This window comes from Notolepis coatsorum (assembly GCF_963971535.1).
Source record: "Notolepis coatsorum genome assembly, chromosome: 3".
Classification (NCBI taxonomy): domain Eukaryota; kingdom Metazoa; phylum Chordata; class Actinopteri; order Aulopiformes; family Paralepididae; genus Notolepis; species Notolepis coatsorum.
In genome coordinates this window covers 31,008-175,186 of record NC_140167.1, presented here as the reverse complement: position 1 = coordinate 175,186, position 144,179 = coordinate 31,008, and the positions used below count along the sequence as shown (strand labels likewise).

Here is a 144,179-nt window from a genome sequence, read left to right as displayed (position 1 = left end):
GCTAGCTCCACTAGCAGCATGTCGATGTACTAGTAGCATCAGCAAGCTAACGTTAGCTGGCTCCACTAGCAGCATGTCGATGTACTAGTTCAAGTTCAAGTTTCTTTATTAGTTGAACTTGTCATACAGAAGTACAGAATACTTTTTTCTGTTACGCTCCAGAGACTGTGCTAGACAAAAGTAGATAAGTATAAAATAAGTATAGCAAGTAAAAAAATAGAAGTCAGTAGTGTTCAGTACATATGTACAATGTTCAATGCAGAGTAGAAGTAACCAAGTTACCATACAATATACTAATATACAATATGCTCTATAGTGCAAAGCAGAAATGGGATGAGGTACAATTTAGGTACACTTTACAGTAAGGTGTACTGAGGTATGGGTTGTAGTGCAAATTCTTTACCAATAAATATAAAGTGTGTTTAGGTGATCTAAAGTGTGTAAAGTGGGTGCTGCAGTGAGTTGTTTGTTTAAAGTGAGTGTGTGCGTGTGGATGTGTGTGCTGTGAGTGCATTTGATGGTTTTTACCTCAGCAAGCTAACATTAGCTGGCTCCACTAGCAGCATGTCGATGTACTAGTAGCGCGTTATTTTTTTTCGTAGCCGCATTTCTGGCAAGACGCTCTCTGATTGGCCGACGCCTGTTTCTACACTGGTTAAGCTTAGGCACTCTTTCGAAGTTGGTTAAGGTTAGAGTTTGTCTTAGAGCATGGCGATAGAACGCCAGGTAGTTTGCAGGCTGTTCGACGCGGAAATGGGCAAAGACACAGCGCGTCATGCTAGTCACGTTGGGCTCTGTAGATATGCTATTGAGAAATGCGGCTACCTTTGGTAATCACGCGTCCAGCCCTGGTCGCTGGAGACCCTACCTCTTTTTCAAGGAGGACCGCTTTGAAAAAAGATGAAAAAAAAGCTTCTAGCGTTTTTCTGGGTCTCCCCAGAGCTCGCGCCAGCCACGGCTCCGCCCCTTCCTCGATGAGTTATTGATGGGCGCGCTCCTTTCCAAAAAAGTTGAACTCGTTTCAACTTTATGAGCTGGGAGGCAGTGGGAGCGCTCCGCCAAAAACGCTGCCGTCGAGAGCTCATAAAACGCGAGGCGCGGCATGAATGACAGAACGGAGCTGACAACTCATAAAACGTCCCCTATGGACACAAGCCCACAAGCCCTTACACCACATAACGCCCCGAGCTCACTGCTGACGAATGAACACGGACGGACGGGCGGCTGCCTCTTCACTTCCGCTCCCATGTTAACAGACGATAGTAGGCACACTGGCCGCGAGCGGGAGCGCGCCTCGCAAACGGCTCGCGAGCGGCAAGCTGCCACGCGCATCGTCACAGAAATACAATTGAATATCTGCATTATTACCACAGATATAGATGTTGTTCAACCAGCTGTGTCTGTATCTGCAAATAAACGCCTTGAATGTTTGTCTGTATGTTTGTTTATACCTATAACTATTACAATGTTGCATAATAATAATAATAAGCTCTTGCTGCTGCTGGGGCTACACGCTGCTCTTTCAGGAGTACAGTCACACTGATCATTGATTGATTGATTGATTGAAAAATGTATTAACAGATTGCAGAATGGGTACAGTACAGTACAGCTCAATACATACAATTGTTAAGAGGATGCAGACCTGAGAAAGACTTTCGTCTTGTTTCCATCAGGGTCCCCCATTTTCAATTCATCATATGACACACGACATACAGATAGACAGTACTGCTACATCTATACATTTATGACATACCAGATTTTCAAATACAGTACTGTTTGTGATACTAAAAAAATCCAGAAGAAGAGTATATACATTTGACATAGAAACTGTGCATTGGGGGAGGTTGGGTAGGTGGGGTGGGGCTGTACATTGGAGGTGGGGGGGGGGGAGGTTTGGGTAGGGGGGGGGGGACACTGTACATTGGACTACTGACATACATTTGACATGGAAACTGTACATTGGAGGAGGTTGGGTAGGTGGGGTGGGGTTGGGTGGGGCTGTACATTGGAATAGCCATGCTTGGTCTTTATTGTACAACTGGGTTAGGACATTTGTAGGGGCCAGTTTTGAATTGCAGTCTCCCGTAGGTGTTCTTTGAGAGTGTTTTTGAAGGTGGGTAGTGATTTACATTCCTTTACAGCTTTGGGTAGGGCGTTCCACATTGTTGTGGCATAATTGCGAAACGTGTTTAGTCCCTTGTTTGAGCCGAATCTGGGTTTTACATGATTTGTGGAGCTCCCTCTGGTGTTGTGATCGTGGTATTCACTGACCTTTGGGAAGTATTTTGACATGTACATGGGTACCTTGGTCGTGTAGTGTATCTTGTAGACCAGGCCCATTGCAAGTTGCTGTACTCTGTCGTCTACTCTAAGCCATCCTAGGTTGGCAAAGTGTGCAGGGGTGAGGTGGGTTCTAGGAGTCAGGTCAAGCAGTAGTCTGACTAGTTTGTTTTGAGATGTTTGTAATTTGGTTTTTAGTGCCTTTGAGGTGCTTTGGTACCATGAGGTGCAAGCATAGTCGTAGTACCCTTGAATGAGTGCTCCTGCCAGAGTCTTCAGGGTATTCTTGTTTACCAGGGAGGAGATCCGGTACAAGAATCGAGTTCGTTGATTGACTTTTTTTATTACATTGGATGCCATTTTGTCACAGGAAAGATTATCATCATTCTAAAATGACTGACTACGCATATAGACTAGGGACTAGGCATTTACAGCTGTCCCAATGTAAATGTGCCTTCCTCGGTGCGCTTCCGCGCGCTCAAGTCGTAGGTCCAGTGTGCCTGACCAGGCGCGCGATCTCACGAGGGAGCCGCGCGTGAAATTCATTCGTTAGCAGTGAGCTCAGGGCGTAAGGGTTAATGGCGTCGGTAGCACACACATCTGCGGTAGGAGAAAACTCACAGAAAAGTCCGCGAAAACGGCCAAATCTCTTATATAAACAACTGCACATCATTAACATCGAATTACTGTACAAACCCGGTTCATTATTTGGAAACTTATTTACAACATTATCGACTCTTAAGACCAGAAATATATATCAAGGTACCGCGGAGAGCTGCTTACCTTCTGTCCTCCACAGAGAGACTGACTGTGGTAGAAACGGGACGTGACGTCACTCGCGCGAGAAAAAGCAAAGACGTCACTTCGGGAGGAAGTGACGATTTCAAAACAAAGCACCCAGCTCCCAAAAACGATCATCTGCTACAATTTTTAGAATACAAAAATGACAATAAATAATAACAAAGCAATTAAATAAAACGTGAGGGATTATTTGTGGAATGCATAACGTATATTATATAATATACCTGTGTAGTGCCGGAGGAAAGAGGAATTGATTGATTGATTGATTGATTGATTGATTGAACATTTTATTAACAGATTGCAGAATGGGTACAGTTAAGTACAGTACAGCTCAATACATACAATTGTTAAGGGGATGCAGACCAGAGAAAGACTTTCGTCTTGTTTACATCAGGGTCCCCCATTTTCAATTCATCATAACATATAATTATGACATACATGACATACCAGATTTGCAAATACAGTACTGTTTGTGATACGAAAAGAGTCCAGAAAAGAGAGTATATACATTTGACATAGAAACTGTACATTGGAGGAGGTTGGGGGGGGGGGGGGTTGGGTAGGAGGAGTGGGTGGGGGACACTGTACAACTGAACAAGCAAAACTGTACATTGGAATATTGACAAGACCATACTTGGTAATTTACTGTACATTGGGGGGGGGGTTGTGTTAGGACATTTACAGGGGCCAGTTTTGAATTGCAGTCTCCCGTAGGTGTTTTTTGAGAGTGGTTTTGAAAGTGGGTAGTGATTCACATTCCTTTACAGCTGTGGGTAGGGCGTTCGACATTGATGTGGCATAATTGCGAAACGTGTTTAGTCCCTTGTTTGAGCCGAATCTGGGTTTAACATGATTTGTGGAGCTCCCTCTGGTGTTGTGATCGTGGTATTCACTGACCTTTGGGAAGTATTTTGACATGTACATGGGTACCTTGGTTGTGTAGTGTATCTTGTAGACCAGGCCCATTGCAAGTTGCTGTACTCTGTCGTCTACTCTAAGCCATCCTAGGTTGTCAAAGTGGGTAATGTAGGTAACGTAATGCTTGTTTAATGTACAAAGCCACATCAGTAAACACAGAACACAAGAGCACATGAATTGCTAGCACAGTAATGAATAACAACAGCGAGTGCAACCGCAATAGATGTCCCCTCTGGCCGCGGTGCCAGATCATTCGTTCCCTCCCACTACACAACATAGTCAGAGGAGAACATGAACCAATACTGTAGTCACTACACCAGCCCCCCCAGTGTTCACCTCAATATACGAAATCCTCACGGCGAGGAGGGCGTATGGCCCGGCCCCTACGACTGTAGGTAAAGTCAGGAGGTGCGTTAGGGGGTGTGACAGCGTCCGTCACATCCTCCTGCCGAGTAGGATGGGGGTCAGTGACCAGACACTCGCGAGCTGCGGGGGGTCTGAGGGGTCGCAGGGGGGAATGGCCACGGCGTGGCAGGGGAGGTAGGACCGGGGGCCGGCCCCTGCGCGGCGGCAGGGCCAAGTCCAGGGGCAGTTCAAGGTCCAACCCAGCAGATTCAGCATCCTCTCCATGCGCGCAGAAGGTCTCTCGTCTCCCAATTCCGACATAGCAAATAGGCGGCGCACCCTCTCTGCAGCGGACAGTTCAAATGTATCTAGCAGTAGGGCCTTGAGGCGCTCATATTTGTTGGTCGCCGGGGGAGCAGACAAAAAACCTACCACTCGAGCTGCGGTGGAGCTGCTCAACATGGCCACAGCATGGTTGTATCCATAGACGCCTACGTATAGGAGCAGAGGAAGCGGGTGCTCTACCAGTATTGAACTTGGGGGAGCAAACTTGTCTCTTTGCTCCCTCACTTTTTGATCATTGATATATCCCCCCCCCCAATATATAAATATTATCTAACCATAACTACGTAATTTCAATCAAATTAATAATACGCAATGACACTTAATAGCACGTTTTTAAGTTTCCAAAGATTGTGTGACCCCCCACTTTAATGGTTTGATCCAGTGCCCACGGGCCACGGTTCGTCGGCATGACGTATACGACATGTTGGGGGAGGCGGCTTTTTCGAAAGCCCTTGACAAATTCAGGCTGGACAGATAACATTGTGAGGATTATTCTTCTGCGTTTACATCAAAATGGAGCAAATCATCACGTAAGTCGAATACTGTGACTGTATACTAAATGCGCAAACAGATTGAAACTGAATATTTCTCGTATGGTGAGCCTCGGCGCTGCACCGAGTGAATCCAGAGATACGGGATGGTGCGCAGGCGCTGTGATCACCCAACGGCGGAAATAATGCCGCTTTGAGCAGTTTATAAAAAAATATTAAAAATATTTATTAGCAACGCCGAGCTTTCAAACCATCCCGTATCTCTGTGCGAACCCCTCGTGCAACTGTGAGCACCTTTTGTAATGTCTCTGTGATACTTGTATAACGAACGGTTCGGCCAGAACCAGTCCTTCATGGTAAATCTAGGTTGGTTTCCCATTGAGGAGCAAGTGACTGTGGATTCACTCGGTGCAGCACAGTCACGAAAGGGGCTAGTATGGACCCTGATGTAAACAAGACAAACGTCTTTCTCTGGTCTGCATCCCCTTAACAATTGTGTGTATTGAGCCGTACTGTATTGTACCCATTCTGCAATCTGTTAAATAAAGTTTTCATTCATTCATTCATTCAGCCGCCGCGCTCACTGGGGCTATTGATAGCGTCAATTAGTTGTTGTTGTTGTTGTTGGTACTGCCGCTGCGGATGAGAACGGGGCCGGAGGGGCTTTGGGAGGATGAGAAAGTTATTATTATTATTATTATAATAGTAATTGGCTATCATACGTGCCTAGCTAGCGTTAGCTAAAAGAGCCCTCGCAGTGAAGTTATTATTATTATAGCTATCATACTGCAATATAAACTGAGTTTTATAGTGAAAAGAGCAGCTTTATTTTGGTCAAGATTGAAGGCTCTATATTGCAGGAAATTGCACATACAGGTGTTCATTAAATGTAAAAAAATCTGCCGTGGAGGGGGACCCCCTCCAAACCACCCCTTGAAAAAAAAAAAAAAAAAGGTAAAAATTAAAAAAAATCTTGCACCCCCACTTTCAACTATAACTAGGCGGCCATGGTTGTATCGGTCGTCGTCGTCGTCCACGTTGCTCTTGTTGAAATTCGCCTCCACAATAGCAAACCATGCAGCCGGAGTCGACTCCCAGAACTCAGGTAGCTTGAGCGTGGGCGTGCGCGCACCACGCGTTTCCCTGACGGGGGATGGTGATGGCTGCCGATGGCCTGAACATCTTCCTCGTCTAGACATTTTGCAAGAATGTTCGTTCGCTGATTATTGTACACAATTCGCCGTAACAAAAATCCACGTCGGGGTCACCAGTGTAGTGCCGGAGGAAAGAGGAATAAACGTAGGTAACGTAATGCTTGTTTAATGTACAAAGCCACGTCAGTAAACACAGAACACAAGAGCACATGAATCACTAGCACAGTAATGAATAACAACAGCGAGTGCAACCGCAATAGATGTCCCCTCTGGCCGCGGTGCCAGATCATTCGTTCCCTCCCACTACACAACATAGTCAGAGGAGAACATGAACCAATACTGTAGTCACTACACCTGCTACATTAACACCCTCTTTCTATATTACCCTCTTCCTATATTACTGTATCTGCTGTAGTCGTAGAACAGTACAGTATATGAATGTATATCAGAACGACAACTACTCAGTTTGTTGGTCCAGTGTTGTTGATTCCTCTCCAGCCCTTCCCAGAGACAGTCGCATTTCTCTCCTCTCCAGTGTGCAAACCATACCATGGTCTTCGGGGGAGGGGGGGGGGGTCAGCAGCGCTGCGCGTGCCTCACAGGGAGGACTGTGACGCTTGCTGACATAGGCTATAGGAGTAACGTTACAGAACCACACATAGTCCACACCACACAGGTGTCTGCATGCATGATGAAGACGCATATTGAAATACACATGCTCAGATTAACCCCTCTGATCCAACACTAAAATGCACACACAACAGTCCTATTTACACATAAACACACAGATGAACCAATACCGAACAACAAGTCCACGACCAAACACATCGAGTCTAATATTATTATAGTAGGCAAATGCAACATTATCGCCACCCACCTGATGGTGAAGATCAGCCCAATTCTCAAAATCTGCATGTCACAGAAGTAGTCCCCGCAGCAGGCTGCTTCGCCTTCTTTGTAAAACCAAAATTGGTTAGAAGGCTTACTTCTTTGATATTTCGTTTAACTTTCGACATTATCCCGAATACCTGTATTTTTTTAATTTTAAACAGCGGGTGAAGTTTGATTTGTGCCTGCAGGCTGCAGCGCCGCCACGCTCCGAATGGTAAACGCAAGAATAGCATGCATGTTGCCATCTATTATGAGTAGGGTATATCTGCAGTGCCGCAACCCCATCGATTTATGCTATTGTCTATTACGGTGAATTAGTGCGCAAATCATTAATCATACATCAAAATAGCCAAATTTTATTATTATACACGATGATGACGATACAGAAAATTACAGAAAAATTAGAAATGCATGGCAAAAATAGCATTTATTGTCAGTATTTTAGAGACCCCCCAAAAATCCACAAATCATGTTTTCAGGGGGGCTGATGTCTCATATAGGGGAGCCATGGCTCCCCCAGCTCCCCTATGGTTCGCACCCTGCTCCTCTCCCCAGGCTCCTCAAGGCCGTTCCTACCGCCGCCTCTACTGCTCCATGAAGCCCGACGCTGCTATGCTCTGTGCTTAGTGCCGGTTGCTGGACTATACTCAAATCAACTCGAAATGGATCTAATCAGTGGATTGCATATTTTCGTCAAGAAGCAGAATAAGGCTAACCCTCTCTGCCTCTTGGGACATCATAATCGGGCTACCAACTTGAAGACGTGGTCATTTTTGGATTATCGAAGCTTTTCCACTGCAATAAGAAGATTTTGGATCTGTTTACCACGCACAGGACCTACCAAAATGAACTGATTAAGACACTTGGACACTTGGACTAATGCATTCAGTCATTTGGAAGGAGTTGTTAAAACTCACTCCACTCAAATCAACAGAGTTATATTTCACTCTACTCAAATCAAATTTAAAGTGGCGTGGCTGGGATAAATGTTGCCAGTCAGTTCAGCCAAAACAAATTCCTGGACCAAGGTCGAACCAGGGAGCTGCTGGAGTCGAAGGCCCTCTGGGAGATAAGAGTGGCAAGCGTATCCCCCACCCCCAATCCCTATACCCAATCCCCCCTCCCACGTGTACGCCTGTCGCCTATGCTGGAGGGGTGCCAAAGTGACTGTCTCATTGCCAAAATCCCACCCCCTATGACGGCAACGGTAGTCATCTCCCAGCTCCTCCCCCTCCGGTCCTAGCTGACGGCAACTGTAGTCAGAGTCGAGTCCGGAAATTCTCTCCGTCCTCCCTCCCCCCCCACCACCCCCTCCCCTCAGGGTGCTCTGAGACACACAGACTCAAGGCTAGTTTAACATGTCTCAACAAATGCGCATGTTTGTATTAATTAATGATTGTGCCATTATTGCTATCAAATGTAATAATTGAGAATGATTTTCTGTAATGAGTTGTATGTGTATGTATCAAGCATCATTGACTTCCAGGGACAACGATGTAAATAAGTCATTGGCTTTTTCGTTCCTATCCTTGACAAAAGCAAATATGTGATGTAATGATCTGTATTTGTTTTGTTGTCTAAATAAATACCTACCTACCTACCAGATGGGAAATGTTAAAGTATCGTACCGGAGGCTTAAAATGGTTGTATGCAAGTCAAGTCATAATAACCACGAGAACAAATAGGCATGACCTTGTAATTTCAGAAAACATGTTTTTATTGATGAATGAACGAATTAATGAAAACTTTATTTAACAGATTGCAGAATGGGTACAATACAGTACGGCTCAATACACACAATTGTTAAGGGGATGCAGACCAGAGAAAGACGTTTGTCTTGTTTACATCAGGGTCCCCCATTTTCAATTCATAGTGACATAATGACATACACAACACAGTGTTCCCCTATATGCATTCAGCACCGGTAAGACCGCCGCTGCTATGAACTAGACTATTAAAAAAAAATATATATATATATATATATAATTATTTTTTAATCATTTAATTTGGGCTGTGGGGGGTGCTTAACACTTTGAATGCCACTCACGGCTTTTCTCTGGTTATTACCCCCCGGGTTGAAGGCCCATCACGAGAATATTCGTTTTATTCTGTTTTTTTTTATTAGCGATCTGAAATCATATTGCATCAAGCGAGCCTACCGTTGGAGTTCCAGGCACCCCCGGCACTCAGATGTGAAAAAAGCGCCCCCTATCGTCTCCCAGATGGTAAATCACCCTTTTGGATTGGACTCAATGAAAGTGAATGGGAGAAAGGATTTCTGACTCCAAATTTTACTTCTCACTCACGCAGCCGGCATCGACCGGCATCACTCTGGAGCCTGAAGAGCACCGGGGATTATGTGTTCTACTGTATACACGGTTGATCAATACAATTATCGATTTTTTCGAATGGTGATCAGGAATTGGAATAATCCATTTGGATACCATCTGATCTCAGGTAAGGAATCTATGTTATCAGTCTTAGGATAATCAGACTTGTTTTCACGGATATATAAGCGTTTCCCCTATATGTGATATAGCTGTTTTGACTGTAAAAGCCATCAGGAAATAAGAGCAGCGATTATCAGCGCGCGGCACGAGCGTGCGTGCGCACACATATACTATCTATTATCTAGCGTTTATTTGAAAACGATTAAAAAAATAGGCCGACAAATGACAACCTTCTAGAATATTCCAGTAAAAGGCGATTATCATAGAATGGGTTGTTTTTTCCGCGAAAACGAGTGATTTTCAAAATGCTATCAAACGGAAATGAAGCGATAAAAACAATGTTGACTGGAAAATGAGTCTTTGATAAGCGACGGGCAGATTAGACACATAGCCATAATTTAAAACATAGATTAGGCGATATTAATGTTAACATTGGAGTGGATGGTGGCATTCAAGGGGGTAAAAAGGAAAACACAGACTGGCTCCCAAAGTGTTAATGTAAAAAACTGACCTGAGGAAAAGGCTGCAGGGAGAAAGCACTGCAGTCTAGTCGATTTTGTGTTTTGAGCACAAAGTTCATCATAGATGAACCTGTAAAGGGTAACTTATCAGATTCAATTATAAAAAGTCAGATCATGAAGGACAAAGAATATGAATTTGAATTTTTGGTCACAAATCTTTCAGAAATTGAAAAGCTATTGTCTGAATTAAAATGTGACAAACCCTCTGGTCACGACAATCTGGACAGTAGACTTGTGAAGCTATCAGCTGGAAGTATTGCTGGTCCGATATGTCATATATTCAATTTGAGTCTTAAGGAAGGAATTTATCCGCAAATATAGAAGGTATCTAAGGTCACTCCTCTACCAAAAAATAGAAAATAATCATTCACTGGACCAAATAGTAGGCCAATCAGTATTTTACCTGTTTTAGGTATACTTATGGAAAGAATTGCATTCAAACAAATTCAAAATTACTTCTCCCTTAATAACATAAATTCTGACTTTCAACATGCTTACAAACCTGGCTATTCAACATGCACAGCACTTACACAATTGGCTGATGATTAGCTAAGAAATGTTGACTGTAAATTATTAGTTGGTACAGTACTGTTAGATTTTAGCGCAGCTTTTGATCTCATTGATCATGAACTGCTGCTTACAAAACTAGCTGATTATGGTTTCAAACACTCAGCTACTAAATGGATGAAAAGTTATTTATTCATGAGACAACAATGTGTCCTGTTTAATGGAACTTTATCAAGCCTTAAAACGCTACAATGTGGCATTCCTCAAGGAAGTTGCCTTGGACCATTATTATATTCAATATTTGTAAATGATATGCCACACAGTTTAAGAAATGCAAGCAGTTCCATTTATGCAGATGACACTACAATATATGCTTCGGCAAGCAATGCCAAAGACCTCAGCAGTCTTCTTCAAAGCGAGTTAATGCAGATTTCTGAATGGGTCACGGTAAATAAGCTGAAACTAAATGCATCCAAAACAAAATGTCTAATTATTTGTTCAAAGCATGCTCAGAGAGAGAATCCCAGATTAAATATTTCTTTGCAGGGTGCAGATATTGAGCAAGTTAAGGAGGCCAGATTGCTTGGAGTTGTAATAGATGAAACACTCTCTTGGTCAACTCACATTAACAATATTGTAACAAAAATTAGCAGAAGTATTTCAATTATTAGACGGAATGCCTATTTTTTAACTGACACAGCTACCAGGCAAGTCATACAATCACTAGTTTTGTCACATCTGGACTACTGTCCAGCAATCTGGTCAGATGCATCCAAACAAGACTTAAATAAAATACAGCTTACTCAAAATAGAGCTGCAAGACTTGCATTGCATAGCTCAATTAGAAACAGTGTTGAGAAAATGCACAAGGAACTGTCATGGATGAGAGTCAATGAGAGACTAGTGTGTAGTCTTATTTTGTTTATGAGAAATATTTATACTTTACATAAACCTGTGTGCCGCTTTTTGCAGCTGGTGCTTAGTTAGTGATGGTCATGGCTATGGCACTAGACAAGCCTTGACGGGTCGGTTCGCCCTGCCGAGACCCAGAACTGTAACCCGTTCCACCCCAGGTGAAAATCTGCATAAAATGTATACCTAGGTAAATGGAATATTGCTCCACTTCTACAAGGGCTATTTGCATATTCTTGGTATCTAGGTATATCTATGGACCTCAGTGAATGTATTCTCAGTGTCAGAAATATTGTGTCTATTACTAGGCTTGCTTAAATTGTGATGAAACAAAGGAAAATATGAATTATGATTTTTCTTTTCATCTTTGACAGTGAATAACACCATGATAATAATGACCAGACTTAAAAAACTACCACTGACCTCATTCAGTACCCTCTTGAGATCATGTGTACAAAAGATCTAAGGAAATTAATAAAGGGAAGATGATAAAACTGAAGGTTCTGTATATACAGTACTGAATTCTCCCATCCGGACCAATGCAATTTGAAATATTATTATAGAATATAGAATATATGCTTATACATTACCTTATTATAGCCAATTCGCACATTTATATATATACATATAGTATCTTTCAAATGGCCGAGTTCAATTTGGATATAGTATCACCAGGCGTGCATAATAACAGATACTGATATTTACTGTAATTGACTGTACTTTTTTATTTCCCCCACAGTGTAACCATTTTGAAACTAATTTCAGATCTAACTGTTCCTACATGGTAACAATAGTGAGGAGAAACTGACTGCGTTTCAATATTTGTCAAAAACGTTACCTTTTGTAGCTTATTATCGCGAATCATAACAATTATTGATATGATTCATTCAGAACGCTGAACTTTGAACCACCATAGTATGTGACAGGAAGTGTAGATCGGAGAAATTTCAACGCTGGCCGATAGCTATGAATCTCCTCTACAAAAAAAACTACAATTCCCATGGTTCAACATTTCCATTTCCGGTTCCGGGTCAGATAAACGATTACATATCGAAAACTTAAAACGATATAAGTACACTTTTAACCTATTTCTAAACTATTGCCAACCTAACGTTTTACATTCTACATGCATTTGTGACATAATAGTGATGTTAATACTTGAAAACGGTTGATTTTAAAATCACAAATTATTTTCATCATTCATAAAAATATGCCTATATGATGATAATGTCAAAAGGGGTCGGTACCGACCCCGTCGAGTGGAACAGAAAACTGTAATGTACAGGGCAATGTCCTACTGGAATAGACTTCCACAATATTTGGTTTCAATTACCAGTAAGGTGGGATTCAAGAGGAGACTACGAGTGGCTGTAATGCAGAAAGAGATTGATTTTGGTTGGGTCTAATCTGTGTCTAATGAATGGGTTCTTGTGTTGGGTTATGTGTTGTTTTGGAATGTGTTTGTCTAGTGGTTATGAGGAGTATTAGAGTATGAGTGTGTGGAATGTTGTGCTGTTTTTGAGCACGTTTTAGTTTTCTCTGAGATGTCTTCGTTTGTTGTTTTATTGATATTTGTTGTTTTATTGATATTTGTTATTGTTCTATATTAGAAAATGTGGCATACATATTTGTTTGTATGTCTGATTTGGATTGGTTTAATGTTCTATAATTGTTTGTATATTTTATTGGTGTTTTATTGATATTTGTTTTGTTTTTATGTTGTTTTATTGATTATTCTTGTTTAATTGTATATGTTTGGATCCAGACCCCAGGAAGAATAGTCGCTGCTGAGGCCGTGACTAATGGGGATCTGAAATAAAGAAATAAAGAAATAAAGAAATAAAATAGATCTGGCCTCTTTATTTTGCTCTCAAAGTGCACCAGATTGATGCATTTAACTTAAAAAAAAAAATAAAATAAAAAAGTTCCGGGGGGACATGCCCCCGGACCCCGCTAGAGGCACAGCACCGCTGCTGAAGTTTTTTTCAGGGGAAACACTGCAACATACATGACATTTATGGCATAGGGACATACATGACATACAGGTATATAGTACCGTTACATTTGTGACATATACGATATGCAAATATACAGTACTGTTACCCATAGATCCTGACAGAGAGTATATACATATGATGGGGAGGAGACTGTACATTAGGAGGGGGTGGGTGGGTGGGAGAAAGAAAAAATATATATAATATACGGTGGGGAGAAAATCTATACATATGGTGGGGAGGAGACTGTCTATTAGGAGGGGGTGGGGGTGGGGGGGTTTGGACATTTACGGTGGCCAGTTTCGAATTGCAGCCTCCCGTAGGTGCTCTTTAAGAGCGGTTTTGAAGGTGGGTAGTGATTCACATCTTTTTACAGCGTTGGGTAGGGCGTTCCACATTGTTGTGGCATAATTGTGAAATGTGTTTAGTCCCTTGTTTGAGCCGAATCTGGGTTTAACATGATTTGGTGAGCTCCCTCTGGTGTTGTGGTCGTGGTATTCACTGACCTTTGGGAAGTATTTTGACATGTACATGGGTACCTTGGTCGTGTAGTGTATCTTGTAGACCAGGCCCATTGCAAGTTGCTGTACTCTGTCATCTTCTCTAAGCCATCCTAGGTTGTCAAAGTGGGCAGGGGTGAGGTGGGTTCTAGGAGTCAAGTCAAGCGGTAGTCTGACTAGTTTGTTTTGAGATGTTTGTAATTAGTTTTTTAGTGCCTTTGAGGTGCTTTGGTACCATGAGGTGCAAGCATAGTCGTAGTACCCTTGAATGAGTGCTCCTGCCAGAGTCTTCAGGGTATTCTTGTTTACCAGAGAGGAGATCCGGTACAAGAATTGAGTTTGTTGGTTGACTTTTTTTATTACATTGGATGCCATTTTGTCACAGGAAAGATTAGCCTCTAGGATGGAACCCAGGTAGGTAATTTCATCTTTCCTTGTGACAATATTGTTACCCACTGTAACTGAGAAGCCATCGGTCTTGCTGAGTTTGTTATTTGAACCGAAGAGAATGGACTCTGTTTTGCCCATGTGTAATGATAGTTTGTTGTCGGCGAGCCATATGCAGATTTTGCCTAGTTCCGAGCTGAGGGTTTTTTCAACCTGTAACTTGTTCTTGTCAGAGACCAGCAGGGCTGAATCGTCCGCAAACAGGAACAAGTTGCAGTCACAAGCTGACGACATGTCATTTGCATAAATTAGGAATAGTAGTGGTCCTAGTATGCTTCCTTGTGGAACACCACAGCTCACTGTGAGGGGGGGGATAGGGTACCGTTTACATCCACCATCTGTTCTCTCCCCTCCAGGTAGGATTGTATCCAGCTCACTGATAGACTATCAAAACCAATTGCTTTTAGCTTGTCAATCAGAATGGTGTGATTGACAGTGTCGGAGGCCTTTTGTAGGTCCAGCATGACCATGCCACAGTATTTGCCCGCGTGCCACCTCTTGTTTGATGTGGTCATTCAAATAGAGAAGGCATGTGTCAGTGGAGTGGGATGTTCTGAAACCAGATTGGAATTCGTAGATTAGATTTTTTTCCGCAAGGTACTTTTAGACCTGTTCGTATACTATTTTTTCCATGACTTTCGAGATGGATGTAAGGATAGAAACAGGGCGGTAGTTGCCTGGGTCTAATTTGCTGCCCTTTTTGTGCAGGGGTGTTACTCTCGCAATTTTGAAGTCCTTGGGGACGTGTCCCTGTTTTATGGAGAGGTTTATTATGTGTGTGATGACTGGGGTGATGGCGGCTGCTGAGTCTCTGAGGAATTTGGAGGGGATGTTGTCATGGCCAGTGGCCTTGTTCGGTTGGAGGGCGCTCAGTTTTTTGAGTACCTCATCTGTAGTTACCATTTCTAGTTTGAAGTCGTCTTTGTGGACGCCTAAGGTCCGCATCACCTTCAAGCTCCTGCTCCTCACCTACAAATCCCTCCATGCCCTCGCCCCCCGATACCTGTCTGATCTCCTCCACCAGTACACTCCATCCCGGAACCTAAGATCCTCTGATCTGGGTCTCCTCTCCATCCCTCGCACCAGGTTACGGACTTTTGGGGACAGAGCCTTCAGCGTGGCGTCCCCTACCCTCTGGAACTCTCTCCCCCCCGAAATCCGCAACGCCCCAACCCTGGACACCTTCAAATCCGATCTAAAAACACACCTCTTCACCAAGGCTTTTCCCCATCAGTTAGTTTAGATTAGGTCCATTATCCCTTACCTTCCCTCATCCCCCCTTTCCCCCCCCCCCCCTATTTTCCTTGCCCTATTTTTTGTCCTGATTGTGAAGCGACCTTGGGTTCTATGAAAGGCGCTATATAAATTTGATCTATTATTATTATTATTATTATTTGTAGTATGCTACTATGTGTTCTACCCCATACTGCCCTGAGTGGGAGGGTAGTTTGTTTACCAGTGTTGTGGCTATGTTTGTGAAGAAAGTGTTTAAGTAATTGGCTACATCCAGCTTGTCTGTGATGAGCGTGTTGTCCGTCTGTATGTTTATGTTTGAGAACCTGGTTTTAAGTTTTTTACTGCAGCCTAGTTGATTATTGAGTAATTTCCAAAGTTCACATGGTTTATTTTTGTTTTCCTCAGTTTTGTCATTATGTTGGCCAATATAGCTGTAACTGAATGATGCTAGCCTTATGTGGTCTTATGAGTTTCAGTTCATAGGAAAATACTTTGACTATAATGGTCAGAAGTAAATTAACTGTATATACTCTCTTTTAGAAACTCTCTTTTTTTTCCACTTTTTCTCCCATTTTCTATTTTTCTCCCATCCCAATTTCGTATCGTCCAATTCAACCCTCCCCTATCTCGAACGCTGTTTCATGCCTCCCACAAGCCGGCTGTAATGTGGATGTGTAAGCCATACATTGCACAAGTCCCCTCCGGTACTCGAGGTAGCAGCCGTCGCATCTTTTCACCTGCACAGCGCGATCTTTCAGCGTCAGGGGTCTGCGCTTTGGAGGGACGCCGCCCCCGTCGCTTCCTGATTCTACTGCGCAGGCGCACCAACCGGCCTGTAGGAGTCGCTGTCCACAATGTCCGATCCCCACCCATCAGTTTCCCACTCCCTAATACTGCCAAATATATTAGTACGAACGACCAGCCAAACTGAAAGCAATGTGGAGAGCTGGGCTCGAACCCAGCGTCTCCAGCATTGGTGGTGAGTGCCTTGCCCACTGCACCACCTAGCCGCCCTCAGAAACTCTATCTCTTAAACAGTACTGTATATCTTGTATGTCATAAATGGCTGGATGTAACAGTACTGTTTATCTGTATGTCAAATGTTATGATGAATTGAAAATGGGGGACCCTGATGTAAACAAGACGAAAGTCTTTCTCAGGTCTGCATCCCCTTAACAATTGTGTGTATTGAGCCATACTGTATTGTACCCATTCTGCAATCTGTTAATAAAGTTTTCAATCAAATGTGACGAGCCAGGCCAATTTTAGCATGTTAATTTATGGAATATGCAATCTAACAGCTAACGTGAACTTTACAGTAAATTACATGGATAATAATGTTAAGGTAGTTAGTTCATTCCTGTAGGTACTAGGTAGGCCATCATTAGGCTCTAAAATTCATAGGCAGTAGCCTATAAATTAAAATGAAATATAAATGTATAATATCATAATGATCCATTTAGATTAGATGTCAACATTAAACACTCTTAAAATTAAGTGCAACCAGTGTGTTGTGAAGGGCCAGATTAAACCGAATATATATATTTATTTGTATATATATATTTAATTGTATTTGTATATTCTCTAATATTCCCTGATATCCCTTGTATATTCCTTGTACAATATGCATTGAATATCCATTCTAGCCTACTGAACATCCCATAATAGTCTCCATTCTACTATTGGTCGAGACCTTGGTGCCAGGCTGCCATACCCCCCAGACCCAGTTCAAACGTACCGCTCAACATGTACGAACAAGTCTTAGTTCCGTGTAGGAATCTGGCTACCGCACCACTAACGGTACTATTTGTTCATAGTGCGTATATATACTGCGCTACTAAAGTAGGACTTCCTTTTTTAGTCCAGTTTCTTACCCTCCAATAGAGTGACAGACGTAAAGCCTCCCCGCGACGCCACGTGTGGGAGTAAGGCCAAGTTCGGCCTACCATCGGTATTGAGACATCGTGTATATTAATATTTGAATAGTCATATTTGGCACTATATTGTCGAGTTGGACGTAGTCTATTAAGCTAATAATAGTCTATTCATATGTAGTGCTTCGTGCGGTGAGAATACTATCGTAGTCAGTACCCCATCGTTTCGGGCAGAGAACTGGCTGCTTATCCAGGGTGGCCGACCCCATGTGAGGCTGTACCCGAGGAGCCCCAGAGCCGACGAGCGAGTGGACCTGCATACCGGATTATTCTACCGACGACAGCCCGCCTTCCCAGGCACGGATTATGCTTTGTATACAGTGATTATTCTATGGATAAAGACCAACACTGCCGTGTGTTGGAAAACCCCCCCCCGGAGAGGACGACAGGTGGGGAGACGCTCTACACGACGAGGTCGCTTCACGTCTCTCCATCGTGGACCGGAGGAAGCCGGCCCACAGAGAGTCCAACTGCTTTCATCTGTGGATCGAGGATCGCTGAGGCACCGAGCCGCACAACCGTGGGTTCTCCCAGGATACCCTCGGCCAGATGGATACAGCCAGACTCTACCCCCCCCCCCCTTCTCCAGTTGTCTTACAAGCGACCGGAATTCCCCCCTAGTGTATCCAGTTCTATAATCATTAAAGTATCATTGCTATTATTCCTTAAATATTCCAGGTTGTATATTTACCGCCTGCGCCACCAGAGATTGGACGTTCTCTATTGATATACCAACGAATACTCATTTGCCATAAAAGTGCATCCTATTTCAAATCATAAATGTAATTAAGTGATTGCTCTACATACCTTTTGCTATGTATTAATTATTATTAAACGCAGACTTTCGACTTGGTACATTTGTGTTGGATCGTTTCATCTACGTGGGAGTGTTTACCATAATTATTTATGCCGAGTACTGGGTGGCCGAATATTAAGTACAAAGGTAGTGGTAGTAAGTATCATATCTAGTAATACAGTCAGGGAATTGTACCCCTCAGTTACACAGTGAGATTAAATTAATAAAACACTTTGTTTTAACATGTTGCTCCTTTTTATTTAGGGAAGAAGCATCAATATCTGATGAAAGCACATCTAAATCCAGGTCCTGCATTAGTGGATTATTATTATTTATCAAGCAGCACAGCTACATCCACATTAACACTTTGAGTGCCAAGGACGAGAATTCTCATTATTTCATGCCAACCGTTCAGTGCCAAGGACGAGAGATAGTTATTTAATCATTCATTTTTTTATTAGCGATTTCCATTCATTTTTCATCAATCTAGCCTCACGTTACCAGTGGGACTCTCTGAGCTCGAACAGGGAAATTACCGCCCCCTATCGTCTCCCGGATGATAATGCACCCATTGGATTGGACTGAATGAAAACGCATGGGGAAAAGAAAATCCGGAATCCACATTTTACTTTTCAGGCATGTAATCCGAGCCGATTGCAGTCATCGCCGACCCTCAGAACAGCGTGGAATATGTGTTTCGAGTACCCAGCGTTGGATCAATAAACGTGATCGATATTTGGAATGGCGACCAGGAATTGGAATAATCTTTTTGGAGAACATCTGATCTGAGGTAAGGAATCTATTTTACCAGTCTTGGGGTAATCTGAGTTTTTTTTCACCTATATCTCAACGTGTCCCCTATGTGTGTATGTGGTTGTTGTGTGTGTGTGTGTGTGTGTGCTGATCAGGAAATAAGATAATCGATTTTTCAGCCTGCTTCTCTAGCGTGCATAAGTACACATATACTATCGATAATCTAGCGTTTATTTGAAAACGATTCATAAATAGGCCGAAAAATTACAACGTTTTTTGTGTATTCCACTAAAGGGCGTTTATCACAGAATCTTTTTTATTTTCTGGAAATTTCCAAAAACAAGCGTTTTTCAAAATGGTATAAAACGGAAATGTACCAATGAAAAAACTATCCGTTTCAACAATGTTGACTGCAAACAAGTCATTGATAAGCGACGGGCGTATAGCCATAATTTAAGATATCGTTTATGCGTTCGCAAATGTGCTCGCCCTCTCATTGAATAGAGCGTTGGCACTCAAGCGCTAAATCGTGCGCCCCCTGCTGGCACTGAAAGTGTTAAGGCTCAAGGAGCTGATTGACAGCCTACCTCAAAGTGTGTTCTCTTATTTTGCACATTTTCAGTAAATATTTGAATTGAAGTTTTATCTGGTGATTATTTGAGTGATTGTTTCATATCGGCTCAGCCAGGTTATATATGATGCCAAGTCTACATCATTTTGGTTGTTTATAGCACAATAACATGTGATGGAAGAAGTGAAATAATGATTTTGGGTAAATATTTAATTTACCACAGCCGCATAAGATGCTGGAAAATCTTGAAAATGCTTGAAAAGTGCTTGCATTTTGCTTTGGAAAAGGTGTACAAACCCTGGGGGGGGGGCTGTACATTGGAGGTGGTTGGGTAGGAGGGGTGGGTGGGGGACACTGTACAAGCAAAACTGTACATTGGAATATTGACGAAACCATACTTGGTCATTTACTGTACATTGGCGGGGTTGGGTTAGGACATTTACAGGGGCCATTTTCGAATTGCAGTCTCCCGTAGGTGTTCTTTGAAAGTGGTTTTGAAAGTGGGTAGTGATTCACATTCCTTTACAGCTTTGGGTAGGGCGTTCCACCAGGGGCGGATTTAGGATTGTAGGAGATCCGGGGCTTAGCCCAGATAGGAATTTTTTTACTTCGACACCACAACCTTTAACTTATACCACCACCTTAAAGCGGACAAAAGGCACTAGAGAACACTTAAATTCACACCCTTTAATTAATGAAGCAAACAATAATAATAATTAATAATAATAATTAATAGGCGTCTTTGTTTACGGTTTGATTATCACTGATACAAAGTAAAATAGTGCATTGCAATAAAATAGTTATCATCGTATTTTTTCGGGAGGCCGGTAAGGAGTGCATTACAGTAGTCGAGTCGGCTTGAGATAAAGGCATGGATCTGGTTTTCAGCGTCCTTTTGATTTATAAATGGCCGTACTTTAGCTATGTTTCTGAGGTGGAAGAATTATGTTTGTCAACTTGCTGATCTGGTACAAACATATTTTCATGTAACAATGATTAATTGTCCACAAATTTTTTTTTATTTTTCTTTTATTAATTATATATATTTATTTTTGTAAAGTAGATTCTGGGCTTTTCAGAAAACATTCAGGGCTTGAGCCCAAGTAGCCACCCCCTAGCCCCGCCCCTGCGTTCCACATTGATGTGGCATAATTGCAAAACGTGTTTAGTCCCTTGTTTGAGCCGAATCTGGGTTGACATATACATCATGACATACAGATAGACAGTACTGTTACATCGAGACATTTATGACATACCAGATCTACAAATATACAGCACCGTTTGTGATACAAAAATAGTCTAAAAAGAGAGTATATACATTTGAGGGGGAAGAAACTGTACATTGGAAGAGGTTGGGTAGGTGGGGAAAACTGTACATTGGAGGTGGTTGGGACTGTGCATTGGAGGGGGTTGGGTTTGGACATTTAAGTTTGTGACATACAAGATATGCAAATATGGTTAGAGTTACATAGATGGAGAGACTGTTAATTAACTGGTTAGTTACATCAGAATCAGTAAATAAGAGGTTGAATAAAACTATATGGGATATAAACTAAATTAAATATAGCACATATATAAAAAATAAAATAGGAATAGGCCAGGGCTGTACAACTGGGCAGATGTGGTCAATTATATACACTAATTAGAATGAGTAACAATGCAGTGGGCAAGTATATAGTCCAGTAGGGTGTGTTAATGTAACACAGTGGGGGGGGTGTCAGTGAGGGTCCCGAGCCTTGTTGATGAGGCTCACTGCAGAGGGGAAGAAACTGTTCTTGTGGGGTGAGGTTTTGGCCCTGATGGACCACAGCCTCCTGCCAGAGGGGAGTGACTCAAACGGGTTGTGACCGGGGTGGTAGGGGTCGGAGGGGAGTGTCTCAAACAGGTTGTGACCGGGGTGGTAGGGGTCGGAGGGGAGTGACTCCAACAGGTTGTGACCGGGGTGGTAGGGGTCAGCCACAATCTTACCTGCACGCTTCAGAGTTCTGGAGAGGCGTACAGGTCCTGGAGAGATGGCAGATTGCAGCCGATCACCTTCTCAGCAGAGTGGATGACACGCTGCAGCCTGCCTTTGTCCTTGGCTGCAGCGTACCATAGTGTGATGGAGGTGAGGATGGACTCAATGTACCTATAAATACTAACTAGATAGTTGATGATAAACATTTAATTTCATTATCTGAAATATTCTAAAATCTAATAGTTTTACCCTGTGCACCCCAGACACAAACTTTGGTTACAATTTTAATAATTTTCTAGAGGTTTAAATTGCTGGGGTGAAATTTACCTCAAGGAAACCAAATGTAATGTAAATTTGAGGATAGCAGGATGTTAAATGCACACAAGATTACTTTAGCCTTAACCTGATCTAGACATTATCAAACAGATCTATAAGCAGATGTATGGATGTCTGGCATCTTCATGTCATGACAGCTAAAGCTTCTTTCGGTTTAGTGGCTGTGCAGGGATTCATGGGAAAAGAAACGGGTTGGTACGTAATGGGCTGCTGGAGTTAAAATGACTTGTACCTGAGGCCTGCCTGGACACATGACATCAGTGGTGGTCCACCAGTCACCTCTCACTTTACCATGACTGCACATCAACCTGGCACACAACATACTTGTTCACATATTGCTTTCACTCTAAAGGAAATATGTCTCACACAGACCCCCAGTACTTTGTGGAGACGAAGATGGGAGGCCCATCTGTGGACCTGATGATGAGCACCAGTCTCCTCCTCAGACATATACAATCAGTTTTTCACATTAGGATCTAACATCCCAACAGGCCACCTTGTTTATGGTTTGATTCCGTTTTAGTAGAATGTGAAAGACATGAATGATGAGTTTATTTACAGTGCAATGAAATAGTTCTGGATTACTGTACAGTTCAAAATAATGTTTACCTTCTGTTGGTATCCACAGTTTAAAACCTGAGTCTTCCCTCTTGTCTGACACCCACTCTTAACACTTTCAGAGACCAAGCTTAATTCCTTTTTACCTCCTTGAATGCCCAGCACCACTTCAATGTTAACGTTAATATCGCCTAATCTATGTTTTAAATTATGGCTGCGTGTCTAATCTGCCCGTCGCTTATCAAAGACTCATTTTCCAGTCAACATTGTCGTAGCAGATTGTTTTTTTATCGGTTAATTTCCGTTTTCTAGCATTTTGAAAAGCACTAGTTTTCACGGAAAAAAGAAGACATTCCATGATAATCGCCCTTTACTGGAATATTCTAGAACATTGCAATTTTTCGGCCTATTTGTGAATCGTTTTCAAATAAACGCTAGATTATCGATAGTATAATATGTGCATGCATGCTCGTGCCGCGAGCTGAAAATCGATTCTCCTAGTTCCTGACCGCTCGCACAGTCAAACAGCCTGGGGGACACATAGGGGAAAAGCTTATATCTCCGTGAAAACAGGTCTGATTATCCTAAGACTGGTAACATAGATTCCTTACCTGAGATCAGATGGTATCCAAATGGATTATTCCAATTCATGATTTTGAAAAAATCGATCCATTTATTGATCCACCGCGTATACTGTAAAAACACATAATCCCCGCTGCTCTGAGGCTCCAGAGTGAAGCTGATCGACGCCGGTTGCATGAGTGAGAAGTAAAATGTGGAGTCCGGGTTTTTTTTTCTCATAAATTTTCATTGAGTTCAATCCAAAAGGGTGAATTACCATCTGGGAGACGATAGGGGGCGCTTTTTTCACATCCGAGCGCCTGGGGTGGCTGAATTTCCAACGGTAGACTCGGTTGATGAAATACGAATTCAGATCGCTAATAAAAAAAAAAAAAAAAAAACGAATATTCTCGTGATGGGCATTCAACCGGCGGGGGGGGGGGGGGTAAACCCGAGAAAACTCGTGATGGGCAATCAAAGTGTTAATGGTTTATATGGTATATATCAGTAAACACAATGGGTTTGATAAGCGATTGTTTTGATAATCAACCATGTGAGAAAGTACTGTATATCAAGTGCAATGCTGCATATTTCCATCTCTAGATTCCACATACTATAAATACTGCCAACAATGTAGAATGCATTACAGTTACCAGGAATGGAAAGATTGTGTACACAACTTCAACGACATTGATCTACCCTTGTGCCTTTACTTTAGGAATGTTACAGGTTAGAAACTGGCTGACAACTTATTAAATGTACATGGAAATTTGAGGCTCTTACAGATTGAAACTTTATTAACAGATGCAGAATACGCAGGCGGTCAGGTGGCGTAGCAGAGATTGTGCTCGTCACCAATGCAAGAGGCTGCGGTCTCGACTCCCAGAGAGTCAGCATTGCCTTGGCTTGGGCTGATCGCTATACTAATTCGTTTGTCTGAGTTAGGGGGAGGGAAGCCGTGGGTGGGTCCTGGGCGTTGTGGACAGCGACCCCTACAGTTCGGTCGGGGCGCCTGCACAGCAAGGGTAGGATCTGGAGAAAGGTAGTGTGACCTTGCACACGTTACACTCTCCCGGTGAGAATCTGCGCTGCCAGGCTGGCTGCCGGCTGCCTGCACATGTGTCGGAGGAAAACATGTGACAGTCTCCGGCCTCCCGGACCAACAGTAGGGGGGGGTGCGCAACAACCAGGAAGGGGGTTGGGAATTGGCATAACGACTAACAGTGGGACGGGAGAAAAATCGGAAAAAAGGAGGGAGAAAAAGATATATAAAAAAAAAAAAAAAAAAAAAAACAGATGCAGAATACAATACAGTACTACTCAAGACACAGAACATGAGTATCGCTGCTGGCGGGACAAAACCTCATAACTCCAAAAACCCAACTTTTCAGCAGATGAAAAAAACGAACACAGATATGAGGGTGAATAGAGTTAGGAGGTTTAGACAGATGATCGGTTTAATGCTTTCCCATTGTTTAAACTTTGTAAAACCCACACACACATATGGAGGATGATCTACGGAGTTGATTTATATATATATATAAAAGAAAATGGAGTTATGAGGTTTTGTCCCGCCAGCAGCGGTATGCAAAATGCACGCACACTATGAAGCCCCGCCCAACAACACAAGGTACAAGCCCCGACGCCCCGCCCGCGTCTATGCCTTCTACAACGCCGTTTCGTGGCATGAATTGCATTTCGCTGTAGACCGCAGCAGCTGGTGATAGAAATATAGACCAGCTGCTGCGGTCTACAGCGAAATGCAATTCATGCCACGAAACTGCCTAAAATATATTATACAATATATCGTTTTATATATAATTGTATCAACAGATAGTAGGTAGTGCACACATGCACTGCATGGCACAATATAGGGCGAATATCTCTAGCCGAGAGGGGCTGCCGATTTGGGGGGGGGATAGATTCGTTCAGGTGTGGCTGGTGATGAGGCGGGCAGCGTCAGCGCAAGGCAGCCCCCCCCCCACCCCCCGCATCTCTCTCCCAGACCCGTCAATAGGTCACCCTAACCCCGCTACATTTCTACCCAATGTCAGGGTATTTTATAACGTTAGCGTTTCGCCATTTCCTGACCAATATGCGTCAATTATTTTCTTCTAATGAGCACATAATGTGAGTATAATGTGCAGCTGGTTGAAACGCTGGGATATTATGTATAAAATGTAGAAATTAATATGGCCGGCCTTCTTCCCTCAGAGCGAGCCCGCACCGAGAACTGGCCGCGATAAGGGGGCGTGCTAGCGTAGGGTCACGTGGGCGTCGTGGCCAATCAGAGGAACCCGGAAACCGAGCGGCGTTGTAGAAGGCATAGACGCGCTCCGCCCACGCACAGTCAAACAGAGTACAAGCCCCGACTCAAACAAAGTACAAGCCCAGAAGCCCCGCCCAGACGTTGGGCTTGCGGCTCTGCAGATATACCCTACTCTCTCTCGAGTGATTTTTTTCGTAGCCGTAGTTTGCGAAGACGCTCTCTGATTGGCTAGCCCGCGTACAGCGAAGACCCTCTCCGATTGGTTTGGCTCCGAAGGGCTCTTCCGCCTTGTACATATATATTCTCTGCTTCAAACTGGTTATGCTTTGGCCCTCTTTTGAAGTGGGTTATGCTTGGAGTTTATATTTAGAGCAGGGCGATGGACCACCAGCCCTGATTCCAAACTCTAAGCATAACCCACTTCGAAAGAGGGCCAAAGCATAACCACTTCGAAGCAGAGAATAAATATGTACAAGGCAGACATTTCTATCCCAGAGGCGTGATTTTCTTTTACGTAACCGTAGTTTGCGAAGACCCTCTCTGATTGGTTTAGCTCCGACGGGCTCTGGGATAGAAATGTCCGCCTTGTACACACAAGATTGTTCGCACAATTACATATACATCCTCATAGGCGGCGGGTATATAAGGCCAGGGGGGGCTATGCCTACCCAAAATATTATGCTGGGAATTTTTAAATGTATATATAATATATATGCGCACTGCGCAGGCTGCTGGCTATTGTGTGCGTCTTGTGCTGCAGCCCGCTGGCCGAGGTGTCAACGACGAAGGTGTCAATCGGTGGCAGCGTTTAACATTCCAGGTACAGGCAGTAACTAATCACGCATAGGCTCAGATTAAATAATGTAGCCAATCACATCATTCACATGATCATCGATGATCCCGCAGTATCGATGAAAGCAAACATCTGCGTTCCGAATATCCGCCCGCCGATTGCTTTGTAGCGAACACCAGCGCACTATTTTGAGTCAAATTTCAAAAAGCTAAATGGATATATGGTATTTTTCCAAGGCATATAAACAAAGTAATTTAGAAGCTGCACCGGGCTGGCCCTGGGCATAACTACGGATCACCTGAGGCTGTATGTTGCGTTATCTTGGCAAACAAGGGCTTGCTCTAAGAGGACATGAGAGTCAGAGTTCATCAAATCGTGGAAACTTTAGAGCTACTGTATGTACATTGTTTTCAAAGCATGAGATTATCTAAATTACGAAAAACGTTCCCTTCATTGCTGTCAGCACTGCAACTTGTGATTCAAGTTGTGAACGGTGTTTCTCAGCAATGAGGCACACCACATCCAAAACTGGCTAAGAACAACAATGCGCCAGGAGAGTCTGCTTCACATTGAAAGTGATCTCACAGACAAAGTTAAAGCAGAAAAGATCACTGATGCCAAGACGAAACGTCGCATTTTGCTGCATTAAGGTAAGACAATGGTTAATCTATTATTGGATGCCTTCATTTGAACACTTAATTTGCACTATATATTAAATGAGTGGGGCTTGCCTCGCATAGCCTAGTGGGTGTGTGTATTGACAAAAAAGGAAACAAAATGCGAGCTCCGGGCAATATAGCCTACCCTAATGTCCGGTTCACGCGCCGCCTATGTATATCCTCCTAGAATACATCATATCACTACCGCAGATTCACTCATAACGTTATTTCGCGTCCAACAACTCAATCGGTGCCCAGCCCACATGGGCATCATACAAGTCAAAAACATGTATCATAATCTGACATATACATTTGTATCCAGGATGACATTTCATACAGGATAAATAACTAGGACTGCTCATGTATTTTGCCAGGACAAAAATATCATTTTCGAAAAGCCAACAAAATTGGCTCTTTTGAAAGGATCCAAACAGGACGTTTCTCAGTTGTTCCTACAGAGGACGATACCGAGCGGCCGAAGGTGTGTAGAGCTGACAGCAGCTCGGAGGGATTCCCCTTCAGCTGATCGAAGGTCTTCATCATGGCTGACGCTCCCACTTGAAGTTCCTCATTGGTCAGCAGCATTTCTTGGAACTCCTTCAATTGGGACCGCAACCCCTCTCTGGCTAAAACAGCTGAAAAAAGATGGAGCAATAGATGATATTGTATTTGAACTGTACTGTAAACATTTATATAAATTATTATGTGCTGAAGTCTGGGGAAACAATTATAAGTCTACACTACAACCACTTTTTATACTCCAAAAAAGGGCCATAAGGATAGTTCACATTGCAGGTTATCGTGATCACACTAACATATTGTTTTTGGAGTCAAAGACATTGAAGCTAAATGATCTTGAGGAATTTAAAACGGCACAATTAATGTATAAAGCAAAAAGTCATGCACTTCCAAGAAACATTCAAGAATTGTTCTTTGATAGGGAGGGGGGTTATAATCTGAGGGGAGAACACAATTTAAAGGTGCTAAACGTACGCACTACCATGAGAAAACACTGCATCTCGATATGTGGAGTGAAACTGTGGAACAGTCTAAATGTGGTGCTAAAGCAATGTCCAAACATGAGACAATTCAAACTTCGGAAATGATGTTCACAAGGTACAGGGATGAGGAAGGGACTTGATATTCACGGGTGTTTAAATTTTTTATTTTGTTTTCTATTTTATTTCTTTTATACATATAGTTTTTGTTTGGCATATATATATATATATATATATTTTTTTTTCTTTTCTTTTTTATGTTTAAAATAGTACACTCATTTGAGTAGTGGAAAAGGGGTAGGATTAAATAAGTGTATACTTCTTCCTACTCCTTTTCGAACATGCAGATTGAGTTGTTTTGCTTTTTTGTTATTGTTCGTTTGTATTCATTGCATGTTCGAAATAAAGATTCAAAAATCCAGAACACGGCCATACTGACCTGACGCTTCAAATACAATACAGAGTTGTAGACCTGTATGTTTGTCTACAAACACTAAATGGTCTCACTCCGGAATATATCACAGAAGTCCTACAATACACCTTAACACCCATCTTTCAAAAATGGTCAGCAGAGGAGATTGAGCCTTTGAGGCGTCAGCGCCTAGAGGTACGCCTTGCCAATGGACATCAGATCGGACCCGGATCTCTCAGGCTTAAAAAAATTACTAAAAACCCACTGTTTCACTTGATCAAACCATGATTTGCATGTCCCCCTCCTCTTGTTGCTCCTTGTCCATTCTTGTGTGAATACAGTTCTTTGTCGCCTCTACTGTTATTTTGTATGTCTAGTACCTCGTCTGTTTGTAATAATTCATTGATAATATTTAGGGTTTGTTTCGTAGCCATGGATTAGACCAAGTCCGGGATCAGATAGTTAATTTAATGGACCAACTCTAGATAGTACCGTCATGGCTTAGACCATGTCTGTAACCGGCCCATGTGTTAATATCCGTATACGTACATACACAGTATACCGGTACACTCTACAGACTAGAGTCATTGTATTCCTTCTCTTACTTAACAGTTGTGCCTTCGTCCTGCTGGGGGTGACTGTCCCAGGGAACACCTTCATAACAGCAGCTTGATGTTCACAAGGTGCCCTTGAGCTGCCCACAGGACATGAGCACGTCTCAAGGTTTGTGTCGACCAGGTAGACCTTCCCAGGTGTGGAGGCACTCTTCACCTCAAACGTTGACCCATCAATCTACACATAATGACAGATAGAAAAGGGAAGTCATAAGAGATACGCCACAAGTAAGGTAAGTCATAAGGAACGTTTTTTTATACATTTATTTCACATTTCTAATCTGAGCAAACTCAGTTCTGGTGAGACCAGGATTTTGAAGTCGAACGCCAGGGAGCAGCTCTGCTTTGCTAGACCAATACCTGTTGAAGTGCCACAAAAGAACTAGTGACACTTTTTATCATGACATCCTGTTCTCTCTGTCACTTGTAGGATGTAAAGGATTAAGCATATGTTTATTGTATATATATGTTTTAAATCTAAGCATATGTTAAAGAGATGACTTACGCGTCAGTGATTATGAAGAATGTCTGTGTATGTAGAACTATAAACTATAGACTCTAAAACAGTAACTTTTTTTATTCTTAGACTTCAGACACCATTCTTATAGCGTCAGATACTGTTGAGCGATGTATTGGAACAGAATCTGTCTATTTTTCAGAGTGGAGTCTCTAGGACAAAGCTTTGTTTTTTAGAGGCTATGCTATGCTAGAGAAGAGATGTTTTATACTTCTTTTAACTGAATTGGACATTTCCAATGCAGTCTCTTTGTAACTTGCTTTTTCTAATTAAAACAACTTTATTGAAATACTTATTGAATTCATGGACTGCTTTCTATCGCAATGTGTCACGACGCTGGCCTCGCCCTGCTCTTATCTGAGGTAAATCGGTATAGCTATATTCTGGAAGCCATGCAGATTGAATCAATTGCTGGTTACTGCTTTTCAGCTAGTTATATAAAGGATATTATATATATATTAAGGCTGTCAAAGTTAACGCGATATTAACGCGTTAACTCCCGATTCTATTAATGCCACAAATTTTTTTAACTCAAGATTAACTAATTTTTTTTTTTTTTTTTACTAGATTTCACTCAGGTGTATTATTGATGCTCTCATTGATAGTTTCAAGTTTCTTTAATAGTTGTCATACAGAAGTACAGAATACTTTCATACAAAATGCTTCTTACTGTTACGCTCCAGAGACTGTGCTAGACAAGATAGTATCAAATAACATAGTATAGCATGTAATTTAGAAGTAGAAAATGAGGTCACAGTGTTCAGTATAGACATATGTACAATGTTCGATGCAGAATAGACGTAACTGAGTTACCATATAATATACAATACTATGCAGTGTACTAATGTACAGTACTATATAGTGCAAAGCAGAAATGGGATGAGGTACAATTTAGGTACAATTTACAGTAAGGTGTACGAGTTGTAGTGCAATCCTTCATCAATAAATATAAAGTGTGGGGAGTGGGTGCTACAGTGTGTTTGTTTAAAGTGCGTGTGTGCTATAAAGTGTGTGGAGTGGGTGCTACAGTGTGTTTGTTTAAAGTGAGTGTGTGCGTGTGGATGTGTGTGCTATGTGCGTTTGATGGTTGTTGTTGTGTAGTGTTCATTGTTCGTTTAGCAGCCTGATGGCCTGGGGATAGAAGCTTCTTCTGAGTCTTTCTGTGCTCGCCTTGAGACTCCGGTATCGCTTGCCTGACCGCAGCAGTTCAAAGAGGCAGTTGTTCGGGTGACTGGAGTCTTTAATGATTCTCTTAGCCTTGCCCCTGCAACGCTTGTTGTAAATGTTCTGGAGGGTGGGGAGCCCCCCTCCAATTGTGCGTTCGGCTACTATGTTTGTTTCTGAAGTGTGTGTGTGTGTGTGTGTGTGTGAGATATAGAGAGAGGGGGGTGAGAGAGATGAGGAAGGGGCAAGAGAGAAAGAGAGCTGGGAGAGTGTGTGTGTGAGGGAGAGAGGGGGGTGTGTGATTAATCAGCCCTTGTGTGTGTGAATGTAACAAGTTCCTAACGTTTTCTTTCCCTATTATTTCATGCACACTTTATTCATTGTTTTAAATTATTATTTTCTTTTAAGTTATTTTGTGCATCACTCCGTTTTGAATTTGATGCAAATGTGCAATGCATGAGGGTCATCCTTTTGTGTTAAATGGCTGCATAAAGCAAGCATTTGTTGACTCGCATGTTGATAAGAGTATTAAAACTTGGAACTTGAAAAAGATCCGTTTAAGGTAAAATAAAAATAGCGATTAATCTGTGATTAATCGCGAGTTAACTATGGACAATCATGCGATTAATCGAGTTAAATATTTTAATCGTTTGACAGCACTAATATATATATATATATATATATATATATATATATATGGCACTGTTTGTTGTTTGCGGGCGCCGGTATCTCTGTGTTCGACGGGCTCCATCGGGTTTGTGGGAAACTGAGAGTCTAGTCACTGCAGGACCGGACGATCTGTACCACGGATTGATGGACCTGTCGAATTGATAAGAGGGGTACTGGGGCTTGCAAATAATGATTAGTGTTAGTACGCTAATATTACACTATTAGCAGTAGTAATACTTATTAAAAGAGTAGTAATATCATCAGGCTTTCAAATGATTAGCATTACAGGCCTTTCTTCAAAAATGAGGATAGTGGCGGTGGCGGTGATGGTGATAATATAATTACTATTGTTGTAGGCAAAGTAATATCATCAGGCTTTCAAATGATTAGCATTACAGGCCTTTCCTCAAAAATGAGGATAGTGGCGGTGACGGTGATATAATAATATTATTATAATAATAAGGCAAAAGAGTTCTCCCAGACATACATTCGGTTTATTACAAACAAAGAAGAGGTTAACAACTCTTCTATGCTTATATTTCATATCAACTGGATATAACTAACTAGTGACTATGAAGTAAGCGTGATAGAAATATTAATTGACCCGAGAACTTAGCGAGTTTAGCACCTCGCTGGGGGATATCGGGCGGCCACAGGGTTATATCTCGAGTAGGTGACCTGAGATAGATAGAGACAAACCATCGGCATTCAACAATACCTTAATAATAATACATTCGATTTATAATGCACTCTGGAAACCAAGTCTCAGAGTGCTACAGAGTAAAACAGACTTTAAAAACATTAGGAAATTAAAGAAACAAGACATAAAGCATAAAAAAGGGAAACTAAGGGAAGGCTTTCATGAAGAGGTATGTTTTAAGTTCTCTTTTAAAGGAAGCAGTGCTCTGAGGTAGTCAGGGAGGGCGTTCCACAGGCGAGGAGCAGCCCAGCAGAAGGCCTGGTCGCCCCCATGGTGCGGAGCTTGGTCCTGGGGGGAAGGAGGCGGTTTGTGTTGGTGGAGCGAAAGTTACGGGTGGAGGGTTCTGTGGTGAGGAGATCTTTGAGGGAGCATTTGGGGGAGCATTATATAGGCTAAAGCGGACCACTGCTCAGGTGTGGGCTCTATATCACTGTCTATGTATTCTAGCTCCTTCAGTAGGGTGCAGTCCTTTAGCTCTATATCACTGTCTATGTATTCTAGCTCCTTCAGTAGGGTGCAGTCCTTTAGCTCTATATCACTGTCTATGTATTCTAGCTCCTTCAGTAGGGTGCAGTCCTTTAGCTCTATATCACTGTCTATGTATTCTAGCTCCTTCAGTAGGGTGCAGTCCTTTAGCTCATTGAGGCAGTGGAAAAGATTTAGGAATTTATGAAAACATTGCCACCATACCATACCTTGAATTTTAGGTGTTCTATTGTGCTACCATCGTATTAGACAATTACTTGTACTTATTTTGTTGCAAGAAATGTCAAATCAACATAGGTCAAAAACACAACAGACTCAGTCATTGCATGCTGTATAAATTAGGTGTGTGTGCCTTTTTGTGCCAGTTTGATTGTAATTTACCTGAGAAATGTTCTCTGGCGTAACGTCCAGTGCAGAGGACGGCGAGTGTCCAGACTCCAACTCCTCGGCTTCGCTGCCCGCGGCTTCGCTGCCCGCGGCTTCGCTGCCCGCGGCTTCGCTGCCCGCGTCCTTGTGACGCACAGCCTCAGCCACATGATTGTGGATATTGCGGAGATACACGCTCATGGGATAGTCGGGAATGTGGGGATCAGTGCTCCTGGTGTGGTAAAAGATAGTTAAACAGAGAAATACCATCATAAAAAAACTAATATAAAATTAGAAAATTCCATTTGAAATGTAAATGGGTTTGTGTGTTACACACTTGCTCGGTTGTCCACGACCGTCCACAGTGCGCACAAGGGAGATCCTCATTTCAGCCGGGCAACCTGTGTTTTTAGACACCCTGCGGGGTGTTTGTGTGGCACTGGTTGGTGTGTATCTGGTGTTGTGCTGGCACCTGTAGTCTCTCTGTATTAAAATTATAAGATATTTATTAAAATTATAAGATATTTATTTGACCAGAAAGATCCTCCCAAGATGTTGCTTTGTCATGAACCCAAGTAATGACATCCACTGTATTTATGCAAATGTGGTTGAAATGGTAAATAAGAGTCAAATGATCCAGAGCCGTCATATTTTTGGAGACAAATATTATATGCATCAGCCATAAATGACCTTTCAGCTGAACGTACTGAAAGTGGAAAATCACTTCTCAGGGAATGTTGAGCATACCAACTCTAAAAGAACAACATACTCTGAAGATGATCTTCTTGGGTCTTGTATGGGCCACTCTCCAGGTGACCGGCATCGACCTTGCCCACACCAGGATCTCCTCCTCAGACTGTAGAGTCATTCGCACAGTGGCCTCAAAAGAGGTCGGGGCAAAGAGGGATGGGCTCACCACAAGTCTGTACGCGCAGACATGATATGTGTAACCCTTCGGTAAAAAGTCCTTCAACACACAAGCAACAAGATGTTATTTTTTTTTTAAAGCCAGTAAATACTGAAAAAAAAAAGCATAGAAACTTAGAAGAAGCACATAGGCCTACCACAAGTTCAGGGTACGCGTCCAGATTTGATTGACATGGCGCAGTACAGGGAAAACGCTCAGCATTGCTGACGCGTCTTTTAAGATTTGCTGATCTAGGAGAAAGTCAAACATATTAGCTGGATTATTCAAAGTATTGAGTTATACATACAAGGGTCTCTGTAGCTAATGCCAACATCTGCACAGAGCGTCTGACAGCTGGGCTGTGTTGTCAATGTTGTTAGCATCGTGAATGGAGTTTTACATGTTATCGTTAGCCACGATTCTAACGCGAAATAACGTTATGAGTACAGAAGTAGGGTTTTTCTCCCGTGTGAATTCTCTGGTGTGTCATCAGATTAGACAGTTGACTAAAGCTCTTCTCACACTGGTGACTGAAGTAGGGCTTTTCTGCTGTGTGAATTTGCTGGTGTGTTTTCAGATGATCGCCTCGACTAAAGCTCTTCTCACACTCACTGGTCAAAGGAGTCGGGCTTCTTTCCTGTGTGATTTCTCTGGTGCCTTTTCAGAGTAGACAGTAGACTAAAGCTCTTCTCACACTGGTCACAGGAGTATGGCATCTCTCCTGTGTGAATTCTCTGGTGTTTTTGCAGATTACTCAATTGACTAAAGCTCTTCTCACACTGGTCACAGAAGTAGGGCTTCTCTCCTGTGTGCTTTCGCTGGTGTGATTGCAAATGACTCTGTTGATAAAAGCTCTTCTCACACTGGTCACAGGAGTAGGGCTTCTCTCCTGTGTGAATTATCTGGTGTGTTTTCAGAGTAGACTGTCGAGTAAAGCTCTCCCCACACTGCTCACAGCAGTAGGGCTTCTCTCCTGTGTGAATTCTCTGGTGCATTTTCAGATAACGTGGCTGACGAAAGCTCTTTCCACACTGGTCACAGGAATAGGGCTTCTCTCCTGTGTGAATGCGCTGGTGTTGATTGAGATTGATCTTTGAACTGAAGCTTTTCCCACACTGGTCACAGCTGAGACCTTTTCTTCCATCGAAGCCTCTTGGTTTCTTCCCAGGCCCGACAGGACTGCAGCTATCTGGACGGAGAAGAGTGTCAGAGGAAAGAGATATTTGGTGATTTTATTTAGGTAAGGTTTATAATGGTATGTAGCTGGGTTTTATAGTTTAAGAACACAGTGTAGTCCAGAGTCGTCTACAGTTCTAGACTCAACGCCCATCTTGAAGTCCCCAACACCAACCAACAGAGAGGGGTTCTGACCACGGAGCGCACGCAGGACTCACCACTCACGGTGACAGCGGCAGAGGTACGTACGGTTCTGAGCAGAACAAACCCACGGAAGGCAGCCGGCCCAGAAAACATCCCGGCCGTGTCCTCAGGGTCTGTTCCTCAGAGCTGGCTGACGTACTTGCTGACATATACAACTCGTCACTAGCACAAGCTATTGTGCCCACCTGCTGCAAGACCACCACCCTCGTGCCCCTGCCAAAGAAAAACACTGTAACCTCCTGTCTGAATGACTATCGTCCCATTGCACTCTGCGTACCGTCAGAACCGGTCCACTGAGGATTAGGGCTGCACGATTTTGGAAAATAATCTAATTGCGATTTTTGTGACAGATATTGCGATTGCGATTAAATTTGCGATAAAAAAACATCCGCTCAAAATGTTTCTTTTTACCTGGGAATCGATACCGGTACCCAACGGTACCTTTTTTCTGTACTTTACTCTCTCTCTGAATCTAAACGTCACAACACACAATCTAAAACCCCTCCCTACCTCCCAAACCGTTCCTACAACAAATTTTTTTTTATGTTGCATGATCATGTAAATTTCTTTTGTATTATATATTTTTTTACGTTCAGATATCAACATTATCTGGCAATCCTCAGTAGATACTATCAAACTCCTCCGATATCATCTGGTCTTGCACCACACACACACACACAATGGTGTCCTCACCAGCTCAATCACAGTCTGGTATGGAAACTGCACTGCTAAGGACAGGAAGGCACTCCAGCGAGTGATAAAAACTGATCAGTACATCTCTGGAGCAGCCTTCCCCTCACTACAGGACATTTACTCTACCAGGGCCACCAGGAGAGCACATATCATTAAGGACGGTACACACCCCCAGCCCAGACTCTTCAATCTCCTGCCATCTGAAATCCAGGACTACGAGACTGACAAACAGTTTTTACACACAGGCCTTCAGGCTTGTGAATGCTAGCTCCCCCATCATTTTTTTTTAAAACTGATCCACCCCCCTCCCACTTTTTATTTTGTGCCAGGCTGACCTGACCCGACTGCTGCTGTGACCTCATTGTCACCTCCATATTATATTTGTGAACACTACTGGATCCTACACTGTGCATCGGAACGTGCAATAACTAGGGCTGACCTTCTTTCTTGGCAATCGAAGCTTCGGGGCCGAGCTTCGAATAATTTTTTTTTCTTTTTTATCTTATGTTGTGGGACTTGTACAGCACTTTGGTAAACTTTGTTGTTTTTAAATGTGCTCTATAAATAAAGTGGATTGGATTAATGAATTAAGTAGCCCCTTTCGTGACTGTGACGCAGCCAACACGGCTGTGTGATTTAATTCAAGGTGGATCGCTGTTGTCGTTTGAACAACTTCAGATTTCATGGGAACTACCAATCCCCCAAATCAAGAATGTTTAAGATGAATGAAGTAAGATTTTGATTATTTGAAATATGGCCTGGGTAGACTAAACTATGCACAGAATTATGTCAGTCTACAAGGTCCGGATTCTACATGGTCCGGCAATGTAGACCTTGTAGACTCCACTACAGACAAATTATCAGTGAACATGCATTTTTAAGAAGGGCTACTTCCACAAAAAAACAAAGAACTCACCAAAACATCTCAGTAGCACCTTATCTAAATGTTCTATTTCATATATGGAGATTCATATTTATTTATGTATTGCATGCATTTCTACATTTTATTTCCCATTTTGTTTATTCATCCCAGTATCTTTCTTTCTTATGTGTGGAATTCTACAAGGCATTTACATTCACATTTAGTCATTTAGCTGACGCTTTTATCCAAAGCGACTTACAAGTTCTGTACGACAGGTCATCAGGAAGGATACAACTCTATCAGCTGAGTAACAATATTCATCAAAGTGTTGCGTGTTACAGTGTAGGTTAGTTTATTAAGTGCATGACAGTAAGGTTAGTTAGGGTTCGATTTTTTTAATTAAATTTTTTTAATTTGATTTCAGATAATGGTTGAAGTGCGTCTTTAGTCGACGGCGAAAGATTGGACGGGATTCGGCTGTCCTAACTGGGGTGGGTAGTTCATTCCACCATTGTGGGGCAAGGACTGAGAATAGGCGTGTAGGTGGTGTATATGTGTTTGAGGATGATATCCTTCAAACAGGCAATAGTGATGATATAATTTGGGCAGTGCTGAGCTGGGTTCCTTACCTCCAGTGTATTTGTCCCCCAGCCCCACCCAATGGCCCCACGCACACACACATCGAAGTGTTAAAAAAAAAAAAAAAAAAAAAAAATTTAATTTTTTTTTTTTTTTTAATTTTTTTTATTATTGCAAAACAAAACTTATTAAAAGTCAGTACTCAACACACAATGTATAATGAAACTTTCAGTAAAGGTGGTTAAAATATATGCAAGTACAGAAACAGGATAAAACAAAAATAGTCAATAATAACATTTTAACCGTATACCGTGTATATCCAGCAAGTTACAATTATATAAATGTTAGTATATAATATACCCCGAATACCTATTTTCTAAAACCCTACACACATATGCTCCAGCTCAAATCCCCCCCTCCCGGACCCCCTCTTGGATAGTACCTCCATTATCCCTCACTCCTAACCAGACATCACCATTATAGGCTAGCTTTTATTCTCTCCACCACTTCTAACCACATTAACATTTTGGATTCATTGAGCCCTAGAATTCTTGCTGTTGATATTTCTTGATATATCACATCAAGATATGTAAGAAACCACACTTTCCGGCACATTTTTTACGGTTGAAACCAACGTGATGCAATCAGTTTTTTAGCTACTGTGATACCCGATAAAACCAATCTTTTTAGTTGTGGGTTCACTGCAAACTCAAAAACATCATTCAATAGCAATACCGCGGGGTGTACAGGTATATTCCAAAATACGAGTATTGATAATTGTTGGGACACATCTTCCCAGAATGCCTTAACTGGTGGGCAGTCCCAATACATGTGCATAAATGTTCCTTCATCCCCATTTGTACATTGGGAGCATTTGGAGTCTTGTATAAGCCCCATTTTGCACAGCCTTATAGGAGTCAAGTATGTCCTGTGAATATAGTTCAGATTGATTTGTTGATGATCCGGGTTCCTTGATGTAAGTCGGACATTTGCCCAGGCTCCTTGCCAATCAAAGTCATTTTCCAGGTCTGGTATATCCCTCCTCCAGACATTGTCTAGTTGAAGGGTTTCGTACGAGGACGTTAGTAATTGATCATAAAAACCTGATACAAAACCTCCCAATGTATCTCTGTCATAGAAAAATTTGTGGTATCTGTGGTGTTCAATTGGTATGTGTAATGGAACACCGTGAGATCTCATACAAAGTCGTAACTGTATGTAAAAAAGCCATGTGGACTCGGTGAGGTTAAACTTTATGCATATTTCGACATAACTACAGAGGCCCTTGTTATTAAAAATATCCCCTAATGAGTGTATGCCTCTTTCTTCCCATACAGGGAATCTTATAGGTCGTTTTCCCATTAAGAGAGCATTGTTATTGAATATGGGAGTGTGATTATGCCATACTTGATTGTTAGGAAATTTCCTTTGTGTTTCCCGCCATGTCCTGATTGCATGGGTTATTATTGGGCCAAATTCTCGCTCACAATGCTTGATTGAAAGTTTAGTGTATGCTATGTCTTTCAATCTCTGTGGGGCTACTATGTTTTCTTCTAATTTTCTCCAAGATACCAAAGCCTCGGGGTCAAACCATATCTTCTTCAATGGTCTTAATGTGAAGGCATTAAAATATTGTAAAAAATCTGGGACTGCCATGCCACCGTCTGCTTTACTTCTCTGTGCGGTGGATCTTTTTATGCGAGGTGGTTTGTTATTCCAAATAAATTTGTATGTTGAGTTTTTTTTTTAAACTTTGATTTTTTTTTAATGTTCGAAGCTTGTGCCATCGAACGAAGCTTCGAAGCTTCGAAGTATTTAAGACAGCCCTAGCAATAACGTCAATGTATTGTGTGATTTTGTGTGAAGGGCGGACTAGCAAAGTAAGATTCTCATTGTACGGCAAACTGTCTGTTGAATCTTTAAGCCAGAGCGGTCTGGTACCGGTGCAAAATTAATTTCAGATTATTCTGATTATTAATAGGATATTCAATATACATTCATTTCTAAATAAATAATACCTCTTCTGTATTAGAAAATCCAGCTTTAAAAAATATATCTTTGTATCTTTTCAATGTAATGTATATTATAAAACAGTAACCTCACAAAGATACTAATTTAAAAGTGCACTATGCAGTTTCAGATTTGTTGCAATTAGTGTACTAAACTAATTTATTACACACATAATCCTTAGAATGATTGTATCCTAAGCATCTTATCAAACCAAAACATCATTTTGAGGCATCACATTTTTTTAAATTATTTTCTTTCTCTCTCTGTATAGCTGCATTCTTCAATCAATTCGGTCAACTTTGCCATCAAACTCTCGCCTCGCACTGCTTTGTTTGTAATGTTTTGCTGTGTCCATGTGAGCTTTGAGATCGCCAGCACCTTTATTAGACACAGAAACATATGGTCAAGCTTTGCACGCCTTGCACTCCGCTTCCAATTAGTCTCGACCGGGACGATAAATTGGGAATTCTCTGCAGTTCATCTGCAATGTACATTTTCGCGTTGGCATTGTGAGCCAGCCATGCTGGTCGGTTCTGTCCGCTTCCTGCTCTGTTGTGTGTGTGTCTGTGAGCGCAGTAGCGACGGCCACAAGGCACTGAAAGCGGGGCTTTTCTTGGTAACGTCACACGCAACAGGGTACCGTAGTATTCGGTGCAATGCGCCAGTCAATTTAACTACATGCATTTTACACAAATGTTTCTGTGCGCGACAGATTCCAGATGTGCACGGGAGCATTTTGCCATGCGCGTGCATGGGCGCACGTTAGAGGGAACATTGACCAAGACCATGCAAATGTCCCTTGTAGAAGTGGAGCAATCTTCCTTTTACTTGGGTATGTACTTTTAGGCACATTTAGAGAGTCTGGCTTAAGAGGTTAAGTCAACACTTTCATAATGTCATAATGTTTACAGATTAAAGTCAACATTTCCATACCTGTTTCCATGCAGTCCAAACAGCTCTGCTCCTGGTCCAGCTGTGGCGGTTTCGTGTAGTCCACCAAACAGACAGACATTTCTCTCAAACCAAGGTGTGAGAGGCTAGGGGTGGTCATATTCAGACCAATCTTGGGGGAAAGTAAGTAAAGAAATATCAGTACATTGTACATTCATCCTAACAAACAAAGGTCTAACTTTTCAGTTGAAATCAGGAACAGGGGCGGCTAAGTGGCGCAGTGGGCAAGGCGCTCGCCACTAACGCAGGAGATGCTGGGTTTGAGCCCAGCTCTCGGCGTTGCTACCATAATTGGCAGTGTTAGGGGTGGGAAAGCTGGTGGGTGGGGATTGGACGTTGGGGACAGCGACTCCTACAGGTCGGTTGGTGCGCCTGTACAGCAAAATCAGGAAGTGACGGGGGCAGCGTGAGCCTGATTGATTGATTGATTGAAAACTTTATTAACAGATTGCAGAATGGGTACAATACAGTACAGCTCAATACACACAATTGTTAAGGGGATGCAGACCAGAGAAAGACTTTCGTCTTGTTTACATCAGGGTCCCCCATTTTCAATTCATCAGGACATATATGACATACATGACATACAGATAGTCAGTACTGCTACATCTATACATTTATGACATACCAGATTTGCAAATACAGTACTGTTTGTGATACAGAAGGAGTCAAGAAAAGAGAGTATATACATTTGACGTAGAAACTGTACATTGGAGGAGGTTGGGTGGGGGGGGTTGGGTACATTGGGATATTGACAACCATACTGGGTAATTTACATTGGAGGTGGTTGGGGGGGGCACACTGTATAAACAAGTAAAACTGTACATTGAGGGGGGGGGGGGGGGAGACACTGTACAAACAAACAAAATTGTACATTGGACTATTGACAAAACCATACTAGGTAAATGACTGTACATTGGAGGGGGTTGGGTTAGGATATTTACAGGGGCCAGTGTTGAATTGCAGTCTCCCGTAGGTGTCCCTTGAGAGAGGTTTTGAAAGTGGGTAGTGATCCACATTCCTTTACAGCTTTGGGTAGGGCGTTCCACATTGATGTGGCATAATTGCGAAACGTGTTTAGTCCCTTATTTGAGCCGAATCTGGGTTTAACATAGGGCTGGGCGATATGACCAAAAACGTTATCGCGATAAAATTATTAAATTATTTTCATATAATTCGATATCGATAATTATCGTCGATATAATGTCTGTCAAGTTTAATTAACTTCTAATATCCTGCTGCGAATGTCTCAAGTGTAGCTTTATGCCAAGCAAGCAGTGCAAAAATTTACCGTAGTGGCATGCAGTAATGTGCCTTTCATTTTCCGCCGCCCAGCGCCCAGGTCGCGCGGAAATAGGCTGTCTATTGCCATTCTCTTTGACAAACTCTAACCTTAACCAGCTCCTTAACAACGCCTAAACTTAACCGTTCTAACCTTAACCAACTCCGAAACAATGCCTAACCTTAACCTTAACCTTAACCATGCCTAACCTTAACCATAGAAATTATATTGCCATTCTCTTTGACAAACTCTAACCTTAACCAGCTCCTTAACAGCGCCTAAACTTAACCGTTCTAACCTTAACCAACTCCGAAACAATGCCTAACCTTAACCTTAACCTTAACCGAAAGAATACACGTTAAAAAAAAATCACGTTAAAAAATATTTTCGATGGGATTCGAACTCGCCAGCAAACAAGCCATAGGATCCACAGCCATGTGTCCTTGCCAATTGAGCTATTGCTAGATACTGAATAAGGGGCGGTGACTTATATATATTGAGCTCCGCTCGTGTCGGATCTCATGCGCATGCGCGGGCACCTCGCGCGAGCACGCCGGCGCACGCACGCACCTGAGCGAGCACGCCGCCGCCGGTGCACGCACGGTAGCATTTGTCTGAAAAGAAGGGCGCTTTACCGCACTAGCGTGCGGTGACGAATGCGGAAGCATTTTTGCACTGCTTGCTTGGCATTAACGTACAGGCGTACCGGAGGGGACACACGTGATGCAAGGCTTGGTCCTCACTGCAGCCGACCAGTGGGAGGCATAGTCTAGCAACGTTCAAGACAGGGGAGGGGAGAATTGAAGGGAGAATTGGCGAGGCGAAATTGGGATGGGAGAAAAATAGGAGAAAAAGTGGATACAAAAAAATTTAAAATCATTCATCATCAACACAGAAAGCAAGAACAATCAGTCCTTAACCAGCTATACAGGTAGCTCTCTTTTCCTAGGCTAACAAATTGGAAAGGAAGGACAATCCTGACAGGAAGAACTGAAAAACACATGGGTGTATACTAGAGATGCACTGCTATAGTTCTGATCTATGAATATAAGCCTATGATATTGCATTTCATTTGATGGCCAAAACAACCGATTGGTTATTGATGCAGGCAGCTGTTTTTGTCTTCCAAGTGGTGTTTCCAGGGTCGCATTGGAAAAACTAAGACCACGTCCTCGTCAGAAAGTACACTAAATTAAATGAAAATACAACTAAATGCAATATCGTGGACATCTACAGAAGATTGAAAAATGGTTGTTTGGTAAACTGTAAATAATACAACTTTACCATGGACTCTTAAACCAAGCTAAACTAGGATAATGTATGTCAGATAAACAGATGAGAAACACTGCTAAGCTAACGTTAGATCTGGATTTAGCTAATGAGGCTGCCGCAGCTAATAATAATATAAAAGAACAGCCATGGATGGTCACCACAGATAATCCAATATCAGTTGGATAACAGATTTCTACCACTACTGAACAAGCCCGGATCACCGTCAGACCATTCTCACCTCTACACCGCTCGGTAAGGACAGGAGCGCTTTCAAAACCAGGCCACAGCAACAGCAAGCAAGCTGGCACTAACGTTACTGTTACAACGGTGTGTCTGTTAGGGATGCACCGATCCGACTTTTTCAGTCCCGATACCGATACCTGGCTTTGGTTATCGGCCGATAACGAGTACCGATCCGATACCATTATCTGAAATTTAAAAAAAGAATATCTAACCCCAACTAACCTTACTGTCATGCACTTGTCCTAATAAACTAACCTACACTGTAGCACTCAACACTTTGATGAACATTGTTACTCAGCTGATAAGAGTTGTGCCATTCCTGATGACTTGTCCTACATAACTTGTAAGTCGCTTTGGATAAAAGAGTCAGCTAAATGACTAAATGTAGATACCCATTGTTCAATTAATAAACTGTATGCCTCACTGTGTGGAAGAGACTGGGATCATTATTTTGTGCAAGGCAACATCAGACTTGACTTAAAACATTACTTTCCTAACTTAGTGAAACTAAATGTAACAAATCAACACATAGATATAAAATGTACTGAATTGTTATTTCTTATTTTATTTCTTATTATATTATATTATATAAAAAAAGAAAATCAGATATCTCCTATTTTTTTTTAACCGATACCAGATCCAGCTATTTTAGTGATATCGGGGCCGATATCCGATATCAATATCAGATCGGTGCATCCCTAGTGTCTGTGTGCGCGTCTGCCAGATATTCATGCCAGAGGCCATCAGTCTCCACAACCGGGGGCACGGACTGCTGCCAGCAGCTGGAGAACTAACGGCTGCAGAACTTGAGAACTATTAGGAATGACTCTTAACCAATAAACCCTGCATGGACTATAACGCATATTATGACCGATACTACAGACCATCATCTGCACCTTTGTGTATACTGTTTACTTTGTCATATTTTATATTGCCTATATTTATTGTAACTTGTATTATGACCAATATGGTATACACTAGACTCATCTGCACCTCTGTGTATACGGTTTAATTTATTAAAATTGTATATTCAGATTACATTTGTTTATTGCCTATATTTATAGCTCTCCTATTACCCCGACTGTCCCGATCCTGAGCCAACCTCTCCAGCTGGCCCCAGGTGTGTCCCATCGGGATGCTCGGAGAACCCTTGTTGACGGCCTATGCCCCAAATGGGGTAAAAGGCATAATTAAGTAATTACCCTGACCATACCTGTACCTAGGGCTGGGCGATATATCGAGTATACTCGATCAGGGAGCGAAATTAACTTTTTGACTCACCGGCCAGTGGCGGGTAGATGGGAAGAATCTACCCGCCAAGCATATTTCTTACCTGCCACATTTTTTTGATTAAAAAAAATATATATATATTTTATATAAAAAAAAATGTTTTTAAATAAAATATATATTATATAATCATACTTGTAGTTGTATTATCTGCGAGACATCGCCACCATGCAATAAGTCAAAATGCTCGCTATCTGCAAACAGCTCCACTGTCTGTGTATACTTGAGTAGCCTCCAGCTCCAGCAAGGATTCTCCGGCGATGCAGCTAGACCCTATACTAATCCCTCAGCTAGAATACGCGTTGAATCAATGTTATAAGACATTGATATCAGGAGCTATCTGTAGCTACTGCTAGCCCGCTAGATAACGTTAAGACAATTTAGTTTACTGGGACATATAGATCTAACGTGAGCTAGATAACGCGAGCTAGCTAACGAGGGAACGGAGGTATTATGCACTCGAGTCGACTATTGCTGGAGCATGTTGATATCAGCAGCTATCAGTAGCTAGCCAGCTAGATACCGTTAGACAATGCCTCATCATGTATTAAACTAAAAGTGAATAGTTGACTGGGTCATTGTTTAAACAGTAACGGTAGCTCATGGAGGTCCGATCTAGAAGACAAGAGCAGACTGCTCTGTGTTGATATGAGCAGAAGCCAATAGTATTCCGCTGCAGGGCTGGCCCGGCTGGGCGGATATGACTCGTTGCCACGTTTTTTTTCAAAATAAGAATATCATACGAACCGAATGCTGCTAACTGCCGGAGCCATCCATATTATGACTCTAGCTGCGCTTGGGCCGGAAATGAGACCCGCACAGATTTTCAAAATAAGAGTATCGTTATGAACTACACGTCTACACGCCACACGGCGGGCAGGGCTCTCAGTGGCAAGCGCCAAAGGTAAAAACTGAGCGCCCCTGGTGGGCGGCGGGCTTTAATTTCGCCCCCTGTACTCGATGTATCGCGGCTTGTTCTACATGAGATGTAGTAAATTACTATAACGTGAACATCGAGTATATGTTGTCACGTTGCGGCTGAGATGAGACTTGCTTTTGCGCAGAGCTGTCCTCTCATTTCATTATAGACACATGGCCAGCGCGGACCTTAAATGACATGCAACTGTAATTTCATTAGACAGACGAGCGCGGACCTTTAATGACATGCAATTTAATTGACACGAGCAATGGGCTAACGTTAGCTGCTAACCAAGATATCCATGAGGACTATGCTAAGCTAACTAGCATTAGCTGCTAACCCTGGAAAACGCTCAAAGCGGACTCCACAACACTAGTTCCATTCGTGAGGAAAGGGAGTGGGTTATATTGACAACGCTTGACAACAGAAGTTTAAACATAACTTCATATTTATTGGTTATTTGTTTCTTTATCATCCAGTTTCCATCTCAGTGTGTTAAACTCTTCCTGTTTACATTAGAGTGTGACATCATCACCTACGGCAGCTTAGACGATCAAAACGCAAACCTAGAACAAAACCCGAGGGGCGGGGGCTGGCTCTCTTGCGCGTTCTCTCGCCCTCTCTCTCTCTACATTCAATGATTTAAAGTAGCCAAACGTTACAGTATAAATACTAACTGGATAGTTGATGATAAACATTTAATTCCATTATCTGAAATATTCTAAAATCATTAAGTCTGCTATAAGCCGTTATCCCTTTGTGTGCGATTATTATTTTCTCACAGTAGTGTGTATATATATATATATATATATATATAGATGCGTGTTTGGCTAAAGTGGATAGAAAACACTACTGTGCAAAAGTCTTAGGCACCCAAGAGTTATATAAATTGTCTTAGATGTAAATAATTTTTTTTATTAGTGTGTCAGTAGACTACTCTTAGTACATTTTCATTAAATTATTTTTTAAAGCATCTTCATGGTTTAATAATGCAAACATATGTTGCAGGGACTTATTATAATCATCATATTGGCGTGACTATGCATCAAAGGGTTAAATCAAGCATTTTAAGTGCTTTAGACTAGAGGAAATGCCAAAATATACATTGTATCGTGATATGGCCAAAAAATATCGCGATATCATTTAGATTTAGGTACCCCCCCCCCCTCTGCCCCCAAGTGACACTGGCACAATGACATTGACTGCACTGCACTAGTCCGTACTGGATCTCTGCACACTTCACTTTATATATATATATATATGTATTTTATTTATTGATTAATCCCCCACTGCACTGTTTTCGTTTCTTGTCTGTGTTGGTGTTTGTTTACTGTGAAAAAAGAAAGAATGCATACACTGTATTGCTGCAACAATTACCAATGCGTTTTACACAAATGGCTCAATAAAGGAATCTGAATCTGAGAGGCCATATCGCCTAGCCCTACCTGTACTAGGGATGTGCATCTCCTCACTGAGGCCGATGCGATGCGCATCTCGATACGGTGCCAACGATACGATACATTAACGATACATTTGAAGCACCGGGCGATGCGATGCGATTCACCCCCCGTTGAGATACGTTACAATTCGATACGATTTGATACGATTTGATTCAACATAATGCGATTCGGGGCGATACGATGCAATTCAACACGATGCAAAATAATGATACAATTTTATGGTATGACAGAGGATTTGGTTGTATTCCTTATATGCAGCTTATATTATTATTAAAAATAAAATAATTTACTGTAAGACAATTTATATAAAAACTCTTGGGTGCCTAAGAAGACTTTTGCATAAACTGTCTTTTCTATCAACTTTAGCTAAAAACACACGAGAGAGAGAGAGAGAGAGAGAGAGAGCCCCTCCCCGTCTGAGTTGCCGTCGACAGTTGATGTCACACACACTAGACTAGGTCACTAGGACACTAGGATGCGTCTATACTTTCCGACCGTAGCCGCATTATGTCAACAACACGGAGCCAGGCTGGATGGATGCATGAAGCGATATAATTAAGAAACGAACAACAAATAAATGTGAAGTTTTCTTTGAACCCCTGTTGTCAAGCGTCTTCAATATACCCCCCCCCCCCCCCCTCCTCACTAATGGTAATGGTGTTGCAGAGTCACGTTAGTTAGTTAGTTAGACACTAGTTTAGCGTTAGCTGAACGGCTAACTGGCGTTAGCCAGAGGCTACTAGCGTTAGCATGTTGATCAATTCTATTCATGTCTCCTCGACTTCCACGGTTTGTTGATAACTGTGACACGGCTCTCGCCTTATGTAGTAGCGAAGCAATAGTATCTGCTGTGTGTGTGCAGTCACAGTGCACTGCTGACAAGTGGATGAGAGGAAATTATATGAATGCAAAGACGATGCAAAGACGCTACAACAAGATGCATCGCGAGTTCAGCCTGACATTTTGCCGATGCGGACATATTCCACCGGTGCACACGCATCGTGAACGTGTATGCCGGCGCACCGATGCAAATCGATGAATCGTCACATCACTAACCTGTACCCCCCACCCCACTGCTACAACGACTGAATCTCCCCAAGGGGATCAATAAAGGGATATCCTAAGAAACTATGTTAACAACATGATCAAATGGGCATTTTTTTTTTATCAATGACAAAACTGAGGAAAACAAAAACAAACCCTGTGAACTTTGGAAAATTACTCAACAACCAACTAGGCTGCAAAAAAAAATAAAAAATTCAAACATCAACATAAAGACAGAAAACACCCTCATCACAGACACGCTGGAGGTGGCCAATTACTTAATAAAAACCTAGGGGTCCTCAAAGACGACTTCAAACTCAAAATGGTAACAACAAATGAGGTGCTCAAAAAACGGAGCGCCCTTCAACCTAACAAGTAGGGGTGGGAATCACCAGTTTCATCACGATACGATATCGATTCTTTGGACAACGATATGATATTTTCCGATATCACAAAGTCTGCCACGATACGATACGATTCAGGTGCCTTACAATCAGTAACATTTAAAATCAACAACAAAAAAAGGAAATGGAAATATCACTTGACATTTTTATTTTTAATCTCTTCCAGACATTTAAATGAAAAACAATCTATTTGTTGTGAAGGATCAGATTAAACCGAATATATATATATTTATTTATGGATATATATTGAATAGTATTTGTATATCGTTTGATATCCCTTGTATATTCCTTGTACATATACACGGAATATTCCTTTATTCTACTACAGCCCATAATAGTTCATTCTCTTATTGGACAAAAGGACCAGGCGCCAGGGACCAGCCCCTGGCGTTCAAGTTCAAAGGTACCGACGAGACACGCCCTTACTAGCCCCGGCTCCGCGCAGGAATACGGCTACCGAAAGCAGAGTGGCACTATTTGTTCACCGTGCATATAAATATGGCGCAAGAAATGTAGACTTCCTCTTATCCCTTAGTCCTTTACCCTCCTACCCAACTAAGTAACAGAACGTGAAGCCTCACCCCACGATACCGCGTGCGGTGTAGTATGGCCTGTTTGGCCTTAGAATAGCATTGAGACCTCGTGCGAATTAATAGCTGAATTGCCAGAGTTTGGCACCGTATTTCTATTAAGTAATAATAGTCTATTATGTATGGTGCATCGTGCGGTTAGAGTTCTAAAGTGAGCAGCACCCCCATCGCTTCCTCGTGTTATCTAGAGTCTTAACCAGGTTGGGCAGACCACACGTGGTGCTTTCATCCGAGGAGTTCTAGGCGAGGACCGAGTGGACCTGTACATTGGATTACCTACCCGACGACTGCTGAGCCCTATGCGGCATGGAATATATACTTGCTTTGGTACTTTGATTTGTGGAGTGGATAATCGCCAACACCGGTGAGTGTTGGATCTACCCCGAGAGGAATCAAGGTGAGACGGCGCTCAGACCAGACTGAGGTCGCCTCGCTTCTTCTTCACTGTGGAGCTACAGCTACAGCCTACAAGAGAGCCAAGGTGTATTCATCTGTGGATCAAGATTCTACTGCACTGTCTTCTGTACGTGAAGTCTCCCTAGAAATCGTTGACCAGACGGGATACTGCCGACGGCTCTCCTACCCCCCCTACCGGCCTACAACCGGGAGGACCCTTACAGTATATCCAGCTATAATCATTAAGTGCCATCGTTATAATTCCCTAAGAGCCAGGTTGTATACTTGCTTCCTGTGTAACCAGAGATTGGACATTCAGTGTTGATTTGCCTACGAGTACTCATTTGCCTTACAAGAGCATTCAAATCATAAATGTAATGGTGAATATTATATGTACCTTTTGATATATATTAAATATTTGATTATTACCTTTGTGTGGACCTGGTTTCATGGTGGGAAAGTGTTCATCATATTTAGATATCGTGTACTGTATGGCCAGTAGTTAAAGTACATAAAGCGGTAGTGGTTTAATGATACCATACTTATCAATACAGTCAGGGAATTGTACCCCTCAGTTACACTATTGTTTCTAATACAAATAGACCTGTTCACTGTTTTTGGTTCGTTTTTTCTCTCTCTCTCGATATTAATATATCCTATTCACTGTCACAGCGCTGTATTTTGGCTGGAAAAGGCATATTGGGAGTCAGAAGGTGCAGTACCGGCCAGATCCTGTTAGTGGGGCTATCTCGAGAATGCAGTAACCCCCCTCCTTCCCAGTCCCTAGTGGACCTCTGCTGTTCTCTTAGCGTAGTTAGCTTACGCTAACGCAACGTTAATTTCGGTATTTAACACGACGTGGGCATAAAGGAATGGCGAGGATGGAAAGCATGTTGGATGCATTTGACCCCTTGTGGGGGAAAAAAACAACAGGCACTTATTTCGGGTCTCAAAATAGGCGGACTCTGAAGCAATGCTGTCTAACGGCTGTGCTGAGCTAATGTTGTTGTTCCGGCCGGGCGGATATGCTCAACAGGGGATTTTCAAAATAAGAGTATCGCAATCAGCGTTTCCGTTAGCCGGTAATTACCGGTATTTGACCGGCAAAATCTGTTGAAGTCCGACATATTTAATCTCTCCGGTCATAGTGTCCGGTGAAAATAGTTACCTCTGGGCACAGTTTGATTATTTGAATTGTATTTGGATGGGCTGGAGTTGGGTGGCCTATGCGATGAACGAAACAATCATTGCGTTTGTTGTCGTTGCTTCGCTCAGCTCAGATTTGCGGAAGGCATGCAGCTGCAGACCCACAGAACCCACCAGCTTTGCTGGCACAGTGCGGTCCCCAGACCTGGAAAGCTGCTCTGCGGGTCTGCAGCTGGATGCTTCTTGCAAACTAACTGCGGCCGGCTCGCGCTGATAACAGCTTTCATTGTTGGACCGGCTGCTTGGTGGAGCAACGATGAAACGAATGTAATGAATCGTTCGTCGCATGGGCTATTTAATTTTGGCCTGTTTTGGTACGGTTCGGGTGGTCAAGTTGTGCTTGGAGGGAGTTGTTTTTACCGGACATTATGACCAGCACCAAGTCGTTGGGAGGTGGAGATATACATCACGCAAACCCACGATAATGTTGCCGTCTCTCTCTGCAAAATTTCTCAGTTCTTCGCTTGATATAATTAATACAAATGTCCAATATAACGGAATTCGTTAGCTCATAAAAATGTGATTATAACAGACTGCTGTTTAGTGTCGGACCGACTGCCCACATACGCAGTCTATTTTATTTCAAGTCAGCAGCAGCACGGAGTATCGAGGGACTTATTTTATTTGGAATATATTAATGACTATACGCAAAAGTAGCCTCGTTTTAAGTAATAATATTATAAATCTACATGCCTTGAGGATGACATTCTTTATATAGCCTATATCAATTGTTTTAAAGCTCAATAAACTATGACCGGAATTAATCTCATTTGTCCGGTAGATTGAAATCTTGCAGGTCACGGAGACCGGCAACAATTTTTTCTAACGGAAACCCTGATCGCAATATGAATCGATCTTTTTACGTTGCATCGATCCCATTTGATAATAGATCGATATATCGATCTGGATCGATGTATCGTCCCACCCCTACTAACAAGGCCACTGGCCATGACAATATCCCCTCCAAATTCCTCAGAGACTCAGCAGCCGCCATCACCCTAGTTATCACCCACATAATAAACCTCTCCATAAAACAGGGATACGTCCCCAAAGACTTCAAAATTGTGAGTGACCCCCCTGCACAAAAAAGGCAGCAAATTAGACCCAGGCAACTACCGCCCTGTTTCTATTCTTACCTCCATCTCGAAAGTCATGGAAAGAATAGTCTACGAACAGGTCAAAAAGTACCTTGTGGAAAAAAAGCTAATCTACGAATTCCAATCTGGCTTCAGAACATCCCACTCCACTGACACATGCCTTCTCTATTTGAACAACCACATCAAACAAGAGGTGGACGCGGGCAAATACTGCGGCATGGTCATGCTTGAAGGAAATCGATGATTTGCATTTGGTGTATAACCGATATAGAGATGAGTTTTAAGAGGATAATACCATTATCATAATTTTCAGCATGTATGTCTGTCTCCAGCCAAACTGGGCAGGGGGCCGTTATCAGCTGGGTGAAAACAGAGCAGGGAGGGAGTGTGTTCATAGGCAGCCTCCACTAGGCTTGGGCGGTATGACGGTATTACGATATACCGGGGTATTTACAGGGCTGTACTGTTAACATGTAATCTCTTTGCCTGTATACTACTGGCTATACGGTAATCTAGGTTGCCCTCTGGAGGCTGTGAAACGCATGCGCAGTTAGTCTGTGTCGACCACGAGCATGAGGTCCACTGTTCGTTAATGGCTCTGTATTGGTGTTTGCAAGTTGATCAAATAAACCAAGTTAACAGAAGATAAACGTCGTGTTTATTTATAGTAGACTAACATTGGTAGCAGAGGATGGTTAGCAGAAGATGGCTACTGCTAACTACAAAGTTCCACCGAAGTTCGACGAGTCTCGACCATACGAGTGTTGGAAAAATGAGATCGCCATTTGGAAGCTGGTTACTAAACTTGATAAGAAGAAACAAGCCCTCGCCGTTGTCCTGGGGCTGGAAGGAAGGGCAAGGGACATCGCTATGGAAATACCAGCTTTGGACTTGAACACCAACAATGGTATGGACACGCTGCTAGCTAAACTAGATGGCATATTTCTCAAAGAAGAGAGAGACCGCGCATACGATGCATACTCTTTTTTTGACTGTATCAAAAAGGAGAGCTCCATGTCCATGGCGGACTATGTGATTGACTTTGAACAACGTTACAACCGAATGAAAAGGTACGACATGACTCTCCCTGACGCCGTGTTAGCTTTTAAACTTTTAGACACGGCTTGTCTAGACGAGAAAAATAGACAAATGGCGCTGACTGCGTGTACAGATTTAACGTTTGCGGCAATGAAGTCCGCGCTGAAGAGGATCTTTGGGGGGAGAGTGCACGGCGGCACATCAAACGGAATACACGTTAACGATGAAGCGTTATTCACGGAGCAACGCTCACAAGGAAGATTCAGACGTCCAACGACGCAGCAGTTTGGACAAATTGGACAACAAAGGCAAACGTCACAGGGTACCAACCCACTGGATAGGTTCGGTAAGAGATCAAAATGTGCTATATGTCAGAGCACGTTCCATTGGGCTAAAGACTGTCCTCACAAGAGTAGTGAGCAAGTGAAGCTAACTGACGATCGAACAAGGGTAGAGGAATGTGACATCACACTGCTTACTGCTGTACTGTCTGAAACAGAGGTATTCCTAACTGAGTCCTTAGGGACTGCTATCATTGACACTGCATGTACCCGCACAGTGTGTGGAGAAAAATGGTTGGACAGCTTCGTCGCCGATCTCAGTCAAAGTCAAGTGAACCAGATGGTAAAAAGTGAAACTCCAAGCTCCAGACCATTCCGGTTTGGAGATGGAAATATAGTGCATTCTTCCAGAACACTGAAACTGCCTGCCAAAATAGGACTGACAAAATGTCGAGTGGAAACTGAAGTAGTCAAAGCTGATATCCCACTACTTTTGAGTAAGACATCACTGAAAAGGGCAGGAACCATCTTGGACATGGAGAATGATAGCGCTGTGATGTTTAAACAGAATATCCCTCTTGAACTCACCAGTTCAGGACACTACTGTATAGATATCAGAGACAAGGACACAGGAATGAACCAAATTGAGATTAAGGATGAGGTCCTTACAGTCACAGAAAACAGCCAGGATGAAGATGAGGTCCTTACAGTCACAGAAAATATGACCTCAAATGAGAAACACAAAGTTCTACTGAAACTACACAAACAGTTTGGTCACGCCTCTGCAGAAAGACTACAGCGACTCCTCCGTAGTTCGGGAAATAAAGACAAAGATTGTGACACTATTTTACAACAAATAGTACAGGAATGTGACATATGCCAGAGGTACAGCAAGACCAAGCCGAAGCCTGCTGTGGGTTTGCCTCTGGCTTCAGAGTACAATGAAACGGTGGCAGTGGACCTGCACGAGTTGGAACCAAGTTTATGGTATCTCCACGTCATTGACCAGTTTACACGTTTCAGCGCTGGAAGCATTGTGAAAACAAAGAACTCCTCTGTGATAGTGAACTCTCTTCTTCATACATGGATCAGCGTTCATGGCCCGCCACGGAGACTTTACAGTGACAATGGAGGAGAATTCAACAATGCGGAGTTCCGTGACATGGCAGAGAACTTTAACATTGAGACAAAAACCACGGCAGGATACAGCCCCTGGAGCAATGGGCTACTGGAGAGACATAATCAGACCCTCACCGACATCATCCTGAAGGTCAGACGGGAAAATGGATGTGACTGGCAAACAGCCCTGGACTGGGCTCTCATGGCTAAGAACAGTATGCTCAATGTGCACGGCTACAGTCCTCATCAACTGGTGTTTGGCCAGAACCCCAATTTACCTTCTGTACTGGTTGATAAACCACCTGCGCTAGAAGGTACCACGATGAGTGCTAGAGTAGGAGAACACATTTCAGCTTTGCATGCCTCTAGAAAAGCATTTACTGAAGCAGAGTGCTCAGAAAGGATAAGACGAGCACTACGTAAGCAGCTCAGACCCACAGATGAGAAATATGAGATGGGTGACAAGGTGTATTACAAACGAGCTGAATGCACTGAGTGGAAAGGACCAGGGATAGTTATTGGTCAGGATGGGGCTGTTGTTTTTGTGAGGCATGGTGGTTGCTTAGTGAGAGTGCATCACTCTAGGCTTTCTAAGGTGAACACAAAGGTTAGTGAAGAGCACATGGTACAAACTGATGCTGACACAGAAGCAGGAAGTGAGCAAGGTATAAACAATGCAACTGGTAGTTTAGACAGTGAGCAAAATACAGAGAATGAACATGAACAACAAGAAGCCAGTACAAGTGAAGCTATCGATCCACCAAACACTTTGAGTGGTGTAACTCTAACTGAAATGGAGCATAGGCCTAATGCCCATAATAATCCTGCCCCTTCTGCAGGTGTGAGTTTAAAAACAGGACAGACGGTAACATATATGAACAGAGGTGACAACACTCTACTTAAGGCAAGAGTCTTAGGGAGATCTGGCAAGGCTACGGGGAAATATAAAACCTGGTATAACATGCAACATCTAGACAATGATGGTAGTGATGGGCAAAAGGAAGCAGTTGATATCTCACAGGTTGATAATCTCAACATTCAAACAGAAGACAGAGAAGCTGATGTACTTGTAACCAAAGACATTTCATTTGATGCAGCTAAACAGGAAGAAATAAAGAGCTGGCACAATAATAATGTATTTGAGGAAGTTGAAGATGCAGGGCAGAAATGCATTTCCACCAGATGGGTTTGTAGTCTTAAAGACACTCCCAAGGGTATCGTGCCTAAAGCCCGACTGGTTGCCAGAGGTTTTGAAGAGCGGAATATTCAAGAGTTACCGAAAGATTCCCCCACATGTGCCACAGATTCACTTAGACTTATGTTATCAGTGATATGTCAAAACCAGTGGGAAGTCCACTCTATGGACATCAAATCTGCATTCTTGCAGGGTATTGAGCTATCCAGGGATATTTATATCCGCCCCCCTCTAGAGGCAGGATGTCAACATGTTGTATGGAAACTAAAGAAATGTGTATATGGTCTTGCAGATGCATCACTATATTGGTACAACAACGTGAAGGAGATCATGCTGAGTACTGGTGGTAGAGTCTCACAGGTGGATCCGGCAGTCTTTTACTGGTTGGATGAGCAATGTAAGGTCACTGGGGTGCTTGCATGTCATGTAGATGATTTTCTTTGGGCAGGCTCATCTAACTTTTCATCCAATGTGATTCCCCAACTGCAATCTGCATTTAAGGTTGGGCGTGAGGAGCATGAAAAGTTCTCCTATGTAGGAATGGATTTTGTAACTGTTAAAGGTGAAGTTCAGGTACATCAACAAAGTTACATTGAGAACCTGGAGCCTATTCCCATACAAGCAAGTCGGGCCACACAGAGAAATGAACCCCTCAACGAAATTGAGAGAGAGCAGCTACGATCAAAAATAGGACAGATCCTATGGGTTGCTAAACAGACGAGACCTGATGTAATGTTTGATTCATGTTGTTTGGCTTCTAATATAAAAGGGTCAACAGTACAGTCTGTTCATGATGCCAATAAAATAATCCGTAAGCTAAAGTCTGAAAAGGTGACACTCAGATTTCAACATCTGGGAAACAGTGATGCTCTGAACTTGATAGTTTTCAGTGATGCTTCATTTGGAAACCTCCCAGACGGAGGTACACAGGGAGGTACTTTTATAATACTTATGGGAGAAAGAGGGAAGTTTTCCCCCCTCTGTTGGCATTCAAAGAAAATCAGACGTGTGGTTCGCAGTACCCTTGCAGGCGAAACCCTTGCCATGTCAGATGGGGTAGACAATGCAATTTTTCTAGCCACACTATTTTCTGAGCTCACTACTGGAAATGCTGGACTGAATACACTCCCTGTAATCTGTGTGACCGATAATCACTCTCTGTTCGATGCGCTCAAGTCCACGAAACAAGTCACAGAAAAGAGACTCAGGTTGGAAATCAGTAGCATTAAGGAGCTCATTCAGAACAAGCGCATCAGGCAGGTGCGTTGGTCAGACACAAAATCTCAGCTCGCTGACTGTCTCACAAAAAAGGGAGCTTCGGCTCTTGTGCTCTTAAAAGCACTCGGTGAAGGACAATGGGATCTGGGTTAAAGTGTTTGTTTGAAATGGAACATTGAAAACATTTTTGTTTATGTATTTGTTTCTAAAAATGTTTCCCAAATTTATGTTTAATACTCAGGGAATTTAAACATTTTTGTTTTAAGTCACTGTGTGATTGTTTTATGATTCATGCAAGGTAATGTTATTTTTGTTTTGTTTATTTCTTTAAAAAGATAGAATGAGATTGTTAACATGTAATCTCTTTGCCTGTATACTACTGGCTATACGGTAATCTAGGTTGCCCTCTGGAGGCTGTGAAACGCATGCGCAGTTAGTCTGTGTCGACCACGAGCATGAGGTCCACTGTTCGTTAATGGCTCTGTATTGGTGTTTGCAAGTTGATCAAATAAACCAAGTTAACAGAAGATAAACGTCGTGTTTATTTATAGTAGACTAACAGTACACTGCGACGAGATGATCGCGAATTGCCCCTTTAATTGGCCGTTGCGATTGGTAAATATTATCTGGGGGGGGGGCTTGCGAGTATTCCAATGTACAGCTTTGCTTGTACAGTTGTACAGTGTTTCCCCCCCAACCCCTCCTACCCAACCCCCCCCCCACCTCCTCCAATGTACAGTTTATACGTCAAATGTATATACACTCTTTTTCTGGACACTTTTTGTATCACAAACAGTACTGTATTTGCAAATCTGATATGTCATAAATGTATAGATGTAGCAGTACTGTCTATCTGTAGGTCATGTATGTCATATATGTTATGATGAATTGAAAATGGGGGACCCTGATGTAAACAAGACGAAAGTCTCTCTGGTCTGCATCCCCTTAACAATTGTATGTATTGAGCTATACTGTACCCATTCTGCAATCTGTTACATTTTTCAATCAATCAATCAAGCTGACGTTAGCTAACCGTCGGACATAACGTTAGCTCCTAGGGCTACAGTGCAAGCCGGCACAACTCAGGACAGAAGAGTAGAGGATGTGACGTCGCGTCGGTAAACAAGCCACACACACACACCGCAGAGCGGGTCTTCTCCAAAGCGGGGGGGGGGGGGAAGCACACAGTGAGTGTGGAGTGAAAAGAACTGCTAGAATACTCAATCAGCAGCAGAGTAGTTCATTGCTGCTAGATTGTTTGTTTGTTTAATGAGTTGTAAAATACTTTACATCAGTAAGATGTAAATAATAATAAAGTAATAATAATACATTATTTATTTATTAAATATTAAGTTTGATAAGTTATTTGATGTTATTTGATACTATCTTGTCTAGCACAGTCTCTGGAGCGTAACAGTAAGAAGCATTTTGTATGAAAGTATTCTGTACTTCTGTATGACAACTATTAAAGAAACTTGAACTTGAAAGTTTGGAATTTGTTTTTTACAACTGAGGTAGGTAGATACAATATTTAGAGACTAAAGTACCGAAAAAAGGTACCGTTGGGTACCGGTAGCGATTCACAGGTACCCGGTACCGGTTCAAATGTGAACGGTACCCATCCCTAGAGTCGCACTGTTTCTATGTAAACTCCGCGAGCAGCGCGTCCAATAAATGCGTCTTTAACATGCTTTATATCCTCGCCATTACTATATGCCCGTCGCGGTTCAAGTCAACTAACTAACGTTAGTGTTAAGCTAGCTAACAACGCTTCCATTCCTCTTTCACTAGTCTCTCTTAACCATTTGGTTGGCAAAAACGGGGGGGGGGGGGGGCTGCGCCGGTCTGAACCACATTGCATGCTTGCACGAGGAAGGATAATAATTATGATCTAACGTTGATTTCAGGAAGATGGCGAAAAGTGAGTTTATTGAATTACACAAAAACGCAGTTTTTAGCATATTTTCCCTGGAATGACTATATAACCAAACTATTCATATTCAAAACGGTATAAAACGGAAATGTACAGATGAAAAAATATTCTGTTTTGTGCATGTTCGATCGCATGACATTGTTCAGAAAGTTTGGTGCACTTGACTAATTGCAGTGTGAAAGCAAACCAAACCAAATGAAGAATGCAACAATGTTGCAACTTCACCCCTGCGAAACACACTGAGTCCACTGAACTATATGTGAAAGCAACGTAGATGACAGAGTACAGCAGCTTGCAATGGGCCTGGTCTACAAGATACACTACACGACCAAGGTACCCATGTACATGTCAAAATTAGGGATGCACCGATATGAAAATTGGCCGCCGATACCGATACCGATTGTTCAACTAACACTATCGGCCGATACCGATATTTGTATATAAGTATTTGTATAAAAAAAAAAAAAAAAAAAAAAAAAAAAAATTTTAATGAAACTACTGTATATTTGTATGTGTATGTTTGTATTTGTAGGCCTCTTTACTTACTTAAAAAAAGGAAACATCAAGAAATATGTTTATGGTATCACTATCTCTCTCCCAGTATCGTCTTGCGGCCTGCAGAGGGATACTATTTTCTCAACCAGAGCTTTCAACCAATGCAATGGAACCATTCTTGCGGCCTGCAGCAGGATACTATTCTCTCAACCAGAGCTTTCAACCAATGCAATGGAACCATTTTGATTGACAGTCGATTCGGCCAATTACGCCACACCGGTGACCGCTAGCACCCACCTCCTGCTGTCCTTACCACCAATCGGCAAGCGTTTATAAATTTTTCTACTTCCGGGCATTCTGTTTGCGAGAGCAGAACACACTTAGCTACGTTAGCTGCCCGGCCCGCCGACCGGCGCTCCACGCATGACCAAATGAGACATAATGATTTTACTGCAACAAATGTTATAATAAAACAAAGCCTTTCTATACATTTGTCTGGTTGAAAACTTTATTAACAGATTGCAGAATGTGTAGTTGGGTACGGAATGAGCAACGGAATGGAACCGAGCTATGAACGTACTAACGGAGTAATGCCTTGTTTACTGCTATCTTCGGGTAAATAATATGCTTGTTATTGAACGTGTAACACTTCATTTTAACAGCAGATACTTTCTTAAATGCCATCTTCCCGAGAGAGGGTGTTGACGGGGAGTTGTGTTATTAATAGCATTGAACAGCTAACCGAAAGCTAGCGTTAACTATTGTTAAAGGTTTAGCCATAACGTTACCTTGGCTAAAGTTGCGGCTATTCATAATGCAGCAATAATGACTGCAGACCTGCAAGCAAAGTACAGCAAGTTGACAAAGGAGTATTCCAACGCAAATCACATTTTCACCAGTAACGTTAGTCTTGCATCTAATAGCTAATAACGTAGCTACGTTAGCTGCCCGCCGACCGGCGCTCCACGCATGACCAAATGAGACATAATGATTTTACTGCAACAAATGTTATAATAAAACAACGCCTTTCTATACATTTGTCTGGTTGAAAACTTTATTAACAGATTGCAGAATGTGTAGTTGGGTACGGAATGAGCAACGGAATGGAACCGAGCTAATGAACGGACTCGGAGTAATGCCTTGCTGCTATGGGTAATAATAATATGCTGATGTTATTGTCCGTGTAACACTAACTATATAACGCTAATGCCACAAAACGAATGCCGTGTTAATCATAAGTAGTTACTTTGATGCAGTAGATTGTGTGTGTGTGTGGGGGACGGCGGGCGTTGTGCAGGTAGATCGCGCGAGTGAACTTTTTTTTTTGCCTTTTGACGCTACACAAATTGATGGGTATTTATCGGCGACTGCTATCGGCACATTTGAGCTTATCGGCCGATAGGCCGATAGCAGTCAACAAGGCACTTATCGGCCGATACCGATACCCGACCGATATATCGGTGCACCCCTAGTCAAAATACTTCCCAAAGGTCAGTGAATTCCACAACCACAACACCAGAGGGAGCTCCACAAATCATGTTCAACCCAGATTCGACACGGTTCGCAATTATGCCACATTTCATTTCATTTATTTTTAATTTATTTATTTATTCATACATGGGAATGACCACAGTCCAACAGTACATTCATATAATTCACCAAAAATACCATGGCCGAAAGAATGTGAATCCCTATCCACCTTCAAAACCGACCTCAAAGAGCACCTACGACGGGAGGCTGCAATTCGAAACTGGCCCCTGTAAATGTCCAAACCCCCCCTCCCCCACCCAACCCGCTCCTTATGTAGTTTCCTCCCCCTCAAATGCATATAGTTTCTGTTAGGATCTCTGGTAAACAGTACTGTATATTTGTATGTCATGTATGTCGTAAGTGTCATGATATATATCTGTATATCATAATTGACACTATGAATTGAAAATGGGGGACCCTGATGTAAACAAGACGAAAGTCTTTCTCTGGTCTGCATCCCCTTAACAATTGTGTATTGAGCTGTACTGTATTGTACCCATTCTGCAATCTGTTAATACAATTTTCAATCAATCCTGTCCAGTCCAGAGGATAGAATGTGTTCCCCTCTGCCTGTGTGGTGTGGGTGAGACCTGTTTGCTGCCATCTCCTCCATCCCAACCTCGTCCTAGAAGCAGAGCCTCTCAAGTAAAGTGACACAGTGGCTGAAATGCTCAACAGTTGAGATGTTCGGTCATTATTATTAACGAGCTGAATAAACGCACATTTCTCTCTCTATACAGAGAGAGTCGCACCAGTTTCTGACCTAACGGCACATGTCCTCCCAGACTCAAAACTTTGGAGTAGCTTAGTGTAGCTGTAGCAGTAGCAGTAGCATTAGCATTAGCATTAGCATTAGCATTAGCATTAGCATTAGCATTAGCATTAGCATTAGCAGCTTAGCTTGTTAGCTGGTGCAGCTAGCCCAGTCTGGATGGAAAAGTCACGGCCAACAGATAAGATGTGCGGTCAGTAGATGAACAAAAGCAGATTTTACTGTAACAAAACGGAGAGGTCGACACGAACCTACCTTTGTTTACCAGAACGACGACGAGACTCCAGATGTGATGCAGGGTAAAGCTGGAACGAGCGAGGCTAGATGCGTGGTCACGGTGTAGCTGGATGACGTCAGAGAGGAGGAGGAGCTAGCAGCTACTTCCGTCACCAGAAGAGTGCTCTTCTTCTTCATAGATATATAGAACACTAGATAGCTTACCCGCGCTGCCTGCCGGCCGGCGTATGGAGAGCGACGTCGTCGTAGGGCGGCCATCTTGCCCCCAGGCAGCTCAGCTACTGATAACATTAATGTCTATGGTGCATGTACTATTTAAATAACCATAGATTGCTCAATTCTTTACCGATTTTCAAACGGGTTGGTTTGCTATAAACATCAAAGACGTAGTTATGATACTGCATACTTATATGCATCATAAATGTATCTAAAGATGTTTTTTTTTATAAACCGCTTGAATCATAGCCACGTTAATAATGCTTGTAATAAACCAAACAGTTTGTAAATCCGTCAATATTTCAGCGAGTTATGAGTATTTTTGTCTGTGCAGATCACTCACCCTCCAATACAACAGCTACCATAGAACGTAACAGAACAGGCTGACTGGGGCAAGATGGCGGCGGTTCAGCAACGCTGGTGACTCCGCCTTAAGCTGTCTAGTGTTCTATATATATCTATGCATTCAGCTGGCATTATTTTTAAACCTAGCCATATTTTGCAGAGACACTCTCTGATTGGCCACTGACATGTTTGCCCAATCGCGTGACAAGCTGTGTCTTTGCCCATTTCCGGGTCTAACAGCAGCAAACTACCTAACGCCAGTGGCGGCTGGTCAATGGGGGCGCTAGAGTGCCGCCCTCCCTGGTTAAAAGAGAGAAGAAGATTATTTTTTTTTGTATAGCCCTATAAATAATATAAACATGTTTAAAATGAATAATATTTACTCATTTTAAGTATGTTTGTGTTTCCAATGCACAATATAACGTTAATATATCAAATATAAATAATTGTTTTCATGAACAGGAAGTGACTCTCTCTCTCTCTCTCAATGCTGTGTTGGAAGCGTGGCTGCATTTGACTGACTGTGATCATATATTGATTGATGGCAATGGTGATAGTTGTACCTACTTAAATATTCGCCAATGCGTGGTACATGTTTGCAAAATGTTTGGTATAGCGCCCCTCATGGAGAAGAATGCACCGGCCGCCACTGCCTAACGCCTAGTTTATCACTGGTTAAGCTTAGGCGACTCTTTCGAAGTTGGTTAAGGTTAGAGTTTGGAATCAGGGCTGGTGTTCTATCGCCCTGCTCTAAGACAAACTCTAACCTTAACCAACTTCGAAAGAGTGCCTAAGCTTAACCAGCGTCTCCACAAAATGCGGCTAGGTTTAAAAATAACGCATCCAGCTGCAGCCCGGCAGGCGACTGGGCTCCTCCCACTGCCACACTGTCAGACCCCACACTCTCAGACCCCACGCTTTCCGGCCCCTCTCTCCCAATGGCTGATTTGGGTCACGAGACCGTCACAGGCCCGCTCAGCAGCGCCACCCACCCAATGGCTGAATTTGGTCACGAGACCGCCGCCATCTTAGCGCCACCCACCCAATGGCTGAATTTGGTCACGAGACCGCCGCCATCTTGGGGAAACGGATGAGATAAAACTGGGAACGAGATAATAATAATAAACAAATAAACCTGTTCCGTCCTCTGAGCTTTTAAAATTGACAAACTGGTTTAGGCAACTTAGATTACAAGTCAGTTTTGGGAAAGTTAGGTGAACACAGAGGGGCAGAGCTCGAGTTTTATATTAAGATATTATGTGAGCAAAAAAGAAAAGAGAAATCTATAAAGTATATATTTTACTCATACAGTATGTACATCCTCTGGCCTGTTTGTAGAACTGCCCTGTGTTGACAAAGCTAAACCCTATTGATATGAAGTCTAAATAACATGAGGATGCCGTCATTATTGCACTACTGAGTTATTTGCTGCTATGTTTCAATATTATAAGAAGAATTATAATAATACTTTTGAGTTTTATATTGTTTAAAACTTCAACAGCAGAAGCTTATATGCTAAACATCAAAACATTAAAGAATATTTGGAGCAATTCCATAAACCTTTCAATATCATAGCAATATCCGAAACTTGGTTTAGCTCTGAGAAAATAGTTGACATTGAGTTGAATGGATATGAACTCAATTATATTAACAGGATTGGGAAAAGAGGTGGGGGTGTAGCCCGCTGCCCTATATATAAAAAATAGCCTCAAATATAAGGTTGTAGAATGCATGTCAACTACCATTGACAACTTGATGGATTGTATCTCAGTAAAGATCTGAGAAACGTGATTGTCAGTTGTGTATACAGAGCTCCAGATTCCAGCATTGAAGCATTCAAAGACTGAATTCAGATTCAGATTCCTTTATTAAGCCATTTGTGTAAAAACACATTGGTAATTGTTGCAGCAATAACATGGAGGTGTTATTTGCCAAGACTCAGAAGGTTACATTCATCTGCGGGGATAAATCACTGTACATTCTATATTGCTCACTAGTATACCATATCTGAACTACTGTGTGGAGATTTGGGGTAACACTTATAAAAGTAAAACCATTTGCTATATGCTATACACTACAGTCTATGTGATGTGGTGGTTACGTATGATGGTAATTAAGGAATTATTATACATGACTATTATATGCAAGTAGGCTATGTCTAAGCTATTTTACAATATTATACATGAACTGCTTGTTGAGATCAGAGGTTCTGTGTAGGATTGTTAGTACCTGTCTAACTGTACATATGCTGTTTACACTAGTAACTGTTTACCTGCATATATAACTGTCTCCACCAGTGACTGTCTAGTTGCATATATATCTGTTCCCACTAGAGGGCGCTCTAGGCGGAACCACCCAGGTACACCACCTTGTGGCAAGTATAAAAGTGAATGTATCCTCCCACTTCCTCCTCTCCCCCCAGGCCTCTCAGAGAGAGGAGACCTGTATGTTACTGCTGCTTACCATGTGAATAAAAAGGAACAACGCCAGTTAAGGCTCAAGATAGAAACCATGCCTCTTGACCACATTATTGTCACCCTATAGTCGAATTCTGTTAACAGTTTTTTTTTAATCTGTTTATTACTTGTTTTTTATTATTATTTATTTTCAATTTATGTTTGAAATAAATAAACTCATTCATTCAAGATATTGTGTGAGCAAAAGTATAGTTACTGGCTGTACAATACTGCTGTAGGCCTATAATACTTATGTAAATAAGTAAGGCAATTGAAATATATCTGCAGTACAGCTCAATACACACAATTGTTAAGGGGATGCAGACCAGAGAAAGACTTCCGTCTTGTTTACATCAGGGTCCCCCATTTTCAATTCATCATAAATGTACAGTTCCCTCCCCCTTGTATATATTTACTGTATGTCACAAATGTAACAGTACTGCATTGAGGTCTTTCTCTGGTCTGCATCCCCTTAACAATTGTGTGTATTGAGCTGTACTGTACTGTACCCATTCTGCAATCTGTTAATAAAGTGTTCAATCAATCAATCAATCCCGCACAGTGCAATACTCCAATTCAGCCATTGGGTGGGTGGCGCTGCTGAGCGGGCCTGTGACGGTCTCGTGACCCAAATCAGCCATTGGGAGAGAGGGGCCGGAAAGCGTGGGGTCTGAGAGTTTGGGGTCTGACAGTGTGGCAGTGGGAGGAGCCCAGTATGGTCTGCCGGTGTCTATACTTTCCGTAGCCGCATTTCTGGCAGACGCTCTCTGATTGGCCGACGGCAGTTTCTACACTGGTTAAGCTTAGGCACTCTTTCGAAGTTGGTTAAGGTTAGAGTTTGTCTTAGAGCATGGCGATAGAACGCCAGGTAGTTTGCAGGCTGTTTGACGTGGAAATGGGCAAAGACACAGCTCGTCACGCTATTGGGCGCACATGTCACATGACCAGAAACGTCTGCCAGAAATGCAGCTAAGGAAAGTATAGATGCGATAGAATGCAATAAAAACTAGTTTTAAGCACATGTGTCATTGAAACAAACAAGTAAAATAATCTATCAGTGCAGTAAGCAAATTTGGATTTCTTGAAATAAGTACAAATATCTAGGGTTCTCTCTCCTGATTGGATACAGTGGGAAGGGATACCAGGAAATTTATTTTGTGTTTACTGCAGAGCGGAGGGACTGGGAGACCCATGTTACTGACCAGACACTCTATATCAGTGATGGCTGTTTACTGCAGAGTGGAGGGACTGGGAGACCCATGTTACTGACCAGACACTCTATATCAGTGATGGCTGTTTACTGCAGAGTGGAGGGACTGGGAGACCCATGTTACTGACCAGACACTCTGTATCAGTGATGGCTGTTTACTGCAGAGTGGAGGGACTGAGAGACCCATGTTACTGACCAGGCACTCTATATCAGTAATGGCTGTTTACTGCAGAGTGGAGGGACTTAGAGACCCATGTTACTGACCAGACACTCTGTATCAGTGATGACTGTTTACTGCAGAGTGGAGGGACTGAGAGACCCATGTTACTGACCAGACACTCTATATCAGTGATGGCTGTTTACTGCAGAGTGGAGGGACTGAGAGACCCATGTTACTGACCAGACACTATATCAGTGATGACTGTTTACTGTAGAGTGGAGGGACTGAGAGACCCATGTTACTGACCAGACACTCTATATCAGTGATGGCTGTTTACTGCAGAGTGGAGGGACTGGGAGACCCATGTTACTGACCAGGCACTCTATATCAGTAATGGCTGTTTACTGCAGAGTGGAGGGACTTAGAGACCCATGTTACTGACCAGACACTCTATATCAGTGATGGCTGTTTACTGCAGAGCAGGAGGGACTGAGAGACCCATGTTACTGACCAGACACTCTATATCAGTGATGGCTGTTTACTGCAGAGCAGGAGGGACTGAGAGACCCATGTTACTGACCAGACACTCTATATCAGTGATGGCTGTTTACTGCAGAGTGGAGGGACTGGGAGACCCATGTTACTGACCAGACACTCTATATCAGTGATGGCTGTTTACTGCAGAGTGGAGGGACTGGGAGACCCATGTTACTGACCAGACACTCTATATCAGTGATGGCTGTTTACTGCAGAGTGGAGGGACTGGGAGACCCATGTTACTGACCAGACACTCTATATCAGTGATGACTGTTTACTGCAGAGTGGAGGGACTGGGAGACCCATGTTACTGACCAGACACTCTATATCAGTGATGGCTGTTTACTGCAGAGTGGAGGGACTGGGAGACCCATGTTACTGACCAGACACTCTATATCAGTGATGTCTGTTTACTGCAGAGTGGAGGGACTGGGAGACCCATGTTACTGACCAAACACTATATCAGTGATGGCTGTCGGAATGTAGAGCTATCTAACACTTATTTTAACAAAATAATACCACTTTCAGCACCTTTTAAAATTGTTATCCGTGTACAGGAGTTGTATATTATGTTTGTTTGTTTGTTTGTTTGTTTGTTTTATCTCGTGTTTTTAAGTTTTGCATCTGCAGTGACACGGCATGAGTGAATCAACAACTGGACTGAAAGAGGAGACGGACTTGCTGCATAATACTAAGTTTAATCAAAGGTTAAGTTTCAAGTTCAAACAGGTTGGCAAGTTAAATACTTGTAGATATTATATTATATATATATATCTATTTAATATATATAATATTATATTTCCATGGACTAGAGTACAGGGTAAGGATAATGTTTTAAGCAAAAGTCAAACCAGAAGATCAAACATACTTATTGATGGATGAATGTTTTTCTTTTGTTTTGTTATTTTAATAAATTGACTACATTTCAAGGTTTACTTCGTAGAATGAATGCACAGTTTCAACGTACAGTAAGCGACTGTCGAAATACATGACATGGAATACATGAATAGCTAAATGGAAAGTCTTTGGGAACTAAGTTCCATAGCAGCTTTGAAACATGTGATTGTTATACGTCACAAAATCAAGGAGAGTAAGACGGGAAGTGGTACAACTTTGACTTGCGACGAGCGGCTCAAGTCTCGGTTCAAAGCCTAACACAAGTGCAAACAGTCACAACCAACCTAACTCCACAGTGGCATAACTGAGGAAGGAAAAGTGCTTACATAGCGGTATTTTCAAGAAATATCAGGAATCGGGAATGAGCTAAAAAGCATGTGGCTGATGTCGACAGACGTGATTATTAGAACTGGAATACTTGTAATTCAGAGTTTACAGAGGAGTAGAGATAGAGATAGCCATTTCCGTAGTATCGTATTCGCCAGCAAACTGTAGTGACGTCATTGCTGTCTAAATCTACTGTACATCTATAAGATAGTCTTTGTGGTTCAGAGCCTCTCGTTGCACTGAAGTAATGTAATCTACTGAGTGCTTTAGATACCCCCCGCCCCCCCCCCCCCCCCCCATGCTTGTGCCGCTGCTAAATCGAGAGGAAAGAGACCCAGACGCTGATTGATATCGTCTGTGACGGGTCGGGGGACAGGTGGTGGTTTGACATGCTCTTTTTAAAAGTGCAGGGCAGGAACACAGCTGTAGTGGAGCGACCCCTCGTTCAGGAGGAGGGCCCATCCGGGGCCCTCAGATGACCTCTGGAGAGAGGACGGGAGAGAGAGGCCCTCAGATGACCTCTGGAGACGGGAGAGAGAGAGACAAGATGTCAACATTAGTTGACACATTTTAAAGAAGTTAAAATGTGAATTGAAAGAACTAATGTAAAAGCTAAATGTGTTTCAATTTTGGGAGTTAAATGATGGAATAGAGATTTTAAAAAGCCTTAAAAGATAAAATAATTCAGGAGTACAGTTTTGAGTAAAACATCAAACATTTGTTTTTTTTCCTTTAAAGAAATTATATCTTGCAGCATATTTTAAGTTTTTCTTTCTTATATTAAAATATATTTAGTTTTTAAGAATTTGTAAAGGATAGGCAAAAACAAGCATGTGCTTCAGCCTATTCCTTTTTTTTGGTCCTTGATTTTGGATTTTGTGTGTGAGCTTGCCTTGAATAATGTACATTTGTGATTTTCAATTTTTTTTTTAATTTCTTTGCAAGTCCACAGGTGTGTTTGATGTCTGTAAACAAGACCCAATAATAAACTTCATTCATTCATTCATTCAATTGTGATAATCGTAGCCGTTTGAGGGGAAATACTTTTATATAAAGAGTCTTCATATTATCTATGCCATTCCTTTCACATATACCAAAATACTATCTCAATATATAATAATAATAATAATAATAACATTAATAACTATTTGTATAGCACCTTTCATACAAGAATTGCAGCTCAAAGTGCTTTACAGCAGACATCAAATCTAAAATGTTCACATTAGGATCTAGCATCCCAATAGGCCACTTTGTTTATGGTTTGATTCTATGGCATAAAATTACATATAAAACATATAAAATAAGCATAAAAAAGATAGCAGCAAGGTAAGGCAAATCACAGTTTGATTCATTTTTTAAATAGGCAATAATAAAAATAGAATAGACAGAGTAAAAAGGTGCAGTACAAATAGTTAATAAAAATAGAATAGACAATATATCATATATATTATAGAGGCAGAGGCAGGGATAAATAGGGGCAGACAGACCCCCTTGTCATCCATAGTTTTTATATTTATTTAAAATAATTGCCAGTGTTCTTTGTTACTACCACTCCCAGCTGTTTAAAGGAACCCATTGCTGCTCTAAATAGCAAATGTGCGTATGAAAGGCTTCGAGCGGTCTCAGTGATTGGGAACAGTTCACTTTTTGACTAATTTAACTCATGACCAGAAATCTCATGTTGAGGATGGGGACTTCTAGGGATTTGTTACATACAAAAGTAGGTCATCTGCATACAAAGACACTCTTGTTTTCCCTGCCTCCTCTATGAACTCCCTCGTAACGCTCTAGGGAGCACACAGCAGTGACCAAAGGCTCAATAGCAAGAACAAATAAAAGTGGTGAAAGGGGGCAATCCTGCCTCGTCCCCCATATTTCCCAGCCCAATACTGTACATGTGCAACCTCTTTCTCACCTGTTCGATGGTGCGTCTGGATCTCCTCCAAGCCTGTGAGTGTTCGGAGTGACCTGCGCTCTTTGAAGGCTACGGCAGGCACCATGTCCTCCATCCCGTTCAGGCTCAGTTGAGAAGGCTTGGTCACCACCGGAAGCCTGGCTGATTCCTCGATGGTGCAATTCTGCGCAGGCTCTGTGTTTTCCTTTGGTTTGGCGTCATTTGGCAAGAGCCTCACTGGTGAAGATTTCTGCAAAACAAAAATACAACAAGTTTGGTCACGGCTAGACTCTTCTCTTCAGACTAGGGGTGGTGGTTAATGTTACATCGGAGGTCCTCAATGGCATCAAGTCAAGCGTTTTTTTTTATCCACTTTTTCTCCTTATTTTTAAATTTTTCTCCCATCCCAATTTCGCCTTGCCAATTCTCCCTTCAATTCTCCCCACCCCTGTCTCGAACGTTGCTAGACTATGCCTCCCACTGGTCGGCTGAAGTGAGGACCAAGCCTTGCATCACGTGTCCCCTCCGGTACACGAGGAGGCAGCTGTCACATCTTTTCACCTGAACAGCGCGATCTCTCAGCGGCGAGGAGTAACGCGTGGGAGGCTCACGCTGCTCACGCTGCCCCCGCTACTTCCTGATTCTGCTGTACAGGCGCACCAACCGACCTGTAGGAGTCGCCGTCCACAACGTACAATCCCCACCCACCAGCTTTCCCACCCCTAACACTGCCAATTGTGTTAGTATGAACGACCAGCCAAGCTGGTAGCAACGCAGAGAGCGCCCACTGCGCCACTTAGCCGCCCCAAGTCAAGCGTTCTTTTATTAATCCCTTTAATAAAGGTAGGGTAGGTAGTGGTACACAGATAATAGAATAATAATAGATAGAATAATAGAACAACGTGTAAGTAATAATGACAATAGTGATAACCGTAGTGAACAGTAGCGGGTGGCAGGATTTAATCAGACAGTAATAATACTAATGATGGTATACATCAGTGGTCGGCAATTAAGTTTGGCCTCAGGCCAAATTTTTTCCAAGCCATTATATGGTGGGCCAGAACCAAAAACAATGGCTAATTTAATAAATTGATAGTGAATTTTTTTTAACTCTGTGACATACCACCTTATAACGAAGACATACGTGGATAGGGCTAATGAGCTAAACCAGTTGTACAACGGGTTTGACACGGCGGCCCCTGCTAGTCTCTGTCCCTTATTCTGTTATTATTAAAGAGTCAGATAGTCCTAACAGTTCTCAAGTTCACCAGCCGTTAGTTCTCCAGCAATCGACAGCAGTCTGCCCACGGTTGTGTAGCCTGATGGCTACCGACACGTAGGACTGGCCATGGCGGGTTGTGGTGTGTCGTGGGGGGATGAGTCTATGGCATGAATATACTGAGTGTCTGATCTCACCTGATCGGCAGGATCAGTTTTCCTAGTTCTCCGCATGATCTCCTCCAGTCGCTGTTAAAAAAAAAAAAAAAAAAAAAAAAAAAAAAATCTGTCATGGTTGGATTTCAATTACCACATCTTGTCAATGAGTCTTATTCCAGCCATTTTACCATTTAAAAGAATCAATGTAGTATAATAGTACGGCGCTCACCCGGGGTCAACTGAGATTTTTTTTTAATATAAATATGTAATGGTTACACATTTTTGTGTGATTCGTGTGGGCATGGATTTGTTATCTGAGGGCACGGTTTGCAAAAACATGGGCAGGGGCGCTCTGTATAGTAGCTATAGTAGCTACTTTTTTGATGAGGCTCAAAAAGGCAGGTGCTCAGGCACCCCTTGGCCTCTATGTGTGCACGTGCCTGCCTCCAATGTACAGTTTCTACGCCAAATGTATATACACTCCTTTTCTGGACACTTTTGTATCACAAACAGTACTGTATTTGCAAATCTGATATGTCATAAATGTATAGATGTAGCAGTACTGTCTATCTGTATGTCATGTATGTCATATATGTTATGATGAATTGAAAATGGGGGACCCTGGTGTAAACAAGACGAAAGTCTTTCTCTGGTCTGCATCCCCTTAACAATTGTATGTATTGAGATGTACTGTACTGTACCCATTCTGCAATCTGTTAATAAACTTTTCAATCAATTCAATCAATCAGCTATAGTTTGTAAAGTGAACATGTTAAAGATCCTCTCCGCTCTTCTGTGGTTAACTCCTCTTGGAGGTGTGTCTTCTGACGATACAGAGTGTTGTTTGTGCAGCATTTGTCACCAGAGCACCTCCTTCCCCTGGAGAGAGAGATCTTCTCTGTATCTCCCAGAAGTCTGAGTTGAATGTGTGATGTAAAGGTGTATAGATGCTACTATAAAATGTTCAGGAGTTTAGTGAACAATTTGGTGGAAAAAAACATTAATACAAATTGTTATTGAATATAGTAGACATGTTAAGGGTTTAAAATACATCTGGAGGGAATCGTTAACCATCCTTTGATCTTTTCATTCGTCACACTATCTTCTCAAACGTCACGTCACCTTTCTCCTCGCTTGGCGAGCCACCTCCTCTTTCTGGGCAAGTACTTCTCTCTCTCGCCTCAACTGCTCCTCCTTCTCCCGCTCTCTCGCCTGCTCCTCTCCTCTCTGTTAGAGAAAGAGGGTAGAGGACATTTAGGTACATATGCAGGTAACTCGGGTGAGGGTTAAAGGATTTGGGTAGAATACAATGTGTTTACGTGCACATTTAATGTTCCAATATCATTCAGGACACTTGAGTATTCTGTCTGAGAGGGTGAATGTTAGGCTATGTTCACACTGCAAGCCGTAGTGCTCGATTTAGATTTATTCCTCAGCTCCTGAACTGACCCGCATGCGCAAATGAACAATAACGATGATGAAAGTAAACATGGAGGACACTGAGGTCACAGTTTATGGTTTGATTTATAAGTTGATGTGCAGTGGAGGACAGCTAATTAGTGAGCAGATGATAATGGGGGCGAGGAGAAGAAAGAGACATTTCTTCTTTCGATATGCTTTCAAACACAGATATGATACGTCCCCTCAAGTTTTGCTTGTACAGAAGTATCACCCCAAACACCTCACTGTCCCTCCACTGACCACCTCCATCACAGCTGTCTTCCATGTTTGTATCCACTGACCACCTCCATCACAGCTGTCTTCCATGTTTGTATCCACTGACCGCCTCCATCACAGCTGTCTTCATGTTTGTTCACACAGAGTGACTCCCGCCACAGAATTTTGAAGAATGTCAATCTAGGGTGAACTAAAAGTTGCATGAATTCTGTTCAGACTGAGGTCGCATTGCAAAAAATCTCATCTGTATCTGATTTAGGACCACATATATGAAAGTGGCCCAAATCATAATTGAAGAGATCAAATGCCATGTGACTTTTGCTGTTCACGCCGTTGTGAAACAAAAAACGATCCGAGTCACATTGGCCTGCAGTCTGAACGTAGCCTAAATGACAGATCCCATTCCTAATAACCAGGATAAGATCATATCCCAAATATGTGAAAGGTGAATATGAGGATATATGTCGTGGGATATGCCGATATTAGCCTGGACACTGACGCATGTAAACACCCTCAGTCTGTCTGCGGTTGGTTTCTGGTTAGCAAGTTTCCATTGTATTACTAGCAACATTCAGTTTCTTAACGTATACGGGTAAATTGGTAATCAGGATATGAAAATGTATATAAACACCTAAGACTTTAACCTGGATATGACCTAGTATCCAGAATATTAATGTGCATATATATCTTCTTAGAATAGACATTATGTTGGAGATGGACTTATGATGATCTGTTACATACAAAAGTAGGTCATCTGCATACAACGACACTGTTTTCTACACCTCCTACACTTCCCTCATAACCCTCCAGGGAGCGCAAAAAGCAATGGCCAACGGCTCGATAGCAAGAACAAATAAAAGTGGGGAAAGGGGGCACCCCTTCCTGATAAACTCCATACATTTAGTGGGACTAGTTCCCTCCGGGATGCCGGTGAAGCTCAAGCTGCTGTCTACTCCTGCTTTCAAGATTATCCCTCAGAGGCTCCGCCTCTTTCATCCCGACCTGTCAATCTGCTCCAATTGTTGAATGCGTTCAAGGGCATCCATGAGACATCGAGCTCCTTTATCTCTCGATACTTGAAATAGCCTTGAACTAACCTTCTTACTGTCTTCTACTCTCATGCACTCTTCCACCAATTAATCTTCCTTGTTTATATTACTTCCTACTATACGAATATGTCTCTACAACGATGCACTCAACACTGCAGCACCCAAGTGTCAGCACTGTTTGATGAACATTGTTACTCAGCTGATAGAGTTGTACCCTTCCTGCTGACTTGTCGTACAGAACCTGTAAGTCGCTTTGGATAAAAGCATCAGCTAAATTACTAAATGTAAATGTTGATAACAAACTTCTTGTTGTTTCCGAACCTATGGCCTCGATTTCTTGTCTCAAAATGTAATACCAATTTCGCAACCATACCAGCAAGAAAATTCAATAAACACATACTGTAGCTACACAGAACTGGCGGCTGCACTTGTGCGCCAATTTTAATTATCGTGCGTTCCGTACAAGCTCGCCAGACGCACCAAGCTCCCGGTAGCCCCGCAACAAACGATGACTTGAATACAAAAACATTTCATGTATTTAATATTATTTAATCTCCCTGGCTGCCCCCCCCCCCCCAAATTTAATACCTGTGCAAATTCAATTTAAGTATTTTTAATACCTTTTAAGACTTTTTAATACCTCGCAGATACGCCGTGTTAGAATGTGCAATATGAAAATGGGAGCCCTTCATCCACTGTGTCTCCTCCATACCATATGATTTTATTCTTCCTAAATTCAACTCACTAATGGGCACAAATACTTTTTTATATTCTGCAGCATTGGAGTGGAACAAGCTTCCAGTGGCCCTGAAAAACATCGAAGAGGGGGGAAGCTTTAGACGTGCCACAAAGAAATGGCTAGCCAGTGTAATGTAGAGTAGTAGCCACGTCTAGGAAGGAGAGGGTAGTATCTGTTAGTCTGTTGATAGTATATGTAGAAGTGAAATACAGGTTAATGTTTTATGGGGTTGCTATATGTTTTTATTATGATCTATGTTTTATTGTGATGCTCTATGTTTTATTATGATGCTCTATGTTTTATTATGATGCTCTATGTTTTATGATGTCTGTCCATGTCCAAAATCAGGGACCATGATGGAAATAAGTGCAGCACTTTCTCACGTTTTTATCCCTTGGATGCTGTCTTTTACTCCACAATAAAAATCAATCAATCAATCAAACCAGGGGAGGAACCGGAGGTGTCCTCATCGCTCACCTGTTTCTGGAGGAGGGCAGCCTCCATGGCAGCTCGAGCTCTCTCCTCCTCGGCCTGTTTCTTCTCCTCCTCCTCCCTGCTCCTCTTCTGCTCTATCAGCCGCCGAGCCTCCGCCTGCAGCCGCGCGCGCTCCTCCGCCCTCCTCTGCTCCAGCTCCTCCAGGCAGCGCCTAGTGGCCACACACAACACCACACCACAGTCTCAGCACTGATCTCCGCCTAGTGGCCACACACAGCATCACACCACAGTCTCAGCACTGATCTCCGCCTAGTGGCCACACACAACACCACACCACAGTCTCAGCACTGATCTCCGCCTAGTGGCCACACACAGCATCACACCACAGTCTCAGCACTGATCTCCGCCTAGTGGCCACACACAACACCACACCACAGTCTCAGCACTGATCTCCGCCTAGTGGCCACACACAGCATCACACCACAGTCTCAGCACTGATCTCCGCCTAGTGGCCACACACAGCATCACACCACAGTCTCAGCACTGATCTCCGCCTAGTGGCCACACACAGCATCACACCACAGTCTCAGCACTGATCTCCGCCTAGTGGCCACACACAACACCACACCACAGTCTCAGCACTGATCTCGACAACAACATGATTCCACAAAGGCGTTGTTGTCCAGTAGTGGGGGTGAGGCAAAAACTCACAAGATTACTATTCTGGTCACTGGAAACTATTCGAATACTAATCGACCCCCCCCCCCCTCCCAACATACGATTTAGTTTTTAGTACTTACGTTTTTACAGAACAATTTTATCATGGATGAACAAAACGTTCAATGCGAATGGTTGATTTGAATTTCAAGAACTTTTTAAGCAGCTTGTTAAAAATGGGCTGTTTTCAAGTAATTCCAGGCCTTGACTTTTTTTGGTAAAAAATCAAGCACTTTAAGCACTTCAAGGACCTTGTGCGAACCCTGAGTATAGTACATGGCACTAACACTGCCAGGGTTAGGGGGGGGGGGGGGGGGGGTGCTGGAGACATGATCCAGAGAGACTCCCTGGGAAATCTGCACATGCAGAGTTTGGGGAGAAGGTGCGGGAAGGCGACTATAGCTCGCCAGAGAAAGTGCAGATCGACTTGGGACTGGTCCCTGCGTGTTCAGGAGACTCAGGCGTATAAAGGTCTATTGGATCATGTCTCCAGCGCCCCCACAGCCGTAGCTACGACCACTTAGGTCAAGACTCTCATCAACATTCATTCATTTTATCCATAGATATATATCATTAGATGATTCACCCGCGCTGCTGGCCAATGGAGACCGACGTTGCCACATGGCGGCCATCTTGCGTGGGTGGAGCACGCCCACTCATAACATGTATGTCTATGGTGCATGTACTATTGAAATAACCATAGCTTGCTAAATTCTCAACCGTTTGGTTTGTTAAAAACGTCAGAGATGTAGTTATCATACTGCATACTTATAAATATAATGGACTTTGATATGAAAAAAAAAAATCTTCCAAGCAAGAATCATAGCCATGTTAATAACGTTTGTAATAAACCAAACCGTTTGTAAATCGGTAAAGATTTCAGCGAGTTAAGAGTATTTTTGTTTTTGCAGATCATCACCTTAAAGCAGTCGTCCACTCAAGCAAGATGGCCGCCGGTGAACTACGAGGGAGACTCCGCCTTGAGCCATCTAGTGTTTATATATATATATATCTATGATTTGATCCCCCGTGCTCTAGTATCTAGACGTGGTCTCTTCTGCTGAGAGGCTGTGTGTGGTCCTAGTGCCAGAAGAGTTTGTTCACGCTCACCTCTCCGCCTCCTCCCGCTCACGCTGTTCCTGCTCCTCCCTCTCCTTCCGCAGGCGCGCCTCTCTCCTCTTCTCCGCCAGGAGGCGCGAGGCCTCCTCCCGGTCCGTGGTCCCGGCCGAGGGCCTGCTCATGACTCCAGAGAGAGGAGGAAGAGGAGGAGCAGCAGGGAGAGGAGGAGGAGAGGGACCTGGGGGATGCACCTGAAAGGAACCTGAGGAGAGGAGAGATATCCGCTACAATTGACCCGTCTCAAGCCCCGCCCTCTCTCTTTCTTCTCGATCCTCCAATCACGACCGTTGCTTCCTTAGACAAACCTTTTTTTAGTTTGGGAAGCAACGGTTGCGATTGGAAGATGGAAGAGTGGGCGGGGCTTGAGATAGATCAGTTACAGGTGCACCGATAACACTTTTAGCTGACTAAGCAAGTATGAGTTAAAACAATCGGCGCAATACTCATTACTGGTGTCAGTACACCATCGGCAGCTAGAACATACAAATAACAGTACAATACCAAACAATGCAAATACTGTAGTATGTATTATATTGTTTACACTGTTTATTTGTTCTCATATTTTTATATTCAGATTTAATTTTATATTTATGTCTTTTCTACTATTACCCTGCCCATACCTGTACCCCCCCTCCCCCCTCCCCCATGCTGCTATGACGCCCACATTTCCCCAAGGGGATCAATAAAGGAATAATACTATTACTTATCTTATCTTATGTCCTACAAATGCTGGTTTTGCTGTATTGCTTTTCTTTAACCCTTTCACTACCACACTACAGAAGGTTAACCCTTTCACTACCACACAGAAACTGTCTGCAGTGTGGTAGTGAAAGGGTTAATGTGGTAACATTGACTGTGTATTTCATAATCAATATGTCTGTAAATAGAAAATATATGCAAAAGCCTTGTGTGCCGTTTGGAACAAACTGAGTCTCAATTTTCAGTGCTAAATAAAGAACCATTCTAGAGACAGTTGCATCAGCAGACCAGCCCAAACTTGATAACAGCAGGAACAGTCACTCAACCCCCCACTCAAGCAACGGCTAATCTATAGAACAAACAACACCTTTCCATGGGGTGACAGTTGCACCAAGAAGCAAGAGGCTAAATGAAACAATTATAGATTAGAGACAAAACACACTGTTACATCATCACTGAAACTGCAAATATCTGTTTATAATGGTTAATTCAAAGAATGCCTTAAGTACATATATGACTAGAATGATTAGATCTTCCCACGCTCAGAGTGGAAATCTGTTGACTGTAAATTCTATGTTAATGTAGGTGATCACACCCCACTGGGGCCAAGAGGGCAGACCAGCACAGACTTGTTAAGAGCAGAATGTATTTACAGTATGTTAGACTGGAACTAATTCAAACAATATCATATTAAAAGGTAACTGACATATTAGATAAAAGAATATTTGAATGTCATTTAGAATGTCACCTGGTTATGAAAGTAATAGTGTTATTTCACTCTTGTTATAAATCCTGGTATATTTATCACAGTTATATTACAAAGTTTCAGTCTGGTAAATAAAGGTTGGTGCTGTCTCCTGTGATGTTTGGTATCAGCCTAGAAGCAATGACTGTACTGGGGTGCTATTAGAGATCTATAGGTCATTGCATGAACCATGTACATTGGAAAATCAAAATGGTACACCAAGGAATGTTTTTTTTTTTTTGATCAAATTTTTTTATTGACATTCTCACGAAACAAGACAACACATTAACCACAATCACAATACATAACAAAAACAATAATAATAATGACTAACAATTATACAGACAAAAGAAAAGAAACCAGAGTTCAACCTACTAAATTAATTCCAAGGGGTACTATCTAATAAATGGTCTTTCCCAGTGTTCAGTCCCGATTCCCGGCCGTGTGACCCCATATTAATAAAACGTACATCTCCAACCCACCACAAGGACCATTTTTTGGGGGAACACGACCTGAAACCAGAGCAATGAACCTTCATGAAAAAAACAAAAACCTGTAGGTGTTCCATAGACTCACAGAGACCGTGTAAAAGTGGCCAAACAGTGAAGAACTAGTTAAATAGCTGCCCCCCCATAATATCCCCAGCTAAACTCAAGATGACAAGACAAGGGACAAGACAGACAAAAACACTTCCTCCTCCCCCTCCCAAGAGACCGCCGGACTCACCCGAACACGCACCCCAACCCCGCTCAGCCGCACACTGCGGTCTTTACCTTCTCAGCTGCTGCGAACCACAGGTCAATTCCAGCCTGCCCCACCCCAATCACCCGGGCTGTGGATATCTCAAGATAAATCACATCCAATAGAGTTAGGGACCAGTTAATCATTGTAAGCTTCTCAGGCTCCTTCCATCTCATTGCTATTAGCTTCTTCGCTGCTGTGACGCCCGCTAGGACAACCCTTTTCAGTTGTACGGACGCGGGTAGTGTCGTTATATCGTTCAGGAGTAGCGTAACAGCTGAGAATGGGATAGTTAAGCCACACAGATCTGAAAGTTTGTCCGTTATTGACCTCCAGAAGCGGGCCACTGGTGGGCAATCCCAATACATATGCATATAAGTGCCAGTGGCCTTTTGAGAGCACAAAGTGCACCGAGAGTCGGTTATCAGTCCCATAGCAAATAGCTTCCTAGGTGTAAGATAGGTCCTATGAATATAATTAAAATTAATTTGCTGGTGATTGGGGTTGCGGGAAGATAATGCCACATTTGCCCAAACATCATCCCAGTCAAACTCGGGGTCCAACTCCGGGATATCCACACGCCAGATTGTATCCAATGATAAATTTTTATACGTGGATTGAATTAAGAGCGTATAAAAGTCGGAGACAAACCCTCTGGATGTCGTCCTGTCCACTATGAGCCTGAGGAAGGGGTGTGGGTGCAAGGCTTGAGCCCACGGTACGCCATGCGCCCTCAGTGCTGACCTTAGTTGAAGGTAAAGAAAGAAGGACTCGCCGGGAAGATCATAAAATTCTCTTAAGTCCTGAAACGCACGGAGGCCGTTCTTATCATAAATATCCTCCAGAGTATGCACTCCCCTCCTTTGCCATTGAGGAATATTAACCGGCTTGTGTCCAACAAGTAATTGCTGGTTATTAAAAATTGGAGAGTCCAGGTGCCAAGGGCATTTAACCCCACACGACCTCTGTACATTACGCCACGTTTGGATCACGTGAGTTATGATCGGTCCATACCTCAGCCGGCATTTCGCAATAGAGACAGTGGAGTACACTACATCCTGCAATCTTAGCGGAGACACCGCCGCCGCTTCTAAGGAGCGCCACGATACAGCCTCTACAGGGTCTAGCCAGCACATCAGAGGTCTCAGTGAAAAGGACCAGAAATAAAGTTTAAAATCAGGGATTGCGAGGCCCCCATCTTGTTTCCTACGTTGAGTAGTAGCCCTTTTGATTCTCGGGCGTTTGTTATTCCAGACAAACTTAGATACCATCGATTGTACCTTGCGCCAGTGGTCTATTGGAGGGGGCAGGGGGAGCATTGAGCTAATAAAATTTATCCTAGGCAGGATGTTCATTTTGATTATGGAAGCCCGGGCTTGTAAGGAGTTAGGAAGGGACGACCACCTGTCTAGATCCTGGCGTATTTTATCATAAGTACCCGTGAAGTTGTACTTAGTAGTTTGGTTCAGCGTGGGGAATATCTCTATGCCCAGGTATTTAAAATGTTCTACTATGGGGATATCAGCTGGTAGTCGTACCGCCTTGGCCAGTTCATTAAGAGGTAGGCAGGCTGATTTGTTCCAGTTAATCTTAAAACCTGACAATTTACCAAAGTCGTCGATTATCCTCAATAATTTTGTGGCCGACCGGGAGGGGTCGTCCATGAAAATCAGCAGGTCATCCGCATAGAGAGCAATTTTGTGTGGAGTATTGTTGACCATTATGGGGACGATGTCCTCCGATTGCCTAATAAATTGGGCCAAAGGTTCGAGGGAAAGCGCGAACAATCCCGGGCTCAGAGGGCAACCCTGTCTAGAAGATCTGGAGACTGGAAAGAGTGTGGAACAGTTTTTGCCTGTCAGTATCATCGCAGACGGCGAGGCATACAGGACTTTAATCATATGAATAAAACTCTTTCCAAGACCCATGACCTCAAGTACCTTCCACAGGTATGACCACTCAAGTCTGTCAAACGCCTTCAATGGCATCCAAAGACAGAACTGTGGATGGAGTTGTATTGTCTTTACTGTTATCGATTACATGCAACAGCCTCCTAAGATTATCTGCAGCCAGACGCCCCGGGATAAAACCAGTTTGATCGCAGTGTACCAATACAGGCATAAATCTCTGCAGGCGACGGGCCAGCACCTTGGCAAACACCTTTAAATCGGCCCCGAGAAGACTCAAGGGTCTATAGCTACCACAATCATTGGGATCTTTGTCCTTTTTGAGAAGTAAAGAAATCAACGCCATATTGACATCTCTTGAGAACTCCCCTTGTTCGATAGCGTAATTGATCATATCGAGCATCAATGGACCCAGTTGGTCCCAGAAAGCTAAATACACTTCGGGTGGAATACCATCCCAGCCTGGCGCCTTACCCCTCTGCATTTCAACAATAGTCTCCCTCAATTCTACGAGAGTAATCGGTCTCCCCAGTTCCTTGGCCTCTTCCTCAGAAATGTGGGGTATCTCAAGCCCGCCGATGAACGATTCAAATCTAGAGTCATCCAGATTACCCTCTGAGCTATATAACTGTGAGTAAAACTCTTTAAAAGTGTCATTGATCTTTTTCGAATCAGTAGTGACTGCACCCTGGCTCGTCCTAATCGAGGGGATATCTGAGAAATGATCATTTGAGCGTATTTTCATTGCCAATAGATGGCTAGGTCTGGAGCCGTGAAAATAGTAATTTTGTCTTGTCCTATGTATCAAAAACTCAGACTGTTGTTTAAGTATGGAGTTTATTTCTTTTTTGACTATCTTACGTTGTGTGTTTAGTCGTTCATTATAGTCAGTTTGCAAGGATGCGTATAGGTCCGCATATAATGATTCCAGTCCTTCTAGCTTTTTTGACCGGGATTTTCGCAAATTGGAGGCAAATAGTGTGACATGACCCCTGATGAATCCTTTCAATGCGTTCCACAGGACCCTAGGGTCTTCTACTGTGCCAACGTTGATCTGCAAAAATTCTGCTAGTTTACTCCTGAACTCAGAACAGAAGTCATCGTTCTTTAGCAAGGTCGAATTAAAACGCCATCTGGGAGCTCTTGCGGAGAGCCTGCCAAAGGTTGCCGTAAGGAAAATCCCCTTGTGGTCTGAGAGAGCCAAGGGAACCAATGAGACATCGAAACTATCAAACATATTAGGGGACGCGAATGCATAGTCAATTCGAGAGAAGCTTTTGTGTCTGGCTGACAGGTGAGAGTAATCTCTGAGGGTGGGGTTGCATAAGCGCCAGAGGTCTGAGAGCCCCGTGTCTTTGGCCCACATCCTGAGGGCCTTAGAGGCCCGTTTCTGGTCGCTCGTTTCAGAGGTCCCAGACCTATCCATCTCCGCATCCCAGCACGCATTAAAATCGCCACCCACAATGAGAGCGTATCCATTAAGTTCCAACATATTCTTCGTGATTGTATTATAGAACGCTGAATCAAATGTGTTAGGAGCATACAATGCTATTATAGCCATCTTCCTATGCAAGAATTCAACTTTTGCTATAGTAATCCTTCCCTCCGTGTCCGACCATACATCCAAGATTTTGATATCAAGGTTACGTCTTGTAACTATGACTACTCCTTTCGTCTTATCATCGGCTGAGGATGCGGAGATAACGTGATATTGCCGATTTGCCAGTCTTGACACGTCACCTACCATTAAATGCGTCTCACTAAGGAGAGCAAGGTCAATATTTCTCCTCTTCAATAGCCAAATGACACTGGCACGCTTGTGTGGGGCGTTAAGCCCTCCTGCGTTCCAAATTAAAATATTCAATTTAGCCATGGTCGAGCTTGTATAAGTGCGTAGAGAACATACCCGTGCAGCCAGGCTGAGTACAGAGGTGCCGATCCCGGCGGGCCCGGACGGTCAATCCCAGGAGTTCAGAGGAGGAACACTTACACATATATAAGACAACAGTACATAGAACACATAAAAATACCACCCCAGCTACAGCCCCCCCCCCTTCTACTCTAAACCCTAACCCACCCGTCCTACTATAAGTTCCTCTATACCCACTCTCCAATCCCCACCCTATGCCCCACCCACTGAGGATGGTCATCTTCCTATCACTTCCCACTAGAGACATGGATCAATAAGACGCTTCCCACTCCCACCCCCCTCTAGTTAAACCCCTGAGTAAACCCCCACTAGTCCAATAAACACAAATAATAATAAAAATTAAATTCAATAAAGATATCGGTCGAAAACCACCTGAGCACTGGCCCTAACATAAGACAACCATAATGGTAAAAATAGCCATTATTAAATAATAACTCCACATCAACCTGCAACCATCTATTTCCGAATCTGCGCTTCAACGTCGCAATGTTATGGCCCAAATGGGTACAGGAAAATTCAAAACAAAATTAAATTAAAGCATCCCAGCCGATAGTCTAAGGCAGGATCGGGTCACAGGTTAATTGTGCAAAATTGTGTGAACAATGTCAATTAAACAATGACAAAAATAAGAAAGGGAAAAAAGGGGTTATGGTTAAAGTGCACCCCTGAAGCAGTCCCTCTGATCAGGCACAACGGCTGACATGACATAACCTATGTAAGAATCGACAATAATAGGAAAAGGAAAAAGAGGGTTATGGCTATAGTGCAAGCAAAGTTAAACTTGACCCAGCCTGTTATCACATATTTATGTATATTCGTTCGAGAGCCAACATGAACCTTGGCCCTAACATGACAGCTATAATGGAAAAATTAGCCATTATTATATAATTACTCAGCATCAACCTGTAACCATCTACCCTGGAGTCTGCATATTAATGTATCAACGTTATAGCATAAGTGCCTCACGGAAAATTCAAAACAAAATTAAGGCGAGTCAGTAGTTAGTCCAAGGTAGAACCGGATCACATTTAAATTGCTCATTCAAATGCCATTAAAACATATAGGAAAATTCAATACAAAATTAAATTAAAGCATCCCAGCCGATAGTCCAAGGCAGGTTCGGGTCACAGGTTAATTGCTCATTCAATTGCCCTTAAAACAGCGACACTAATTATTATACAATTACTCAGCATCAACCTGTAACCATCTACCCTGGAGTCTGCATATTAATGTATCAACGTTATAGCATAAGTGCCTCACGGAAAATTCAAAACAAAATTAAGGCGAGTCAGTAGTTAGTCCAAGGTAGAACCGGATCACATTTAAATCGCGCATATAGATGACACAAAAACAGCGACAATAGGAAAGAAAAAAAAAAAAGGAAGAGAGGGTAATGGCTAGAGTGCAAGCCATATAACCATATAGCCATTAAGTGCAAGCCATACCCGACCCAACCTGTTATCAAATATTGTTTATGCATATTCAACCGACCTTGGCATCTACTTTGGATCACCAAAGCTCAAAACAACCTGGATATAAAAATAAAAAGCATACCAGAAGTTAGTTAGGGACTCGGTCACTCTTGAACTGTGCAAACCAATGTCCCTTTGAACAGCAACAGCAACCAAAATACGTAACCATTAACGAATGTCTCAGCGCAGACCATAGTCGAAGCCCGCTGGCTAGCCCGAGGCTAGCGCGTAAGCTAGTGACGAATCCGGATAGCACGTTAGCCTACTATGTACATTGTTCAGCTAGCTCGTTAGCTTCCAAAGAGGCGATACACAAGTACGACCATGAGGTCAGCTTTAGCAAGTAACAGAAGTCATTGGGAAGCCCCGCTAGTTGGATGGGCAGAGGACAGTTAGCATGTCTGGGCATGACAGCAAGTGTTTGTGAATAGTCGACCTAATCAATGTATATAGGCCCAAACCGCCAAGTCACTCACCCTCCATAGATATCAAGCAACAGACTCGGGTGTCTTCGCGAGATATTCCTTCGCTTTAGCCAACGACCAAAACAAACGCTGACCACACCAAGGAATGTTAAAGTGTTTGATTCATTCAAAGGGGAGAAAATAAGCTCTCCCTCACAAAAGGGGACACATGCCACAGACCCCCTGGGCTGAGGAAACCAGCTCATCTCTGCCACAAACAACAGGAAGAATGCCATAGCAGCAAAGGAGGGGGCAGCAGGCCAGACCCCCCCCCCCCCTCTGTTGCTGCAGGCCAGTCCACACGACAGGAGATCTTGGGACAGACGGCCCCCCAAAGAAGATAACCAATTGGAGCATAACGCCATATATAGAATGTAACTGATTGGCTATGAATCAAGTCAACTTAATATATGGACGTGCTATTATTGGTTGATGCCATAGTATATAAACCAGAACGCATTGTTAGAGAGAGCAGGCCAGACAGATACCCGAAACCCCAGGGGGTGCTGGCCTCCCTGCTCCAGAGACTATGCTGTTTGCCATGATGTAAGTAGACCATGAAATCACTGTTTTGTTGTGATATAGTGTAAATGTATCTTAGACCAGGTTTAACTATGTGATGGCAAAGGTATAGTCTATTTCATTGATGTAACAGGACTGCTATTTATGTACAGACTTGTTTGATGTGAGAAAGCCACTGTGAATGGGCTCTAATGATACACACCTCAACAATCCTTTGTACAGCCTGTTTGATGTACTATGAAATAATCCCTGTATGTAAACAACATTTTATTCACCTTTGGGCCCCGAGGCAATAAATCATTTGAGTTGAACTATAGAACTCTTGTTGTCTGAGTACACGTTTTATTCTCTACTGGCTATTTTGGAGTCAGATGAGGACCATCACTATCATTCTGTGTCTTTCTTCCCTCTAGTTAGCAACCTCAATGCACTGGGATTAATCTAATGTATTGACTTAGAATATACGACATTAACCTTATGTAAGTGGTTGTGAAAGGGTTAACCCTTTAGTCGTGTGGCAGTGAAAGGGTTAACCTTCTGTATCATCGCAGTGAAAGGGTTAACCAGTTTGGTAGTGTGGCAGTGGAAGCTTACTTCCGTCTCCCTCCGTCCTGGTCTGGGCGTCTCCCTCCGTCCTGGTCTGGGCGTCTCCCTCCGTCCTGGTCTGGGCGTCTCCCTCCATCCTGGTCTGGGCGTCTCCCTCCGTCCTGGTCTGGGTGTCTCCCTCCGTCCTGGTCTGGGCGTCTCCCTCCGTCCTGGTCTGGGCGTCTCCCTCCGTCCTGGTCTGGGCGTCTCCCTCCGTCCTGGTCTGGGCGTCTGCCTCCGTCCTGGTCTGGGCGTCTGCCTGGCCGTCCGCCTGGGCGTCTGGAGGGTGTGGATATGGCGTCATCTCTTGCTGGTGACCTTCAGCCGCCGGCCTGACGGGCCTGGTGTTGTCGGGGGAGAGGACCGCAGCGCTGCAGGCAGGGAGCTCTTCCTCGGGGACGGACGGCAGATCCGACGACTGCAGCGGCAAACCGTGTCTGCCGACGTGTCTCCTGACCGTCCTGTAAAGGGACATAAAGTCACATACTGTTCTTCCAATATAAAAAAAAATGGTAAATGGTGCATTTATATATCGCTTTTATCCAAAGCACTTTACTATTTGTTCCTCACATTTTACCCATTCACTCACACATTCACAACTGGGTTCCCGGTTCGATTCCCGCTCCTCCCGGGCAGCGTGTCGAAGTGTCCTTGAGCAAGACACTTAACCCCTAACTGCTCCCGGTGTGCAGGTTGGCACCTTGCATGGTCGCCCCGGCCAGGCTGAACATGGCTAACGGAAACAAGGCCCTCCGTCGGTGTGTGAATGTGTGAGTGAACGGGTCAAATGTGAGGAACAAAAATTGTAAAACGGTTTGGAAAGAAGAGCTATATAAATGCACCTGTGGTACCATTGACTGGTATTTCATAACCAATATGTCTGTGTATGAGAAGAAATATATGCAAAAGCTATACAGCTCTTTTAAAAGCAAAGTGGTTTCAAACCAACCCCCATTGTGCTGAGCTGTTTGTGACACATTCTGGGAGAGCCTTTAGAAAACCCCCCACTCAAGCAACTGCTAATCTATAGAATAAACAACACCATCCAGGGGGTGACGGTTGCACCGGGGAGAAAGAGGCTAAATTAAGCTGATATGCCTCTGTGAAACAAGACCAATGTGTAAAACTGTTAAAATCCATACAATTACAGAAGAAGAGACAACCAGACTGTTAAATCATCACGGAAGGGGAGCTCCAGTAGCTCACCACGTACCGCGAGTGCTATTTCAGCGCCGTGGACAACCGCGCTCGCGCGGATCTGGGGCTGAGCGCGTTCGAATCCCGGACGGCAGCCGTGCCTTTCCCAGAGTGTCTTTCCCCCCCATCTGAACCCTTTCAGCCTGCTTCTGTCGGTCGAACTTGACCAAGTATGAATGCGAAGAAAAAGCGATAAACGCTAAAAGAACCAGGTGACTGGTCAAAGTTTAAAAAAAAAAAAAAATCATCACGGAAACTGCAAATATTTGTTAAAATAGCTAATTCAAGTAATGCCTTAAGTACATATATGATATGTGAAAGATTAGATCTTTCCACGCTCAGTGTAGGGGAACTCTAGTTGACTGTATGTTAATGTGGTCACAGCCGGCCACACCTCACTGAATAGATTACAGGCAGAGAACAGTTGGTCTGACACAGACCTGACCTGCCTCTGAAAATGGCTCAAGCTGCATGGAAATGGTCACAAACAAGATCACAGAAATGTAACTGACTTCTTAGATAAAAGGATATTTGAATGTCATTTATAATGTCAACTGGTTATGAAGGTAATAGAGTGTCATTTCACTCTTGTTGTAAACCATATATAGAAAATAAGTCTCAATTACAAAGGTTTAGTCTGGTAAAATACATGTATCAAGTTATCCTTAATCACTGTTTGGTATCAAAATGTAAGCAAAAGAGTAAAACTGTGATAATACTGGAAGAGTGTAATTCATATACACTGGAGATACTTTGTAAATGTTTATTGGGATATGCCTCTGTGGAAGAATGCCATAGCCCAAAGGAGGGGGCTACAGGCAGACCCCCCTCTGTTGCTGCAGGAGACCACACGACGAGGAGACAGGGACAGACAGCCCCCAAAGAAGATAACCAATTGGAGCAAAACTCCATATATAGAAGAAAACTGATTGGCTATAAACCAAGTCAAATTATGACATCATTTTGAGTATATAAACCAGAACCCATTTGTTAGAAGGTAGGCCAGACCCCCTGGGGCTGCGCCTCCACTACTGATCCACTGATCCACCCAGAGACTATGCGGTTGCCATTATGTAAGTAGACCATGGAATCACTGTTTTGTTGTGATATAGTGTAAATGTATCTTAGACCAGGTTTAACCATGTGATGGCAAAAGTATATTCTCTCTTCATTGACATAACATGACTGCTATTTGTGTACAGACTTGTTTGATGTGTAAATCTCAACAATCCTTTTGTACAGCATGTTTTAATATGAAATAATCCCTGTATGTAAATGCTATATTCACCTCTTTGAGCCCCGCAGCAATAAATCATCCAAGTTGAACTATAGTTCTGGTTGTCCTGACTACACGTTTATTCTCTTGCTGGCTATTGGAGTCAGAGAAGAGGGACCATTCTATCATTCTGTCTTTCTTCCCTCTAGTTAGCAACCTCAATGCACTGTGATTAACCTTAGGTATTGACTTAATATACCACACACCATTTACCATTACATACACATACACGTATATACTATAGTATTAATCTATATTAAAACTATAACTAACTATAAAACATGTTTAAAAAACTAAATGTTTTGATTGAAACATTAAAACTATGAAACAGGGTGGGCTTCAGACACACGGACACTGAGACAGAAAGGCTTCAGACACACGGACACTGAGACAGAACGGCTTCAGACACACGGACACTGAAACAGAACGGCTTCAGACACACGGACACTGAGACAGAAAGGCTTCAGACACACGGACACTGAGGCAGAACGGCTTCAGACACACGGACACTGAGGCAGAACGGCTTCAGACACACGGACACTGAGACAGAACGGCTTCAGACACACGGACACTGAAACAGAACGGCTTCAGACACACGGACACTGAGACAGAAAGGCTTCAGACACACGGACACTGAGGCAGAACGGCTTCAGACACACGGACACTGAGGCAGAACGGCTTCAGACACACGAACACTGAGACAGAACGGCTTCAGACACACGGACACTGAGACAGAGCGGCTTCAGACACACGGACACTGAGACAGAACGGCTTCAGACACACGGACACTGAGGCAGAAACACTTCAGACACACGGACACTGAGACAGAACGGCTTCAGACACACGGACACTGAAACAGAAAGGCTTCAGACACACGGACACTGAGACAGAACGGCTTCAGACACACGGACACTGAAACAGAACGGCTTCAGACACACGGACACTGAGACAGAACGGCTTCAGACACACGGACACTGAGACAGAACGGCTTCAGACACACGGACACTGAGACAGAACGGCTTCAGACACACGGACACTGAGACAGAACGGCTTCAGACACACGGACACTGAGACAGAACGGCTTCAGACACACGGACACTGAGACAGAAAGGCTTCAGACACACGGACACTGAGACAGAACGGCTTCAGACACACGGACACTGAAACAGAACGGCTTCAGACACACGGACACTGAGACAGAACGGCTTCAGACACACGGACACTGAGACAGAACGGCTTCAGACACACGGACACTGAGACAGAACGGCTTCAGACACACGGACACTGAGACAGAACGGCTTCAGACACACGGACACTGAGACAGAACGGCTTCAGACACACGGACACTGAGACAGAAAGGCTTCAGACACACGGACACTGAGACAGAACGGCTTCAGACACACGGACACTGAGACAGAACGGCTTCAGACACACGGACACTGAAACAGAACGGCTTCAGACACACGGACACTGAGACAGAACGGCTTCAGACACACGGACACTGAGACAGAACGGCTTCAGACACACGGACACTGAAACAGAACGGCTTCAGACACACGGACACTGAGACAGAACGGCTTCAGACACACGGACACTGAGACAGAACGACTTCAGACACACGGACACTGAGACAGAACGGCTTCAGACACACGGACACTGAGACAGAACGGCTTCAGACACACGGACACTGAGACAGAACGGCTTCAGACACACGGACACTGAAACAGAACGGCTCGCTGACCGACACTCACCGCTCCGGGGAAGGTGACGCGGTTCTGCTCTGTTTGTTTGCAACAGGCGTGACTCCGGTGACGGCTGTTTGTGGAGAAGTACCGCTGGTGACCCTCTTGATCCTGGTGACGGCGGTGGGTGTGTGAGGTGGTCCAGTGTTGGTGGTCTTCTTCACGTCTGGAGTCCTTGCAGTTTTACTCTATATATCGGAAAACAACACAAGATTCAAGAGGTTTATTGGTCACATACATACCAGGGCATACAGTGAAATGCGGGTGGCCATGCCCGCTACGATTGTGCAATAATACAATAGTAAATAAAATAAGTAGAAGATAATAAAATAGACATAAAATAGACATGATAAAATAGCCATGTTAAAAGTCCTGAGATAAATGCAATACAATGTTAGCTACGAATTAAAGGCACTGGGTCCTATGTACACTACTATACAATATACAGTTTTACTCTATGTCCCTATGCTATACTTGCTATTACTAAACTATACTATACAAGAACTACAACAGTTCTTTCCTTAAAGTGACCTTTTTTTCCTTGTTCCTTTAAAGTGTCCTTTTCATTGTGTTTAAAGTGACCGTTTGTGTGTGAGTGCAGAATGTGTGTTGTGTGTGTGTGTGTGTGTGTGTGTGTGTGTTCATGTGTGCTTGTGTGTGGAGAGATCAGTGTTCGATTGTTCTGATGGCCTGAGGGAAGAAGCTGAGCCTGAGTCTCTCTGTTCTTGCTGCATGTATGCGTAGGCGCTTGCCTGACCACAGCAGCTTGAACAGGCTGTTGTTGGGGTGGTGGGGGTCTTTCATTATTCTGCAGGCTCTGGATTTGCACGTTATTTAAAAGAGATTCGATCTCCCCCGTCATTGTTCTACCTATTTGGGTTCTGAAATCGAACGGCACAGGGTTTAAACCAAAGCCTGAAAAGGAACGTCCATGGCACTGACAAGTCGTAATATGATATTACAATACACCATATCTGTCTGAATATACCTGCATATAATCCTTTTTACATATCTGTAGATACTATATCTATACAGCATATCTGTACATATCCCTTACCTACTCTTACTAGTTACGCTGCTGGCCAGTATGACTTACTACCATAGTGTCTTCTTCTACATTAATTAATAGTACAACTCTGTACATACATCTGATTAGCACTACACTCAGTAGTACTAATTTATATATTGTATATCCAGTTTAATTTAACGACACCCAGCTGTATATCCGGATTACACCATCATCACCTTCATCACCTTCATCACCCCCCACACTGACCGCTTGCCTGGAGGAGACTAAGGCGTGGATGAACCACAGGTTTCTCCAGGTCAACAGCTCCAAAACAGAAGCCATGCTGATCGGTACCCCACACCAGGTCTGGTCATCCACCATCACCACCATCTCCTTCTCCGGTCATCACATCAAACACCTCTGCAAGACCTCTTTCTTTCACCTCAGAAACATCACTAAACTCCGCCCCTCACTCACCCTGGCAGATTCTGAGAAACTCGTCCACGCCTTTGTTTCCTCCAGGCTGGACTATTGCAATGCACTCCTCATCAGGATCCCTAGTAAAAGCATTTAAAAACTGCAAACCATCCAGAATAGCGCTGCTAGGATCCTGATGAGGGTGCGCAAACATGACCACATCACCCCCACCCTCAGATCACTTCACTGGCTCCCCGTGGAACACAGGATCGAGTACAAGGTGTCCCTCCTCACTCACCAGTTCGTACACGGTGGTGCCCCTGCCTATCTCAAGGAACTCCTCACCCCCCAGTCCTCCTCACGTTCCCTCCGCTCCGGCACAGCCTACCTCCTCAAAGCCCCCAGGACTAAGCTGCACTCCATGGGCGATCGAGCCTTCTGCTCCGCCGCACCCAGACTTTGGAATGCTCTCCCCATCCACCTGAGAGCACCACAATCCGTAGAGGTTTTTAAAAGGGGCCTAAAAACATTTCTTTTTAACAAGGCTTTTGCCTGAATTTTTCTTTTACTTTTATATTTTACTTCTATTCATTTTATTTTATTTTTATGTTCTTCCATTTTATTGGTTGTTTTATTCATTTTAATTGTTTTATTCATTTAACTTTTTGTCTTTATCTCCTGTAGCACTTTGAGATTTTCACAAATGTAAAGTGCGGTACAAATAATTTATTATTATTATTATTATTAATCACCTGTACATTGTATATTACTATTGCACTTTACTGTTACAGTTGCCAATATTTTGTACTGTACTTGTGCTGTATGATGGCAATACATTTTAATCTACGGTAATCTAATGACTCAAAACAACCACAGAGAGCAATCAGAAACAGACTGACAAAACACAAACAGAATACAAAAGAGGCCATGAACAGTATTATGAACAAGGGACTAAACACGTTTCGCAATTATGCCACATCAATGTGGAACGCCCTACCCAAAGCTGTAAAGGAATGTGAATCACTACCCACTTTCAAAAACACTCTGAAAGAACACCTACAGGAGACTGCAATTCAAAACTGGCCCCTACAAATGTCCTAACCCAGTTGTACAGTAAATGACCAAGTATGGCTTTGTCAGTATTCCAATGTACAGTGTACATTATTATTATTATTATTATTATTATTATTATTATTATTATTATTATTATTATTATTATTATTATTATTATTATTATTATTATTATTATTATTATTATTATTATTATTATTATTATTATTATTATTATTATTATTATTATTATTATTATTATTATTATTATTATTATTATTATTATTATTATTATTATTATTATTATTATTATTATTATTATTATTATTATTATTATTATTATTATTATTATTATTATTATTATCAACTCTGCATACATGGATACCAATACAATGGGAAAAGGCAGTGGAAACAGCTGTATATACCTGTGCAAGTTTGGCGTTTCCGTGGTTGCTGTTGCCGGGGGAGACGGACATCTTGGGGGAGATGGACATCCTGGGGGAGACGGACATCTTGGGAGAGGTCGACGTCTTGGGGGAGACAGGTGTCTTGGGGGAGACAGGTGTCTTGGGGGAGACGGACATCTTGGGGGAGACTGACGTCTTGGGGGAGACGGACATCTTGGGGGAGACGGACATCTTGGGGGAGGTCGGCATCTTGGGGGAGACGGACATCTTGGGGGAGGTCAGCGTCCTGCGGTGAACTGGAGGTGTGTGGGCGGAGGTGATGGCGGTGGCGGACGTGGCGGTGGGCATGGAGTGGCATGAAGCTGAGCGACGACAAACGTGGAAAACTGAACCGGTGTTTCGTGCCACAATAGTGTGAGACGAGACGAGTGGAGATTAATGTGTTTTTTAATGGTGTGAGTCGTGTGAATAACGTGCAGTGGTTGAAAAGAGGAAAGAGGGGAAGTTAGTAACCTGTGTTTTGCTTTAGGAGCCTGGAAGGGTTTAGTTACAGCAATATTAGTCTATAGTCTAATAGAGTAAATAGAAGATATCGATGGCGGAAACACAAAACCTCCTATCTGCAAAACTTTCTGATTTCACTTTGGATGATGAGAAACCTCCTGTCTGCACCCATTCAGTCTGTCTGCAAGATATTTTCCGAAAGCCAAAAGCAGTGTATTGTATTGTATTGTATTGTATTGTATTGTATTGTATTGTATTGGGTATCCTTAAAAAATTTGACATTTTCAGATTGGAGGTTTTGCGTTTCAGCCCTCGATATGAGTGATTATACCGCATTGTGCCGAATATAAGACAGGGTTTTTTTTTTCTAGGAAGGGAATCTGAAAAAGGGCTGTCGTCTTATTTTCGGGGGCTAGACTTTCGAAGGTCATTATATGTTCACAACAGCAGATTGCGTCAAACGAATGTTATACAATTATCTTTTTCTTTTTTTATAAAACATTTACCAAAAGATGTTAAAAAATTTGCTTTTTACAAAAGATGATTTTACAAATAGATGATAAAAAATGACAGCTTACATTCAATAAAACAATGTATTTTATTATCATATATTTTCAAATAAAATGATTGTCTATATAAAAAGAAGATTTGGTCTTCAAAAAAGTATTGTTCCAAAAATGTGTCTTGAAAAAGAGGGATGGTTTTATAATCAAGGTCGTCTTATATTCGGACCAGTATGGTATACTAAGCTATTCGGTAACAACATTGCCATGACCCATGGGTTCCCAACCTTTTTTTGCAGGTGACCCTATATCGAGGTTCTTGTAGTTCACTTCCTCCCAATTATACATCATACCGAGTGCATAAACAACGTTTAATTCCATTTAATTCCCTTTTTTAAATTCAATATGACAATCCGATATTTTAGTTTGATTAGGGATTTTCTTAGGGATCCAATTTTCACGTCAAGTGACTCCCAGCTGGGTCCCGACCCCAAGGTTGAGAAACCATGACCATTATGATGACCATCATGAGTACCTTGTTCTCCTGACTGACACCCAGCACTCTTGCTCCGAGCCAGATAGGAGCAGGTCGGGGTCAGGAGACGGTTGATCAAGTTCTTCTCCCATGTAGTCAGTGGTATACGACGTGGAGCTAGTGTCATCAGCATAGAGTTAGACGCGACAAAAGACAAAAGACAAGCAGACAAAGCAGAAGACAAGAACGCTAGTGTCAAGAGAGTAGTGCTTCTCAACGGGGGTGACAGCGGCTCAGGAGGTACAACGGTCGTCTGGTAATCGGAAGGTTGCCGGTTCGATTCCTGCTCCTCCCAGACAGCGTGTCGAAGTGTCCTTGAGCAAGACACTTAACCCCTAATTGCTCCCGATGAGCAGGTTGGCACCTTGCATGGTCGCCCCGGCCAGGCTGAACATGGCTAACGGAAACAAGGCCCCAGCTGAGAGGACTGAAAAGCGATTTTGGCGACCAATGTGTTAATAAAGACCATTCAAGCAGCATGTTTTTCCTCATGTTTTTGAAAATATACTGTAGAGATGAAAGCTGCAGCTGCTACTAGTGTGGACTGAATGGGCGGCAGCAAAGCCTTATGGAAATGCCAGTATTCTGTGGTTCTATATGGGTTGTGGCAATACATTTGACAAATAATAGCTTGCAGCAATGTATTGAAAAAATAACTATAAACTATAAATTAGTTCATTTTTGAAACCATGAACTTTAGTTCAAAATGTTGGATTATGAACTATGAACTGAACTAGTTCATGTAGAAAGTGAACTCTCTCAACCCAGGGGGTCCCCGCACCCCACGTTGAGAACCACCGTGTGTATTGCCGAGAGGATGTTTATTAAGCAGGCTGTTACAGGGTTCAGAGAGGTGATTGGGTGCGGAGCGTCAAGCGGGAAGCCCGTCCATGCCTGCTTACTGTTGTTCTTGGCGAGCTTCCTTCCTCTGGAGTTCTCCGCAAGCTTGTGCGTCGCCTTCTGGCTCTTCTCCAGCGTCCGGAGCACCGCCGACTCAAAGCGCTCCTTCAGAACCAGGAGAGACAAGCCTCAGTGATGCCGCTGACTTGACCCAATTGCACGGACAACGTTGTGAAAACCATCAGCGCTTTGACTTCCAGAATAGCTCTCGATAGCACTTAATAATATGGGTGTATAATGGGGTGCACAAATTACACTGCGGTTACTGTGTAATAAACAGAAGTTACCTGTGTAATAAAGAGAAATTACCAGCTATTACCTGGTAATTTCAGGTAATGATGTGAAATTATGAATGAATGCTTTCTCAAGTAAACCATGGTGAGATTCACCTGAGGATGCATTCGTTCATAATTACAAACTACTCATTACCAGATAACCGGGTAATTTATGGTTATTTCTATGTCCTTACATGGTCATTAATTATCCAATAATTTGTTTATCATATTACTTCATAATACCATGTGCCACCTAATTCTTAATTAAATTCTAGGATCAAAGCTAAAGGAAATCAAGCTAAAGGAAAACAAATGAAAGGAAAACAAGCTAAAGGAAAACAAGCTAAAGGAAATCAAGCTAAAGGAAATCAAGCTAAAGGAAATCAAGCTAAAGGAAATCAAGCTAAAGGAAAACAGGCTAAAGGAAATCAAGCTAAAGGAAAACAGGCTAAAGGAAATCAAGCTAAGGGAAATCAACCTACGCTAAATCAAGCTAAGGGAAATCAAGCTAAAGCAAATCAAGCTAAAGCAAATCAAGCTAAAGGAAATCAAGCTAAAGGAAATCAAGCTAAAGGAAAACAAGCTAAAGGAAAACAAGCTAAAGGAAAACAAGCTAAAGGAAAACAAGCTAAAGGAAAACAAGCTAAAGGAAAACAAGCTAAAGGAAATCAAGCTAAGGGAAATCAACCTAAGCTAAATCAAGCTAAGGGAAATCAAGCTAAAGCAAATCAAGCTAAAGCAAATCAAGCTAAAGGAAATCAAGCTAAAGGAAATCAAGCTAAAGGAAAACAGGCTAAAGGAGAACAGGCTAAAGGAAAACAAGCTAAAGGAAAACAAGCTAAAGGAAAACAGGAAATCAAGCTAAAGGAAATCAAGCTAAAGGAGAACAGGCTAAAGGAGAACAGGCTAAAGGAAAACAGGCTCACCTTGTCCTCCTTCAGGTTCAGCCTCCTCTTCTCCTCCACCGCGCCCCGCCTGCTCGCCTCCCGCAGCCTCTGGTCCAGGAGCCTCCTCCTGCGCTCCTCCAGGTGTCTCTCGTAGGACCGTCTGGTGCGCTCCTGGCGCTGCAACAGACTGGCCTCCCGGGAGACTGGGGACACAATATTATATAATAACCAAGCATTATATTTAATATATATCTTGAATACATTTCATTAGGGAAACGACAAAAGAGTTGTATTAGATTAGATTAGATTAACCCTTTCACTGCCACACGACAGCCGGTTAACCCTTTCACTGTGACAATACAGAAGGTTAGCCCCTTTACTATCACACAACCGACGCATTTGTGGAGCTAATGATGCTAATGATGGAGCATCGCTGTTGGTTGTGTGATAGTAAAGGGTTAATGTTGTGAAGGATCAGATTAAACCGAATATATATATTTATTTATGGATATATATTTAATAGTATTTGTATATCGTTTGATATCCCTTGTATATTCTTTGTACATATACACTGAATATCCCTTTAGTCTACTACAGCCCATAATAGTTCATTCTCTCATTGGACAAGAACCTGGCGCCAGCAGACAGGCCCCTTGAGTCAAGTTCAATAGTGCCGACGAACATGTCCCAACTAGCCCCGGTTCCGCGTAGGAATACGGCTACCGAAATACGAATGGTACTATTTGTTCACCGTGCATATAAATATGGCGCAAGTAAAGTAGAACTTTCTTTTAGTCCATTAGTCCTTTACCCTCCAACCTAGTAACAGACGTGAAGCCTCACCCACGACCCACGTGTGGTGCAGTATGGCCTATTTGGCCCCAGAATAGGCATTGAGACCTCGTGTAAATTCATAGCTGAATTGTCATAGTTTGGCACTGTACCGTCGAGTGGGACGTATTTCTATTAAGTTAATAATAGTCTATTATGTATGGTGCATCGTTCGGTTAGAGTTCTAAAGTGAGCAGCACCCCCATCGTTTCCTCGCGTTATCTAGAGTCTTAACCAGGCTGGGCAGACCACGCGTGGTGCTTTCATCCGAGGAGTTCTGGGCGAGGACGAGTGGACCTGCACATTGGATTACCTACCCGGACGACTGCTGAGCCTATACGGCATGGAATATCTATTTGCTTTGGGTGCTTTGATTTGTGGAGCGGATAACAGCCAACGCCGGTGAGTGTTGGAATTACCCCCGAGAGGAGCCCAGGTGAGACGGCGCTCAACCCAGACCGAGGCCGCCTCGCTTCTCCTTCGTTGTGGACCTACAGCCTACCGCTACCGTCTACAAGAGGGCCCAAGTGTATTCATCTGTGGATCAAGATCCTGCGGGCACTGTGTTCTGTACCTGAATTCTCCCCAGGAATCGTTGGCCAGATGGGATGCAGCTGACGGCTCTCCAAACCCCCCCCCCCCTACTGACTTACAACCAGCAGGACCCCTTTAGTATCCCGCTATAATCCTTAAGTACCATCGCTATAGTTCCCTAAAGAACCAGGTTGTATACTTGCTTCCTGCGTAACCAGAGATTGGACATTCAGTGTTGATTTGCCTACGAATACTCATTTGCCTTACAAGTGCATTCAAATCATAAATGTAATTAAGTGAATGTTGTATATACCTTTTGCTATATTAAACCTTCGACTGTTATATTTGTGTGGACCTGATTTCATATGTGGGAAAGTGTTCATCATACTTAGATATCGTGTACTGTATGGCCAGAAGTTAAAGTACATCAAGCGGTAGTGGTTTAATGATACCATACTTATCAATACAGTCAGGGAATTGTACCCCTCAGTTACAATTGGTCCTTCGAGCCGGAGGGTAACTAGTGTAATATTAATATAGTGTTATTAATATTGAAATGGCCTATGATGAACACTCCACGAAACGGTCCTCCTAACGTAGAACGCCCGCGGCGCAGACGACAGACACCTCAGTACTTAGAGGATTACGCTGTCAGTCAACTACCTAGCCTTCTACAGACGGTAAACGCGGTAAAAGTAGAAAGTAAAATTATGTCTGACCTTAACGACCAGGTTACCCCGACCACAGAGGCCCTAGTGGGTTCTAATGTAACTGACCAAGCTCACGGTGGGGACCAGGAGGGAACAGACATGCCTTTACCCCCCGCCAATACCGAAGAAGTAGTCCCCGATCAGCTCCGGGAGGAAGACAACCCTCCAGAGGTGGAACCCTGCACGGAACAAGATGAGGAGAGCGCCGAGGAGATAGAGCTCCAGGACTCCCCAACGAGTACAGCCAGGAGCGGCTCACCTCTACAAGCGTCTTCCCCCAGCGAGGCGGAGAGGATGCTGTCACAGGCGTTCCTCGTCAGCGTGACAGCCTCTACCGAACGCGATCGACTCCAGGGTGAACGCGATCGACTTCAGGGTGAACGCGATCGACTCCAAACACAGCAACGGAGCGAAGAAGAGCACATACGCCTGGAGATGAGACGCCTTCAGACGGAAGAGAATATGGCAAGAGACCGGTCCGACACCCAGCGCGCCGCTGACGGTGCCCAAAGAGAAGCAGAGCGCGACATCGCTCTCATCCAGCGCGAAGCCGAGCGCGACAGACTACAGGGCGAGCGCGACAGACTACAAGCGCAGCTAATGGAGCAGCTGATCACCAAGGCAACACCCTCTCCCTCCGCCAGGGGTTCAAGGGCCTCGTCGAGACAACAGTCAAGGGCAGCATCCCCTAACCGACCAAGCGACCCTGAACTTGACCACCAGAGAGAGCCTATACCCCCCGCAGACCCCCTTCCCCGACCGGTCCAAGCGAGACCCAGCTACAAGGAAGGAGCAGCATACACTGCGGAGAGGCTAAATAAACTACAGGATCTAGAGGACCTGACAGAAGAAGAAGAGGGAGAGGAGGAGAACCAAGCCCGACGACAGCACAGTACTCCACCGGACCAGGAGGTCCAGTACAGCCCAGGCTATACCCCCGCGGCGCTGCGCTACAGACCCCCGACTCTATTCACGGGTGAGCATGACGCACGACCAGCCCCGAGGAACAGCACCTGGACCAGCGGGCCATGGTACCCTGCCGGTACCAGCCCACAGAGAGGCGCAAGAGGAGACTCGCCTAGGAGGCCTCTCTCCCAACGCTCACCGATGTGCCAGCCATCCACGGCGTCATACATTGGCACACCGACGTTTCCAGACTTCACCCATGAGAATCGAGCACAGTGCACGGAGCTCCGGATGTGCTTAGAGACAATGATGGTGGATGTCGTTGACGAACGCCACAGGTATGCAATATTACTGAAGCACCTGAAGGTGCCCCGAGCGCACAATATAGCGCTAGCCTATGCCACCTCTACGACCCCATGCACCGCGGCTCTAGCAGCGCTGGACCAGAGATGTGGACGTATATGGGATTACGTAATCCAGGAGATGGGGCATATTGACCGCCTACCCCCAGCAACAGACAATCGCTCACTAGACGACCTGTCTATAAAAGTGCAGTCCCTGGTAGGGATGCTGGGAGCGCAACGAGAAAAGGGTATGCACGAGCTATACGCCAACTCTAACGTCGAGAGGATTTTAGAGAAGCTGCCGCCCGCCAGACAAGAGCGCTTTAGGCGGCAAAGAGACCACCGTGATCCTAACGGTCCCGAACCATCCCTCCTCGATTTAGCCGACTTCCTGACGAGAGAAGTCAGCAGCCTACGCTTGGATACATTCGTGCGGAGCACACCAAGCTCCAGAGAGGGACCTAGGAGAGTAAACGATGGAAGAAGATCAGTGACTGTCATGCACCAATCAGAATCAGTACCGAGCAGTAAGAACCACAGTACCCCCTCGAGAAAAGAGAAGTGGAAGATGGTGTGCCCGTACTGCGAGAAGGAACACTGGCTGTCACAATGTGACCTGTTCAAGAAGATGAATGCAGAAGAAGTGAGTCAATGGATAAAGTCCAACAGGCGCTGTTACCGATGTGCGCGCAGTCACATGGCAGCCGAGTGCCGCCTAAAGAAGAGGTGCAGTCGGTGTGACGGAGCCCACCTAGATGTCCTACACGACAGTAACAGAAGAAAGCCTGCACCTGCACCATCGAGCAGCACAAAGGCAAGTGTCATGTACATTGACCCCGCCAGCAGCAGCGGCGCCCAGGTGCTCTTAAAGGTAGTCCGTGTAACATTGAGCCACCAAGATAAAGTCATGGACACTTACGCCGTCCTTGATGACGGGTCAGAGAAGACCCTTCTCCTCGCATCCGCTGCGGCCCAGCTGGGACTGCGGGGGAGCGAGAACCAGATGACGATTCGGACAATAAGAAGAGATTTAAAGACGATAAAAGGCGAGAATGTCTCCTTCACTATCGCAGCAAGCGGGCAGCCAGAGAGACGGTATAGGATTACAAATGCTTTCACCAGCCAAGAAATAGGACTATCACAGTACACCTACCCCATCGCCAAACTGATGGATAAATATGTGCACCTGCGTCAACTACCTATCCCGCTCATAGACGGCGCCACCCCGACCCTGCTGATAGGCTCCGACCATGCAGACCTCATAGTCCCGATAGACCGGGTCCATACAGGACCCAGAGGCTGTCCTGCAGCAGTCGAGACCCGCCTAGGATGGACACTACAAGGCCCCCTCGCTAAATCTCTCAACCGAACAGCAGCCACTAGCTGCCTCCACTCCAGAGTGACAGAAGAAGACACCACTCTCCTGCAGCATGTCGAGAGGCTATGGACACTAGAGACAATGCCCTTTAAGAACGAAAAGAAAGACATTCGTTCTAAAGAAGACATTTACGCCATAAACCTCCTCGAGCAAGGGACAAAGAGAGTCACAGTCAGCGGAGTGATGAGATACGCAACTCCACTCCTGAGGCGAGAGGGAATGCCCACCTTTCACGCCACGAAAGAAGCTACGGAGCGGTATCTATTGAACACAGAGCGGCGCCTAGCCAAAGACCCCGCTCAAGAGAGTGTGTACCGCGCTGAGATTGAGAAGCTAATCACAGCGAGACACGTAATGAAGATTGACATTAAAGAGGCCGATCAGACGACCGAATCATGGTACGTGCCGCACCACAAGGTCCACCACAACGGCAAGGATCGCATTGTGTTTAACTGCAGCTACCAGATCGGATCCCAGAATCTGAATAAAGAGCTCTTGCCCGGCCCCACACTCGGCCCCTCTCTACTAGGCGTGCTACTACGCTTCCGCCAGGACAAGGTGGCTATCAGCGGGGATATCAAAGGGATGTTCCTGCAGGTGAGACTAGTGGAGGAGGATAAGCCCCTACTGCGGTTCCTATGGAGAGAGAGGATCGGAGATGAGCACCCAGCCATCTACCAATGGGAAGTCCTCCCCTTCGGAACCACATGCAGCCCGTGCTGTGCTACATTTGCACTGCAGAAACACGTCGCAGAGGACCCAGCAGCAGATGAAGAGGTCCGACACAGTGTGAAGAACAGTTTCTACGTGGACAACTGTTTACAAAGCGTTTCGACCCAAGAAGAAGCCGAGGCTCTCCTACTCAAGCTACGCGCCTCCCTGATCAAAGGCGGCTTTGATCTCAGGCAGTGGGCCAGCAGCGACCCGCAAGTATTGCGCAGCCTCTCCCCCGCGGACAAGGCAGCCAGTAGCGAGACCTGGATGGCGACCATCCCAGGAGAAGCCCAAGAAATGACACTAGGACTAGTCTGGCGCTTCAAAACAGACTCGCTCCACTATAGACACAAACCCCTGACCACGGAGCAGGGAAGGTCGACGGCGATACCGACCACCAGACGGAGTGTGTACAGAACACTCGCCAGACAATATGACCCGTTGGGATGTATTCTACCTTACACCACCAGGGCAAAGATGATTGTACGAGCACTATGGGACAAGGACCAGGGCTGGGACGACCCAATACCCGCACACCTTGCCTCCACATGGAGAGAGTGGGAGACGGAACTCCGCTCACTCCCAGGCGTCAACATACGCCGCAGCTACTTCCCACCCACAGTGAGGCCAGAGACATGCAAGATGGATCTACACGTCTTCAGCGACGCCTCCGAAGTAGCCTATGGATCTGTGGCCTACTTGCGTGCCCAAGAGAAGGGAGGAGAGATACACACCGCTTTCATCCTGGCTCGCTCAAGAATAGCCCCACGAAAGCAACAATCTATCCCGCGTCTAGAGCTCTGCGCAGCCCTAGCAGGAGCGCATCTAGCCACGTTAATCCAACGTGAACTCACCATCCCGGTGCAAAGAACAATCTTGTGGTCAGACTCTACGACAGTACTCACATGGATCAAGTCTGATTCATGCAGATACAAGGTCTTCGTGGGAGTCAGAGTCACAGAGATTCAAGAGTTAACAGAAGCAGCAAGCTGGCGGTATGTGGACACCAAACACAACCCAGCTGACGTCATCACCCGGGGAATGTCCCTAGATGACCTCACCCGTCACAACATCTACAGTGACGGACCAGAGTTCCTCAAGCTCCCGGAAGAAGATTGGCCTAAGCCCACCCCACGGGAGGCGAGTAAAGAGGAGGCTGAAAACAAGAAACCTATGTTCTGTGGATTGAGCACAGTCGCCTCCACAGACCCCAACATAGATGATTGCCTCACCCTACAGAGTGCGCAGCTAAAGACATTCCTGTGGCACCACCCAGAGATTCAGCCCACCACTGACATTTCAGCAGCTGACTACGAAGAAGCAGAACTTCTTCTACTACAACGAGCCCAGAGAGACTCGTTCCCCGATGAGCTAGACTGTCTACAGGGAGGAAAGCCCGTCCCATCAGACAGCAGACTGCTCCACCTGGCACCCGAGAGTGACGCCCATAATCTCATCAGAGTGGGTGGTCGTCTGCGGAGAGCCCCCGACCTACCGGATGACGTTAAGTACCCGATAGTCTTGAACAGCCGACACAAGGTCACAGAGCTGATCATAAAGAAATACGACGAGGATGTGCACCACGCAGGAGCAGAGAGAGTCTTCGCGGAGATCAGACGTCGCTATTGGATACTTCAAGGGAGAGAAGCAGTGCGACGCTTCCAGCGAACCTGTCTAGACTGCCGAAAGTGGCGCGCGCAGCCCAGCATACCCCGGATGGCTGACCTACCTCCCTGTCGCCTCCGACTCGGCGACAAGCCCTTTCACTCCACAGGCATGGACTGTTTTGGCCCGTTGTATATAAAGAAAGGAAGAGGAACCGAGAAGCGGTGGGGTATTGTATTCAAATGCATGACCACCAGAGCGATACATATCGAACTCCTTCCAACCATGAGCACAGACTCATTCCTTATGGCCTTCCGAAGATTCACATCGCGGAAAGGAAAACCGTCTACATTGTTGTCTGATCACGGGACAAACTTCAAAGGCGGAGAAAGAGAGCTGAGAGAGAGCTTCCAAGCTATGGGCCCAGAACTTAAGACCCACCTCGCTCCATCCCAGATTGACTTCCAGTTTAATCCCCCGAACGCACCCCACTTCGGTGGAACCTGGGAACGAGAAGTACGTTCTATAAAGACAGCCCTGTACGCCGTGCTTGGGGCCCAGACTGTGGCGGAAGAAGTCCTAATGACAGTCCTCACGGAGATCGAGGGAGTATTGAACTCCAAGCCCCTCGGTTACGTCTCAAGTGATGTAGCAGATGTCGACCCAGTCACCCCCAACACACTCTTGATGGGGCGGCTGGACCCCGCGCTACCCCAGACAATGTACAGGCCTGAAGAAGCGAACGGCCGAAGAATGTGGAGGTACAGTCAAGTACTGGCTGACAAGTTTTGGAATAGCTTCCTACTCCACTATCTACCGTCTCTACAGACCCGCCAGAAGTGGGTAAAAGAGAGAGACAATTTGACAGAAGGAACAGTCGTCATGATTATCGACCAGTCACTACCCAGAGCTATGTGGCCGGCTGGCCGCGTAAGCAAAGTGATCACCGGTGCCGATGGCAAGGTCCGAGCAACTGAAGTGCTCGTCCAAGGGTGGACTTACACACGACCCGTGGCGAGGCTAATAGAACTGCCAAGACTCCCAGACACTATCGATGACGACCATGACCCCACGACTTTGTGAGTTGACTGACCCTTACAGCGGACCTTGAGTGGTAGACAGTGCGGTTAATCTGTCTCTGCTTAGCTAATTAGGTGGGACTAATTAGGGGGCGGCTGTTGTGAAGGATCAGATTAAACCGAATATATATATTTATTTATGGATATATATTTAATAGTATTTGTATATCGTTTGATATCCCTTGTATATTCTTTGTACATATACACTGAATATCCCTTTAGTCTACTACAGCCCATAATAGTTAATTCTCTCATTGGACAAGAACCTGGCGCCAGCAGACAGGCCCCTTGAGTCAAGTTCAATAGTGCCGACGAACATGTCCCAACTAGCCCCGGTTCCACGTAGGAATGCGGCTACCGAAATACGAATGGTACTATTTGTTCACCGTGCATATAAATATGGCGCAAGTAAAGTAGAACTTTCTTTTAGTCCATTAGTCCTTTACCCTCCAACCTAGTAACAGACGTGAAGCCTCACCCACGACCCACGTGTGGTGCAGTATGGCCTATTTGGCCCCAGAATAGGCATTGAGACCTCGTGTAAATTCATAGCTGAATTGTCATAGTTTGGCACTGTACCGTCGAGTGGGACGTATTTCTATTAAGTTAATAATAGTCTATTATGTATGGTGCATCGTTCGGTTAGAGTTCTAAAGTGAGCAGCACCCCCATCGTTTCCTCGCGTTATCTAGAGTCTTAACCAGGCTGGGCAGACCACGCGTGGTGCTTTCATCAGAGGAGTTCTGGGCGAGGACGAGTGGACCTGCACATTGGATTACCTACCCGGACGACTGCTGAGCCTATACGGCATGGAATATCTATTTGCTTTGGGTGCTTTGATTTGTGGAGCGGATAACAGCCAACGCCGGTGAGTGTTGGAATTACCCCCGAGAGGAGCCCAGGTGAGACGGCGCTCAACCCAGACCGAGGCCGCCTCGCTTCTCCTTCGTTGTGGACCTACAGCCTACCGCTACCGTCTACAAGAGGGCCCAAGTGTATTCATCTGTGGATCAAGATCCTGCGGGCACTGTGTTCTGTACCTGAATTCTCCCCAGGAATCGTTGGCCAGATGGGATGCAGCTGACGGCTCTCCAAACCCCCCCCCCCCCCTACTGACTTACAACCAGCAGGACCCCTTTAGTATCCCGCTATAATCCTTAAGTACCATCGCTATAGTTCCCTAAAGAACCAGGTTGTATACTTGCTTCCTGCGTAACCAGAAATTGGACATTCAGTGTTGATTTGCCTACGAATACTCATTTGCCTTACAAGTGCATTCAAATCATAAATGTAATTAAGTGAATGTTGTATATACCTTTTGCTATATTAAACCTTCGACTGTTATATTTGTGTGGACCTGATTTCATATGTGGGAAAGTGTTCATCATACTTAGATATCGTGTACTGTATGGCCAGAAGTTAAAGTACATCAAGCGGTAGTGGTTTAATGATACCATACTTATCAATACAGTCAGGGAATTGTACCCCTCAGTTACAGTTAACCTTCTGTCGTGTGGCAGTGAAAGGGTTAAATTAGATTAGATTAAAATTTATTTTATTTTATTTGTCAATGTTATTTGTATTGTCATTATACAGCACAAGTACAGTACAACTAAAAAAGGTTTGGCATCCAACCAGAGTGCAAATGTAAAAGTAAACTGCAATAGTAATAATATTTAGTACTATTACTAAAATGATTACTATAGAAATACAAATTACTATAGAAATACTATAGTGGATGACTACAGAAATAAGCATATGGTCTCTCTTTAGTGTGTATGAGAAAAACACAGGAATACTGCAGCGATTTAATACACCGTAATACATTTATGGAATACTAGTGTCGTCAACGACACCTCTCTTCCCGATCATGGACTGTTTGCCCTCCTCCCCTCCAGGAGGCGCTACAGGAACCTCCGCTCCAAGTCAAGCAGACTCGGGAACAGCTTCTTCCCCTCAGCTGTCATCTCCCTGAACTATATTTTGTACCCAGTTTAACCCTTTCTCTACCACAATACAGAAGGTTAACCTTTCACTACCACACTTCAGAAGGTTAACCGTCTGTAGTGTGGTAGTGAAAGGGTTAACCGTCTGTAGTGTGGTAGTGAACGGGTTAACCTTATGTAGTGTGGTTGTGAAAGGGTTAACCCTTTGTCGTGTGGCAGTGAAAGGGGTAACCTTCTGTATTGTTGCAGTGAAAGGGTTAACCATTTGGTAGTGTGGTAGTGAAAGGGTTAATCACCTGTACATTGTATACAGAATACTAGGGATACTAGGAATCACTGCAGTACGTCTATAGTGTGTAAAAAACAGGAATGCTACAGGTTTGACTATAGTTAATTTGTGTATTATGTAACGTATCCGTCCACCATGAGAGTTAACGTACCGAGCTCCTTCTCGCGCTCCTCCCTCCTCTCTCGCGCCAGCCGCAACCTCTCGTCCACGCAGGGTCCATTTGGACCTATAGGACGCCGGGAAACAGTACAGTACTTTGTACAGTACACACTGGAAACATGCAGAGGATTATGATGCTCACATTGTCTTAAAGAGTGCTTTGTAAAAGAAAAGGAAGCTAATATAAAGTTTCCTTCTTGGTAGTTCTGTGTCAGACTGAATTGTCACATCTCAGCTGATTAATAAAAGGGCAAGTATGCCTCCAGGCAGAGAGAGAGGGGGGGGGGGAGAGAGGGAGAGAAAGAGAGAGAGGGGAGAGGCAGAGGGAGAGAGCGAGAGAGAGAGAGCGAGAGAGAGCGAGAGAGAGAGAGAGAGAGAGAGAGAGAGAGAGAGAGAGAGAGAGAGAGAGAGCGAGAGAGAGAGAGAGAGAGAGAGAGAGCTGTATCAAACCTGCAGAGTTGCGTGGACTCGTGTTACTGATCTGGACTGATCTGTTGTCGGGGGGAGAACAGGCCATTTTCTTTGTCTGTGTATTTGGCTTCTTGTTACTGGCTTTCTCTGAAATTAAAATAGGTAAATAATATATAAATAAAACCATGTTCTTCTGCATATTATGCAGAATATGTTATTCGGTCACTGAGTGACAAAAATAGCAGCACCTTTGACTTCTCCCAGGGTTAAAGGCCTATACATGCAAAACACTCTCCATGGTGCTGAAGTGTAAGAGTCACCGTTATACCACCAGAGACAAGAACTAACTACTGACCTGGTGGGAGGAGTCACCTGTTAGCAGCACCAGGAACTAGGACTAACCACTGACCTGGTGGGAGGAGTCACCTGTTAGTAGCACCAGGAACTAGAACTAACTAACCACTGACCTGGTGGGAGGAGTCACCCGTTAGTAGCACCAGGAACTAGAACTAACCACTGACCTGGTGGGAGGAGTCACCTGTTAGTAGCACCAGGAACTAGAACTAACCACTGACCTGGTGGGAGGAGTCACCTGTTAGTAGCACCAGGAACTAGAACTAACCACTGACCTGGTGGGAGGAGTCACCTGTTAGTAGCACCAGGAACTAGAACTAACCACTGACCTGGTGGGAGGAGTCACCTGTTAGTAGCACCAGGAACTAGAACTAACCACTGACCTGGTGGGAGGAGTCACCTGTTAGTAGCACCAGGAACTAGAACTAACCACTGACCTGGTGGGAGGAGTCACCTGTTAGTAGCACCAGGAACTAGAACTAACTAACCACTGACCTGGTGGGAGGAGTCACCTGTTAGTAGCACCAGGAACTAGAACTAACTACTGACCTGGTGGGAGGAGTCACCTGTTAGTAGCACCAGGAACTATAACTAACTACTGACCTGGTGGGAGGAGTCACCTGTTAGCAGCACCAGGAACTAGAACTAACTAACCACTGACCTGGTGGGAGGAGTCACCTGTTAGTAGCACCAGGAACTAGAACTAACCACTGACCTGGTGGGAGGAGTCACCTGTTAGTAGCACCAGGAACTAGAACTAACCACTGACCTGGTGGGAGGAGTCACCTGTTAGTAGCACCAGGAACTAGAACTAACCACTGACCTGGTGGGAGGAGTCACCTGTTAGTAGCACCAGGAACTAGAACTAACTAACCACTGACCTGGTGGGAGGAGTCACCTGTTAGTAGCACCAGGAACTAGAACTAACTACTGACCTGGTGGGAGGAGTCACCTGTTAGTAGCACCAGGAACTATAACTAACTACTGACCTGGTGGGAGGAGTCACCTGTTAGCAGCACCAGGAACTAGAACTAACTAACCACTGACCTGGTACGAGAACCGTGGTTCTCAACCTGGGGGCTTTATTTGGGGGGGGGGGGGGGGGGGTTGTGAAAACATTATCTCATTTGAAATCTTTGGTTTAGATGCTTGCTATTGCTATTTGCTATTTGTAAAATAATGATTATTATTAATAATGATGTTATTATCATTATAAGTTTCCAATTATTAATCTAGCTGATTACCATAAAAAAGGAGGGGGGGGGGAGATCATTATTTGGTGTCAGAGTTCACCATTCTGTCTGTGCTTAATTAAACGTGTTGAGGGTCTCGAACAGGCATCCCTCTGATCTCAGGGGTCTCGAACAGGCATCCCTCTGATCTCAGGGGTCTCGAACAGGCATCCCTCTGATCTCAGGGGTCTCGAACAGGCATCCCTCTGATCTCAGGGGTCTCGAACAGGCATCCCTCTGATCTCAGGGGTCTCGAACAGGCATCCCTCTGATCTCAGGGGTCTCGAACAGGCATCCCTCTGATCTCAGGGGTCTCGAACAGGCATCCCTCTGATCTCAGGGGTCTCGAGACCCAAAAGGGTTGAGAACTGCCGCGTCAGCGGAAAATCCACTAACTCCACCGAGATAGACGTGTTCTCAGCCCCTAGTGCTCATTACCATGACCCATGACCCATGACGGGGGGCCTCAGGGTCAAGCCAAATGAAAGCTCCATTATGAACTGCTCAGACAACACGGCAGCACCTGACCAGTCTCCATGGCGATGACTGAAGAGCAAATAAGGCTCAATCAGGAAAACATGGAAACTCCAGAGCAGAGGAGTAATCGGTATATTATTGCACATATTCTACCAAAACATAGTATCTAATGAAGCTGACTGTCAAGTGAAGACAAGTGTGCGGTTTGCTGTCCTATACAGAGACTAGTCACATGACAACAGACACCTGCACCACCCACCACCACACAAAGCAGAAAGCAGAGATTCACCCTTTTTTTATGTTATGTAATCTCTTCTGATAAATGACTCCTGACCAACATGGCCGCTGAGACCCTCTCAGGGTTAGAGATGGGGGGGTCCCGTTTCAAGATAGCAATGGACGATCTGGTCAAAGGATATACAAGAGCCTAATGTAAAAGAAAAATTGCATTCATGCGTCATGAGCCTGCTCTGATAACATACATCATCATCATCAACATCAACATCAACATCAACAACAACAACAACAATGACGAGGATACAAAAAAGGCTTGTTTTTGTTCCCAACGCCTCGTCTTAAGTAACAAAAAGGCTGATATTGTAGAAGCACCGACCTGTGTGTCTCTGGGGTCCAGTCATCCTGCCCAGCCTCTCCATGGTGGCGGCAGACAGGGGTCCCGCTGGGGGAGGGGGGCCGCCGTGTGTCTTCTGCACAGCCATGTAGTGGGCACTGAGGCTAGTGGGCACTGAGACTAGTGGGCACTGAGGCTGGCATACCGATGCTCTGGCGCTCAACACCTTCCTCCTCCTCCTCCTCGAAATGCTATTTCAAGATGCCTTTGGGTCCTCGCCCCTCAGAGTGCGCTGTGCGCTACACAGTATATCAGAGAGAGAGAGAGAGAGTGAGAGGGAGAGAGAGAGAGGGAGAGGGGGGGGGAGAGAGAGGAGAGAGAAGAGAGAGCGAGGAGAGAGAGAGACAGAGAGAGTGAGAGGGAGAGAGGAGAGAGAAGAGAGAGCGAGGAGAGAGAGAGACAGAGAGAGAGAGACAGAGAGGAGGGGAGGGAGAGAGAGAGGGGAGAGAGAGTGAGAGGGAGAGAGAGAGAGGGAGAGGGGGGGGGAGAGAGAGGAGAGAGGGAGAGAGAGCGAGGAGAGAGAGAGACAGAGAGAGGGAGAGAGGGAGAGAGGAGAGAGAGCGAGGAGAGAGAGAGACAGAGAGAGAGAGACAGAGAGGAGGGAGAGAGAGAGGGGAGAGAGAGAGAGACAGAGAGGGGAGGGGAGAGAGAGACAGAGAGGGGAGGGGAGAGAGAGACAGAGAGAGGGGAGAGGAGAGAGAGAGGAGGGGGGGAGGGGAGAGAGAGACAGAGAGGGGAGAGGAGAAGAGAGACAGAGGGGGGAGGGGAGAGACAGAGAGGGGAGAGGAGAGAGAGAGGGGAGAGAGAGAGACAGAGGGGAGAGAGACAGAGGTGGGAGGGAAGAGAGAGAGAGGGAGAGGGGGGAGAGAGAGAGGAGAGAGAGAGGGGGGAGGGGAGAGAGAGGAGAGAGACAGAGAGGAGGAGAGAGACAGAGGGGGGAGAGGAGAGGGGAGAGAGACAGAGAGGTGGGAGGGAAGAGAGAGAGAGGGAGAGGGGGGAGAGAGAGAGAGGGGGGAGGGGAGAGAGAGGAGAGAGACAGAGAGGAGGAGAGAGACAGAGGGGGGAGGGGAGAGACAGAGAGGGGAGAGGAGAGAGAGAGGGGGGAGGGGAGAGGAGAGACAGGGGGGAGGGGAGAGACAGAGAGGGGAGAGGAGAGAGAGAGGAGGAGAGACAGAGAGAGAGAGGGGGGAGGAGAGAGACAGAGAGAGGGGAGAGAGGTGGGAGGTTAGAGAGCGAGAGGGGGAGGGGAGAGAGAGCGGCACAGAGGGGTAAACCCAGAGATCAGCTGACAGGATTGTATTATTATTCAGGTTAACGGGAGGAGAGGAGACGTGACTATCATCCCACATGAGAGACGACGACCCTCCTCCTGTTTCCAGAACACGCCTGGCTCGGGTTCATCCTCACTCAGGTCTCTCTCTCTAGCGCTGCTCTGCTCTACATTCACACGCAGCTCAACACGCGCTGTCGCTTTAACGTCTTCCAACGGACTCCTTGCTGCGCCTCCAGAGGGATGAGGAGGAGGATGATGAGGATGAGGAGGTTCCAACCAGGGCAGAGGCAGGAGGGCGTCCTCCTGATGAATGGTTACCAGGACAACCACGGTCCAGTCTCATCATGTAATAATGACATTGCGAGGACATTAGTCCGCTCTGATGAGCTCACTGTCCTCGATAGAAATATGAGGCAGGATGGGAATACTTTTTCTTTTTTATACACACAACGCTCGTCTGGTGACTTAAGCGACACAACCACTAGATGGGGCTGTTCCCTTCTGGAGAACAGCATGTATTCAATTTCACCCACGTCACTTCAATTTCACCCACGTCACTAATGATCACCTTCTTAGAATAATGGTTTTAAAGTCACTTGTTGAGAACAATTAATAGCATCGCTTCATAACGTTGGCCACCTCTGGTAAAATTGCCTACATCTCAAATTGAATAGATTATGCTGTTCCTACCCAGTTGGGAAAGTATGAATACATATAATTATTCTATATTTGCTTCAGTTTATCGTTTCTCTCAATTTTACAATATGACATAAGCCATTATTTTAAGGTGACATTGCTGGATTAAAACATTGATTAAAAATGTAATCTTTTTTGTTTGTTTTTATTTATTTTGTTCCCATGTCCATCATCCACTGAGGGGGGAGAACCCACAGATCTGCTCCAGTAGACAGTTATTGTGAGACTGAGGTAACACCCGGACCAAGGAGGACCCACGACAGAGTGAAGAACTGTTTACATTCCATAGGACAGAGTAACGGCATGTGAACGCTGCAGAAGCCAACCACAGCACCTACATTCTTCTTTTCAAAATTTAGTTATAAATGAAATATTTCTTACTTCTCAATATCCGTTTTAAAGTTTCTGAGTTCAATCTTGCTCCGTTTGAGAAAAGGGGTATAAAGAAGCAGTGACTACAAAATCACAGGATAGTTAAAGGACTTTAACAAAAAAATGTCTCAGTTTCACTGTTTTGTAGATACTGCGGTCAGCTTCCGCAGCACAGCCAGTAGGATGTCTGCTTTCATTTCCTGTGCAATACCAGCTGTTGAATTCCTCACCTATATATATACATATATACAACATACAATCGAAATTACCTTCAGATCACACCAGCGCTCTGTATTTCCACCCAAACAGCTGAGATGTCCGGTGAATACAAACACGTAATGAACTTATCAAACGTTTCAAAATCAAAAGGTTAAGAGGTCATAAACAAACAAAAACTTTATTGTTCAGTAAGTGGGTCTCTGTGGGACAAAAAGAAACACTCTGGAAACCTTTCTTCACAATGAACTGAAAATCACACTCATGTTGAAATAAAGAGGTTTAGCAGCACGTGACGGCGTTTTGAACCGCGACGTAACAGAGACGTGTCTAAGGGTCGCAATGTGGCGGAGAACTGGACAAATGTACAGATTCATGGAAATGTGTTGGTTTTCTTTCTCTAAACCACTGAAAGTACAGCCCCTCCCCCTCGGGTACAGCTCCTCCCCCTCCATTACAGCTCCTCCCCCTCCGGAGTCCACACAGTAACCTCGGGTGGAAAATCGTTCTATCCTAACGTCGGAGGGAGAGAGAGAGAGAGAGAGAGAGAGGGAGAGAGAGATAGAGAGAGGGAGAGAGAGAGAGAGAGAGAGAGAGAGGGGGAGGGAGAGAGAGGGGGAGGGAGAGAGAGAGAGAGAGAGAGAGAGAGGGGGAGGGAGAGAGAGAGAGAGAGAGAGAGAGAGAGAGAGAGAGAGAGAGAGAGAGAGAGGGCTCTAAATCGTAACGTTCAAGCCGTTCTGAGCGCAGCGCGAGTCCGCAGTCCTGCCCGCACCCCTCCCCCCCCGCGGGCGCCCCGTCCCCCCGCGGGTCCCGGTTCGAGTCTGTGCCGGTGGAATGCCGCGTGGGGGAAGCGTCGCTGCCGGCGGGCGAGTCCACCGCCTCGTAGGCGTCGCTGAGCGGGGTCCCTCCCCCCGAGTGGCTGCAGGAGGCGGAGAGTTTTGTGCGTGGCGGCGGCGAGGCGTGGCGTCTCTCTGTGTGTCTGCTCCTCGTCTCCCTGGAGGGGCCCGTCGGCGCCGGCGTCCTGTGAACGGGGCCCGTGTGGTTCTTGGTCTTGGTCTTGCTGCCGGGGCCGTTGGTGGCGTCCCCCTCCGCGGGGTCCTTGTGGCGGGGAGGCGGCTCCGTGCTGCGGGCCCCCTGGGGCGTGGAGGCGGAGGTGCACTGGGCCTGGGAGAGCTGCTGACGGGCCTCCCTCAGCTGGTGCTGCAGGACCAGGATGGTGCTCTGCATGCCCTCCACCTCCTCGTCCAGCTGGATGATGAAGTCGTTCAGCTCTGCGGGGGGAGAGAGAGAGGGGGGGGAGAGGACGTGGGGGAGGGAGAGAGAGAGAGGGGAGAGGACGTGGGGGGGGGGAGAGAGAGAGAGGGGGGAGAGGACGTGGGGGAGGGAGAGAGAGAGAGGGGGGAGAGGACGTGGGGGAGGGAGAGAGAGAGAGAGAGGGGGGAGAGGACGTGGGGGAGGGAGAGAGAGAGAGGGGAGAGGACGTGGGGGGGGGGGAGAGAGAGAGGGGGAGGGGACGTGGGGGAGGGAGAGAGAGAGAGGGGAGAGGACGTGGGGGAGGGAGAGAGAGAGAGAGAGGGGGGAGAGGACGTGGGGGAGGGAGAGAGAGAGAGGGGAGAGGACGTGGGGGGGGGGAGAGAGAGAGGGGGAGGGGACGTGGGGGAGGGAGAGAGAGAGAGGGGAGAGGACGTGGGGGAGGGAGAGAGAGAGAGGGGAGAGGACGTGGGGGAGGGAGAGAGAGAGAGGGGAGAGGACGTGGGGGAGGGAGAGAGAGAGAGGGGAGAGGACGTGGGGGGGGGAGAGAGAGAGAGAGGGGAGAGGACGTGGGGGAGGGAGAGAGAGAGAGGGGGAGGGGACGTGGGGGAGGGAGAGAGAGGGGAGAGGACGTGGGGGAGGGAGAGAGAGAGGGGAGAGGACGTGGGGGAGGGAGAGAGAGAGAGGGGAGAGGACGTGGGGGAGGGAGAGAGAGAGAGGGGAGAGGACGTGGGGGGGGGAGAGAGAGAGGGGGGAGAGGACGTGGGGGAGGGAGAGAGAGAGGGGAGAGGACGTGGGGGAGGGAGAGAGAGAGAGGGGAGAGGACGTGGGGGGGGGGAGAGAGAGAGGGGGGAGAGGACGTGGGGGAGGGAGAGAGAGAGAGGGGAGAGGACGTGGGGGAGGGAGAGAGAGAGGGGGGAGAGGACGTGGGGGAGGGAGAGAGAGAGGGGGGAGAGGACGTGGGGGAGGGAGAGAGAGAGGGGGAGAGGACGTGGGGGAGGGAGAGAGAGAGAGGGGAGAGGACGTGGGGGGGGGAGAGAGAGAGGGGACGTGGGGGAGGGAGAGAGAGAGAGGGGAGAGGACGTGGGGGAGGGAGAGAGAGAGAGGGGAGAGGACGTGGGGGGGGGAGAGAGAGAGGGGGAGAGGACGTGGGGGGGGGGAGAGAGAGAGGGGGAGAGGACGTGGGAGGGGGGAGAGAGAGAGGGGGAGGGGACGATGACGATGAAATAGGCAACGTAGGAGGATTTTTTTTGGTACATCTATTTAACCTTTATTTACCCAAGCAAGTAAGAACAAATTCTGATTTGACTTATTGTCAAAAGTATGCATAATGTTTTGTTAATTCCACAACAAGAGATATGTAATGGGGGGGGGGGGCATGCATATCGGTATCAGGCTCACACACAACATACAAGCACTCATTCATACTCGCACCTAGACACACGCAACAACGGCTCAATACCGCCGCCTGGTGGATGGTCGGGCGAGTTACACTCACAAACAGGATGTGCCATCAGTGCATCGATGAAACCATCCGGCAGTCACATCTCGTTGCAGGACTCCCGACAGACACTATGTACATAATGGATCGCTTTCTAAACGTAATAATAGATATGATTTCGGCGTTTATTGCGCCATAGAAACCGGAAATGGACCTAGGCGATCGGCGTCGTATAATTGGGATCTTTCACCGCCAGTCTCATTGGCGCACGGTAAGAGGAATATAACGTTATTTTCAACCCGATTGTGCATTTCCTTGTTTGCAAACCATCTGATCAATATATCCACCCAACCTACATAAAGCAGTTACTGATGATCAGGGAATTATAAACGACCCCCCCCCCTTTCCTCCGCGCATGATGAGGCATAATGCATACCGATCATATACATTAGTTTTTTTGGTGTAGCGTGTATGGGGGGGGGGAAACGGCAATCGATATTCTATATAATGTGTTTGGGCCTATAACTAGCGTTTTTGGAATTACAGCAGAAAAGATTAAAAACATACTTATATTCTAGAAGGTATTAACACAACAATGTACGAATGAAAAAGTACAACGTTCCCACATCCTGAACGATAGATAATCGATGTTGAATGGGCCATAGTAATGTCAATATAGCAATACAATTTAAAAAGTTATAGCCCTGCAAAGAAGGTGAACATCTCCATAGGCTTACAGCGCTGGCAGAGAGGGGCATGACATGGGCATAAGCCCCGGCGGGCAATGTGTTAATGTTTTATCTGGCTAAATAAAGGTTAAATAAATAAAATAAAAAGCGTTATTGTTCGTCACACCGTCTCCACTCACCCTCCTGGCTGCTCTTGAGCTCTCCGCTGTACTTCTTCTGCAGGGCCAGCTCCGCCTCCAGCTGGGCCACGCGGCCCTGGGAGCCCTGCCGGCCCAGCTCCTGGTTCTCCTGGATCAGCATGCGGCACTTGGCCATCAGCTTCTTGCCCGTCTGGCTGTAGGGGGCGAAGCGGGTTTAAAAAAAGTGTTAAACCTTCCAAGTTACTTCATTCTAATTAGTGTATATGTAGAGGCAGAAACCGACTTGGTGGATTTATATATTATTATAATTATATATATATATTATATTATATATTAGAACTATGCACTGTTTAGACTGTCTTATTTATGTTTGGACACTAGAGGGCTCACCACCCATTACAGCCCACTCCTATAAATAGCCAAGGTGATCACTGCAATCTTATGCACCTGTGATGAGGATACATTTTTCTACCTGTCTCACCGTTTGGAACTGACAATGGAGCACTTGACAACTGTTGTGATTTAACCCTTCATTCACCATCATTCACCTTTGGACAACAATAAACCCTGTAAACCGAACTGGCGGCAACTTTGGACATTCAATTCATTCAACATCACAAACTTTGGGACTGAGTAAGATAATTAATTGCGGGTGCATCGTGGACGCTTGTCGATTCATTGGGGAGCGACAAGCGGACACTACAGTATATATTTTGACCACATCTGCCCAGTTGTACAGCCCTGGTCTATTCTTATTTAATTTGTACTTATAATAATTGTACTATATTCTATTGTGCTATATTTAATTTAGTTTATATCCCATATAATTTTATTCAACCTCTTATTTACAGTTGTACAGCCCTGGCCTATATTATTTCATAATTATATTATATTGTGCTTAACTTAGTTCATATTTAATTTTACTCCCACCTCTTTATTGTATTATCCGTTTGTTAATGTCTGTCCGCTAATGTCGCGCCGATAACGACCAAAGCAAATTCCTTGTCTGTGAAAACGACTTGGCAATAAAGACCTTTCTGATTCTGGAGTCTATTAAAACAAACATTCATAGATGTTCCTGATCAAATTTACTTTGTAGCAACCATTTATTTGGACAGAATCGTGTGCCGTGAAGTGCCCAGTGATCCGGTGAAACTAACAGCAACGCTTAGCGCTCCAATCATTAGTATGACAATATTCAGTCATAATTCTTTCTTCGCCAAAGGCAGTGCTACAATCTGTGCTACTTAGCCCACTTACAGTTATACCAACTGTCCCATATCTAAGCAGAACATGTATAATAATAATTCCCCCCATGGAATAACCAGTAATGTTTTGCCTTTAGGGGAGGGGAAGAGGATTGAAATGATCGTTTTAAGATGCCTCATGACCTTAGAATTATGAATCATTAGCTCGCTAAATCCTACCGATTGCCAAGATTAGCAAATCAGAAAGGCTCACAGTACACAAGCTCTGTAACACAAAGGCTAATGGCAATCAAGAATGAATCAATTGTGATTATTATTAAGTTTACATGCAAATCAATTTGAAATCTAATCATAACCCCACGACTCAAAATGTAATCCTGAGATTCCAATCCCACATATATACTAGAATGTTGAATAGTAGTACAATCAAGCTTTTAGCAATGTTTACACCCCATAACTCATAACTCAAAACATCAGTCCATTTCTCAAATGTTTACAAATAATACAAAACACACACACAGGCCGACAGCACAGTATGCGACAGCTCAGGAAAACCACGACTCCTCAAAACAGTACAAAGCTTTTAAACGGTTTTGTAACATCTTGATAAGTCGTGATACTGAGCTTTGCCATACCGTTAAATCAATTTGAAAATGGGAAGGAGGGGGGGGGAAGAATAAATAAATGCCAAACCCATGCCTCATCTTTCTACAGGGCTTCCCGTTTTTTTTTTTTATCCACTTTTTCTCCCATTTTCTATATTTTTTTCTCCCTTTTACTATATTTTCTCCCATCCCAATTTCGTATCATCCAATTCAACCCTCCCCTGTCACGAACGCTGTTTCTTGCCTCCCACAAGCCGGCTGCAATGTGGACTAAGTCATACATAGCACAAGTCCCCTCCGGTACTTGAGGTAACAGCAGTCGCATCTTTTCACCTGCGCAGCTCGATCTCTCAGTGGCGAGGAGTAACGCGTGGGAGGCTCACGCTGCCCCCGACACTTCCTGATTCTACTGCGCAGGCGCACCAACCGACCTGTAGGAGTCGCTGTCCACAACGCCCGATCCATACCCATCAGTTTCCCACCCCCTAATACGGCCAATGTGTATTAGTACGGACGACCAGCTAAACTGAAAGCAATGTGGAGCGCTGGGCTCGAACAGGCGAACCCAGCGTCTCCGCATTTGTGGCGAGCGCCTTGCCCACTACGCCACGTAGCCGCCCCGGCTTCCCGTTTGTTTACACTTGGAATTAAGGATTCAATACAGTCGGTTGTCATAGTAACTAGAGTGAAAGTTTGAGAAACATCAGAGGGTTGTGAAGAGAAAAGAAAAAAACAACAACTTGCAACACAACATGAATAAATTAAAATAGTCCTACCTGCAACACGGCTCATATTATTGACAAAGTGGGTGATCGAGGTGACTCCTGTGTCGGCTTAAGAGACTGGACGTACGCCCAGGGTGGAGCCAGAGACCCACAGTCTTTAGTATCTAACGGTCTCTGAGCTGGGGCTCCTTAACAGTCTCTGAGCTGGGGCCTGACGGGGCCTGACGGGGCCTGAGCTGGGGCCTGAGCTGGGGCCTGACGGGGGCTGAGCTGGGGCCTGAGCTGGGGCCTGACGGGGCCTGAGCTGGGGCCTGACGGGGCCTGACGGGGGCTGAGCTGGGGCCTGACGGGGGCTGAGCTGGGGCCTGACGGGGGCTGAGCTGGGGCCTGACGGGGCCTGAGCTGGGGCCTGACGGGGGCTGAGCTGGGGCCTGAGCTGGGGCTGAGCTGGGGCCTGAGCTGGGGCCTGACGGGGGCTGAGCTGGGGCTGAGCTGGGGCCTGACGGGGCCTGAGCTGGGGCCTGACGGGGGCTGAGCTGGGGCCTGAGCTGGGGCTGAGCTGGGGCCTGAGCTGGGGCCTGACGGGGGCTGAGCTGGGGCCTGACGGGGGCTGAGCTGGGGCCTGACGGGGCCTGAGCTGGGGCCTGACGGGGGCTGACGGGGCCTGAGCTGGGGCCTGACGGGGCCTGACGGGGCTCCCTCCACACCAACCTGATGCTCAGCGTCTCTATACTCTGAGTGGAGCGGGGGGGGGGGGGGGGGGGGGGGGGCGAGTGGCCTCGCAGGCGGGCGACACAACGTGTCTATTCACTGAAACCGTCCAAATCCAAAAGGCTGTTATTATGATCCATCATCTACCAGTCACCCTGGGACCGTACGAGAATCTGAATACATTTGAATCTAATCTAACATAAACACCAAACTTAATTACAGGATAGATTAAGGCTCTGAAATAAAGTGCTTGTTACAAGATATCATTTACCACAGAGGGTTGAACAACATACCCTGTTTGGTTTACCTTCGTAAAAACTTCGATACAGTATATAGAGATATATATATATAGACTGTAGATGTTTGACACACAGGCATGCTGCTGCTCGTCCAATCATCCGTCCACAGAGAGTATAGCACTGATCCTAACGGGGGGGGGGGGGGGGGGGGGGCTCATTCGGGGGCTGAGAGTGAGCATCTCTTCCGAGCCGTCCCGCTTCCTTCCTGCCCCTTTAGAGCCGTGATCAGTTCACCTGACAAGTCTTTGACAACGTCTCTGACGAGAGTGGGGGGGGTCTCTCTCTCTCTCTTTTTTAAAGTCAGTTTCAAATACATAGCACTCTCTTTACAGTCTCTCCCCACCACAGTGACCACACGTTTGCATTCTTGCTGAGGAGGAGGAGTTGTCTGGCCAAGTCTTTTCGGTTGGGTTTACCTATCGGGTGTAAATTGCCAGGCACTCAGTTCATTTTGCGCCTGCTCCAGTTTGTCTTTGGTCTCGTCCAGTTCGCTCCGCATGCGCAGGAAGAACATGTTGACGGCCGGGTCCACCATGGCGCTCCGCAGCTGGGCCACGTGCGGCCGCTGGGCCTGCTTCAGGTACTGGATCTGAGTCTGTGTGCAAAGCAGAGAGGTGCCACACGTCACCGTCACATCCCTCCGCGCCGGCATCCAGACTCCTTCACGGCGGAAGTTAGTAGGGAGTTATTTTCTCATGCGTCTTAATGAAAAAAGGGGTTATAATGGACAGGGATGTGATCGAGCCTTAAGAGAAAAAAAACCTGAACATTTTCTAAACTACTATTATTATTATATTTTATTTTTAAATAAACACTCCATTTGAATGAATGAACACATTTTATTTGCATAGATTGAACTGTTCACAGGGAAGAGGAAGGTGGGAGGGGTTGAAAATCTGTTATGCAAGAATAGCAGGTCCGATAGATGTTGCTTTCGCGTTTCGCTTAGAGACCAAGTGGAAAAATAATCAAAACATACATAAAGCTCAATATTGATTGATTTTCTTTCACAATTTTTTTAAATTAATTATATATAAATATTATATAAATATAAAAATCAGAAATCACATCCCTGGATGACGGACTAGGGCACAGACTGACAGTAACTCACGGCGCTCTCCTGCATCTCCTGCTCCTTGGTGGCGAGCCGGACCACCAGGATGTTCTCGCGCCGCGCCGCCTCCTGCTGCTGCAGCTTCAGCTTCTCCTCGGAGCCGCGCAGGTCGCCCACGTCGCTCGCTGTAGCTGTAGGCAAGGGGGGGGGGGGGCACTTGCATGTGAAGAACGCACTTGCGTGAAGCTCAAATCATATCCACGACGATTTCCTTATCTTATGCCCCCCTAACAACTTTGCAGAGTTGTATTCGTAAGCATGAAATGTTTGCATCAAGTTCAAGGCCATATAATTCTTAATCTTTAATATTTAAAAAAAAAAAAAATCTTTTCAGGAAGTGCACTAACATCCTAACCTCCATATATATGTAAAAGATTACAACTATTTCCAAATCTTAACCACTTATATTCCCGTTTGTTTGATATTAAATCCCTTTTTATGACAAAAATGCAGACATCTGCATTTAGTTCACATTTCTACACGATTTCAACGCCAGAGTTCAGCGTCGAAAACATGCACAGAGTCCGTGTGAAAAAGAATATGTATTCATATTTACAAATGAATGACTAATTCGGTCAGAAATAGTGTAACTAATAACGTTAGTAAGCACCGATTATTGCTTATTATGTCAGCGGGGGTACAGTGAACATTTCTCCCGGTAAATTCTGAAGAGCAGACCGGCGTGTGCTGAGGACCAGCCCTCTTCCGCTATTTCCTCCTCTCTCTGTCAGAGAAAAGCCGCGCAAGGCAGACTCCACCCCGGCACAGCTCAGCCGCTGTGTGTGAGGAAGAAGGAAGTCCTCCAATCGCTCTCTCTCTCCGCACCCCCCCCCCCCCCCCCCTCCAGAGCACTCACACACGGCTACAAGGTTCTCACATCACCGCCTGGACCAATAGGAAGCACAACGGCCGGGTGATTTGACTGCCTACACCAGCCATAGTGCAACTGCGCCACCGTGTCATAATACGGTAACGGACTCATGGGAGAGCAACAGGCTCCTGGTGTTACGAAAATAGTGTGTATTTGATAATTACAGCGGCGATTGAATGAATGAGTGCAGATTAAAAATCTGCATTTTAACATGGGAGTCAATGAGAACCAGGCCACGTGAGCGGATCGGCGCGGCCGAGAAATCCGCTCTTCGCTCTTTAAAGCTTGGTCCGCTCCGCTAATCGCTCATGTTGACCCCGCCCCCAAGTCGCTCTCCGCTCGCTCACCACTCACCTTGAATCGAGCGCTCCCCGCGCCAGATCGCTCGGCAGATTTTTTTTTTTTTTTGAGCATGGTGTAAATTAGCTCAAACTACAACAGTCTACACCCCCTGGGCCCCTTAACAATTGTTTGTATTGAGCCGCATTGTAATTGTACCAATTCTGCAATGTTAAATAACGTTGTTTATCCATTCACTAGCTCTATTAAGCGATGATAGCTAGCCGAGCCACAATGCTATGGTCGCTGCCATTAACGTTAGCATGTAAGCTAACGACAACAACAATGGCGTCGATACTTTTTCTAACAGGAGTGAGTGACAAAGCCTGAACAGGATATCACAGGTTCACCCTTCTCATTGGTTGAAAATGGCCTTCATGTTTGTACATCGCCATCTGTTGCTTTGGCATTGTACTACATGTATATTACATCAGTGTTAAACCACTGTGAGCGGCCTGGAGTGGATTGGAGCGGAGGAGAACTCTCGCTCCGGACGTCGCGCCGACCCATTTTAAAACCCACTCCTCGCTCACGTCAAAACCGCCAGCTCCGCTCCCCGCGCCGCTCACGCTCCGATCCGCTCACATGCACTGATGAGAACACAAAAAAAGCACTAGGTGTTTTGCCAGGCTAAAGTGGATAACTTTTTTTTTAGAGGTATTATAATGATGATCCTTTTATACACTGGCACCAGGCACACATCACACTACACAATGGCTGAATGGCTCAGGAGACAGGGATTGATGTCAGCCAATTATGGGGAAGGGATGATTAGGTGACCTTGATGTCAGAGGCCTGATTGGGAATTTGGCCAGGAACGTTGGGAAACCCCCTAACGACCGAGATTCAGTCCGGAGACCTCGGTTTAGCGTCTCATCCGAAGGACGGCACTCGCAGCTATACTGTGTCCCCATCACCGTAACAGGGGCATTGTTACTGACAAGTCCAGAGGACAGAGTGCCCCCTGCTGGACAGCAACACCACTTTCCGACAACGAACTTGACCGGGGCTCGAAAGGGTGATCTTCCGATCATGAATCCGGAGCTCTACTCATGTAGCCATGCTGCCGGAGAATATATATATATATATATATATATATATATATATATGGTGCATTTATATTGCAGCTTTTATCTAAAGCGCTTTACAATTTTGTTCCTCACATTCACTATATATTTGTATATACAATCAAAACTCTTTATACTTGTTCATACTTAGAAGCCTATTGGAACTTGAGGTTCTGATATGATTTGATTAATATATCTGCATTATTTGATCCCACTTTATGCTTTGCTCTTGCTGCTTGTTTTACACTGATTTTATGTCTTATTTCTTACTGATATAAAGCACTTTGAACTGCAATCCCCTTGTATGAAAGGTGCTATACAAATAAAGTTATTATTATTATTATTATACTTCCAAGTTCCTACTTTTTGCACATTTACTGCTCAATTGCACATCCCTGTTAAATATGTTATTCTAATTAGTGTATATACTTGACCACATTGTGCACAATTGAATAATTTAGTTAATATTCCATTTTTATTCTACCTCTTTATTTTATTCTACCGTACTTGTCTGTCTGTTAAAAGTCACACCAAAAACTACCAAATCAAATTCCTTGCATGTGTAAACTACTTGGCAATAAAGACCTGTCTGACCTTTCTCTCTTTATTTAAAGATATTTTTTTATGGCATTTTCTGCTTTATTGTGGATAGGACCGTCGAGATGGGGAGGACAGGACAGTCGAGATGGGGAGGACATGCAACAACAGTCCTGGGCCGGATTCGAACCCAGGACGCTGCGAGGACACTGAAAGCGCAGCTACGCGGTGCGCCACCAGGGCGCGCCACCAGGGCGCCCAAGCGTTCTCTTTCTGATTCACGCACACAGACGGCGGAGGCAACCGTGCAGGGTGCCAACCTGCTTATCGAGAGCAATTAGGGGTGCCTTGCTCAAGGGCACTTCGACACGCTGCCCGGGAGAAGGTGGCATCGAACCGGGAACCTTCAGATTACCAGACGACTGGGTTCTACCTCCTGAGTCACTGCCGCCCCACAAACACAAAACACACAGAGCTCAGCTCAAACAGATCACCGGTGAGGAGAAAGGCGAGAGAACTTACAACTTATATCTGAATATTTCTTCTCCAGCATTTGGATGTAGGCTTCCTCCTGCTTCCACCTGAAAGAGGGCAGGCACACAGTTCAAACACACGGATGCTTACTTTGGGACATAGCATGACTACCTTTAAAGCAGAGGACGAAATATTTAGTTTGTTTATTTCCGACAGTGGTGGCAAGGTCATAAAGTGGGCTGAAGTTATACCTTTCACAGAGTTCCTCCCGAGTCATATTCTTCAAATCAGAGTCACTGAGACGGACCTAAAATGTAAAACATTGGATGAAGTAAGGTACCAACCAACACATACATCTTTACTTTGCATTTCACAACCGGCTATGTTTTACGAGCGGGCAACGCTGACCTTATAATAGCTACTCCATGGTTTTGATTGAAAATTGTATTAACAGATTGCAGAATGGGTACAATACAGTACGGTCGGCTCAATACACACAATTGTTAAGGGGATGCAGACCAGAGAAAGACTTTCGTCTTGTTTACATCAGGGTCCCCCATTTTCAATTCATCATAACATTTATGACATAGACAACATACAGATAGACAGATATAATAATCTAATCTAATCATGACATTTATGACACACACAACATACAGATATACAGTACTGTTACGTCCAGTGTGGCTGGAGAGTCTAGGCCTGGCTGCAAGCTACAAGTCGGGTCATCAATATGATAACTTTTGTTGACCGAGAATAAACTGTTAAAAGGTGATGCTCTTGACCCACCTTTTTGGGCAAAGGCTCGTCGTCAGTCATTCTGCGGGACTCTTTTGCGTGGCTGAAAGACAGACAGACAGACAGACAGACAGACAGACAGACAGACAGAACGGTGGGTTTAGCTATAGCTCATGACAGGTGGACAAACTGAGGAACAGATCAAGCCGCTCGATTTGACTTTTCTTTTAAACTGTGGGAATAGAGGTGCAACATTTTGGGAGGATATACATGAAAATAGTCATATATGAGACAATAGTAGTACACTGACACTGATTATTATCTATATCTGGTAACGTTAGGCCTGTTATAGCCAAGCTATTAAGTTTCTCTCTCTTTAATAATAATAATAATAAACTTTATTTGTAGAGCACCTTTCATACAGAAACTGCAGCTCAAAGTGCTTCACAACAGAAAAAAGACATAAGGCATAAAATGAGCACATAAAGTGCAGACATATAAAATCAGTTTTTCACATTAGGATCCAACATCTCGACTGCATCTCTACTCTCACACACACGTTGTAGCTGCTGCACGGCGTGAGGTTTAATAAGTTGTATGTATGAGTCTGCAGCCATTAGCTATGTTCGATGGAATCCATCACATTTATTTGTGATATATTATGGTACTGCACCGGTTTGACTTTTAGTTGTTGGTTTCTTGCTTAGAGGGTGTTTATGTTTATGTTCCCACACACATGGTTGTAACGTATCGTCCTAACGTTAGATTCTTGGAATAACGTGAAGAGAAACAGAGTGGCAGCACCTTAGCAGCAGTTAGAATAAACGCATCGGACCGTATATATATGTTGTTGTTCAGGCTGCATGTGTGGAGAGGCTAGGGTTATATAGTTAGGTTATATAGTTGGGTTATATAGTTATATAGTTAGGTTATATAGTTAGGGTTATATATATAGTTAGGGTTATATAGTTAGGTTATATAGTTAGGGTTATATAGTTAGGGTTATATAGTTATATAGTTGGGTTATATAGTTAGGGTTATATAGTTAGGGTTATATAGTTCTATAGTTAGGGTTATATAGTTAGGGTTATATAGTTAGGGTTATATAGTTAGGGTTCTATAGTTCTATAGTTAGGGTTATATAGTTAGGGTTATATAGTTAGGGTTATATAGTTAGGGTTATATAGTTCTATAGTTAGGGTTATATAGTTAGGGTTATATAGTTAGGGTTATATAGTTAGGGTTATATAGTTCTATAGTTAGGGTTATATAGTTAGGGTTATATAGTTAGGGTTATATAGTTAGGGTTATATAGTTCTATAGTTAGGGTTATATAGTTAGGTTATATAGTTAGGGTTATATAGTTAGGGTTATATAGTTAGGGTTATATAGTTCTATAGTTAGGGTTATATAGTTAGGGTTATATAGTTGGGTTATATAGTTAGGGTTATATAGTTCTAGTTATATAGTTAGTTATATAGTTATATAGTTCTATAGTTAGGGTTCTATAGTTAGGTTATATAGTTCTATAGTTAGGTTATATAGTTAGGTTATATAGTTGGGTTATATAGTTGGGTTATATAGTTAGGTTATATAGTTAGGGTTATATAGTTAGGGTTATATAGTTGGGTTATATAGTTAGAGTTATATAGTTAAGGTTATATAGTTAGGGTTATATAGTTGAGTTATAGTTATATAGTTAGAGTTATATAGTTAGGTTATATAGTTAGGGTTATATAGTTAGGGTTATATAGTTCTATAGTTAGGTTATATAGTTAGGGTTATATAGTTAGGGTTATATAGTTGGGTTATATAGTTAGGTTATATAGTTAGGGTTATATAGTTGGGTTATATAGTTAGGTTATATAGTTAGGGTTATATAGTTGGGTTATATAGTTGGGTTATATAGTTAGGTTATATAGTTAGGGTTATATAGTTAGGGTTATATAGTTGGGTTATATAGTTAGGTTATATAGTTAGGGTTATATAGTTAGGGTTATATAGTTAGGGTTATATAGTTAGGGTTATATAGTTAGGGTTATATAGTTGGGTTATATAGTTAGGGTTATATAGTTAGGGTTATATAGTTGGGTTATATAGTTAGGGTTATATAGTTAGGGTTATATAGTTAGTTATATAGTTGGGTTATATAGTTAGGTATATAGTTAGGGAGAGGAGGCTAGGCTAACTCAAGGCTAACACGTCATGTAGCTAGTTAGCTTAGCCGGTTAGTCGACGTCAACCTAACTAACGGTAACGTTGTGTATTTAATTAATAAGCTCATAATCGCGTTGCGTTATTCTGCAAGTAAATGTGATCAATACCAGGCTGTGACATCTGAACCTCGACACGTTATCGATCCTCATCATCCTCATCATCCTCATCATCATCATGCAGCTAACAGTTAGCCCCGAGCAGCGCTGCCGACAGGCCGGTCAGACGTTAGAGACGTTATTATATATATTATTATTATTACCGTCAGATGTGTTGGTTTCTGAGCAGGAGGATCCAACTGCGGCGACAGTTATTGTTCTGCTGAAGCTAAGTAGGTCGCGCGGCCGCTACTCACCACGAGAGGACAAGGTAAACAAGGTAACGTGCTGTTGAACTGGAGCTGGTCACTGCGGTCTGCAGCCATTAACGCTGAGCTCCCGCTGAACTCCTGTAGAGGGCGCTGTCGGCAGCCTCACGTCCTCCCCATGGTACATGATTGATTGATTGATTGATTGATTGATTGATTGAATTGATTGATTGATAATGTTATTAACAGATTGCAGAATGGGTACAATACAGTACAGCTCAATACACACAATTGTTAATGGGATGCAGACCAGAGAAAGACTTTCATCTTGTTTACATCAGGGTCCCCCACTTTCAATTCATCAAGACATTTATGACGTTTCGCAATTATGCCACATCAATGTGGAACGCCCTACCCACAGCTGTAAAGGAATGTGAATCACTACCCACCTTCAAAACCGCTCTTAAAGAGCACCTACGGGAGGCTGCAATTCTAACATATCTAGAGACAACATAAGTTGACAACATAAACCTTCTAGAATCTAGATCATAATGTAACATTGCACTGGCGGGTATATGACCATACATAGATATAGGGTATTTCCTGTTGCAGTGTTTTGCTGATGCAATAATTAGATTAGATTCAAATGTATTGTCATCATACAGCACAAGTACAGTACATCGAAAAGAAGTTTGGCATCCAGCCAGAGTGCAAATGTAATTAACCGTAAAGTGCAATAGTAATATACAATACAGGTGATAATTTACAGGAGGTCCAAATTGTTCCCTACTATTCCAGTGAAACAGTCTATAGCTGACAGGAAATAAACTTGTGAATTGAAAATGGGGGATCCTGATGTAAACAAGACGAAAGTCTTGGTCTGCATCCCCTTAACAATTGTGTGTATTGAGCTGTACTGTACTGTATGAATGAATGAATGAATGAATGAATGAATGAATGAATGAATGAATGAATGAATGAATGAATGAAAACTTTATTTAACAGATTGCAGAATGGGTACAATACAGTACGGCTCAATACACACAATTGTTAAGGGGATGCAGACCAGAGAAAGACTTTCGTCTTGTTTCCATCAGGGCCCCCATTTTCAATTCATATTGACATTTATGGCATACTCAACATACATGACATTTATGGCATAGGGACATACAGGTATTTAGTACTGATACATTTGTGACATATACGGTATTCAAATATACAGTACTGTTACCCATAGATCCTGACAGAGTATATACATATGATGGGGAGGGGACTGAACATTAGGAGGGGGTGGGTGGGTGGGAGAGAAATATACATACAGTGGGGAGGAGACTGTACATTTGGAGGGGGTGGGTGGGTGGGATAGAAATATACATACGGCGGGGAGAGAATATATACATGCGGTGGGGAGGAGACTGTCTATTAGGAGGGGGTGGGGGTGGGGGGTTTGGACATTTACGGTGGCCAGTTTAGAATTGCAGCCTCCCGTAGGTGCTCTTTAAGAGCGGTTTTGAATGTGGGTAGGGATTCACATTCCTTTACAGCTTTGGGTAGGGCGTTCCACATTGATGTGGCATAATTGCGAAACGTGTGTAGTCCCTTGTTTGAGCCGAATCTGGGTTTAACATGATTTGTTGAGCTTCCTCTGGTGTTGTGGTCGTGGTATTCACTGACCTTTGGGAAGTATTTTGACATGTACATGGGTACCTTAGTCGTATAGTGTATCTTGTAGACCAGGCCCATTGCAAGTTGCTGTACTCTGTCGTCTACTCTAAGCCATCCTAGGTTGTCAAAGTGGGCAGGGGTGAGGTGGGTTCTAGGGGTAAGGTCAAGTAGTAGTCTGACCAGTTTGTTTTGTGATGTTTGTAATCTTGTTTTTAGCGCCTTTGAGGTGTTTTGGTACCATGAGGTGCAAGCATAGTCGTAGTACCCTTGAATGAGTGCTCCTGCCAGAGTCTTCAGGGTATTCTAGTTTACCAGTGAGGAGATCCGGTACAAGAATCGAGTTCGTTGGTTGACTTTTTTTATTACATTGGATGCCATTTTGTCACAGGAAAGATTTGCCTCTAGGATGGAACCCAGGTAGGTAATTTCATCTTTCCTTGTGACAATATTGTCACCCATTGTAACTGAGAAGCCGTCAGTCTTGCTGAGTTTGTTATTTGAACCGAAGAGAATGGACTCTGTTTTGCCCAGGTGTAATGATAGTTTGTTATCAGCGAGCCATATGCAGATTTTGCCTAGTTCCGAGCTGAGGGTTTTTTCAACCTGTAACTTGTTCTTGTCAGAGACCAGCAGGGCTGAGTCGTCCGCAAACAGGAACAAGTTGCAGTCACAAGCTGACGACATGTCATTTGCATAAATTAGGAACAGTAGCGGTCCTAGTATGCTTCCTTGTGGAACACCACAGCTCACTGTGAGGGGGGGGGGGGATAGAGTACCGTTTACCTCCACCATCTGTTCTCTCCCCTCCAGGTAGGATTGCATCCAGCTCACTGATAAACTATCAAAACCAATTGCTTTTAGCTTGTCAATCAGAATGGAGTGATTGACAGTGTCGAAGGCCTTTTGTAGGTCCAGCATGACCATGCCGCAGTATTTGCCCGCGTCCACCTCTTGTTTGATGTGGTCGTTCAAATAGAGAAGGCATGTGTCAGTGGAGTGGGATGTTCTGAAACCAGATTGGAATTCGTAGATTAGATTTTTTTCCGCCAGGTACTTTTGTTTTTTTTCCTGTTCAGCCGAACGCACAATTGGAGGGGGGCTTCCCACTCTCCAGGACATTTACAACAAGCGCTGTATGGGTAAGGCCAAGAGAATAATCAAAGACCCCAGCCACCCAAACAACTGCGTCTTTGAACTGCTGCGGTCAGGCAAGCGATACCGGAGTCTCATGGCAAGCACAGAGAGACTCAGAAGGAGCTTCTATCCCCAGGCCATCAGGATGCTCAATGAACAATAACAGACCATCAAATACACCCACAACACATACATCCACACGCACACACTCACTTTAAAAACAACACACTGCAGCACCCACTTTACCCACTTTAGACACTAACACACAAACATCAATAAAACCACTACTTGACTGCCTGGCAGAAATCAAGTGCTGGATGTCTGAAAACTCCCTGACACTAAACGAAGGGAAAACCGAGGTCATTGTTTTTAATAGTGCCCCCCCGGCCCCCCTCATTGACGCACTTGGTCCCCTGGGTCCAAACCTCTCCACCTCTGTCAGGAACCTCGGGGTCATCTTCGACAGCAATTTTAAATTCGACAAACAGGTCAGCGCCGTAGTCAAAAACAGTTTTTACCACCTCAGACTCCTGGCGAAGACAAAGACATACCTCTCCCAAAGTTACCTAGAGACGGTGATACTGTTATGGTTTGACACCGACCCCAAACGCAACGACACAAGAGAGTTGGATTCAGAGTTGCCAAATACGAGGGCTTGTTTATTTGGTAATAAGAATAAGTGAAACAGGGAAAGCAGGTCAACTAGAACAGGTGCAATGAACAAGGGGCAAAGTTCTGCTGCTCTGCAGCTTCTCCCGGAAGGGTAGTCTTGGGAAGCAGGAGCAGACCTCTGTACCGCTCTGCAGACTCTCACGGCGGACCTCTCAGATGTTGTGCAAGACCGAGAGAGGGAGAGAGGGAACGGGTCAGTGACAGAGCAGACTTGAAACGAGCTGGAGGACAGGGTGTTATATTCTTCGTGTTAAACAACACAGTGATGTGCAATATTCCAAAAACAGCCCAAGTGAATATCTTCATGTAAACACACAGTGAGCAAAAATCCAAACACCGTCCAAATGTGAAATAATATCTTCGTGTAAACACACAGTGAGCAAAAATCCTAACACAGTCCAAATGTGAAAATAATATCTTCAGCGTGAGCAAACACACAGAGGGAGGTGGAAGATCCCAAAAATATTATTCCATAAGGAAAGAGCAAAAACGTGAGTGACTGTTTGACAAAAAGGTGGTAGACTTCAGTGTAGACTTCAGTGTAAAGGTTACACACGAAAATCGGAAATAGGTCAAGACAGTCAATCTAGAAAAACTCACCCAGACGAGCTGCGTAAAAGGAACAGGAACAACAGAGGAGGCGAGCGCGCGCCACGGAGCAGGTATCCAAGCGAAGGCTTCTAGGAATTCCTGGAGAACAGCACAGTGAAACAGCAGCAACGGGGAAAAACATCCAGCGACAAATCAAGACGATCCAACAACTTAGGGTGGGGAAAACGGGGTATAAATAATGAGGGATCGATTGATTGAAAAGCAGTGACAGCTGGGGAATGTGATTGACAAGCGTGGGGAAGTGAGAGAACCAATCAGCGACGTCTCAGATGACGTCAACGGGGAGAAACGTGTGAACGAGGGAATTGAAATACTTGACAGAAAAAATGAATGAAAACAAAGCGAGGGTGGTTAAAGGAACAGAACGAGTGAGAAAGCAAGGACAGAAACCTCACAGTACCCCCCCCTCCACGGGAGCCGCCCGGCGACCAGGCCGACCCGGCTCGTCAGGATGGGCCTGATGGAAGTCGGTGATCAAGCCGGGATCCACGATGAGCTGCCGGGAGACCCAGCTACGCTCCTCTGGGCCGTAACCCTCCCAGTCCACCAGGTATTGGAACCCCCGGCCCCGCCGACGAACGCCCATCAACCGGCGGACCTGCCACTGGGGGTGACCATCCACTAGCACAGGAGGCGGTGGATCAGGAGCTGGAGGCATAAGGGGACTGAGGGAGACGGGCTTAACCCGGGAGACATGGAACACGGGGTGGATGTGCATGGATGCAGGAAGCTTCAGGCGCAGGGCCGCCGGACTGAGTACCTTCAGGACCTCGAAAGGACCGACGAAGCGAGGGTTGAGCTTCTTGGCCGAGGACCGTAGCGGGAGGTCCTTCGCGCAGAGCCACACCCTCTGCCCAGGGCGGTAAGTCGGCGCGGGAACCCGGCGCCGGTCGGCACCACGACAGGCGCGCTCAGATGTCCGGAGCAGCGCGGTCCTGGTGATCTCCCAAACGCGACGGCAGCGGTCGAGGTGGACCTGCACGGAGGGAACTGCCACTTCCGTCTCCAGTGCGGGAAAAAGAGGGGGCTGGTAGCCCAGGGAGGCCTCAAAAGGGGAGAGGCCGGTGGCGGAACTGACCATTGAGTTGATCGAGTATTCAACCCAGGGAAGGAAACGACTCCAGGATGCCGGCCTCTCGGCTGCCACACACCGAAGAGCAGACTCCACGCTCTGGTTCATCCTCTCCGTCTGCCCGTTTGTCTGGGGATGGTAGCCAGAGGAGAGACTGACCGTTGCCCCCAATCCCTTGCAGAAAGCCCGCCATACCTGGGAGGTGAACTGGGGCCCCCGGTCAGAGACGATGTCCTGGGGAAAACCGTGAAGGCGGAACACGTGGTGCGTCAGGAGGTCCGCCGTCTCGGCTGCTGAGGGAAGCTTGGAGAGGGCCACGAGGTGGACCCCCTTGCTGAATCGATCCACCACGGTCAGAAGGCAAGTGTTCCCCTGGGAGGAGGGTAGTCCAGTGACGAAGTCGAGCGCCACATGTGACCACGGACGGCTTGGAACGGGAAGTGGCTGCAAGAGCCCGGAGGGTGCCTGGTGAGAGGCCTTGCTGCGGGCACAGACCGCGCAGGCCAATACGAACTCCTTGACGTCGTTCCGCATGGTGGGCCACCAGAAACGACGAGCCAGGAAGGAGAACGTGCGATGGACGCCTGGGTGGCAGGCGAACCGGCTGGTATGGCCCCACAGCAGTACCTGGGACCGGACAGAGTCAGGGACGAAGAGACGGCTCCTAGGGACGTTGCTTGGAGCACGTTGGAAGCGTAGGGCACGCCTCACCACACCCTCGATGCCCAAGGTGATGGCTCCAACCACTCGGGCCTCCGGGATGATGGGAGATGGGTCCTCAGAGGGTGGAGCCCCCTTGGAGTGCATCCGGGACAGGGAGTCGGCCTTCGTGTTGCGGGAACCGGGGCGGAAGGTCAGCGAGAAGTCGAACCGACTGAGGAAACTGGCCCATCTCGCCTGCCGACCGTTGAGGCGCCTGGAAGCGCGGATGAACGTTAGGTTCTTGTGGTCCGTCCAGATGGTAAAAGGCTCCTCGGCACCCTCTAGCCAATGACGCCACTCCTCCAGAGCAGCCACGACCGCCAGTAGCTCCCGATTGCCGGTGTCGTAGTTCCTCTCGGCGGGGAGGAAGCGACGCGAGTAGAAGGCGCAAGGATGTACCTTCTGGTCGGAAGGAGAACGCTGGGATAGGACAGCGCCCAGGCCAGAATCCGAGGCGTCCACCTCCACGATGAACTGTCTCTTGGGGTCAGGGTGGAGCAGGATAGGAGCGGAAGTGAACCTTCTCTTGAGGGAGCGGAACGCAGCGCATGCCGCTGGGGACCAGTCGAACGGCAGAGCGGGGGAGGTCAGCTTGGTAAGAGGCTCCGCCACTTGGCTGTAGTTCCGGATGAACCTTCGGTAGAAGTTTGCGAACCCGAGGAAACTCTGTAACTCCTTCCGAGTGGTGGGTTCCGGCCAATCCTCCACAGCCTGGATCTTGCGAGGATCCGCTCGGGTCAAGCCCTTCTCCACGATGAAGCCCAGGTAGTCGACGGAGTTGGAGTGGAAACGGCACTTCTCCGCCTTGACGAAGAGCCGATTGTGGAGGAGGCGCTCCAGCACCCGGCGGACATGCAGGATGTGTTCCTCGAGGGTCCTGGAAAAGATAAGAATGTCGTCCAGGTACACCACCACGAACACCTCCAGCATGTCACGGAGGACATCGTTCATGAGTGCCTGGAATACCGCCGGGGCGTTGGTGAGGCCGAACGGCATCACAAGGTACTCATAGTGGCCCCTGGGGGTCTTGAAGGCGGTCTTCCATTCATCGCCCTCACGGATACGGACAAGATGATAGGCACTTCGGAGATCCAGCTTGGTGAAGAACGAGGCCTGGGTCAGTGGCTCGAAGGTGGAGCTCATGAGAGGTAGGGGGTATTTGTTCTTGATGGTGATCTCGTTGAGCTGACGATAGTCGATGCAGGGTCGCAGGTCCCCATCCTTCTTACCAACAAAGAAGAACCCGGCCGCCACCGGGGAGGAGGAAGGCCGAATGAGTCCTGCTTCCAATGACTCTGAGATGTAGAGATCCATCGCCTTCTTCTCCGGGACAGTCAGACTGTAGAGGCGGCTGCCGGGAAGGGGAGCCCCTTGGCGGAGGTCGATGGCGCAGTCATAGGGGCGGTGAGGTGGAAGGGACTGAGCCCTGGTCTTACTGAATACCTCCATGAGGTCGTGGTACTCGGGAGGAATGGACGAGGGATCCGGGGGCAACTCACCAGCCGGTCTCCGGGGCGGGGGACAAGACGCCGCCTGTAGACAGCGGGCGTGACAGGAGGAGCTCCAGCCCCTGATGGTACCGGAGGACCAGGCGATGTGGGGCTCGTGCAGCGCGAGCCAGGGCCTACCCAGGACCACCGGGACAAGGGGGGATTGGGTAATGAGGAACTGGATCCTCTCTACGTGGTTCCCAGCAATGGTCAGCAAGACTGGGCCGGTCCGTTGAGAGATGTCGGCCAGGCGGTGTTGGTCCAACGAAAAGATCTCCAAGGGCCTCACAAGGGCCTCAAGAGGTATGTTGGCTTGGGTGGCAAACTCGAAGTCGAGGAAGTTCTCGTCTGCCCCAGAGTCGATGAGGGCCTCCACCGTGGCACGTTGGTCCCCCCAGGCCAGGGTGACGCTCATCAGGTGGTCAGGTGGTGCGCGGCGCTGGGAATGGGAAAAACGGCTCACCAGGATCTCCCGGGGTCTTGGTGAGCCCGATCTTTTGGCCGGATAGGGCAGTCGGCGAGAAAGTGTCCCGTACCTCCGCAGTAGAGGCAGAGATCGGACCTGAGCCTTGCCTGACGCACCACCTGGCTCAGACGAGAGCGTCCCAGTGGCATGGGTTCCTCCTCGCGCACCGGACGGGGAAGCCTGTTACCATCAGTAGTGTTGGGGACGGGGCGTCCAGGAGTCCGGGGTGCCTCAGGAGGTGACTGTTGGGTCCTCTCGTGCCTTCTCTCCAGGAGGCGTCCGTCAATACGGATGACAAGGCTAAACAGCTCCTCGAGGGAGTCGGGCACCTCCCTGGTAGCGAGCTGGTCCCGGACTGCGTCACTGAGCCCCCTTATGAAGGTTAGGCGAAGAGCAGGTTCGTTCCATCCACTCTCCACCGCCGCCAGTCGAAACTCCATGACATAGTCCGTCACCCTGCTGCTCCCTTGTCGGAAGGTCCCCAACCGGGCTCCAGGGTCCAGACCTCGGGCTGGATGGTGGAACACTCTGCGGAGCTCCGCCACGAAGTCTGGGTAGGAGAACAAAAAATCTGCTTCCATTGCCCAGGAGGAAGTGACCCACTGGGCAGCATGGCCTGAAAGTAGGTTGGTTATATAAGCCACTCGGGACCCATGAGCAGAAAAACGGCTTGGTTGATGACGGAAAACCAACTCACATTGCATGATGAACGTGGCACACTCCTCGGGATTACCGTCGAACAGCCGTGGGACGGAGAGAAGGGGTTCCCGAGGTGCGAGATCTGCTGGGGCTGCGGGGAATGTTCCTGAAGGGTGTGAGAGATGAAAAGTATTAACGGCGTCGCCCAGCGAGTTAAGCTGGGCGAGAATCTCGGACTGTTGTCCCGCCAAAGCGGCCATTGAACCCTGCATAGGCAGGACCTGGTCCCTGAGGTCCTGCACCGCAGCCCGCTCTAGTTGGAGACCGTGATCCCTGGTCAACTCGACTTGAATTGCAAGTGCGGTTCTGACCCCCTCTGTGTCGGCTGGGGTCGTCATAGTGGTTGGATCGTAATGTTATGGTTAGACAACGACCCCAAATGCTAACGACACAAGAGAGTAGGATTCAGAGTTGCCAAATACTAGGGCTTGTTTATTTGGTAATAAGAATAAGTGAAACAGGGAAAGCAGGTCAACAAGAACAGGTACAATGAACAAGGGGCAAAGTTCTGCTGCTCTGCAGCTTCTCCCGGAAGGGTAGTCTTGGGAAGCAGGAGCAGACCTCTGCACCGCTCTGCAGAATTCTCACGGCGGATCTCTCAGATGTTGTGCAAGAACCGAGAGAGGGAGAGAGGGAACGAGTCAGTGACAGAGCAGACTTGAAACGAGCAGGAGGACAGGGTGTAATATTCTTCGTGTTAACAACACAGTGATGTGCAATATTCCAAAAAACAGCCCAAGTGAATATCTTCATGTAAACACACAGTGAGCAAAAATCCAAACACAGTCCAAATGTGAAATCATATCTTCGTGTAAACACACAGTGAGCAAAAAATCCAAACACTGTCCAAATGTGAAATAATATCTTCGGCGTGAGCAAACACACAGAGGGAGGTGGAAGATCCCAAAAATATTATTCCATAAAGGAAAGAGCAAAATCGATAATGGCTGGGTGAGTGACTGTTTGACAAAAAGGTGGTAGACTTCAGTGTAGACTTCAGTGTAAAGGTTACACACGAAAATCGGAAATAGGTCAAGACAGTCAATCTAGAAAAACTCACCCAGACGAGCTGCGTAAAAGGAACAGGAACAACAGAGGAGGCGAGCGCGCGCCACGGAGCAGGTATCCAAGCGAAGGCTTCTAGGAATTCCTGGAGAACAGCACAGTGAAACAGCAGCAACGGGGAAAAACATCCAGCGACAAATCAAGACGATCCAACAACTTAGGGTGGGGAAAACGGGGTATAAATAATGAGGGATCGATTGATTGAAAAGCAGTGACAGCTGGGGAATGTGATTGACAAGCGTGGGGAAGTGAGAGAACCAATCAGCGACGTCTCAGATGACGTCAACGGGGAGAAACGTGTGAACGAGGGAATTGAAATACTTGACAGAAAAAATGAATGAAAACAAAGCGAGGGTGGTTAAAGGAACAGAACGAGTGAGAAAGCAAGGACAGAAACCTCACAAAATGTGTTATGTAAATGACAAAAAATGAATAAATCTTTTTGACTTTTGTGTTTTTTGTTTGTTTTTTGTTTATTCTTTTTAATAAATGTTTTCTTATATACATTTATTATTTGAATGGCTTACGGATATATACTGTATGTACTTGATGTTTGTTTGTTGTTGCATATTTGAAATAAACTTCAATCGATCAAATCAAAATCTAAATAAGTATTTTACAACGTTTGTTCACATCAGTCTAATTAACATTTTCCACCTGCACTGTCTCCAGGTAAAAAATGTATCTACCCTGAGGACTTCAGGATTTCGAGTGAATCCCCTCTGCTGTTGAAACCACATTTAATGGAGAGATGTTGTTGATTGTCACATTTTAACCAATCAGTTTTCGAGTTTGACATGTTGGCCGTATATGTTGGGCGTATGTAGCTGGCCTAACCTCCTACTGATCAGAGACAGCCACTGAAGTAAAACTAGCAAAGTAAAGTCCATAACGTCTTTTTTTAATGCATGACGGAAGGGGGAGCAGAGATGGATTTGGTGGTGAATTTACTGGCAATTGGCAAAGCCTTTTAGGAGAAGGACCTTTCAAGAAAAGCTGGAGCTAGTGAGGACGGCTAGCAGCCCTGTCCCGACCAGGGAAAGGAACTTTCAATTGAGCAACTAAGAAAGGTACAACTGGCTTACAGCATCGGAGGAACATTGCAAATTGTATTGCTGGGAATGCCATATTTGACGATGACAGAGCATTATGGCAGGTGCGTGGGTGTGTTTCTCACTAAATGCAGCTGAAGCCCAGTCACTTCAATTTGACCAATTATTTGAGCATGTTTTATAATATAACTGTGGTTTTCATTTAGTTTGTTTGTGAAGATAATTAGAACAATGTTTGAAGCATTTTTTAGTTTGGTGAATAAATGCATTGATTGTTTCAAGTGTCGAGAAGTTGGATTGAAGTGGTCACTGTGGGTGAAGTGGATTTCCTTTGCAAAATACATGGATAATGTTGTCAGTATGCTGCTGGTGGTTATGTTTTAATCTGTGTCTTGTGTGCTGTCACCAAACATGTCTTAATCTGTGGTAAAGTGTGCCATCACCGAATATGTTTTCCTCTGTGTCTGGTCAGGTGCGCTGTCATATGTGCTATGTTTTATAATCTGTCAAGGTGCGAATATGTATATCTGTTATGGTATCCCAAAATAACCCACCATCTGCACACCTCGCGGAGGTCGTCTTGTATCTCTGACACTTGGTCGAGTTTAAGAACTCAGAGAGTTGTGTATTTCAATATTTACAGTCATAGATATAGCAGATTGCAGGGGTGTAACCGATTCTAATTTATCTGTGATATCCCCCACAGTTCGGCACGCATGTTAATTGCAAAACTCAACCATCATAGTGAGCTATATATCGCATGATAGTCTCCAGCATCGTTTAAATCTGCTGTTTGGTGCATTACAGATTTTGTTTTGTCTAACAGAGGCGGATTAAACAGGTGGAGAATTGCGCACCCCGACTAGAGTGATCAAATTCAAGTTTTCAAGTTCAAATTTTGTTTTATTTGTCACATATAAAGTACATGTACTTTACAGTGAAATGCTTGGTTCTGTATGAGCCCCCTGAGATTGTGCTTCATACTGTAAAAAAAAAAGTTAAACGAATAAAGTCCAAACACTATACAAAAATATACAATATACAAACTAAAGTACAACCTAAAGTAGAAAATGAAGTACAAATGCAAACAATGAGGTACAAAATGCAATTTTTTTTTTAAATGCAAAAATTAAGTATGGATGTAGTGCAAATCTTTTTGTAATAAATAGATACAATATGGTCGTGTTAAAAGTGTTCCTTTAACAAACGTCCTAATTTGTGCAGGACAGTCTCGCATTTTAGCCCTTTGTCCCACATTTCAATAATGTGATGTTTAAAATCTTAAATATATGAATTTGTATTGTTTTTGTCCTTTTATTAGTCACCATCCATTCACCAAAAATAGCCTATAGTCTACACACATACGCACTGAATCAAATAAAAAAAAATTATTTGTAAGGCCCGACAACACACGCTAATGTCCCCATGGGCCGGACACTGTTACGTTTCAGGTAGGAGTTGAGTTCCAATTGTAGAAGGCAAGAAGGAGGCGGAGATGGTGTTGCTCTTCTCAAATATGGTGTTCCTTTTATTTTCAGAAACACGTAGAGCGATAATATATATGCAGCAAGAAATAACATAAAGATAGCCAGGCTACAACTGAGAGTAACAATGGTAAGAATACGACTTCTCAACCATGAGAATAAATAACAACAAAACTAAATAATAACACCGGGCCTGATATCCCACTTCTGCCCGTGGACAACTGCTTCCAGTACCACTGTTGAAGATCCGACAACAGACAGAGAACAAGAGATTACTATAAATGCAAAACTCCCAGCAAACCACACTCAGTAATTAGTGACAACAAACCACAGGTGACAGTCAATCAGCGCTAATTACAGAGAACAGGGTGAAGTACTCCAGAATGGCAGTAGGGTTTCCAGTCCTGGGAGAGGACAGAAACCCAGAACGTTACAGGACACGTCTTCTTTAAACAAGTCAAGAAGAAAGAAGAATCACAATACGTCAAGAACAAAACAAAAACACCATAAAGTCCAACTTTTTTTAAATAAATGCAACACTCCCAGACATACCCCACACGAAGGTAAGGAAAAACTCACTAAAACCTAGAATAGGAAAAAATGCACCACAGGCAATGTGGAGGAGAGAAACCTTAGAAGGGCCGGTCAAGGGCGGATCTCCCTTCTTAGATGTCGGTGATAGTAGTGTTGCAGTAAAACAGGCGAACAGTTGGTAAGCATGCCAACACTACTCATATGTTGGCTGACTCACTGCTGGCCGGAGCCGTGTTGTCGGCGTGTGCACTTTGAGCACCGCGATGGAGACTCTTTATTTCCACTCATGCTGCCTCCTGTCACGGTGGAGCTCGTAAAAGAGGGAGAGATTCAAGTTAAAGTGGATTTTCCTCTGCCAAGACTTTTATAAACACGCTCACACACCAGCCTTGTCCGGGTGAATCAAACCCGGAGCATTTACCCCTGTGGTGCGGTTAGTTTGGGCACAGTACACTACAGTAATCAAACTCAAGTCCACACCAAACAAACTCCCAGCCTGGTCCGCCTGTCGTAACTCTCCAGTGTTGAGCCTTGTATTAAATCACTTTATTCCACTCGATAATTTACTGTCACTGTGAATATGGGGGTGGTTACGTCGAATGACACTCGCCTAATAGCCCTGTCATGGTGAGGTTATTCAAAGTCCGTTTAATTGCTTAAAGGTGCTGTAAGTGGTATTTTCTTTGTATAAATAAGTGTTAAATAGCTCTACATTCTGACAGCCATCACTGATATACTGTAGAGTGTCTGGTCAGTAACATGAGTCTCCCAGTCCCTTCGCTCTGATTTTTTTTTTTACTTCATCCAATCAGGAAAGAGAGCCCTAGATATTATTCTTGCCAAGCCAAATTAGCTTACTGTACTGGCAGAAGATTTTACTTGCTTAAAACTAGGTTTTATTTCTTATTTTTGTCAGACTATTTTAGAGTTCTCTCTCAGTTTTGTATGTCTTTATGTTGTTTCTGTCCAATGTTAATTGTTTCAAACTGAAAAGCAAATTAAAATAATATATTATAAAGGATTGTGATTGACTGTAAAAGAGGTAACAGTTAACATTTACATTTACATTTAGTCATTTAGCTGACGCTTTTATCCAAAGCGACTTACAAGTTCTGTACGACAAGTCATCAGGAAGGGCACAACTCTATCAGCTGAGTAACAATGTTCATCAAAGTGTTGAGTGCTACAGTGTAGGTTAGTTATACAATGTATACATACAATGCTGTTAATACAATATATGCATACAATGCTGTTCAACGCAACGTTAAAGTGTTTATTCCATCTCAGCATCCAGTGAGCATCCAAGGGCTCATTGCATGGGTGGAATAAGGTCGCAATAAAACATTTTAAAGGCTAGTCTTCTTCGGAACAATTCAAGGCACACTGTCGGGTTTGTGCAAAATGAAAATGCCTTTATTTTACATGGCAAAATGAAAATGCCTTTGTTTATTGTCATTGTAAAATTGTATTTCGCACAAGCCCTAATACATCTTGTGTGGGCATTTTCATTTGGCACAAGCCCTCTACAGTGTGCCTTGGATTGTTTTGAAGGATACTCGCATTTTCCTTTGGTGATTGAGACCATATTGCACCCATGCGACGAGCCCCTCACAAGGTGAAAGAACCACAATACACACCTGAAGTATCCAGAGAGAGCACCTGGATGTGACCACTACAAAGTGCTCTACATCCCCTCTTCATCCTTCCTGCTTCACAGAAGTCAGACAGCCGGAACGCCCCCCAGCTCCTCTCTCTGCCCGTCCCCCTGTGTGCCCGATACAGGGACAGCACCGTGGCAGCACAATAGACATATTGATGGCGTGCTCTCTAGCTTCCAGATAAAGAAAGGACGGACGGAGCTGAGAGAACCTGGGGAATGGCTGCTCGGAGGTGGTCGTGATGAGCTCGGGACGACACCACAAGGACAGCCTGTCCATGAGCTGACGCGCTGGGTTGGGGACCCTGGCCATCGCCCCAAGGCTTCCAGCTCAGCTTTCATCAACATGGGGGAGAGCGGTTCCACTGCCTGACAGCCTGGTCGTAAGTCCGGGCCGAGGCAGAATAGCGGCCAGGGAGATAATGATAATACAATGCACGTATAATACAGCCCCCTCCCGGTAGAATGTACAGATTCTATCCTCAGTCAACCCCATGTACAAATATATATATAACCTAAATCCAGTGATGCCACAGATTACTTGTAAAAATAATCTGATTACTGATGACTGATTACTCCTTTAAAAAGTAATCTAGTTACTTTACTGATTACTTGATTATCAAAGTAACTTAGTTACTTTAAAAGTAACTAAGTTACGAAGTCGGCGTCGTCCCCCCTGCTGCTGCCACAACGTAAGAATGACAACAGTTTTTTTTTAAATAATGCTTTATTGAAAGTGCATAATGTCATAAATCATGATTGGCTGCTCAGACATGAGACGTCAGACATCAGCCATCAGTTCCCAAACTAAATAAAATAGAAAATGTATATAATATAATTTTTATTAAAAATACAATTGTAAAACCGTTGTGTAATATAAAACATGGTATTATAGTTTGTTATTCTCTCAAATTAGGCTTATCATTATGGGTAAATTATGAGATAGTAACTAAATAGTAACGCATGCACCACTTGGAAAAGTAACTGTAATCAGAGTACTGGCTTGTAAAAAGTAACAAGTTAGATGACTATTTACTGAAAAAAGTAATCAGATTAGAGTAACTAGTTACTTAGTAACTAGTTACTGGCATTACTGCCTAAGTCTACTCTGTACAATGTGCAATAATCCATACTGAGTCTACCCCGGTATAAATAAACTAGATTATAAGATCCAAGGTGCTAATGAATGAATGAGTGATGTGTTAAAAACAACCTTCAACCAGCACAGTTTTCTACTCATCTCTAATAAATGGTAAATGGCTCCATTTATATAGCGCTTTTAGCCAAAGCACTTTACAATTTCTTCCTCACATTTTACCCGTTCACTCACACATTCCCACACCGACGGTTGGGAGGCGACCATGCAAGGTGCCGACCTGCTCATCAGGAGCAATTAGGGGTTAAGTGTCTTTGCTCAAGGACACTTCAACACGCTGCCCGGGAAGAGCGGGAATCTAACTGGGAACCTCCGGATTACCCGAGCCACTGTCGCCCTCTAGTAGACGCAGGGGATCGCATATCCTGTGATCTGGGAGATCTTAAGGGGTAGCAGATATAAACACAGAAGACTCGGTAATCAACCAACCTTAACATCCAACACACTACTACATCATTCTAATGCGTACGCTGTCTCGGGTAAGTGCTCACCATCAGAGAAACAAGTGGACGTCTCGTCTCGCTGGTGGCGTCCTGTGACCTTTAGAGAACACGGCAATAACGACGTGATTACTCAGTCCCACCTTTATTTACCGTAAGAGAAAACATTGATTCAGGGTGGCCCTCGTTTACAATGACGCCGAGCTGACAGTGCTGTTTAGATTCAAGCATGTTCGACAGGTAAACACATTGACATCAATAAATAAATCAATATCAATATTTTTTTGATATTCAGATCAAATTGTATTGCCTATATTTTATTTATTTCTACTATTAGCCTGCCCAGACCCGTGCCTCCCCCCCTCCCTCCCCCACGCTGCTATGACGCCCCAAATTTCCCCAAGGGGATCAATAAAGGAATATCTCATCTTATCTTATCTTAAAATGAAGACAACAAAAAGGGTAACCAGTTAAAATAATTAGACATCGAACAAATAGGACAAAGAAACAATAAAGACAGAGCAAAATTAAAAACTGTTTTCCAAACTGAAGCAGAGAGATTTGTAATCATTTTTTCGAATTGTCCATATAGGAAAGTGGGGTATTGATTTTTAAGCAGGAGCCGGGGGCATTAATAAAACAAAAGGCTGACTTCCCTGAGCTCACTCTGCACCCCGTGGGACCCTAAACATAAGCCAGTCATCTGAGCATGTCAGACAGGCTCCATAGTTCCAATCTAGCAACATTGTTCCAATCTAGCAACATTGTTCCAATCTAGCGGGGGTAGTAGTAATCATTTCATGAATACCAAAAAGTCATTAGAAAACCATGTGTGATAATATGGGCAGCAGCATATAGGCTGAGGTGTGTGCTGTGTATTAAATAAACAATGTATGAAACCACCACATACAGTGCTTTGCTCCAGCACACAGCAGGTTCCTGCTGCTTGTTCCCGGGCTGTGGACCTTTAACACTACATTATTATATTTATCTATTTATTTACAAACCGCCTGGGCCGGTCCTTTATACCTGTGTCGTGCCAAAATCCTACTCCCTGCCACGATTTGAGTGCCTCACTCATATTGTGGTAGGGGCTAGGCAGGGGCTAATACCCCCCTAACTTTTGATTGCAAAGTCTGACGTTGACCAAATTTGATATTCCTGC

At 44.5% G+C, this 144,179-nt stretch overlaps 3 protein-coding genes across 3 annotated transcripts; all 3 read right to left on the bottom strand.

Moving 5' to 3' along the window:
• Positions 1-26,086: 26,086 nt before the first annotated feature.
• LOC311225243 (uncharacterized protein) lies at positions 26,087-61,381 on the bottom strand. Its single transcript, XM_084310460.1, has 9 exons — positions 61,324-61,381; positions 40,270-40,399; positions 34,425-35,001; positions 33,970-34,063; positions 33,675-33,872; positions 33,243-33,388; positions 32,921-33,137; positions 28,995-29,181; positions 26,087-27,614 (listed from the first exon to the last, which is right to left on the bottom strand). The coding sequence occupies exons 2-9, from the start codon at positions 40,385-40,387 to the stop codon at positions 27,364-27,366; spliced, it is 1,788 nt and encodes a 595-aa protein (XP_084166586.1). The 5' UTR covers positions 40,388-40,399; positions 61,324-61,381; the 3' UTR covers positions 26,087-27,363.
• A 6,582-nt stretch (positions 61,382-67,963) lies between these two features.
• On the bottom strand, positions 67,964-109,915 carry LOC311225097 (uncharacterized protein; the record flags this gene model as incomplete). Its single annotated transcript, XM_084310302.1, has 14 exons — positions 67,964-67,974; positions 69,369-69,597; positions 70,764-70,814; positions 71,847-71,951; positions 74,667-74,835; positions 76,452-76,584; positions 85,535-85,986; positions 89,750-89,928; positions 92,642-92,985; positions 94,166-94,282; positions 95,068-95,170; positions 96,267-96,430; positions 106,715-106,789; positions 109,810-109,915. The coding sequence occupies 14 exons, from the start codon at positions 109,913-109,915 to the stop codon at positions 67,964-67,966; spliced, it is 2,238 nt and encodes a 745-aa protein (XP_084166428.1).
• Positions 109,916-113,053: 3,138 nt separating this feature from the next.
• On the bottom strand, positions 113,054-127,203 carry LOC311224525 (pre-mRNA-splicing regulator WTAP-like; the record flags this gene model as incomplete). The annotated part of the gene is made up of 8 exons (XM_084309547.1): positions 127,163-127,203; positions 124,645-124,696; positions 124,107-124,162; positions 123,904-123,962; positions 120,565-120,698; positions 119,870-120,048; positions 115,945-116,099; positions 113,054-113,655 (listed from the first exon to the last, which is right to left on the bottom strand). Coding segments are annotated over exons 2-8 (1,215 nt in total), but the record flags the coding sequence as incomplete, so codon positions are not given.
• Between the last annotated feature and the right edge of the window lie 16,976 nt (positions 127,204-144,179).

Bases quoted from the DNA above. Each gene is read 5' to 3' on its own strand.
- LOC311225243 (XM_084310460.1), bottom strand. From the start codon at position 40,387: ATGACCACCCCTAGCCTCTCACACCTTGGTTTGAGAGAAATGTCTGTC. The intron at 33,138-33,242 runs GTGTGTAACACA...TTACCACACCAG, and splicing joins GGTCGTGGACAACCGAGCAA to GAGCACTGATCCCCACATTC. The intron at 27,615-28,994 runs GTAAGAGAAGGA...ATCTTTTTTCAG, and splicing joins GACGAAGGCACAACTGTTAA to CTGTTTTAGCCAGAGAGGGG.